Source organism: Sinohyriopsis cumingii, unplaced genomic scaffold (assembly GCF_028554795.1).
Source record: "Sinohyriopsis cumingii isolate HCF-2022 unplaced genomic scaffold, ASM2855479v2 utg003811l, whole genome shotgun sequence".
In the NCBI taxonomy this organism is placed as follows: Eukaryota; Metazoa; Mollusca; class Bivalvia; order Unionida; family Unionidae; genus Sinohyriopsis; species Sinohyriopsis cumingii.
The window spans coordinates 1-102,525 of NW_028316599.1; the positions used below are offsets into that span (position 1 = coordinate 1).

A 102,525-nucleotide genomic window follows, 5' to 3' on the forward strand; every position below is an offset into this window, starting at 1 on the left:
AAGTTATTTGCTCGATTTTTGCAAAATATTACAGCATTGTAATTGCAATTATGTGCAGTATGTATGCTTAAAAACTAGGATCCTTTTGATTGCTGTGATATTGTTTAGTATAATGGTATCAGGATTGTGTACTGGTGTGACACAATTTATTGATGTATGTATGAGAAGTAATTGATACCGTGTTTTTATGGCGACGTTGCTTACCATACAAGAACGTATAAGCATTTCCAGGTGAATGAATGCGTGACCGAAGAAATTTAATAGCCTTATCTGATGATAGACTGGGTGTAGTGGGCGATGAGAGGGCTAAGGAAAATATTGTACCGTCTTTTTGTTTTCACAGGAAGCTTTTTGGGGGGACAGAACTTTCGGGTCAGTTAAGTCCCGAGTCTCTGAGAGGGGAGACGGAAGTGAGACTAGCAGAGCAGTCGGAGTCGACAAGTCTAGTCGGTGGAGAGAGTCGAAGAACAGGAGGAAAAGAGGTCGATGAGGAGAAAGTGGAGAAGGAGGAAGAGTATATAGAAGTCGATGAGGAGAAGGAATTTGGAGAGAAAGTCGGGAAGAAAAGGAGAATGATCTGGAGGAATAGGAGAGAAGAATACACAGATTAGTAGAATACAAGGACCAGTGGAAATCTATCTCAGACTACTAATCAAATGATGCAATAGGTTATCACAGGGTAGAGCGGAAGGAGAGTACTTGGGAAAATTTAATTATTTGACTATTGAATTGTCATTAAATTGATATTCGTTGAATTTCACTTTTTTGTATATTCAATCATTTAACCGTCGGCATTGCTGACTGGGGCCTCGGAGCTTTGCCTCTATCTTTCCCTAATTTAACTTCCAACCAAAATCTAGCCTGGGTGGGACGTCTGTAATAATTTAAATAGTATATTGGGAGCACCCCACCCCAACCATAACACCTACCACAATGGCGGCATCACAACCAGGAACATCCAGGAAAAATAAGCTTTCTTTCAATCCCCTCCCATCCCAAAAAAGCATGTCATCATCATCATCAAAAGCATGTCATCATCATCATCATCAGCTGCAGCAAATACAACAAGAACGACGACGAGGTAAAGGTTTATGATAGTTATAGTTGATGATGTAAGATCCATTTTATTGTTTGGATTTTTTTGAAAGTAACGATGTTTTCAGGACCACTTATATCTTTCAAAAAGAGGTAGTCCTTAATTATTGAAATATAAAGGCAACCCTCAAAAAACTGTGTATCGATATTTATCTATATTCTACGACTACTACTTCTACTACTACTGCTACTAATAATAACAATAATAATAATAATAATAATTTCAAAGTCAAGAATAATTTTATTTTCAATTACGTTTGGCATATTCAAGTGATTAAGAATCACAATGAAATTTCAAACTGGTCACGAAAGTTCATTTAGTTTCTTGTGTATTGCTTTGAACTTCGGACAGAGAATGGGTTCTTCTTCTCCTATCACTTTATCGCCTCAGGTCTCTCTTCATTTTCCTTTTGTTTGAAGGAAACTTTGAATGCCAGTGTCCTTGCTCCTGACACAAAAATCATTTTAAGTTATACATTCTTAGGATAAAGAATTCCATTTCTTTGATGTTGTGGACATTCTGGGCCTAATTTCCTTTCTCGCGAAATACATAACAGGTGTCGTGACTTTTATACCGGGGGAAACCGTGTTTTTATAGATTGTACAGGGAGGTATTTTCCTGACTGGATCAAAACATTTTTCAAGCCTTCATTTAAGCTTGTTTATGACTGGGTTTGTCAATCAGCACATTTTCTTTGCTTTTTAATCTAGCAGCATTTTTTAAAGCATGTAGTCATTTGGAGGCAATATGTTTCAAATCGGCTACCACGGAAACAAAGACAAATATAGTTTTACGGTGACTTTTCGTTTGGAGAATATAATCTTTTCTTAGATATTACACCTTTAACCAATATTAACATTGTCAAAAAATTTACAAAATAACTATTTACTGACAGGAAGATAATGGGGATGCACAAATTAACGGTGAACTTGATAAGTGTTTACTGATTTATTGTTAATAAGTGCAGAATCCACTTTAAGCTGCCTTATTCACAGCAAAGGAAGAGTTGTTTCCCACCATGTTGAACTCGATGATGTCGGAGTACACAAACATTAAACATGTCATTTTATATGATCACTCGTTGTAACTCGAGAAAGTCAAATGTACATATTAATACTTCTTAATTCACATTTTCAAATTTACAGTTTCATGTCCAAGCACCAGTAAAGGAAAACAATACTCCTGTCCAGTTAAATAAATATCATTTCTAAAAATGCAACTTGTTTGAGCTTTTGTGTTTAACACGTCGTTTTCTGGATGCATTAGAACTTCTAAACAGTCGATTGAACGAAGTCTTAGGGAATCACTTCTTCTAGGGAACATCATATAATGAGATTTATTGCAGGCTTTCACCAGATACAGTAATACGGTGATAATATGATGATGTGTAAAACACTTTTACATACGTTTTTTGAAGATTTTTTATCGCTATTTTATTCGTTGGATCAGCATCATTTTTTGAATAGAGAAACAACTATATATCTAAAAAGAAGCGGTTTTTTTCGTTCCTATTTCATTTGCTATGTCAGTATGGCAATCAGTTCAGACTTGGAATCTGTTACGAAATATGTCAAACTTCAGGAGGTTACATTGGCATCGTTTTCATTTAGGATCAACAACATATAGTATTAAGTGTTTTAGTGAAACCCAGAAGTCATTGATGCCATCTCTTAAAAACGATCGGTAATAAGAAGACTCCTAGTATGGCCATGGCGGCCATCATGTTAGAGGTCTGATTAAAGCCATTTTTAAGGCACCAACTTGTGAAAACCCCAGTGCTGCAAATTCCTTCTCTAATGTGTAAAAAGAAAGGGAGCGATTCTTCTTTTGCCTCTACAGCATGCGTGCATACTTGAATTGTGCAAACAATGTTAGTTCTTAACCAAGTGTAAAGATGGTGGTTCACGTACCTGTTAGTTTTGATAGCAGTTAATCGCTTTAAGATAACGATTCACCTCTAGTAATTAGTGATTGATCGATAATATGCCACTTAACCGCTGCTTTAAAGTGACTCATTGCTATCTTCTAGCGGGGAATGTTGAGTACCATAATAAAAGATAATATAGTCAAATGTAAAATGGATTTTAAAAGTATACTCGAGGTTAAGACAATTCAAATCTTCTGTTCACTCCTCCACTTCCAAAACTCACTGTATTGTAATATACCATTATCTTGAACATTTTAGTTTTGCTCACGAAAGTCTCGTCATATTTGTTTATGTCTGCGTCTATTCGTTTCAATTAATTTATCAGCAATTTACCGTTGCCTTATTTTGAATTTAGTCAAAAGAATAACAGAACGTGTCCAGGACAGGTATGAGGCAGATTTCTCAAACACCTATCCACCACAAAGAACTTAAAGTTTATTTTCAAACTGATAAGGAAGAAATAAACAGGTTCTTAGAAACGGGAAATGAATATATGCTTAGTCAACAATGTTAATGAGCTAATTAAGTTGTTGATATTATCATTGAAGGCAAAGCCACCAGAAAGATGAAAATCTAAAATATATCAGCTGTGAAAATATGTCGAAGCACCGTCAAAATATATTCGAATGGGGCTATGATAACCTGACAACAAATTACTGGCGTAGTCATTATTTTATTTAGAGATAATAGCTATTTTGGTAGCATAACATAGTGAATGACACTAACTGTTACTTAATGTAATTAACAAAATGATGTCTAGCACTGGGGCATCATGCCGCAGACATGTAGCATGATGTCCCACCCATTCACATTATTCGAGGCATCTGTTAGTACCATTTTTATAAGTCTTTAATATGACTCGACCGGGTTTATGTAGTTAAACATCTACAACAGTAAAACTCAATACTGCATATACAGGCCATTCAACAATTTTGATAACAATTATTCCTTAAACTTTAACAACGACGACTCCGTGAAGAGATGGAAAGTACAATGTGACGTGAGATTTTGGTAGAATAATCTAAACTGGACGTTGTAGATAGCAACAGCGGTGTGAGATGTTCCATTGGCATATATAAATGTACTTACATCAGTTCAGGCTATATATTTCTTGTTTATTTCTAAAATCATATTAACATCACTGACGTCTGGCATTTCGAACAAATTTTTTTCAATCTATCGACCCTGTTTTAAGAACTTTATGCTTTTTTCCTGGATATTTTATTTGATATACGTTTTAAAGGCTCACAGCCCACCCTTACACGCTGAGGCATCTTTTTAGACAATGAATAACCTCGACCTTGACCTTTCGTACAGAGCAGCATTTTTATCAACGATCGGGGATATTGTCGTTGCGCACACACAGCATCTTGTCAATCTGTCCGTTAGAATTTCTGACAAAATGTTTAAACACAAGGGGTATATGGGAAACTGAGTTCGTCATAACTTCTTCTCCAACAGTGCTTGGAAGATTATGTTGTGATCGGAAGATTATGTCGAAATATTTTATCCTGGACGGGTGGTTCTTGTATATATGCAATAATGTTTTATTTCTATTTCTCTAACTCGTAATCAGGATATTTTGTTTTATCTCGAACAAGGGTATATTTAATTGAGTTCGTCATCACTTCTTTTCTCACGTTGCTTTAAAGACTTTACTAAAACTTTGTTAGTCAAATAAGTGTTTGGTGAAGATGCGCAAGCAGGATTTACTTTTTCTTTCCTGTTAGTACCATTTTTGTAAGTCTTTGGTATTACTCGGCCGTGGTTCGAACCCACGACCTCCCGCTTCCGAGACGGACGCTCTAACCGCTAGGCCACCGGAGCGGTGAAGATGAAAAATTACATAGGCCCAAATATAGAAATACAGGTTTGAATAACATTCATAAGAGTAGATATACTTCCTACATGCGAAAGGGTTGTTTGAAAAGTGATATCGCAGATGTGATGATAAAATTGGTATAGACACTTAAATATTCCAGTATCACTATGACATATATAGAAAATATGTCGTATCATGCTGAATCTACCCTTTAGTCCGCTCGCAATCATCAAGGACATGCCGTAGTTCGTCAGTAGTTCTGATTTCAGCACACGATATCTTTATATTTGCATCTTTTGCTAATCCAGTAGCAGTCTAATAACGACGTGATTCAGATTTATAATTTACTACAGACATTTCTAAACTCCTCCAAAATTTCACATAACATTATTGTATCTTTCTTGATATAATAGTTTCCTCAAGTATTTTGATAGTTAAGTGATGAGTAAAACTTTTCTGCTATACCGGACATTTTTTCAAGATATTCCTATTTTACGCATGCAAGATGCGGACTTGCTTTCTAAGCCATGTGCACTGTGGCAGATGACATTTTGTCATTTCTGTTTATTTGACCAGCATGATTCCAAATATCACGATTGCTGACAGCTGCGCTCAGATAGTGAACAGAGAAACTGAATTTTTCGAATGTTCTTGGTGTATGTATTGATTGGTTGTTTTAGTTTTAAGATCACTATGGTCGAGGACTTTCAATGTATTCATTACTGATATTTATTAGGATTAAATTACTTTTCACAAATACATACAAATATTTTTTTAAATACGATTTTTCATATATCGAGAAAAAAGGTGCTTGCAGTAACAATCAGTTTGACGCACATGTACCGATAAAGTTAATACAAATCCATTTTTTGAATATCTTTTTAAAGATTAAAGTTATTTCTTGGCAAAAGCATTTGTTCAGAATAATTTTTACAAGTTTATTAGGAACAATTACGTTAAAATTTTAGAGTAATTGGTTGGTTTCACATCGTAATGCTTGTAGAGGGTCTATACCATTTTATTTCTTTCACAGAAAAAATATGGAGAAAACAAACATCGACTATAAACAACCATGATGATATTTGGACGTACTTAATAGTCTCAAACCGCTACCATGGCCTAGTGGTTAGAGCGTCCGCCTCGGATGAGGGAGGTCGTGAGTTCGATCCCCGGCCGAGTCATACCAAAGACTTACAAAAATGATACTAACAGCTGCCTCGCTTGGCGTTCAGCATTAAGAGGTTAGTGTTAGGACTGGTCGGCCTGGTTTCAGGACAATGTGACTGGGTGGGACATCATGCTACATACTAGACATCACTATAAACTGCCACACTGCAGACATCGTAGCGATATGACTGAATATTTTTTAAAGCTACATTAAAATTCCAAATCACACACAAACACACACACACACCTAATAGCCTCGCTCGGACATATTTGTGTGTGCCTCTGTGAGAGCTTCGCCGTAGGCGCGTATGGTAAAATGTCTCATCAATGTTTATTGCCGATAGAACGGTTTTCAGTCAAACTTTGTAGAAGTGAAAATACGAAAATATTTCGCCCAAATCCCCAGATTCTGATCCTAATTTTTACAATAATTTAAAGCAAAATAAAAAAGAAACTTTAAAGGATAGAAGTTAACATCACTTTTGATGAAGGTGGTATCTCCTTCAGGCAGTGAATAGGTCCATGTTTGGTTAAATTTACGCTGTCTAAGCATCTCAATAACTTAAACCTTAACTTATCGCATCAGTTTATGAAATGCCTTTTCCAGTTTGTAGGAAAGCCTCATTTGGATGTTAGGAAAGAAATCAGATTTCAAGGAATCTCGCGAGAACCTGGATGATAAAGGCTACCAATCCAACTGCGTAATCCAGAGTGTTAAATTAAGTATAGCTAAGACATTTCGTGTACTTTAAATTTACATGAAATGGTTTCTTTACTTATGTCAGTCTACTGAATTAGATATGCAACTTTAGAAGTATTATGTATAACTGGCTTTTGTCGTTGTCTACTGTACAATATTGCCTAATATTGATTTCGTCTAATTAATTTAATTTCTCCCCAACACCATGTTACAAGCTGTTAAATAGCACGGTTTGTCGTATTTTAACAATCCCACATAAATGTATTAACGAGAAACCAAAACATTGTATCGATAATGATCAACAGTGGTAAAGGAAATCGATACTGAAATATTTTTGCAGTTGTATAATTACATCATCGTATTACAACAACGAAGTAACCTCATTTGATGTATGCATTTCAAATATGGATCGCATAGTTGTTTTCACCGAGTAAGATTGCTGACGTCATGTTGACGGGCGGAAATGACGCAACACAGAATGCCAGAAAACAAAGAATCTTTAGCGCTTGATGTTTTGCCTTAGAAATTACAACTGGTGCAGATCCTTTTTTGTCGTCAGCGACTTCTGTAAATCAGTCATTTAAATTCCTACATGTATGGTGGCTGACAAGCCTCAGTTAAAATACGTCAGTCATTATTTATGAAAAGGAAAATAAAACGTAATAATTGATTATTTTTCTGCTTTAAAAAAATATTGATTCTTTCCAATTTTATGAAAAGTGATACTATTTTATGCAGAGGTGGATCTGTGGTTTTTGTGTCGTCCGTAGGAGGATACAACGTATCAGAGGTAAAGTCGATACAATAACATGTCTGATCTCACCGATATTTTAATTTTTCTTCTGGGAGAATTCTATCTTTCAGCTTCGATTGTTGTTGTAAAATATGGTGACTTTTTAGATATCAATAAAATTGTGATTCGTATAAATTTTGCAGGATTAATTTTTTTTTATTTCTTGCGTCTTCTTAAAGTTGTAAGTTCTTGCTACAGATGGGAAAAAAATTACAATCGTAATTAGGTGCAAGATATTTGTGTTTACTTAAGAAGTGCACCTCTCATAACTATTATATCGCAAAAGACTTACCTTTCTTGTTCTGGGTTACTTCCCTTTAATTGAATTTGGGTTTTGTTTCTTTTGGCGCGCGCGATACTTTAAGTTTGCATTGGTATTTTTTTTTCTTCAAATTAAAAATATTATGGTCGGATAGCCCTTATCTAGAAAAGATGCTCTTTTGAATTGGTCATAAGAATTTTATAGATCGAAGTCATCAGAGCCCCAATAGTAATTTTAGTCTTCTTACGGTAACGGAAGTTTCTAAGATATATTTTCTTCGAAAGTCTTAGGACTACTATGAACAAAAACATACTGTAACATGATCCGTATGATTCTGAATAAGCACCCCATTATTTATTATAGTTTTAAATAGTCTAGATTCATATCACTCAATATTCATTAAACATTCCCTCTCTTTGTTCTCTTTTTATTTTTATTTTTTTATTTTGTTCAGCTTGTTCATGTTCCTTTTGTTCCTCTTCTTCTGATTGTTTTCAATTCCGACTTGTAGAATATAGGAGTTTAATTTTTTAGCCCAGACTTTTTTTGTCACTTAACCCGATATATTTTGTTTGCATTATGAATACCAAATAAATAAATTTCTTTGATGACAGGTTTATTTATTAACAGTACTTTATTGAATTATTATTATTATTATTATTATTATTATTATTATTTATATCAAAATTGCTTACTAGAACATCTTTTCTGGTCATATATATATATATATATATATATATATATATATATATATATATATATATATATATAGAGAGAGAGAGAGAGAGAGAGAGAGAGAGAGAGAGAGATAATGAGTTAAAACCAATAATATCTATACATTTTAAATAATAATTTTATTAGGTAAATAATCATGTACATTTTTGTATATTCAACGTTTTCTTTCGTGTTTGTCTTGTTTGTAATTAACATTTACAAAGACTCAGAGTTAAAAGCACTTTGGCTACATAAAGAAACTAGCTTTTCTTGTCAGTTTTGTTACAGTTATATATGTACATACATACATCCATACGTATATATTTTACAGTTTATGGGTCCCTATGGCATCAGCAAGACAGCCCTTTTAGGGCTTACGAAAGCCCTTGTCCCACAGCTGGCTCAGAAAAGAATACGAGTTAATTGTATTGCTCCTGGATTAGTCAAAACGAGATTCAGTGAACAAGTGAGTATATGCAGAAATAGATGATGATGATGGTGACGACGATGACGACGACGATGGTGCTGGTGGTGGTGATGATGAGGGTACCTATAGTGGTGCCGATGATGATTTTTACTATTACTACTGAGAGTAGTAGTAGTAGTAGTAGTAGCAGTAGTAGTAGTAGTAATAGTCAGTAAGGAAAGTACTGGCACATATTTAAAATTTAAATAGTATGCACTTTTATTTCGTTTAGACAAATACAAATAAAGAAAGTTTTAGAAATTAGAATTCCATAAGTCTCACTTTTGTTTTGCTACACAGCTGTATGACACTAAGAAACTATTGTGCAACTTAATACTACAATAAATGCAGATGATAACATATCGTCTGCTATGTTTATAAATGATCATAAGTATAACAGTGTTCAAGTGTCCCTAAGGAAGGCCACGTGACATAGAGGTCACGCTTAAGAATACAGATCTAAGGGTTAGTAATCCGAATTACTATAATAATTGTCGATGATACAATGTCGTCTGCTATGCTTGTAGATGTACGTAAATATAAAATAGTATACATGTGTCACTCAGGAAGGCCCCGTGACATAGGGGTCAAGCAAAGGAATACATGTCTAAAAGTTAGTGATACGAATCTAGACCGGAGTGAATGATTCTATTCTAAATTATATTTTAAAAACCCACTTGAAAGTCACATATTTCCGTATTCATTAGAAAAATTTACACATGTGTATGATGTTTGATAATATACAATAATTGATTAGTATTTCCAGATGGTCAATGTCAACGTTATTCAGTAGTAATATAAAAGCAACAACTATGCTCAGGCCACGAGACATGAATTGGTGACATAAACTTTATTACTTAGAAAGTACAGCGGAGGAATACTCAGTTTTTTGCTTTAGTGAAACACATTTAAATTCTAGCATCTACGTGGATTGTTTAAAAGTCAATGGTTTTAAAGAACCTTTTAGAAAAGATAGAAACTCTCACGGAGGCGGTTTAATGATATATCTTGGTAGTAGAAGTAACCCGTGTAGGGTTTGCTACTACATTTCGTATCCTATATCTTGCCATTAAAATAACTAAATTTGCAGAAGTAGAAGATACAAGTAAATAAGTGTTATATTCCCATAGAAAAATGATATCTTTATAATTGTCACTGACGATATCAATTCAAGCTTCACAACTTTCTCAGAAATTAGTTGGAAAGAAGTTTGATCTGTATCCTACCCCCATTACTAATTTATGGGAGGGTAAGGTAATCTCAGTCCACATTAGTTCAGTGTCGTGACAGCCAAAGTTCAAATCGTTCAGACGTTTGCAAATTAGCCTGTCAGAAACATATATCCCTCAGTTGGTTTTGGTAACACGTCAGCTCATTTTATAGTTTCAATTGGAGTGAACTACTTCCACACTCGGTCTTCAGGGATTTGTTAAACATTTCCACTACATGTTTTCTTTTGGGGTGCTGGGGGGGGGGGGGCGGCTTGTGTGAGTTGAAAACTATTCATCAATGTTTTCATTTTTCAGCAAACAGGAGATCCTTATCTTTACTATTTCAAAGCTGTTTTTCTTGACCGAACTATCTTTTGAGGATGTCTCTCGTTAACGTTTCCTTAAAAATGTCTTCATTACTTTCTGTTCTCACTTTTGTTGCTCAACTATGTTTTGAGAAAACATCACCATAAAATGTACTTGTATCCACCGTTGTATTTTTCTTATGCTCGCATATCAGCTATTCCTGCTTTATCATTGGTGATCGAGGTGACTCGAAATAAATTTTATTGTGGAAACTCTTTCTCCTCATTGCTTGCGTGATGTGTATGTAGACTATTCAGTTAACAACTTGTTAAATTCAATAGATATAGTATTTTCATCTTTTTTTCTGTCCTGTTTCACTTGCTCTCACAATATATTTATATTGCACTATCATAATCGTTGTAAAGATGTCTTAAATGCTGCTCTTTGACGGTGATAAATTGTCTGTATTTGTTATCAACAAGGCAACAGCATGCAGTATATCCTTTTACTTAAACAATGTGCAATTGTTTCCGTTTTTGTAATGATAAGAGTATTTTAAGATTTATGTGAATGTCTTCCATTCCTATGGTCGAATGTCAACAAGTTTCTTCATGTACTAAGTTACCATTTATTGTTTGAATCGAAGTTTTGTTTACCATAATACTCTTTCTGTATTTGCAGAATCATTGTACACTGACCTTCAAATTGGTTTGTAAATTTTACTAGTTTAGGAGTATATATTTGACTTGTTTAGGAGTATATATGTAACTAGTTTAGAAGTATATGTTTTAGTAGATTAGGAGTATATATTCTACTAGTTTAGGAGTATATATTTTACTACTTTAGGAGTGTATATTTTACTACTTTATGAGTATATATTTTACTAGTTTTGGAGTATATATTTTACTAGTTTAGGAGTATATATTTTCCTAGTTTAGGAGTGTATCTTTTACTAGTATAGGAGTGTATCTTTTGCTAGTATAGGAGTGTATCTTTTACTAGTTTAGGGGTATATATTTTACATGTGTATGAGTGTATCTTTTACTAGTTTTGGAGCATATATTTTACTAGTATAGGAGTATATATTTTACTAGTTTAACAGTATATCTTTTACTAGCTTTGCTTAAGTTAAAATAGTCACCTAAACGTATAATCATCGAATTTGTATAACACGTCAAGAAACACGCCTTCGATTTACCCCTGTCAAGATGCTTCCTAAATGAACAATCCCTACAACATTATGCTATGTATATCTATCGTGTGTGCTTAACGTTTATCCGTGATTGTAGTCTGTACTTTAAGCTAATTGTTATTTGTAAAGAACATGTTGTCACAGATAACTTTTGTCCATGACTGAAGGATGTAAATATGATGTTGAAATAACTCATAGCTTTGTAAGTTCTGCATAATTTAGAAACAATTTGATGGAATTCTCCAATTTCCAATGAGAAATTATTCACCTCTTGGGAATTCAAGAACAATCTATTTATTACCGCTCAGGCCAGGTGAATACACACACAGACATACATACATATATATATATATATATATATATATATATATATATATATATATATATATATATATATATATATATATATATATATATATATATATATATATATATATATATATATATTACCAGACAGTTTCTGAGAGATTATATGAATATTGAACACGAAAGCAACAATGTCGGTATCAAGAGATAATTTTATTTATTATAAATCATTCCTGTTTCATGTAATTTTGGGGGAATTTATTATATGATTTTGCAGTTGTTTTCTGGTATAATTTCATAGGATTTATTTAATTCATTCATTGGAATTACTGAAGTGAGCATTGATTTGATTAACACATTATTTTAAAACTATTAAGAAATCTTTCAAAGATATTCTGGATTGGATCGTTGAGATACATGAAAGACATTCAAAACTATTAGAATTCAGTCGGGTAATTATTTACCTTTGGACTTGTAATTGGACTGTGTTTCTTAAATTTACACATCGTAATATATAAAAATAGAAAACTTGCCGATTGTCTTAAATTGATGGTTTCACTTCTTTCTGTTGCTTAGTTTAAAACCTAGTGTCCTTACAATTTGCATCTTGTTCATTTTTCAGTTTTGTTTACTAAGTTGATATTACCATAATGAAAGTATTTTATGATCTCATTTATTCGTAGTAGTAAAATAGCACAATTGTAGGATATAGCTAGGGAGTAGGAAATTGAGAGAAAGAAATAGTACTAAGTCAGAATTGAAGGTCATATCTTTGGACTTTGGTCGCCTATTACTGGTCACGTTGCTTTCATTGGATGACTGCACATGAAAGTTTTAACTATTTTCATATTAGGAGTAAATACATGTCATCCAAAATATAGACAGCTTCAGTTTTAAAATGTGCAAGTTACTGCCTTAACACAATGTGTTGATCAACTCGCCTACAAATGGTGACTTATTGGATATTCCCCAGATAAGATGCAATTAAGCTGTGTCGGCACTGGAAAGTGTTTTTCTACTACAGATGTGAAAAGGAAAATTTCTTGGCTTTTAATGCAATATGTTTAATGAAATAAAGTAGCAAATGAAATTGCAATGCTCCCATTTGATAAAGCCTGGTCTAAATTCACCAACACTGTATTCTTTTCCTACTGTTTTCGATTTCCTTTGTATAAATAATTTCTCTGTACAAACTATTGGTTTGGAAAAGACCAGTCTGCGAAGATAAACTTTAATAAGGAAAAATCGTTAAAATAAAACAGAAAGAAAGAAAAGACGTTAATATCGGTTTAGATATCTCATTCATTGATTTTCAAGTGAGATACTACATCTATAATAAGCCTTTATCCTCAAAGCTCAACAGAATGAATTTCACAATTTCCTTGTCAGACACGCTAGAGTTCATGTCGTAATCTTTTTAGAAACTACATGCACGCTTTTGAAATTCATTTGGTGGCGTTCACCAGTTTCGTATTTTGCATAATGTGTTTTAAAGAAAAAGAATTTCCCCGGGTTTTTGCATGGTTATACTGGCTATTTAATAAAGACCTTGTATATCTTAGGTATTGTTCAAAGAACCTTTAATTCCCTTTATTTTGGTAGATGATTGATGAGTGTAATATGGGTTATAGAGTATAAAAGTTTGGCCTTACTTCAAATGTGCATCTCTCAAAAACTGCTATCTCTGATTGGTCATTTTCACCTCCTGAACTTCGGTAGTATCTCGTAAAATAGAGCCGATAACCGTTTTAACTTTTTATATATTTGATAATTCATTCATTGTATTTTTAGAAGCTGGTATTGTCGAGTCTGGCAAAATTCATTTTTCCAATTTTAATAACTGTTAAACATAATGCACTTTTTGACTGATTTAGGTTGGGTTTTTTTAGCACAAGGGAGCAGTCATTTTAGTTAATTGTATGCTTAGGTCATTTACAATGAACACAAGTACAATATACAATGTAGTTTCAGTGACACTATATGAAAGTAACATAGAGGAATACAACAATTTTTCCTCTGTGCATGTTGCAAATGTAAACAACTTCACCATCCACCCACCACTCTCTCAGAACTCCATAATATCTGTAGAGCGCCCCCTTTGCCTAGTGAAACTATGAGAGCACATTTTGCCAAATGCTTACAGAAAAACCCAGAAAACCATAGGATAAGGTAACAACTTTTCAGACGAAATAGTGAGTTGACTTATATGTATGTTGGAAATATATTTTCGACCATATTGTTTGTCTCATGAAGGTGTATGGGCCATGCAAGCATACGCCAGCATGCGACGGTTAGCATTTTATCGACTAATCTTCCACTGCACTGGAATTGTCATGATAAGTGCTCGATAAAAAATCTGCAGACAATATATAGATCGAGACGACATTGTACCAACTTGCGAAATAGTCGAAATGCATAATTATTTGCCTCACGAAAATTCGATGTAACATAAACCGTGAATAAAATAATTATTAACATAAACGTGACTATAATGTCGGAGCAACCTTCTTTACATTGTCTACATCAGTATATATAAATATGTAACTTGCTGAGTTTTTATTCCATCAAATTGTGGAAATTAGCGTGTCTGATCTAATAGTAAAATTTAAATTCAAACGAGCAGTGGCTAGAAAATATATTATATAATCTTTTGTTGTTCTGTCGTTTGTGACCTGTACGTATATGGGTCAAAGATTTGTCTTTTATGGTTTCGACATATTTTATTTCTCTTTCAGTTATGGAAAAATTCAGATGCAGCTAGCATTGCATATACAATGAGTATTCCTTTGAAACGGTAGGAATAATTATGTATCAATACAAAATGAGATTGTTGAAAAATATGCAATGAGTTTTCCTTTGAAACGGTAGGAATAATTATGTATCAATACAAAATAAGATTGTTGAAAAATATGCAGTGAGTATTCCTTTGAAACGGTAGGAATAATTATGTATCAATACAAAATAAGATTGTTGAAAAATATGCAGTGAGTATTCCTTTGAAACGGTAGGAATAATTATGTATCAATACAAAATAAAATTGTTGAAAATATGCAATGAGTATTCCTTTGAAACGGTAGGAATAATTATGTATCAATACAAAATAAGATTGTTGAAAAATATGCAGTGAGTATTCTTTTGAAATGGTATGAATAATTATGTATAAATACAAAATACGATTGTTGAAAAATATGCTGTGAGTATTCCTTTGAAACGATAGGAATAATTATGTATCAATACAAAATAAGATTGTTGAAAATATAATATGCAATGAGTAGTCCTTTGAAACGGTAGGAATAATTATGTATCAATACAAAATAAGATTGTTGAAAACTATGCAATGAGTATTCCTTTGAAACGGTAGGAATAATTATGCATCAATACAAAATAAGATTGTTGAAAAATATGCAATGAGTATTCCTTTGAAACGGTAGGAATAATTATGTATCAATACAAAATAAGATTATTGAAAAATATAATATGCAATGAGTATTCCTTTGAAACGGTAGAAATAATTATGTATTAATACAAAATAGGATTGTTGAAAAATATGCAATGAGTATTCCTTTGAAACGGTAGGAATAATTATGTATCAATACGAAATAAGATTGTTGAAAAATATGCAATGAGTATTCCTTTGAAAAGGTAGGAATAATTATGAATCAATATAAAATAAGATTGTTGAAAAATATAATATACAATGAGTATTCCTTTGAAACGGTAGAAATAATTATGTATCAATACAAAATAGGATTGTGAAAAAATATGCAATGAGTATTCATTTGAAACGGTAGGAATAATTATGTATCAATACAAAATAAGATTGTTGAAAACTATGCAATGAATATTCCTTTGAAACGGTAGGAATAATTATGTATCAATACAAAATAAGATTGTTAAAAATATGCAGTGACTATTCCTTTGAAACGGTAGGAATAATTATGTATCAGTACAAAATAAGACTGTTGAAAACTATGCAATGAGTAGTCCTTTGAAATGGTAGGAATAATTACGTATCAGTACAAAATAAGATTGTTGAACAATATGCAATGGGTATTCCTTTGAAACGGTATGAATAATTATGTATCAATACAAAATAAGATTGTTGAACAATATGCTAAAATTAATATGTTATCATCCAGACATTTTAGTATTTAGACGAAGAGACAAGGTCTTCCATTTAGCTGTGTCGATCGTTTGCTTGTTGTTGTTTTTTTTTGGGGGGGTTGGGTCGGGGGGTCGGTTTTTTGTTTGTTTTTTTTTTATCTTTTGTTTTGTTTCTTGTTAATTCCATTTCATGGTTCTTTCGATACACACAAAAGATCGATAAATTGCAATCACAGATTCTGACGCTTTCTGAGAACGAAAGATTTGCGAAACAATGCATATACCTGGTAAAGAGTAACAACGACCTTGATTGGGTCTAATATTTGTTTAACCTATACTGCTTAAAGCCATTATTTTTAGAAATATAAATAGTCGTGCTTTCGAATATGAAGCGTTATTTTCTGCTTTACAAGTGCGACAAAAATGATCATTTAGCAGGCAGCAGCATAAATTAAATGCTAATACTAATTATGGGAAAATTGGTTGCTATGTAAATTAGATACTAATGCTAATTATGCGAAAAGTGTTTGCTATGGAAATTAAATACTAATATAATTATATGAAAGGTGATCGCTATATCAATTTAATACTTGTGTTTATTATGTGAAAGGTGATCGCTATATAAATTTAATACTTGTTATTATTATGTGAAAGGTGGTTGCTGTATAAATTAAATACTAATATTATTTTTGCTTAAAGTGATGATTATACAAACTAAATACTAATGTTTATTATGTGAACAGTGCTTGCTGGAATGGCGCAGGTGTGCCAAGGAAAACAAATATGATGATGATGATCCTGATTATGATCATAATCCCATGTTTAGATCAATAGCTTGATGGTTCTTTTGACGTCATGATCTTCTCGTGTTATTTCAATTGCAGACTGAGGCTAGAAGTTAGATTCAAAACAATGTTCAGTGGAGAAATTAATTTGAATGCACGCATATACAGTTAATATAAATATATATTTTTTATTTATAAATTTCTGGTAACTTGTAGTTTCATAACAGTTGTTTAATATAAGCGGGTGAATTATTTTATTTTTTATAACATTTCGTCCTACTTTTAGTTTCGCTGAGCCAGAAGGATGTGCTGGAATCGTCTCTTTTCTGGTATCAGACGATGCTTCATATATCACCGGAGAAACCGTAGTCATTGGAGGAGGAGTAAGCGCAAGGTTATAACAGAAAATCTGGGACACCAGAAGTTTAGTCTAGCCTTCATATATGGATTTAAAAAAAAATTTCTTTTTCGTCATTTCTGAAAAATCAGTCATCCAGATTATATACTATAATTTACGCTGCTTAGGAAAAGAAATGTATGCTATTATTAGATGTACGTTATAAGTATACCAAGCTTTTGTTAACATACATAAATAATTGATGGACAGACTTTGCGAATGATGTTCAGTACTAACTGTACACTGATCATTTGATTAAAACTCCAATTATTTACGTTGCGTTATGGGTTATCTTGCTACATATTGGTGAATAGTGTAGAAAATTAAGCACGGACCAGTTTTAGACTGCGTCCAATAGATTGCATGACATGATAGTACATGCTTAGGCAATGTTGACGGTTAAGTCTAACTATGATTTATATTTATTAAAGTAACAAATCTGAAAGAAGAAAAATAACGAGAAATTTACGATTTGTTAAATTCAGAGGAAACTAGAATCAACAGGTGTTTCCGAATTTTCCCTCGAGGTTATGAATTTGGCGGACTAGCACTATGCAGTAGCGTGTGTGTGTGTGTGTGTGTGTGTGTGTGTGTGTTTTCAATAATTCTCTGGGATTAAATGTAACACGTTATGTTAGACAATAGGTATGTCATTACGAGTTGTCAAATGGAAAGTGATTGATATCGCGTAAGAATCTGTCGAGTCCTTCTGATCGCAGAATATTAAAATGAGGGATATTTAAAAATTCTAAATACAAGTGTGCTGTACAACAAAGTTCTTTATTAATGAATAGTACTTCAGTACATCACTTTAAGGAACTCCCCTGTACACCTCTACACGCTTTCTCGGACTGATTATCCAATTTTAGATAGCCATTTCGTATTCATATCTGGGCATTCATACAATGTAAAACAGTGCTTTCAACCACCTGGCAGCTTTTAAATCGTAAGTCCCTCAGTGAATCGTTGATTGCAGGGTACAGCCAAGCTCACATGGAGCAAAATCAGTGTTATATGGAGGTTGTGGAAAAGTTTGGATGTTGTACTCCTGTAGAAAGTATGTCAAGATAGCGGATTTATACGTCGGTGCATTAATATGGAGTACCGGTAAATGGATAACAGCGCGAACGTGTGGTTCTATAGTGCTCCAAAATGGCAACAGGACGACCGGGCATTTTGCATTTAAAAGTAAAACTCTCCTTACAGTTTGACGACGTCGAGCGATGTATAGTCTCTGCTCGTTTTATTGTTTTCTCTTCAGTCCGGTTCAGAAGGAAAATTCATGTTTCGTCACATATATCTCAGTCAAATGTATCTGGTCACCCTTCTCATATATTGTGTATAACTGTTTGACGATTTTAATTGAGTCTGTTTTTAATTAGCACCCCCTCCTCCAAAAAATTCTGGGATCCATCATTCACAAACATATGTAAGCCTCATATAATTTTTCAGTATATTACAAACAGCTGATGAATTAATGCCCGTGATAACAGAAATAGATTCCATTATGTATCGTGTATCTTCATCAAAGGCCGTTTTGACGGCAGCCACTCCCTGTTAACCAATAGCAGACAACGTCATTCCTGAACGAGGGTCACTTTCCATGTTTTAAGTACACTGGACAACAAATTTTTACAAAAGTCATGTTACTGAAATAAAATTAGTCAATTCTTATCAATTTTTATGTGCTGAACACGAATATGACAGTCAAATTGCAAAATTGGCTCTAGTTTTTTTGTAATCTGCAAGAAATTAATGTTTACATAACGAAATGCATTCCAATAGTAAAAGGTCAACTGTAATAGCCTACCTATAAAAAATCAAGTCATTGACTACATCTTAGATTTCTTCGCCTGTCTCTTGTACAGCTGTTCGGGAGCATCTCTGAGGAGTGTCCAGCAGTAGTCAGCCAGCATTGTAGTGGACCATTTTCCCTGGTATCTTTGTTCCATTGTTGCGATATCTTGATGAAAACGTTCGCCGTGTTCATCACTAACAATACCACAGTTGCTAGGAAAGAAATCCAAATGGGAATGAAGGAAGTGAATCTTTAGAGACATATTGCAGCCAAGTTTCTTATACTTCATCAACATGTCTTCTACTAGTTCCTTATAGTTTTCTGCCCTAACATTTCCGAGGAAGTTTGTAGAAACTAGGCGAAAAGCATTCCATGCTTGTTTCGCGTCACCTTCCAGCAAGTTGTTGAACCGGTCATCTTTGAAAAGCTCTCGAATCTGAGGACCCACAAAAACTCCCTCTTTAATCTTTGCTTCGCTGAGTCGAGGGAATTTTTCATGCAGGTATCGGAATGCTGGCAAAGTCCGGTCAATGGCTTTCACGAAGTTCTTCATCAAACCTAGTTTGATGTGAAGGGGTGGTAGCAAGATTTTCTGAGCCTCAACCAGAGCTGGGTGTTGGATATTCTTCTCTCCAATGGCTACATTCTGCCTGTGAGTCCATTCCTTCCTCATGTAGTGCATTTTCCTTGCTCGGCTATCCCACTCGCATAAGAAACACATGTATTTTGTATATCCTTGCTGCAGTCCCATTAAAAGGGCAACTACCTTCAAATCACCACAGAGGTGCCAGCTGTACTTGTTATACTCAATGGAATTCAGTAGCTGCCTTAAGTTATCGTATGTCTCTTTCATGTGGACAGCATACGCTACTGGAATAGATGGAAGAATGTTTCCATTGTGCAAAAGCACAGCCTTGAGACTCAGTTTCGAAGAGTCCACAAATAGTCTCCATTCTTGTGGGTCATGAGTGATTTTTGAAGCATTCATGAGGCCCTCAATATCGGAACAGAATATCAGATTACTTTCCTTTCTGAAGAAAGGCTCCAATTGCTGGTGGCGCTTTCGATATGCAGTAATTGTGACATCTTCTTCTAGAAGATTCCATTGTTGGAGTCTTGATCCTAGCAATTCTGCCTTGTTCTTTGATAAGTCCAAATCACGAATCAGGTCATTTAGTTCTTCCTGTGTTATTCTGTGTGGGGTTGATGATGCACCACAGTGAAAATCTGGATCACTGCATGCTGATGGACCAGGAGAAGAACAGGTCGACTCACCTTTGTCTTCGTCAGATGAATCAAGAGAATATTCTGCTGGAGGTTCTGGAATAGGAAGTCCCTCACCATGTGGAACTGGTCTCAATGCAGACGGAATGTTTGGGTAGACTATTCTCGACTTCTTTCGCTTCGTTATTCCGCCGGAAAGAGGAGGAACCAAGCAGAAGTAACAGTCATTTGGGTGGTTGTTTGGCTCTCTCCACACCATTGGGACTGCAAACGGCATTGATGACCTTTTGCAATTCAACCACTGTGAAAGCTGTGTTGTACATGTAGCACAGCATATATGCGGAGCCCAAGGCTTGTCTTGGTCACCAACCTTGCATCCGAAGTAAAGATGATATGCCTTCTTCACTTGAGAATTGATACTTTTCTTCTGGTTGGCAAATGTCACTTCCCCACAAACATAGCAAAAATTGTCCGCGGTATTAACACACTTTCGAGGCATTACTGTTCTTTATTGTACGTAAATGGATAAAATAATAAGTTTTATGTAACAGTAGCTTGAACTGTCTCGCACAACGTCTAAAATATTTTAAATGCTGAACCTATCTGATTGGGCTTTATATAGTACACTGCTTACGTCAGCTTCAGCAGCCGCCTGGCATTAGTATAATAGGCCTACACATGTATAGTACACTGCTGACGTCAACTTACTTCAGCAGCCGCATGGCATTAGTATTGCATTGCATCAGAAAATGATGCAATCAACTGTGGATGATGTGAGCATGATGGTATTATGCAATGTTACATCATTATTCCGGATGTTGCTGCAGTCCTACTGGAGAAATTTACACAGTGAAACATAGAAAATGAGGTATATGAATATCTTCAAAACGAGAGCCAATACAAATTTTTCACGGTTATATTCGTGTTCGGCACACCAAAATACTACAGATTAGGGCCTTTTCAAGTCAGTAATGATTTCACTGTTGACCAGTGGTATCTTTACAACGATGAAACCACCTAAAAAGTGTGGAATATAACAGAGAATTATATCCCTTAATTGTATACGTTAACTCTGACACAAATCATTGAATAACCCTTAATTGTATACGTTAACTCTAACACAAATCATTGAATAACCTAAGATCGCCCTGATTTTACATTATGCTTTTTGCTCAGCAGCAGAATTGTTCTTCTCCTACATTTTTACGTCATTATCATTTACATGTGTTACATGACTTGCAAATTATCTACGGGTGCCTGGCGCTTGAGAGTCGTTTATAGACCGTTATTTTGTCTATCAATCTGCGTTAAATTTATTTACAAGTTCAAAGAAACAATGAAATCATAACAAAATATTCAGAACTTAATCCCATACGAGTAATTTCCACCGACTCGGAACAGAACATTGTGTTGTTATGAAATATAAATAAATAAATTCCTATGCTCATGGGAACTAGACATAAACAAGTCAAAGCTAGGAAAAAGAAATAAACAAGTCAAAGCTATGCGCATGGGAACTAGACATAAACAAGTCAAAGCTAGGAAAAAGAAATAAACAAGTCAAAGCTATGCTCATAGGAACTAGACATAAATCAGCTTCGTGAAGTCATCAGTATCAAATGCATGTTGAGGTCACTTTTGCGTACAAACCTTATCAAAATACAATACTTGTGTAATGTGGCATGATATGTGATGAATATTAGTCAATGAGCTGCCATGAAATTGCGAAGAGATTCACTGCTTTCATCACAAAATTTCTTCATTGAGCATCCATGCCCTGTATTAGTTTAAAATAGTCGTTTTTAAGAACGAATAAAAAATAATAATAAATATCCATCCATCCAACCGGCCAAACATCAAACCCGTAGTAGTTACATCCATCAATATATTTTACGTTTGCCTTTGAATACATTTTCCCATCGTCCATCCATCCCTCCATTCATCCACCTAAGCAATCACAAATTTACCAGCCTTCTTACCCACCTACCTCTCTACCTACCTACCTCACTACCTACCTACCTACCTACCTATATACATATATACATACATGACGTTTAATAAGTTAGCAGTGAACAAAGATATTGTATCACTTAAGAGGGATATATCAAGTACGCTGTCTGGAAACTAAACACTTCCTGTTTGGACACTTCACACTTCCTGTTTGTATTTGCCGGCTTATTCACATCATGTACATGATCAACAGATAACCAATGATTAATATACCTTTCACATCAGCTTTGAAGGTATACATGGCCTTTTTTGTAATTTTAAATCATTAATTTTTATTTTTTGATCTTGCATTGTTACTTTATGAGAGCATTAAGATTTAGCTTGAAAATGTAATTTATGCATTATTATTTACAATAGAAAGAGAGAATGGTCCTGTTGGTTACCCACACAAAACTGGGACATTCGGAGAGTGCAAAGCTTCTCCCGGATGCGGGTTGCATAAAACTGTCTTTTATTCTTGCTTCATTTAATGTTGCTGTTGTAGGGTTTAACGTTTCATTTAATGTAAGTATCTGGGTACGCAGCATGATACCACAATAAAACAAATATATGATCATTCTCGTTTAAATATCTAGACCATTACTAGAAACATATAGCAGTGGTAATCATTTACCTTTTAACAATCACTTAGAAAGTGTGTGTGCGTGTGTGTGTATATATATATACATATATAGTTTGTAAGTTAGGTTTTCATTTTTTATATATATTTTACTATATGCTGTTGATAATATGACATTTTATGCTGGACTTGACCTTATCCAAAATCAAGTTCATTTTCCACCTGACCTGAATTATTGATTTTGGTTTCAATGTACACATGTTTATCTCAATCTGAGGCTCGAACTTCGGAAATTCCCTATGAATTACCGGGTCTACCAATTGTTTACTACATATATTTTATTATAATTATAATAACAGACTTTTAATTGTAACTAAGATTTTATTTTGTAAACACTATGAACCTTCCAGAAGGTTATTTTCAATTAGGTAATGAGTCTTTTTTATAGAAAATGTTAATTGTGACCTGAGGTCAGGTAGAAGACTAAATAATCCTGTTGCTGAAAAATTAATCATTCGTACTTTAAGATATTGGCAGAATAAACTGTATTATGCTCTATCATTTGGGATGGAATGTATTTCTTCAGATTATTAAATTTAAATGAATCTTGTCTGTAAATGCAAAGTGCTCTTTCAAAATACCATTCTTGGAAATCGAGACTTGCATTTTTAGTGAAATTTCAAATAAGGATTTAATTTTTGGCTTGAATTATTGTGATCCGACAAAGGACTATTAATACATCGGCATTATACGGATTACATGCGCATGAACAAATTCAGCGTTGTATTTCACTAACGTTTATTCATAATTTTAATTATTATGACTTTTGTCTGTAATTCCTGGATTATTTGGGATTTAATTCGCAATACCATACGTTTTTTTTTTTACATTTTCACTTTGTATTCTAGGGAAGTAACTTATTTATTAAATTTTACAAGGCTTATTGCTTGATGCTCTTTTCTATTAACTTAAGATCATAGAGTCGTTATACGCACACACGCGCGCGCGCGCTCACGCGCGACTCTATCCCTACAGGAGATAATTAAAATTCAAAGTTGAAAATCACTATTTCAGGACCTTTTTCAAGTGTGTTGGAAAATCACTAAACTTTCCTGACCACTCAGACTATGAGAACAAATAGTAAATAGCCCATCTGCTAATAGCAGACAGAGGGAGTGATTATGTGCAAAGAACAATACCTTTTTTTTCACAGAATATAAATAGTAGTGAAGCACTACATTATACTGAGTTTTCAGAGAGGTAATATTGACGTTTCACGAGTTTAACATGAAGTGACAATGCCATTATCAAAAGATAATGTGTATTTGTTGATAAATTTAGATGGGATATAAGTGTGGTCATAACACCATACAAAATGATACATTGCAATTCTTTAAAAAAAAAAAAAAGAGCCGATTTACGTATGACACATAATGACGATGCGAACCAGATAATTATCATCAACCTTGAAATCAACATGGTAAAAAACGGTAAGGCACGAGGAATAAATAATATACGTATTTTATATGAGTAAATAAACAAATCTGTCCTCGAATAAAATAAAGTGCCTGTTATAGGCGATCGTTCTATCGGCTGGTTAATAAAACGTAAAGAGAAAGTATCAGGCATAAGCTGAATGTTGGTATAGCGTTTTAAATGCGCAAGGTTTGTGACGTTGCAAAGCACGACGATGACCAATAATTAGGACAGCTTTACTACCATCCTGAATGCCCAGTTCCTTGCACAAATATCAATTAATCGTGGGAAAAGATTAAACAGGACAAAACAAGGACAAAATAAACTGAATTGAACTGTTGAACCAAACAATCTACATATATATTACACAAGCAAGCGAGTAAAGAAATTGACATGCAAAAGTATGTATGCTTGGTACCTGAATGAACAGTTCACGGCACATAATACTGATATGCAAGCATAAGAAAAATAGAAAGAAATATATAGCTACATTCGAAGAATAACAAATATTTTGTTCGACATACTCGAGCTGAAATAGTGAAAACTAAAATGGAATATAACATACAGAATGTCTTGAGAGAAATTTTCAAAAGAAGGAAGCCTCAATGATATAGTATTTGTGAGGACCCTTATTTATAATTTATTACCCAATTCTCATTACTTTCTATGCATAGGTTTTCATATTGTAATTGCATTATTGATGATGCATTCTTAAGAATCATAGGACTCACAGCAAAGGAACAGGTTTATGTGAACAGGAGAGAGGTTTTCACTTCTTGAATGTGCATGTATTTTAAAACAATTATCTGGTTATGTTATTTGTTTTATACTAGTTTTCAATGTTATCAATGATGAGAAATCTAAATAATGGTGCAAGAGATTCACCAGTCTCCTAAGAAACTTTAATCATTTAGCTGATGCTAACGGTTGTTTAAAATCTTTATACTGTATCTCCTCCTGATAAGGTAACTCCCATTTCTCACCTTGTTTTATCGACCACTAACCTGTCTGAACTTGCATACCTATATCATCATTTTTACATAAAGTACTTTTTCAAAGAAATAATTAAAAATCATCACCATCCTCGGCAATGTTGATATTATTTAATAGCGAAGTAATGGACAAAACACTTTTGGTAAAAAATTGGGATTTATAAAAATATCAATAATGCCTTTTCTAAAGAAATTGAAGAGTTTAAGCAGAAATTAGGAATAGCTATTCCAAGTGGAAAATAGAAAGAGATATCCGGTAAATGTGTAACTGAAAAGAGTTTAATAAGACAAGACAAGAAAATACAACAAGAAGAATTATGATTTTTTTTTATCAATTCTGGAGCTGCTAAAATTTTGTCATTGCCAGATGTATATTGTAACATCACTTTTAAAACAAATTCTTTCAATTATTAATTGATGCAGTTTACTGTAAGTAGATTACATGACCTCAAATTGGCTTACATACACGACTGGATTGATTTTTATTCATGTCGCATTGAGAGTAAGTGTGATGACATTCAAATATCTTATTGTTTCAAAGAAACACCTCTGGGAAATTTTAAAAGGACTATAAGGAACACATAGAACAAATACGGAGGGCACAAAACGGAATAGTAAATAAATAGCATTAGTTATTTTTTAGTGGATCCATTTATATCTCAAACAACACTTGTTTTACAAACGAACTTGTTATAGTGGGAATCTTGGTCTATTACGCGGTGAAATTGATGGTGATGAAAGACGGACAGTGCATTGCTATTCAAGCTCTCCTCATCGACGAAATAAGTCATCTTCAATTATCAACATTTGAATATGAGTTTTCTTTCATCATTACAAGGCAAATGATTCCATACACATGCATACATACATACATAAGTACATACATACATACATACATACACACACACACATATATACTTACATACACACACATACATACATACACACACATACATACATACATACATACATACGTACATACATACATATAAATATATACATACATACACACACATACATACATACATACATGCATACATACATACACACACACATACATATATACATACACACACACATACATACATGTATACATACATACATAGATACATACAGACACGCACATACATACATACATACATACATACATACATACCCAACGACAATAACTAAAAGGAGAAGCATGTTTATAATACAGCATTAAGAAAGAAAATAAATTGTAAAAAAGCCAAAGTAAAAAGAAATTCAAACGATCTTTCTAGAAGAAGGGAAAATTAAAAGAAGAACACACCTCAGGACAACTCACTTGTCAGGCTGACAATAGCCATTGTATAGGACGCATAAGTTCTGATTTTATTGATATTTTATATACAAATGGAACATTATCTTTCAATCAACGGACTCTATGAGGAAAAATATTATTTTACCAATCTAATTGACAAAATACATCGACAACTATCTATACGGTTGCAAAGAACAAGTTTTGTTGTTGGATATGACAATATTTTCGATGAACTAAACAACAATATATTTTGTTGCATTAGTGACAAGATTGTAACGTGCTGTTTTCACCACTGACGGTTTTAATAACATAGATATGTTCATGAAAAAGGCAAATGGTGACAACGTAAGAAGTAGAGATGATAAATGTCTAGAACACAATTCAAAACTTAAAGTTACTCTGAGTAGAAATTACACAGTGAACTTAACGAACTACGCCTCAGAATTAGTAGGATTCAATAACCAGATATATATATATATATAAAGAGAGAGAGACAGACAGACAGACAGACAGAGAGGTATTTGCTGAATCGGGTAGCGTTTGAGGATTTCTGAAACCTAAAAATGTATGCATTTACCTCGACCAAATCAATAACACAATAAATAACTCATATGATTATTATTTGTTTACTAGAGTCTGTATCAATTAAAAAGTTTCACTTCAATTTTCTTTAAACAGTGTTACAAGAAATTACAGGGTGATAAAATTAACATTTTGAATATCAGCATAAAAGAGATGTAAAGTTATATTTTAGGCTATACTGTAACATTACATTTCTTAACGTAGGATAAAAGACAAAAGTAACATTTAGACCCCACTAAAGATTATTCTGCAATTGTTGTTTTCCTTTAAGCATTGAGCAAGAATCAGGCGAAAGATGTTACACTACGTCGAATAATTAACACTGACCTAACCTCAAAAGAACAAACAACGTATAATCAAGTGATCATCATTACAAACATTAGATGCAGCTAACAGCAATTTCGCATACAAAGTAGCTCATAATCAAATACATAGGATGTTGGAAGAAAATAATTTGAAATAGCCTGGCATGTAAAGGAGTAAAGCAACAATACATTATCAGCTATTGAACACAGTGAAAATTAAATAGTAAATTAGATATCTAACAGACTGATGCATATGAACCGTTCAGACATATGTTCATTACTTTATCTACGCAATGCAAGACATTCAAAGAGTAAAGGAAATAGCAAATGTGATACCCAATATTCAACAAAATATCTACATTTTAATGGAATGAAATGATCAATGAGATATATGCGAAGTAGAAAAACACTGGAAGACTACAATACTCTGCAATCACAGCTGCAAAGGTTACAGAGAGACTAAAGTAATGAAATACGCAACAACAGCAACAACAACAAAAAACAACAAAGCAAAACAAAATAAACCAAACAAGAGAACAAGAAAACCCACAAACAAATGCACAAGTTGCAGAAAAGGAATGATTTAACAGATATTGCTCAAAAGGTAGGGTATGTCCGAAAATAAATAATCCAAGCACGATGGGATCTATGAAAACTACATTATCATTTAACTATTACAGACTGAAGTCAGAAGATGACAACAAAAGGAGGTTAAATTCATCGAATTTGACAACAAATCACATGATGAGGTTGAACAATCAAGAACAGATGCAACAGAATATGTTCATCAAGTGATTGATAACATCGGTGATATAGAAAAATCGACAAATTGGAGACAGATACATTCAAAACTGAAATCGATCAGAAGACATGCTCGTCCAATAGTAACACTAATGTAGTTAGAACTGAAGCAGATCAGAAGACACCGTCGTTAAGTAGTATAACTGATGTAGTTTAAAATGAAGTCTAACAGAATACACTCTCGTTAAGTGATATTGCTGATGTAGTTGAAACTGAAGTCAGTCAGAAGACACCCTCGTTAAGTGGTATTGCTGATGTAGTTTTCCCTGAAGTATACCAGAAGACACCCTCGTTAAGTGGTATTGCTGATGTAGTTGAAAATGAAGTCAATCAGGAGGCAACCTCGTTAAGTGGTAGCAATTATGTAGTTAAAACTGAAGTAAACGAAAACAGAATTTAAACCTGAACTGAACACAGAAATGGGTTAACAAAGTCGTTGTTAGAATGAATGACTTAAAAACGGAAAGCGATTATAACAAAATGGCGTTTCTTGGGGAACTAAGCTAATACTTCGGTATATATTGCTTTGCGATTTTCGCGATAATAAAGGGTACTCGGACAGCACACCGTAGCCAAATTTTATAATTTAGACTGTCATTTATTAGGCCAAAGCATTTGGTTAAAGAGGGGCAAAGTTGTCTTTCAGGAAGCATCAGGAATTTCAAAACTGATCATGGAAGGAATCATGATAAAAGAGACACGTGAGCGAGGAAGAACCCATTGGGTACGAAAACCTCTTTACCTCTCTCTCGTCACAAACCAGATAATAAATAACATTTTTTTCTAATTCAAGGTATTGAATGCAAGAATGTTCCTCTTGATAAAGTTTCGTAAATTGAGTTTACAGAATGCATCCATGTAGTCTGTCTCAGTAATCCAATTCTATAATGCGATTCTTCTTGTAACAGGCAAGAAGTTCTCTTAATCAGCAGTAGAATATTAAAAAAGTCTCTTTGAACGATGTCCTTACCTAAATGTCATGACTTAAAATTCCTCATATTAAACAGCTATTAAGTTTGAAATTTTAATCTTTGCGTTGCCTTATCCATCATTTTCTGCATTTACCCTGAAGTAGGTGTTGAATGAATGAGACAGGTTGTGCACATTTTTGTAAGCAACGTTTGACCTAAGTTTAGCACAGCATATAGATTAAAATCACTATCACCTCAGCATTCAACCATAACTCTTCGTCACATGATTATTTGTACCCCGGTTAGTTGGAATCTAAAGCATCTCTGTCCAAAACATGTGTCTTATGGTCGTGTGTAGGATCGATTGATTTTATTTCCTGGTACGTTTAGTTATATGTATTGCTATTATCAATTCTAAAAGTATGGTCATAAGCGTCCTCTATTACAGTATGTCTATTAACAGTGCTAACAGTATGGTCATAAGGGTCCTCTATTACAGCGTGGCTATTAACAGTGCTAACAGTATGGTCATGATCGTCCTCTGTTTCAGTATGGCTATTAACAGTGCTAACAGTATGGTCATAAGCGTCCTCTATTACAGTATGTCTATTAATAGTGCTAAAAGTATGGTCATGATCGTCCTCTATTATAGTATGGCTATTAACAGTGCTAACAGTATGGTCATAAGCGTCCTCTATTACAGTATGGCTGTTATATAAGCGTCCTCAATTACAGCATGTATTGTCTGTAGGTCCGTTGAATCATACGCACTTTCCTCGTTTGAATCTGCACACTGAACATTACAGTAATTAGAGTCGTTTCGAAATGCCAGAATGGGTATTTTCTCTGTGACCTTTGTCCTATTTCCTTTATCTAGTGCTGCATATATAGTATCTGTTGACACACAATTTGAGGTTAATGAAGGTAAACTGATCGCTGCAATACCCTCGTGACTATTTTCACGCTCTCCGTCCTCATTATATCCTCTATTAGACAACGTAATTACTCCCTGAGATGTATTTGTTGTTGTACGTTTCTGTGTTCTTTTTCTTCGAATTCTGAAAAATATGAGTTGTCCTGTACGAATGAAACCTTTTTTCCAACAATATTAAATATGTAACACAATTATTAAAATCACTTATCAACATTACAATTATTAAAACCACGTATCAACTTTATTAAAATCACGTATCAACGTTACAATAATTAAAATCACTTATCAACATCACTCGAAAATAATAAAATATCATTGTATTTCACTCTATTTTGATACGTTTTAGGAGAAGACGATACAGTTGCCAGAGCAGCTGGTTGTTTTCTGTTCTTTTTTTTCTTTTGATTGACGAATGTAGCATAAGCGAATATTTGCATGTTTGACTTGATAAACAGTTGAAATATGTCCGTGCTCCAGTCTTTGTAAGGCACTTTATTCAAATGTGTTGGCAGTAGTTTTGCCTTTTGTTGGCTTCAAATCTGTACCTTTATTACTGTTGTTGTTGTAGTAGGGTTTAACGCCATTTTTCAGCACACGATAGGCTATACATGGCGGCCAGTATTAATGGTGGAGGAAGAACCCGGGAAAACGCCGGAAAGAACCACCAACCCACGACAAGCTACTGGCAAGCTTTATCGCATACTCACATTAGCTGAATCCGAGACTCGAACCCACGCAGACATAGTTGAGATGGCAGTGATCCGTAACGGAGAGCGCTTTAGACCACTCGGCCACTAGGCCCCACACCCTTTATTACTGCTATACAGTTTTTGATTGCTCAGACACTCTAGTGTGTTTCTTTTCCAGATTATATATATATATATATATATATATATATATATATATATATATATATATATATATATATATATATATATATATATATATATATATATATATATATATATATATATATATATAATGACTCTCTGGTATTACTTTAAGTACTAGAAAAGAATGAGAAGTGACAAGCTTTGTAACATTCAACAAATAATTTATTTCCCTAGTTATACAAAAGTAAAAGTGCAAAAAAAAATAACTTGCAGTTTCTAGCAAAAAAACTATTGCCTAACTGAAAGTTTTGTTCTGTAAGGTTCGTAATGTTTAAAAAAATTTGTTATACTTATAACCATATGTCTATTACTAAAATTATAATATAAAATGGGTAGTAAACATTAGGTTGACCTTGCAATTCGTGGGGAATTTCCAAAGTTACAGACTCAGATTGAGATAAACATGTTGTTCACAAAACCAAAATCAATGAATCAGGTCAGGTAGAAAATGTACTAGAATTTGGATAGCATATTAAAAAAAACACAAAGTAAACTAAAACACAAACAATGAAATATATATATTGCCTTCCATATTTATTGATTTTATGTTGAGATGGCAACTTTCTTTACCATTCCCGAAAAAAGACGTTGAGCAGACTTAAAGAAAATATGAAATATGGTCAAGTTAGATGAAATCCAATACTTTTTTAAAACTGTAAAATTTCTTGCTATGCCTTATGACCAGAAGAATAGCAACACCAAAGATGACCATAGCTACAACGGTAATAGATACACCGACAATTACACCATCTGTAACGAAAAAAATCTTTGTTATTATGGATGTTTTTTTTTTAAACAAACAAATACAGTGAAACAAACTGACTTTATATTTGGTATTCTCTAGTCGATAAATATTTTATTCGTTTTTGTAAACTAGTCAGATACAAATATGAGCTTGTTTGGCACTGTTCTGTTGGAAACTTTTAAGGACAAAATTCGAACCCACCCATATTATCTAGAACGGTTGTCATTTTGTTTCCTGTCGTAGAATGAAGAACAAAAGGAAAGTGCTCAAAGTCGCTAAACTGATTAAGCTCAGTGTTATAAAAATGAAAGACTTCTGCTTTATTCAGTGGTGGCCACCTCTAGTCGTGGGGTGTGGAGAAATGGAGAGTCGGAGACAATTCCGAGCTTTCGACACATCTCTAAGCCGTAGTCACATACGTTCAAGCAATAATTCATTTATAGAAAATTGTTTAGTTTGAGGAAGTCAATTTTTTAGCAAATTGTTTGGATGATTTTAAGTCATAATAACAATGTTTTGTTTCAATCTGACAGATTTTGCACTGTTTTGAAAACGGTGAACAAATGTCCCTGGCATAACTTTAGCGCTTTGTCAGCAGCGAACAAACTGTTAAAAATCGACCACCTCATTCTAAGAGTTTGTTGGGGGTTGTTGTTGTTTTGTTTTTTTTAAATAGAAATTATAAGTTAAAGCATCTAGAAAAAGAGAAGAAAATGCAACTTATTTCATCAATAGACTATATTTTGACTAGCAACAACATAAACATTTTGTAGAAACGACATAATTTTTAAAAAATCTGCAACAGCTGATATTTGTTGAATGAATTATTGTTATTAAGTTATACGTATAGCTTTCCGTGTCGCTTCTGCTTTAGACTAGAATACTCAGCGGCTCTGATTTGACTTGTTAGTAAGTGTTTTGGGCATGTGAATCTATATTCATTTTCGTCCGTTCTGGTGCTGACTTCCACTTTAAATGTTAGTTAATACAGCTCCAAGATGGGTTACTCATCTCAGAAAAATTGCTCATCATAAGGGAAAATCCAGATAAAAACTGTGTATTTCTGACACGAACTACAAAATAAATTGAATCATCTCACTCGCTAAAGATAATATAATTTTTCATGTAAAAATATTCTTTCAGTCGACTTTCTTTTCCATACAGATTTCGTACATTGATATTTTTTGTTGTCATCGTCATTTTTACCTGATTTACGTATCATCCTAGAAGAAACGTTGGCTTCAGAAGTCACCGCTTTGTGTATCAATGTTGGTGTATTTTCAAACGTTATTGGACTATTTGACACATTATCCAATCGTGCTGAACTCGAAAATGTTGCTACTGTAGTTGTACTTGAAGACGGCGTGTCTTAAAAATAAGGACTCATGCTGTAATAGCAGGACTCTGGAAACATATATGCTGGCTAGAGAGAATGTCACATATATGTGCCGTTAATAGCAGTATTAGCACTAGCAATAGGGATATCGGTGACGATGATGGCAGTGGTATTGCTGGTGGTCGTACTAGGAAAATTAGTAGACGTACAAGAGACGAGGTTGGACCAAGTATAGTCGATCTCATTTAGGTCTGTTTAGTGCAGTGCAGGCGAGAAATATGTTGTTTTCTTCAAAGAAATTATTAAATCATTTGGTTCGGTGAATGCACGAAATAAGGAATATTTATTAAATGGAGTGAAATGGGCAATGAATGTTAAGAAAGAAGACGCTACATAGTTATTTATTTGCAGTAGCAGTTACCGTCTGTGTGATCCGTTGATTTTAATTTCATACACAATGGTTCCTGTGAACAAGTTGATTATACTCTTTACTGACGCTGACTGTATCAATTTGTAAACCAGTATTATTTAGGCAGACTCGAAAGACGTTCGTTAATATACTCTATGTAAACTTGTAGTAAAGGGTATTTAAGTTTAAATGTAGGGTATTTAAGTATAACTATGAAGTATTTAAGTAGCATACAGTTGTTTAAGGTTTGAACCAATTTCATTAATAACAGCTATATTGTTTAGCGCATTGATATGGCATTGCAGACTTGAACTGTTCAGATGTTTCGATACTGTATCTTTAGGTTATGAAGGGTGGTTTGAGCGCAATAAATGAAATAGTTATTGAGAGAATTTTTTTACGAACAGCCTTTATTAAATAAAAATCCTGATTTTTTGTACAAATTCGAATACTGTTTATGCAAGGACGATATCAACTATCTAAAAAATCCATCTAGCTGTTTCTTTTCTCTACAACTGATCACTGTGTTTGCTCATATCCTCTCTCTCTCTCTCTCTTTCTTATCCTTTGGTCGGTTTGACTTAACTTTTACCATCATTCATAAGTCCAGAGACATCGTGGGATGGCACAAACGAAAATTTCATAGATTTTAGTCCATAATATGATATGATGGTCCAGAGAGAGAGAGAGAGAAAGGGGGAGGGGGGCTTTGTTTGGACATTTTCGTATTTAATCAATAATAATCGATTTTTAGAACACTATTTGTATGTTTAATAAACAACAACAACAACAAAACATTAAACCGAGATATTTACCGTATAATGTCGACATGATATGCAACTTTGAATCATTCATAAACACTGTAGATAAATCCCAATGAAAGTGCACATATATCTTTACGACGAACCATATTGTAGGCTATCTGGTGTGATTTCTATTTCAAGGTTTTAATCCAGCCCAAATTCCTTTTCTCTATCACTCCACATTTCTGCGTAGTTTGTCCTCTATGCATGAGAGGGGAGGGAGAACATAAAGCAGAAATAATTGTGATGAAAATGTGTACCATATTGAAATTCATTTACAAAATGGGGATTATTAATACTTTGTATTATATATATATATATATATATAAAGAATGACATTCAGTAAGAGTAATCAATAAAGATATTGAATCCCTGCATTTATATACACACTTGAGAACTGTTATGAACATACCACATATGAAATCCTGTTAAAGCTGATTAAGACATTTAGAAACAAAGTTCTGTATGAAACATAACTGTTGAACTGCTAAAGTATCGCACAAGGTTATACTCTAATATTTAGGCTAGGTTGACTGTTATCGAAAATTACTTGCAAAGTTAAACATTGCGAAAAGGTAGGAGATAAATATAAAAGCGGTTTTTGTGACAAAATTCGAGAAGTATTTCGAAGTAAAAATGAAATTAAAATGTAATACCTTTAAGGTAGCAGTAAGAGAGTGTCACTTCGCATAGACCTGAAACACTAACGCATGGAATATTCGGACGTTCCTCAAACGTATGGTAACTCCAATTCGGAACCCATTGGGGTAAACACCGACTCTGGACAGTAACTTCAGCACGTGTGACCACTTTGTCCTCAGGAGTGCAGCACGTTCCTGACACGCATTGAAGTGAGTTGAACACGTTGCCTTCGTCGCATTGAAATAATTGTGCTGAAATAAAGAATCATTTGTATAAATTATGAAAGCAAAATACGTAATATGATTCTTCTATATCAGCGACTAGACACATTAGATACAGTTGGCTTGTATTCTTCTAATCTTAACAGGATTTCCTTTTATAGTTGAAACAACTGAAGCGATTGGTCTAGCAAACATGTATGCTAGGATGTCCAGTAATAAGCTAGTTTTATAACACGTATGCGAGGATGTCCAGTAATAAGCTAGTCTAATAACATGCATGCGAGTATGCCAGTAATAAGCTAGTATAATAACATGCATGCCAGGATGTCCATTAATAATCTGGTATTATAATATGTATGCGAGGATATCTAGTACTAAGCTAGTATAATAGCATGCATGCAAAGATGTCCAGTAATGAGCTAGCATTATAACATGCATGTGAAGAGGTCCAGTAATAAGCTAGTATAATAAGATGCTGCGAGGATGTCCAGTAATAAGCTAGTATAATAACATGCATGCGAGGATGTCCAGTAATAAGCTAGTATAATAGCATGTATGCCAAGATGCCCAGTAATAAGATACTATAATAACATTCATACGAGGATGTTCAGTAATAATTATAGGTTACTGCGTTTGTATGGGAAAATATGAACGAGTTTTGGGATGGAATACTGCACGACCTTGGGAGTGCAGTATATCCTTCCGACAAAACGAGTTCATATTTTCCCATACAAATGCAGTAACCTTTTTATTATATGCTCATTTTTTTAATTCTACCTAAGGTTTAATTATATAAACAAAATACTGTACAAGAACAACGTAAATGATTGAATGCCGTATTCCAAACTAAATACACAAGCGCAGATTTGTCATTACACAATGACATCATTATTAATGCGCACATAACTCCGGCCAGATAAATTTGAACTTAGTCACGCGTTCGACATAACTTTCGAAAGAAAATGGCGTGTCTAGTTAAAATTGAAATTTGCAGTCATATTGTGAATGAATGCGCATTGCAACAACTTTTCCATTTGATCGGGAATGAATATATTTTGGTATTTTGTTTCGATTCGACGAAAGTTTGTGATTTTGGACTGGATTGATCTGTGCAAATTATACATGAAATGCATCAGATTGAAGTGGCACGGGAGAAGCTTGTTTACTTCTGCAACTGTGTTTCTGTTTCTGTCATTGAATGTTTGAAATCATAATGTGGGAAAAATATGAAGTCTTTCAATTGCAATTATCAAAAAGACGCTATAGAATTTAATGCTTATTTCATTTTGAGTGCAGTAAGGAGGATACAATTGCACTTATCATCGAAATTACAGCAGAATTTCGAAATGCATACTCCCGATTGAAAACCTATGACATGGCTCATGTAATTCGGATTTGCAGAATTAAGAAAATACATTTTGAGGAAATTCAGGATGCAAAACTGTAAGTATATTTTATTTTACCATTCTTATCACCAGTTAAAGAGGAGAGTATATAACTTGTCACTTGTATGTTATTTGTAAGGACCTTATCTTCCGTCTGTTATATAATGTAGCTAGCCTAAATCAGTAACATTGTATTAACGCGGAATGTGCCAAACCAGCTAGGGTTTTTTTGCAGTCCACGAAACACGTTTTAGTTCATTCAGAAATAAATTTAAACAACCACAACGTAAAGAGCCTCTTACGCGAGTGTACGTGATTTGCGTACAAATCAAAAGTGCTGGCGTCTGCGTCCATTGTTTGTTTACAATAGAAAGTAGTTCCTTTCTGCACGTGAATGCTATATGTGTATTGTCGTGCAGTTCAGTATCGGGTAATATTGAGCGATTCTGACATCGTAAAGTTAACGGGTGAAAAAAGGAGCATATAATAAGCTAGTATTATAACATGTATGCAAGGATGTCCAGTAATAAGCTAGTGTAATAACATGTATGCCAAGATGTCCAGTAATAAGCTAGTATAATGACATGTATGCCAGTCTGTCCAGCAATAAGCTAGTATAATGACATGTATGCCAGGATGTCCAGTAATAAGCTAGTATAATAACATGAATGCGAGGATGTCTATTAATAAGTCAGTATTATAACATGTATGCAGGGATGTTAGGTAATAAGCTAGTATTATAACATGTATGCAAGCATGTTCAGTAATAAGCTGGTATAATAACATGTATGCAGGGATGTTCAGTAATAAGCTAGCATTATAACATGCATGCCAGGATGTCTAGTAATACGCTAGTATTATAACATGTATGCAAGGATGTTCACTAATAAGCTAGTATAATAACATGCATGCGAGAATGTTTAGTAATATGCTAGTATTATAACATGTATGCAAGGATGTCCAGTAATAAGCTAGTGTACTAGCATGTATGCCAAGATGTCCAGTAATAAGCTAGTATAATAACATGTATGCCAGGATGTCCAGCAATAAGCCGGTATAATAACATGTATGCCAAGATGTCCAGTAAAAAGCTAGTAGAATAACATGCATACGAGGATGTCCAGTAATAAGCTAGTATAATAACATGTATGCCAAGATTTCCAGTAATAAGATAGTATAATAACATGTATGCTTGGATGTCCAGTAGGAATCTAGTATTATACCATGTATGCAAGGATGTCCAGTACTAAGCTAGTATAATAACATGTATGCAACGATGTCCAGTAATTAGCTAATATAATAACATGCATGCGACGATGTTCAGTAATAAGCTAATAAAATAACATGCATGCAAGGATGTCCAGTAGGAATCTAGTATTATAGCATGTATGCAAGGATGTTCAGTACTAAGCTAGTATAATAACATGCATGCGAGGATATCTAGTAATAAGCTAGTATAATAACATGTATGCCAAGATTTCCAGTAATAAGCTGGTATAATAACAAGTATGCAAGGATGTCCAGTACTAAGCTAGTATAATAACATGCATGCGAGGATGTCCAGTAATACGCTACTATAATAACATGTATGCAAGGATGTCCAGTAATAAGCTTATATTATAACATGCATGCGAGGATGTTTAGTAATTTGCTAGTATTATACCATGTATGCAAGGATGTCCAGTAATAAGCTAGTATAATAACATGTATGCAAGTATGTCCAGTAATAAGCTAGTATATTAATATGCATGCGAGGATGTTCAGTAATAAGCTAGTGTAATAACATGCATGCGAGAATGTTCAGTAATAAGCTAGTATTATAACATGTATGCAAGGATGTCCAGTAATAAGCTAGTATATTAATATGCATGCGAGTATGTCCAGTAATAAGCTAGTGTAATAACATGTATGCAAGTATGTCCAGTAATAAGCTAGTATAATAATAAGCATGAGAGGATGCCCAGTAAAAATCTAGCATTATAACATGTATGAGATGATGTCTAGTAATAAGCTAGTATTATAACATGTATGCAAGGATGTCCAGTAATAATCTGGTATAACAGCATGCACTCGAGGATGCCCAGTAGTAAGCTAGTATAATATGAATGTTAAACTGCACGGATGTTTGATTAAGCTCAATAAAATTTATCATTGTTTAAAAAATAAGAAAACAAATTTCCCACTAAGTCATGGGCAGGCGTGATTTTCATTATGATCATGTATTATCATTAATAACTGTCTGCACTCGGATGCTACATTCTATTGTGAGTGTTAAAACAGCGTCCCAACAGTGTTCTTAGCAAAGGGTATTGAACCAGTAAACATACTTGACTGACATAAAAACAATTTATTTTATCAACATTATGAAGTTCCAGAAATTTGTGGCCAGCTTGCAGAACCCAAATAATAGTGTGTGTGTGTGTGTGTGTGTGTGTGTGTGTGTGTGTGTGTCGAAGCATTTGTTCTCTCATACTGCTGGACTTATATATCACTTTTGATTGACGATGGTCTAGATGCTGTTCCCGTAATCACTGTAGATCATACATTAATGTCAATGAAAAGCAAACTACTGCAAAACGAAACAAAAGTTCCGAAGAAAAATGTATTATCTTTCAAAAATCTATTTTTTTGGATTATTTATATTTTTAAAATTCTATTATTTTTGAGGTGAAGTTGTATCTTTTTGTCGATACCCGATGTTTTTCTTTTTGTTCTGTAATAGAAGCATATGACGTTATTGTCAAGATTTATGCAAAGGAAAGATCGCTGACAAGAACATTTAAAATATCTGCTTTTTATTGTTATTTTTATGTACTTCACGATGCCGCAGATATGATTTTTCATATTACAATATAAGTCACTCATCCTAAAATGGGGAATGGTTTTCAAAGTGTTACACATACACATACAATCACAAATTCCACCCACCCACCCACACACACACACACACACACACGTGTAAGTAATTTTGCTGAACATCAAAGATAATTTAAACGATGTAGTTGCAATAATTATTTAAAGAAACCTGGAGGAAGGATGAAGCCATATGTTATCAATGAAAATTAAATATTTCTTGCTACTCGTGTATAGATTTGCAGCATACATTGTATGTTGTTTTGGTTTTTCCTAATTCTGTACAAATGCCTTTGGCAGACTACGTGCAAAATTATCGGAGAGCAGTGGCGTCAGTATGCACACAAAGCTGATGGTCAAGAAAGCCATTGTGTTGCCGACCATGCTTTATCCGTGCAAAATCTTGACGGGGTAGAGACGCCATGCCAAGAAGCTGAACGATTTCCACCTGGGTTGCCTGGGAAACTGATGAAGATAAGATGACAGGACAGGGTTCAATATACTGAGGTTCTCTCTAGAGCAGGTTTGTATAGCATCCACTCCTTGATAATGTGCTGGTCACGTCACCAGGATGTCAGAAGAACGACTGGCAAAGATTTTCTGCGGCTAGCTGAAGGAGGAAAGAGATCTCATGGTGGTTAAAAGAAATGCTTCAACGAATCTCTCAAGTTATCCTTGAAACATTCCATCCCCTTAAAGTATGCCACAGATAGTTCAGATCACAAACTGGACTCAACGACCTCACATAAATCAACCTAATTAGTGATATCATGGTTGTCTTTGACCAAGAAGGACGAACCACAATTATGTACAGCAAATAAAACTTTAAAATCAAATTCCCATTTTTCTGAATCGGTATTCCTTTCAACATTAAAGACGTTAGGCCTTTACAATGTAAAGTAAAGTCGACGCTTCAATAAATCTACTGCCTACTGTGGTACTACAGGTTTATATCAGCATGGGTCGACATAGCTAACTTGTACATATACATTTCTTTTGCAGTGGATTTGATGTTCTGCGTCAAAAGCTTCCATTATTTCCTGAGAAGTTCATAATATGCACGAGACATCATAATCTCATACATATTCATGTCAAAAGATTTGATCCTGAGTGAAAAATCCGATGTTCTGGCATGTTCAAATGAACTGGATGCACATGCTGAAGACAAAACATAATACCATTAAGCGTATGTTAACGGTTTACTTAAATTGCACGCACAAACAAGCTAAGGCACTCACTGTCTTGCCTTTACGCGTGAGCCTCCATACTGTCTTGACTAAATTTAAATATATTACATCAAGCCCCAAAATAAAATTTATACAAGAATCATACCTAATAATAAGTTTTTCTTTATCTAGGTGACAATTATCAACATAGAACAACTAGTAGGTTGTGCATTTTCAATACAAAAAGAGAAAATCATCATCAAATTTGATCATTTGATCTCAAAATTGAGCACGAAACATGACGATGTCTAATAGAGATTAAATCTGTGTCAAGCATCGTCATCATCGGTGAGTATTGTAATCCAGAAACTTAAGACGGAAGTTATCGAATCTGCGACTTAACTAAAGGATTCAAAGGCATCATGTGGATTGGAAAGTCAAAGAAAGTGTTAAGCTAATTACAGATGCAGAGAAATGGGGAATTCTAAAAAAGAATTTGTAAAGGAATCCCAAACATCCCCAGTCGGAATATAATGGGGCTCACGTCAAGGATCAGGAGCGGGACCACGATTCCAACGTTAGGAATATTACCTGCCGAGAACAATGAAACTTTCTAATGGACATATACACTAACAGTGGCGAAACGAGGGTTCAAGGCGCCATTTTTTTCTTGGTGCCCCTACTTCGGCACAGAGAAGAGTTTTTGTCAGTTGCTATCCTCCATCGTTCTCCTCTAAATATAGGTTTTGTGAGGATTTGCCACTGTTACTCTAAGATATGTTGAAATACAATGAAAATGTATGCTGCAAAAAACCTCCCGACGGCACCCACTTACTCCAAGCTAGATGGGGACAATTGCCCCGCCACCCCATCCCAAGATGCATCCACACCCGCTTGCTCCACCACTGGGTGCTACAGTTACAAAGATAGCAAAGCGGATTTATGAGAGGATGTCGATTACAAAATCAATTAAAGTCAGGTAGAACTACCTACCTTTTTTGATAAGACACAAGGCAAAGATTCCTACAAAAGCAACTTTCATTGTAATTTCTGTTATCCGTATTTAGGATGTATGTATCAGACAGCAAAGCAACGATAGTCCTGCGTATCCATACGAACTGAATAGGATATTAATGTTACGTGCTAAAGGTCATATAAATGAAGTCAATCAGTCAAGGATGAATCATTCACGCAATTCAAGTAAACTAAACACTCATGTGTAAGAAGTAAAAGGAAGTTATATATATATATATATATATATATATATATATATATATATATATATATATATATACAGACAGCTCCGTATGCTTTACTTGTAGTCTTTATTTCTTTATAGACAAACATGTATAATACCATTTAAGAGCTTTAAGAACAACTCTTAAAAACAAGAAATGACTGAAACTAATCAGGTCGAAAAGAAATCCCAAAATAGGAATCCAAAATAGGGCGTTTCTTCCGTCTTTTTATTTTTTTTCTAACTGTTTTGTATTGAAAACATCTTTGAGTTGTAAGAAATACGTGTGGGGCATAGGTGAATTAACAAATGTTTACATGCAGGAGTCACTTGGAGGACAAGGGGAAACCCTATGTTAAAATTGTCTTTAGGTTAACAATAGCATGGTATTATGGGGACAAAAGTTTATACGGAAAAAAGTTTTTATGGAGACAAATATGTATACGAACAACGGTTGAATGTTTATGTGGGCAAAGCGAAAATGTAATGCTACCTTTTGTTCTACGAACCATTATACTCACTATCCAGCGGCCTCTTTTTATTTACTATCTAGCACACTATCCATCAACTGTATTTTGACTACAATCCAAGAAGCCACAATTACCATCCAGCAGCCACTTTTTCTGATTGCTGACAATAACACACCCCTACTATCCACCGAAAATAGTAAGAGTCTTTATGCACACCCCTTATACTTACATGCACACAAATATATTATCACACAAGAGGTTGTAGGATGCAAACAAGGAGGGGATGAAATAGACACACACCCTGACAGAGATATACATTCTTATCACACAAGGGTAGGAAGTGTTAATAGAAACACTATTATACCCTCAAACATACGAGAGAAGGGGCAAGGGGTTTAAAGTTTTAGCGGTTGTGGAAGACACAGACATACACAAGACATACGCAAACACACAATACCAAGCAAACACACAATACCAAGCAAACACACATTTACAAGTGATGGAGTTACACGTCTTAGGAATTTTTTTTAAAGTCAAAGGAGATACACCGACATACACAAAACATAAACACACAATACCAAGCAAACACACATTTAACAAGTGATGGAGTTATACGTTTGAGGAATTTATTTAAAGACAAAGGGTACACACCAACATAAATTTGACTTCCAAAAATATAAAGCACTGTCAGATGATGTTGATGAAGAAATACACAAAACATTATTCACACACCGTCGCATCGATCCTTGTAATCTCACATTATTGAATCAAGTAAATACAGCATGTCTTCTCATAAAGTTAATGATGTCGTCTTTCAGGGTAGATAATCCGTAAGGATCAAAATATTCTACACTGTGATTGATAGAAAAGTGGACTGCTGCTCACTAGGTTCCTGGAGGACGATTGTTATCTGTGTTGATCACGTAGTCACGATTCATTTCTAGGTCTTGAATGTGTACGTCCATCTTTACAGCACACCACAGTCATTTAGAAGATATTGAAGTTACCATGTATCTATTTTGTTTTGTTTTTTAACAGATAACGATAAGTCGCTAATTCACAGCTGACGATCTGTCAAGTAAGTTGATGATTGGGTAGTTTGTACTCTTTTGCAAGAGAGTTTCGGTGCGTTCATCTACAAAGAAGTCAATGGAGGTAAGGAACGGTCACGCAAGTCTTTATACCACTTTCTCAAAAATGTCTTTTCTGAGATGACAACCCATGCCTCTTTCAGATACTCTTCCAACGTTTCTTTTTGACTCATCATCATCAAACATTCGTCGAGTTTTTTCTTCTTCTACTCTTATGATCGATTTGACATCCATAACAATGTTATCTGGCAAGGATGGTGATTATTTCGGCCCAGACAGTAACAGCACAATGGACTGAATGTTATTTCCGTTCCGACCATCTCGACAACATGACTATTTATTTTACTTCTTTTTTTGCATAAAAACATACATATCTGCATGGGTTCTTCATGCATAATCTTTTCTAATAGTCTTGAATTACATGTTTCAAACTGTTGATTTCCAAAGCATTGCCAAATTCTGCTTCTAGGATGACCTTCACTGAGTTTTCCAAAGCTAGTGCAAATTGAAGCTTCACAAGAAGTTGACCCGATTTATAGGGTGAAAATATCCTTTGTCGCTACCTAGGACTGGGGTGAATTAAATTCCCATGGAGCATCTCCAACGAAATACAACGGCTGTAATTGGTTCTTAAATATCATGTAGCTTCAAACAAGGTCAATCAACTTCTGAAGCATTATTTCTGGGCAAAATTAGCTTCAACGCGTATCATAGACACGTTGAAGTGATCTAAATGGAAAGCATTTTGACTGATGGCTCTGTTCAGGGACGCATTCTTAACGTCGCCAATGAGCAAACACTTAGGTAACTTTCCTTGGAATACATGATTTTCGATCTTGGATCGGAATCCAGAGGTAATGGTGAAAGTTTTCACTTCCACTCTTCGTCGATGGTACCTGGCCAACATTCTTCTTAGAGTTTGTCTGATGTCGTTTCCCGCTTTAGGTAAGACTTCCAGACGGCTTACGTAAACTATGGCTTCGTCGATGTCCGTTTGGTATTCGTTTTCTATAAAAGTGAATACGGTAATACTTCGATTCAGTCTCCGGCGTAAATCCACTCCATTCAATAAATACTTGTCTCCCCATCACATGTTCAAATGCAAATGATCCATAAATTTTATACCACGTCCTTCTTCTTTCGACGGTCGTTAAATCCACCATTGGGAGGATAGTCAGCTTCTGTCAACTGTGTGTCGTTGAAGACATAAGAAGTGTCAGGTTTCTGTACTACGGTGGCATGCAGATGTGTATTCTCGGCTTCTATTCCGTACGTCAGAGATTTTACAGGTAAGCTGAATAAGGGTAAAATCCATGCTGCTGCTAACAAGTTTAGTTTTTCAAAGATAAATCCACTTCTCTGAACAAAGAATGCATGAAATTATTACCGAGATTTCTGTTGTCCACTTTGAGAACTTTGACGTTACGGTAGAAGATAATGATTTTCAGACTGACGTAATCTTCGGTTTGTTCTTTGATTTCAATGTTATAGAGGCTGAAGTGGTAAAAACAACACAGCTTTAAGTTCTACCGTTTGAAATTCTTGCATCGACATTATTTTTGGTATTATTGCCAACATATCAAGTTCTGACTTAGAACACTCGCATCATTCTATTTGTCCATCGACTCCTTCTTACGCAAGATGCATCTGTTTTTACTATTCACTGGCGAATCGTTTTCGAAAATAAAGTTTAACCGTGAAGTTTTCTTTTCTTCTCCAAGATTTCCGTTAATGCTAATATTGACACTGTTGAAACGCAATTTACCGACAGGGAGATAACGAGAATGTACAAATTCCCGGTGAACGTGGTACGTGTTTCTACCTTCCTCGTAAGCAGCAATAACAATATCCACTTTGAAAGGAATTACACAGTAATGTTTCCTACCACGTTAGAATGGCCACATCCGAGAACACAAACAATAAATTTAGTTCTTCCTTAAGTTACACGAGGAAGTAAAAATGCTTGTAAAATCGATTGCTGTTGTGAATGTCTTTCATGGAAATGAAAGCAGTTTATCCATCCATGATAGAAAACAAACGAGGACAAAAAATAATGGCCAGAGTTCTGCTATCTGAAAAATATGTTTTAACACGATTAGTGATTTTATGATTTTTCGACGAGGTGCTGATTATTAATATAATTTCCCACAGAAATTCTCATGCTACAGGTGGTCAATTGAGGATTCGTAATAAAGAAGATAGTTGTTGTCAAACTGTTCTTGAACTTGTTTGTTCACTAACTCGACGATAAAAGTGTTTAGAACTTGTTTGATATTGATGGCTTGCGTAGGATGCATGATTTCTACCAAGCCTACTTCTAAAGGACCTTCGTGATCCCATTGCATTTACTGAGTTAATTTGGATGTAAAGCAACATAAGCCGTTGCTGGAAAACACATCGTAGAACTGTTACTTTGTAATGATAAATACAATTGGCTGTTAATAGTTCAATGGTTCTATTTCCCGAGGTGTAAGTCGTACTCAAAGAAAATGAGTATTACTGCTGGTAGTATTGTTCAAGTAAGGTATGGGAAGAAGATAACCAATAAACTGTTGAGTAAAACATGCCAACAATTGTTTGTATCCTTGTTGCAAAGTACGATTTGCAGTCGCTGCTATAATGATACAATATACCACAAAGAATTAACAGAAAAAAGTCGATCTGAAGTTTAGTTTTGTAGCATTTGAAGAGATGATGTCTGTGAAATGAGGTACATATTGTGCTTAACGAGATGGTGGTTACTTGTACTTTATTTATATACTAGTTCACTTGTGAAGCGGAAATCCAAGATTCAAAACTAGGTGGATATCCTACCTAACCCACTTTAACGTTTGCAATCGACGTTGACCCACTTAACGTGTTCTTGGATTGATAATAGTTTCGATATCGTACAAGTCGACTTATTTGTTGATCACACACGGGCCCATAAACACACAAAAGGTTCGGTTATACAATTAGGTAAGTAACCTTTGTCAAAAGAGCGTTTGGTTTTGCCAATGCTAACCCAATCCCCAGTCTTTAACATCACTACTTTCCCATTGATGTTGGGTGACGTTCCTAACAATCGATCAAACAAATTCAATTCGTTTTTAGGGGTCACTTCTTCTGGTGCACATCTGATGCTATGATGGTATGATTGATTGCTTATAAGCTCTGACTAATGATGGTAACACGTCGATGTATTTGTGAGTGTATTGATGCTTCAAAATAGTTAAAGATGCATTTCTGTACACGTTCTTTGAAAACGTTCCACGACACTTGCTTTTGTTTCATGATTTCACTAGTGAAAGCATGAATGCCTTTTGTAAACGTCTTTTTGAAAACCTTGATTCAGACATTCTGTGCCTTTGATTGTCATCGTAGTACATGACACGAAGCGGGTTTAATAAGTTTTAAATAACAGTGACCTCTACAAATGTTCTTTATTATTGAATAGTACATCAGTGCCTCCCATTTAAGTACTCATAGTGCACATCTACACCCTTTCTCAGTTTGATTTTTGGATTTTTGAATTATGAAATGTCATTTCACTGATCCATGCTGTTTCTAAAAACGGATGGAAGACTCAAAACAAATGATTGTATGCTACGAAAATAGAGATATTGGCTAAATACGCCTGCGATTGATGAACAATTCCTGCTGCTTTCGTATAACTTCATGAAACGTTTCGTTTAATGGGTGTGTGTAACGTGTACGTCAATTACTTTTGTAGCCATTGACGCACGTCTTGTAGAAGTACACATTTGAATTTGGTTGTAGCAAGACATTACAATTTTGGAACTCCTCTGTAACCATATGCAGGACTGTGGTAAATCCTAGCTAAAAGTGTAATTTACTACAGGGCATCAGTTGCATACCACATTAAGGAACACAATTTTTGAAAAACATAAAGTATTGTTGTCACAACTAGCTGATCCATATATCGATACTCAAAACAAAACAAATCATTTTGAAACCTGGTGGAAGTGGCTCTTTAAAAAGATGACATTGTACGTGCCCTTTTAAAATGGGACCCTATTGCAGAAGCTGACACAAAAAAGCCCAGATCCACAAAACGTCTACAGCCAAAACAGAAGAGTGATTGTAGGTATGCAAGTTCTCACTCAAAGAAGAACAAGAAAAGTGAGAAAACAAACCACCCCCAAACCCCCACAACAAATAAAAACAACAACAACCCATGCCAGAAAGAGAACTGCCAAGTTTTTTGGATTTATTCAACAAGAACTGTCACAATTTAGTTCCTTGATGTCGCCTCATCCTCGAGTAGTGACCATAATGAAGTTAATACGACGCGCCGACAATCAGTTGAGATAAATTCCAGTATAAAAAGAAGTGCTTGATAAGTTTCACTCCAGAATGTTTTGATTCTAAACAAAATGTCACCAAGAAGTGCGATTACACCACCATCTTCTTCTTCCCATTAATCAACGTTTTTTTGAAATAAGGGAAACGCAGGTAACACCTGTTATGAGTCGATGGTCTAGAACTAAGTTACAGAAAAAAGTGAAAACCAACAAGTTTTGTAAAAATTCAACAATTTATTCCCTAGAGTACAAAATTACAAATTAAAAAGAATTTACAGTATTGTGAATGAAAACATACCTATTAGTAAAAGTTATATCAGAAGTCCAAACTAACAGAGTATTCCAAATGAGTTCCGGTGGTGTTCCAAATGAAGTCCAATTTTGAATGGTTGATGTGCAGTACCGATCTTTGAATTTGACTTTCAGTTTTAAAAATTCGCTGACGTAACGGGAAAGATTCATCTGCTGGAGTTGTTTTCCCCATTTCAACCACACAGTATCCTTGACTTTCTAAAGTTAGACGTCGTTGGTTTATTTGCTAGTTGTTATGTATATTTGATTTAATTATATCTGATTTAATATACATTTATTTCAATTTCATTGTTTGCCAGTTTTAATTTTTTTAAAAATATTTTTCATTAAATGATATTGCAATGTAAATTTATTAACTAAAGATAATACTTTTTTTTAGAAATTAGTTTGACCTTCATTGTTCGTTTTATAAACACCAGGTGTTGATCTAGATTCTGAAGCAACCACGTAAAAAGGTTCTATTTTATTTTAAAATGATTGGTTGTTGTCGAGATCATGATGGGACTACACTTTTAAGATGTAAACAATTTTTTTTATTTCGTAGAGGACAATGATTGGTTTTCGTCAGAGCCACACTGGGTGGAGGTGATCTTTAGCAAGTTCCTAATTTCGATAAGCTTCTTGAACATGATCACGTGACCCCTTTTTTACGTTTAGAAGATGATATAACCTACGTTTTGGAGAATTATTCTGAGTTGCAGCTGGGCGTTCTCTTACACTGGAATTTGTATGTTGTGCTGTTTGGAGTTATTTCCAATTGCAGGGAGTCAAAAGGAATAATTATGTTATTTTTCTGAAAAATACGTGTGCTCATGTGAAATTGTTGAACAAGAACAGTTTATTTATTCAGCAATCCAAAACCGGAGTGATAATTCTTGTTTCTACAAGGAACTGTAGACTTGAACACTACAGATTGCAGCATAAGTTATCGTCTTCCATCTTGGATTCTTCTTCGGAATTCGAACTTGAAATCATTAAACCATTTTGCTATTAGGACTACTAAGTTTTATTCTTGGATTATTCTTGGATCATTTTTGGATTGATTCTATAAAACTGTAAGTTCATGTCTTTTAATTTTCACAGAATTTTTCCAGGGAAATAAATTATTGTATTTTTTTAAGCTTGTTGTTTTCATTCTTTCTTGTGTTACTGTTTATTCCACCTTAAACACGTGGCATAAGACTAGAACAATTCTTTCATTGTGAGCTCGAGAAAGGGCATTTCATGCTTCGCTGAGGAAGACACATGGGAATTCTTCTGAGGAAGACACATAGGCATTCTTGAAATAGACATCCCTGGAATTGGTCGACGATCAGGATGGTTTCTCTAAATCCCAGTCATCCACAGAAAGGTTTTCAATTTTATTTTATCCACAGCTTCTGGCATTTTGTGGCCATTTGTCTTCACTTTCATACAATTAAAAGTAGTACATACAAGTAATGGAGCCAGTGTACATAAATGGCAGAGCATCAACATTAGACAGACAGGATTGAGAAGGAATGACAGCTATTTTGTTCTCGGGCTTAGCATGGATTTTATTCGATCAATTAATCTACTAGCTTTGGTATTGTGGCTGTGGAAGTGGTAACTATTGTTGCTGATGTTGTTGTTGGTGGTGTCTCAAAGTTGGTGAACGTCGGTGTAGTCATAGAAGCTTGCTAGAAGTATTGGATCGTAAATGTCTCTTTGTCTTGGCTTTAGCAAATGAAGTCTCAAAATACATTTATCTCAGATACTTTAACTCATTCAAAATGTCCTGCAACAGGCTTACCGTTTCGTTTTTACACCCTTCCTTTTGCCGTTCATTGTTGAAAGTTTTCCTTTTCTTTTCTTCATTTTATTCTAGTTTTCTTATTTACAATATTTTGTTTTTGTTTTCATCGGCATTGTACTTCAACTTTCACGCAATTGTAACCAGGAGCAACGCTCTTGCGTATTAATATTGAAAGTGAGATTACGAGCCCGTTTTCCTCTAGTTAGAAGAGAGGTCACACGCTCTGACTGAATTCTGAAGTTTGTAACACGTGTTTTGATTGGTGGGGCATCGAAATCCATTTAGGTTCGGCCTTAGAATATATATATATATATATATATATATATATATATATATATATATATATATATATATATATATATATATATATATATATATATATATATATATATATATATATATATATATATATATATATATATATATATATATATATATAAAAGAGAGAGAGGTGGGTTACTCCGGGAATGGTAAACGACAGAAAAGCTTGGCACCATTTATTTCTGTTATTTTGAGGTAATATAGGACAGTGAGAAATTGGCATAAGGTTACACTTTCTATGAGTTTCTGAAGACATGGGTATATTATATGTTAGAAATGCAAATCGGCATATTTTTCATTCATCAATTTATAAAAATCGGTGTTATATTTTTTAATATTATAAAATGAACGCAATATGATTGGCGTGTGATCCACAAATACATTGCTATAATATGGACAAATGTTTATTCGTCATAGGCGTACGATATTTCAGGAACACGTTTTTTGTGGGGGAGAGGGTAGGTAAACGGACGACGATTAACTTATGCCTCAGCACGGAGTAAAATACGAATAACTATGACGGCGTCTGAAAGAATATGAACCAAAAACAGATTTTAAGAAAGTGCTGCCAAATAAATCCAGCTAATGAAATCGCTTTTTTATCTACTAAAATCACATTCTAGATTCAAGACAAAACATTTCTAAATAGCGAATATGGATTCAAGTTAAGGCTTTTTTGTTTGCTAATTCTTTTTTTATATAGGCAAACATCGGAAAGAATTTTTTCTCGCCAAGCTAAAGACGGGTTATCGCTTCACGTAATCAAGTCGAATACGGCAAATTTTAAAGGGATATCTTAGAGTGAAACAATAGAACAAATACCATTATCATTTAAATCTAAATCATTCTATCGGAATCAGCTAAAGTGTGTGTGTGTGTGTGTGTGTGTGTGTGTGTGTGTGTGTGATTTTATTTATTTTCCAGAAAATTCAACATAATGTGCACGATATGTAACTATATATTCTTGTAAGTGACCCACGGTATACTTTGCAGAAACTTTACACAAAGTCCCCTCTTCTTGCAAGAAGATTGTGGGTTGGCGGATTGTACCTTCTTTCAAGGTGTCCGCTTAATTTGATTCTCGTTATCTAGAGGCTGACCGCCCTCGATGTATTTCCCCGGTTCGAGTAAATATAAATATAAGTAGTGGAACTTATAGGTGGAATAGATAGAGATCTGTGCAGATATATAGAACAGACCAACATGAGCCCCTGTACATGTAAACAACAATTTAATCAATTACATAAAACAACTGTGAGATTTGATTACATCAGGAATATACTCTGCTTCGAGAAATAAAACTTTCACCGAATTACCAAAACACAAATATATTTAAATAATGTAGTCGATCTGATTTACTGATAGAATTAGTTCATCATAGGATCGAGTGAACAATCGAAGTCAATGCCTTGTAGAATTGCATAACCTGCTTCTCCGGTTCACTCCGCTTCCACTGTAGCTGTTCCCTCTGTTTTGCCTCTTTCGGTCCTCAACTCTGTGCGTAGCACGTAGATTCACAGATACCTGGATCTCAGGGATAATACGTCTCACTATACGTCTCATGATACCTTTCAGAATGCGTCTCACAATACGTCTCAGAGATAATACGTCACAGGATACGTCTCAGAGATAATACGTCACAAGATACTTCTCAGAGTTAATACGTCACATGAGCTATTTTCGCTCTTTTAACAAAAATAAATAGAGACAACCTAAATTTGATGTTGTTTATGATACAGGGGTTTGCATTATCCCCTCTCGTTGTCGGATCTTAATATCGGTGCTCTACAGATGTCAAGGCTACCACACGATGCATAACGGTTTCGAGCCAGCCTCCATTTACACAAGTGAATGATTGAAATACATTATGTGGGTTACTACGTCATGTTCGGCGAATATACACTCAGCCTTAATCATAGGTGAAATCTTCTAAATTCGGTCAATTCACACGGATTCTCGTAACTCATATTAACTAATGCAATGCATGAAATTCTTAGAACCTAATTCTTATGCAAACAAGATGATAAATTTAAACAATTCGTCAAACTTATCCAAAGATTAATGTACGACTTCCTATGCATAAACTCAACACAGCTATACTTCATAAAGCAAATTGATATACGAATGTAGCAAATAGATTCATGCAAATATAAGTAAATAAATTCAGCAAAGCATTATATATGACATCAATAAATTATATGGAATTGTCACAAATACCTTTGAGCTTTCAGCGTTCCTCGCTTCTACCGCCAAATTTGTTCGTCGGTTTTCCTCGACAACAGTTCTCTTGGACAACAGTTTTACGAGAATTTCTCCTACATTTACTCTCGGTGTCTTCTTACACTTGTTTTCTCTTGCAGAAAACCTTAGACTAATTAAGTGTTCGATGTGGCGATATTAAAACTAGGAAATTTAGTGTGGGAAACACAACTCTTATTTAGCGTGACCAATCAGGAATAAACATATTTGCCGCCTTTTTATTACTAGGCGCCAAATCTGGGGTCAATTTGACCTTCTACGTTGCAACTACTGGTTCAAGGAAATATTCAATTTTTGACAGTTCCACTATGAAATCGAAGTTTACCATGTCCCTAATAGTCCGTCTGGCTGCTATATAAACAAAAGGGTAATTAGGCTCATTACCGTCCCCGACCAGATATTTAGAAAGTCTCGCAGGATAGCGCTTTGATACGCACCTTTCCCCATAAATCTAATTAATTGTTCTCAGGTCTCAAACTAATGTGTTCTTCATAGATCGCCAGAAATTTGCTTCTTTACAATTATATATATTTTCAAGCATATGATCCTATGATTTCACTATTCTAAGGAAATTTTCACCTATTCTAAGGATAATTCAACAAGACGTGGAAAAGCTTAGAGTCCTTAAAAGTCGCTTCAGGTATACTGTTAGCCAAGACTTTCCGGCTTATATGATAGATCACGAAGCGGGCATTGGTCTACGGATCTACCATGAGATAAAGTTTGATATGAAAAAGACCTGTGAAGCGATGCCGCTTGTTTTAATCGACTTTGTTTAACAAAACACAATGTCTCTTTTCAGAGTCATCCATACCTCTACAAAAGATAGATGCTAAATGTTTGTCAAAGGTTGCTGTTATTGTGTATGTGTTGTGTATTCATCTCTTCCACAAAAACTAAAATTTAAAACTCCTTAACCCTATTTCTTGTGTAGTAGTATGTGGGAGGGTATAGTCGTGTTTATAAACACTTTCCACCCTTGTGTGATGGTGTAGTATGTTTGTGTCAGAGTGTGTCTCTTTTTTTCATCCCCCTTCTTTAACATCCTACATTCTCTTGTGTGAAAGTATGTTTATGAATATGGTGTTTGTATAAGCACTCGAATCCTTTGCGTTCAATAGTAAGAACGTGTGTTTCGATAGTTATGAAAAAAAGTGGCTTCTGGATAGTAAATTATAATCTAAAAGCACGTGGGGTGTGTTTGATTGTAATATGAAAATGGTTTCTATATAGTATGGGGGTTGTATTGGATTGTAAATAAAATTTTAACATCAAATTTTCCCTTGTCCCTGTAAGTATGTGTCCTATAAAAACCTTTGTCCATATAAACCTTTGTCTTCATAATAATATCCCCATTTTAAATGTATGGATATATAGCGTGATGTTAATTCCCTTATGTTCCCAAAGTGACTCATACAACTGCTCTGATTTTCTGGAAAAAGTTCAACCTATCAAAGCTGGTAAGAAAAACATTTTCTTACATGGTCACAGATACAGTAATATCTCGGATGCATAAAAATGAATACAGAAATTAACATTAGACAGCCATCTTGTAAACAGATAATCACTTACAATCTCTATTCAACGCTCATTCTTACTTTTAACAAACTAAAACAGGATGGTAAGTCGCTTGGACAGAAATCTGCCTACTGACTACATTTATAACTGAGACCTTATATACAAAACATTACGTATATCCCATGTAGTATTGGCGGTGTGGGTAATTTTCATTTATTTCACTTATGTCATAATTAGCTTTAGTCACGGTATCGACAATAATAACACTAACATGGAAGTAACTAAAAGTAATGTTCAAAGTAAGAAACTATCAAAGGAAATAGCGGAGGCTAGAAAAACAACCACAAAAAAAACCGGTAACATTAGCTTAAAATGGCTGAGACTTAAAGGAACAATAAACTCCGAAACTATCAGAGACTTATCATAAATTTTTCACAATTTCGGCTTAGGTTAAAGTAGTGCCCTAATTCCGAAACTTTCATGAAATTTAGCCTAGAATAGAAAACAGGAGAAAATTAAATCAATAAGACCGAGACGAAAAGTATTATTAAAATCCCCAAACTCAAGCGAAATTATTGTTTAATAAAAACAAATAAAAACTAAACAAATAAATTATACCCTCAATTCCTTGGTGATATTAAAAAGAGACGAGAGATTTGTACAAAACATATATGGCTAAATCTAGTGTCTCATTTGATAAGCCCCGGTTCGTAAGTCGTGTATAAACTAAGGTATTATTACAAGCAATGGTTTTATGCCTAAACATTTCCGCAGGCTAGCGTTAATCTCTTGCGTAAGGTTATCGCGACCAGAGAGAAGATCCGACATCTTAAATCGGCACAGGCGATATATCAATCGACTTCCACCTATGCGTTACAGCTTAGTCCTAAGATCAGAGGAACCCGCGAGGGAACGGGGCGTGTTATAAATCCATCCCCACGTGGACAGACAGCGAGAAGGACATTGTCCGCTAAGTTTGATTGGATCGGGTCAAGGCGACACCCAATCGGAATTGTGATAACAATTTCGATCCAAATTATAACTTCAAACTAGCAAGCGAAAATTTAGTCTCGCTTAGGAAGATTGCTAAGCAATATAGTGATATTCCGAGAGAGCTACTCGTAATTTGGCGATACAACTTAGAGAGGATATTCTAAGGAAAGACAAAGCTTCGTAAAAGTCAGTAAGTTATTTGCTCGATTTTTGCAAAATATTACAGCATTGTAATTGCAATTATGTGCAGTATGTATGCTTAAAAACTAGGATCCTTTTGATTGCTGTGATATTGTTTAGTATAATGGTATCAGGATTGTGTACTGGTGTGACACAATTTATTGATGTATGTATGAGAAGTAATTGATACCGTGTTTTTATGGCGACGTTGCTTACCATACAAGAACGTATAAGCATTTCCAGGTGAATGAATGCGTGACCGAAGAAATTTAATAGCCTTATCTGATGATAGACTGGGTGTAGTGGGCGATGAGAGGGCTAAGGAAAATATTGTACCGTCTTTTTGTTTTCACAGGAAGCTTTTTGGGGGGACAGAACTTTCGGGTCAGTTAAGTCCCGAGTCTCTGAGAGGGGAGACGGAAGTGAGACTAGCAGAGCAGTCGGAGTCGACAAGTCTAGTCGGTGGAGAGAGTCGAAGAACAGGAGGAAAAGAGGTCGATGAGGAGAAAGTGGAGAAGGAGGAAGAGTATATAGAAGTCGATGAGGAGAAGGAATTTGGAGAGAAAGTCGGGAAGAAAAGGAGAATGATCTGGAGGAATAGGAGAGAAGAATACACAGATTAGTAGAATACAAGGACCAGTGGAAATCTATCTCAGACTACTAATCAAATGATGCAATAGGTTATCACAGGGTAGAGCGGAAGGAGAGTACTTGGGAAAATTTAATTATTTGACTATTGAATTGTCATTAAATTGATATTCGTTGAATTTCACTTTTTTGTATATTCAATCATTTAACCGTCGGCATTGCTGACTGGGGCCTCGGAGCTTTGCCTCTATCTTTCCCTAATTTAACTTCCAACCAAAATCTAGCCTGGGTGGGACGTCTGTAATAATTTAAATAGTATATTGGGAGCACCCCACCCCAACCATAACACCTACCACAATGGCGGCATCACAACCAGGAACATCCAGGAAAAATAAGCTTTCTTTCAATCCCCTCCCATCCCAAAAAAGCATGTCATCATCATCATCAAAAGCATGTCATCATCATCATCATCAGCTGCAGCAAATACAACAAGAACGACGACGAGGTAAAGGTTTATGATAGTTATAGTTGATGATGTAAGATCCATTTTATTGTTTGGATTTTTTTGAAAGTAACGATGTTTTCAGGACCACTTATATCTTTCAAAAAGAGGTAGTCCTTAATTATTGAAATATAAAGGCAACCCTCAAAAAACTGTGTATCGATATTTATCTATATTCTACGACTACTACTTCTACTACTACTGCTACTAATAATAACAATAATAATAATAATAATAATTTCAAAGTCAAGAATAATTTTATTTTCAATTACGTTTGGCATATTCAAGTGATTAAGAATCACAATGAAATTTCAAACTGGTCACGAAAGTTCATTTAGTTTCTTGTGTATTGCTTTGAACTTCGGACAGAGAATGGGTTCTTCTTCTCCTATCACTTTATCGCCTCAGGTCTCTCTTCATTTTCCTTTTGTTTGAAGGAAACTTTGAATGCCAGTGTCCTTGCTCCTGACACAAAAATCATTTTAAGTTATACATTCTTAGGATAAAGAATTCCATTTCTTTGATGTTGTGGACATTCTGGGCCTAATTTCCTTTCTCGCGAAATACATAACAGGTGTCGTGACTTTTATACCGGGGGAAACCGTGTTTTTATAGATTGTACAGGGAGGTATTTTCCTGACTGGATCAAAACATTTTTCAAGCCTTCATTTAAGCTTGTTTATGACTGGGTTTGTCAATCAGCACATTTTCTTTGCTTTTTAATCTAGCAGCATTTTTTAAAGCATGTAGTCATTTGGAGGCAATATGTTTCAAATCGGCTACCACGGAAACAAAGACAAATATAGTTTTACGGTGACTTTTCGTTTGGAGAATATAATCTTTTCTTAGATATTACACCTTTAACCAATATTAACATTGTCAAAAAATTTACAAAATAACTATTTACTGACAGGAAGATAATGGGGATGCACAAATTAACGGTGAACTTGATAAGTGTTTACTGATTTATTGTTAATAAGTGCAGAATCCACTTTAAGCTGCCTTATTCACAGCAAAGGAAGAGTTGTTTCCCACCATGTTGAACTCGATGATGTCGGAGTACACAAACATTAAACATGTCATTTTATATGATCACTCGTTGTAACTCGAGAAAGTCAAATGTACATATTAATACTTCTTAATTCACATTTTCAAATTTACAGTTTCATGTCCAAGCACCAGTAAAGGAAAACAATACTCCTGTCCAGTTAAATAAATATCATTTCTAAAAATGCAACTTGTTTGAGCTTTTGTGTTTAACACGTCGTTTTCTGGATGCATTAGAACTTCTAAACAGTCGATTGAACGAAGTCTTAGGGAATCACTTCTTCTAGGGAACATCATATAATGAGATTTATTGCAGGCTTTCACCAGATACAGTAATACGGTGATAATATGATGATGTGTAAAACACTTTTACATACGTTTTTTGAAGATTTTTTATCGCTATTTTATTCGTTGGATCAGCATCATTTTTTGAATAGAGAAACAACTATATATCTAAAAAGAAGCGGTTTTTTTCGTTCCTATTTCATTTGCTATGTCAGTATGGCAATCAGTTCAGACTTGGAATCTGTTACGAAATATGTCAAACTTCAGGAGGTTACATTGGCATCGTTTTCATTTAGGATCAACAACATATAGTATTAAGTGTTTTAGTGAAACCCAGAAGTCATTGATGCCATCTCTTAAAAACGATCGGTAATAAGAAGACTCCTAGTATGGCCATGGCGGCCATCATGTTAGAGGTCTGATTAAAGCCATTTTTAAGGCACCAACTTGTGAAAACCCCAGTGCTGCAAATTCCTTCTCTAATGTGTAAAAAGAAAGGGAGCGATTCTTCTTTTGCCTCTACAGCATGCGTGCATACTTGAATTGTGCAAACAATGTTAGTTCTTAACCAAGTGTAAAGATGGTGGTTCACGTACCTGTTAGTTTTGATAGCAGTTAATCGCTTTAAGATAACGATTCACCTCTAGTAATTAGTGATTGATCGATAATATGCCACTTAACCGCTGCTTTAAAGTGACTCATTGCTATCTTCTAGCGGGGAATGTTGAGTACCATAATAAAAGATAATATAGTCAAATGTAAAATGGATTTTAAAAGTATACTCGAGGTTAAGACAATTCAAATCTTCTGTTCACTCCTCCACTTCCAAAACTCACTGTATTGTAATATACCATTATCTTGAACATTTTAGTTTTGCTCACGAAAGTCTCGTCATATTTGTTTATGTCTGCGTCTATTCGTTTCAATTAATTTATCAGCAATTTACCGTTGCCTTATTTTGAATTTAGTCAAAAGAATAACAGAACGTGTCCAGGACAGGTATGAGGCAGATTTCTCAAACACCTATCCACCACAAAGAACTTAAAGTTTATTTTCAAACTGATAAGGAAGAAATAAACAGGTTCTTAGAAACGGGAAATGAATATATGCTTAGTCAACAATGTTAATGAGCTAATTAAGTTGTTGATATTATCATTGAAGGCAAAGCCACCAGAAAGATGAAAATCTAAAATATATCAGCTGTGAAAATATGTCGAAGCACCGTCAAAATATATTCGAATGGGGCTATGATAACCTGACAACAAATTACTGGCGTAGTCATTATTTTATTTAGAGATAATAGCTATTTTGGTAGCATAACATAGTGAATGACACTAACTGTTACTTAATGTAATTAACAAAATGATGTCTAGCACTGGGGCATCATGCCGCAGACATGTAGCATGATGTCCCACCCATTCACATTATTCGAGGCATCTGTTAGTACCATTTTTATAAGTCTTTAATATGACTCGACCGGGTTTATGTAGTTAAACATCTACAACAGTAAAACTCAATACTGCATATACAGGCCATTCAACAATTTTGATAACAATTATTCCTTAAACTTTAACAACGACGACTCCGTGAAGAGATGGAAAGTACAATGTGACGTGAGATTTTGGTAGAATAATCTAAACTGGACGTTGTAGATAGCAACAGCGGTGTGAGATGTTCCATTGGCATATATAAATGTACTTACATCAGTTCAGGCTATATATTTCTTGTTTATTTCTAAAATCATATTAACATCACTGACGTCTGGCATTTCGAACAAATTTTTTTCAATCTATCGACCCTGTTTTAAGAACTTTATGCTTTTTTCCTGGATATTTTATTTGATATACGTTTTAAAGGCTCACAGCCCACCCTTACACGCTGAGGCATCTTTTTAGACAATGAATAACCTCGACCTTGACCTTTCGTACAGAGCAGCATTTTTATCAACGATCGGGGATATTGTCGTTGCGCACACACAGCATCTTGTCAATCTGTCCGTTAGAATTTCTGACAAAATGTTTAAACACAAGGGGTATATGGGAAACTGAGTTCGTCATAACTTCTTCTCCAACAGTGCTTGGAAGATTATGTTGTGATCGGAAGATTATGTCGAAATATTTTATCCTGGACGGGTGGTTCTTGTATATATGCAATAATGTTTTATTTCTATTTCTCTAACTCGTAATCAGGATATTTTGTTTTATCTCGAACAAGGGTATATTTAATTGAGTTCGTCATCACTTCTTTTCTCACGTTGCTTTAAAGACTTTACTAAAACTTTGTTAGTCAAATAAGTGTTTGGTGAAGATGCGCAAGCAGGATTTACTTTTTCTTTCCTGTTAGTACCATTTTTGTAAGTCTTTGGTATTACTCGGCCGTGGTTCGAACCCACGACCTCCCGCTTCCGAGACGGACGCTCTAACCGCTAGGCCACCGGAGCGGTGAAGATGAAAAATTACATAGGCCCAAATATAGAAATACAGGTTTGAATAACATTCATAAGAGTAGATATACTTCCTACATGCGAAAGGGTTGTTTGAAAAGTGATATCGCAGATGTGATGATAAAATTGGTATAGACACTTAAATATTCCAGTATCACTATGACATATATAGAAAATATGTCGTATCATGCTGAATCTACCCTTTAGTCCGCTCGCAATCATCAAGGACATGCCGTAGTTCGTCAGTAGTTCTGATTTCAGCACACGATATCTTTATATTTGCATCTTTTGCTAATCCAGTAGCAGTCTAATAACGACGTGATTCAGATTTATAATTTACTACAGACATTTCTAAACTCCTCCAAAATTTCACATAACATTATTGTATCTTTCTTGATATAATAGTTTCCTCAAGTATTTTGATAGTTAAGTGATGAGTAAAACTTTTCTGCTATACCGGACATTTTTTCAAGATATTCCTATTTTACGCATGCAAGATGCGGACTTGCTTTCTAAGCCATGTGCACTGTGGCAGATGACATTTTGTCATTTCTGTTTATTTGACCAGCATGATTCCAAATATCACGATTGCTGACAGCTGCGCTCAGATAGTGAACAGAGAAACTGAATTTTTCGAATGTTCTTGGTGTATGTATTGATTGGTTGTTTTAGTTTTAAGATCACTATGGTCGAGGACTTTCAATGTATTCATTACTGATATTTATTAGGATTAAATTACTTTTCACAAATACATACAAATATTTTTTTAAATACGATTTTTCATATATCGAGAAAAAAGGTGCTTGCAGTAACAATCAGTTTGACGCACATGTACCGATAAAGTTAATACAAATCCATTTTTTGAATATCTTTTTAAAGATTAAAGTTATTTCTTGGCAAAAGCATTTGTTCAGAATAATTTTTACAAGTTTATTAGGAACAATTACGTTAAAATTTTAGAGTAATTGGTTGGTTTCACATCGTAATGCTTGTAGAGGGTCTATACCATTTTATTTCTTTCACAGAAAAAATATGGAGAAAACAAACATCGACTATAAACAACCATGATGATATTTGGACGTACTTAATAGTCTCAAACCGCTACCATGGCCTAGTGGTTAGAGCGTCCGCCTCGGATGAGGGAGGTCGTGAGTTCGATCCCCGGCCGAGTCATACCAAAGACTTACAAAAATGATACTAACAGCTGCCTCGCTTGGCGTTCAGCATTAAGAGGTTAGTGTTAGGACTGGTCGGCCTGGTTTCAGGACAATGTGACTGGGTGGGACATCATGCTACATACTAGACATCACTATAAACTGCCACACTGCAGACATCGTAGCGATATGACTGAATATTTTTTAAAGCTACATTAAAATTCCAAATCACACACAAACACACACACACACCTAATAGCCTCGCTCGGACATATTTGTGTGTGCCTCTGTGAGAGCTTCGCCGTAGGCGCGTATGGTAAAATGTCTCATCAATGTTTATTGCCGATAGAACGGTTTTCAGTCAAACTTTGTAGAAGTGAAAATACGAAAATATTTCGCCCAAATCCCCAGATTCTGATCCTAATTTTTACAATAATTTAAAGCAAAATAAAAAAGAAACTTTAAAGGATAGAAGTTAACATCACTTTTGATGAAGGTGGTATCTCCTTCAGGCAGTGAATAGGTCCATGTTTGGTTAAATTTACGCTGTCTAAGCATCTCAATAACTTAAACCTTAACTTATCGCATCAGTTTATGAAATGCCTTTTCCAGTTTGTAGGAAAGCCTCATTTGGATGTTAGGAAAGAAATCAGATTTCAAGGAATCTCGCGAGAACCTGGATGATAAAGGCTACCAATCCAACTGCGTAATCCAGAGTGTTAAATTAAGTATAGCTAAGACATTTCGTGTACTTTAAATTTACATGAAATGGTTTCTTTACTTATGTCAGTCTACTGAATTAGATATGCAACTTTAGAAGTATTATGTATAACTGGCTTTTGTCGTTGTCTACTGTACAATATTGCCTAATATTGATTTCGTCTAATTAATTTAATTTCTCCCCAACACCATGTTACAAGCTGTTAAATAGCACGGTTTGTCGTATTTTAACAATCCCACATAAATGTATTAACGAGAAACCAAAACATTGTATCGATAATGATCAACAGTGGTAAAGGAAATCGATACTGAAATATTTTTGCAGTTGTATAATTACATCATCGTATTACAACAACGAAGTAACCTCATTTGATGTATGCATTTCAAATATGGATCGCATAGTTGTTTTCACCGAGTAAGATTGCTGACGTCATGTTGACGGGCGGAAATGACGCAACACAGAATGCCAGAAAACAAAGAATCTTTAGCGCTTGATGTTTTGCCTTAGAAATTACAACTGGTGCAGATCCTTTTTTGTCGTCAGCGACTTCTGTAAATCAGTCATTTAAATTCCTACATGTATGGTGGCTGACAAGCCTCAGTTAAAATACGTCAGTCATTATTTATGAAAAGGAAAATAAAACGTAATAATTGATTATTTTTCTGCTTTAAAAAAATATTGATTCTTTCCAATTTTATGAAAAGTGATACTATTTTATGCAGAGGTGGATCTGTGGTTTTTGTGTCGTCCGTAGGAGGATACAACGTATCAGAGGTAAAGTCGATACAATAACATGTCTGATCTCACCGATATTTTAATTTTTCTTCTGGGAGAATTCTATCTTTCAGCTTCGATTGTTGTTGTAAAATATGGTGACTTTTTAGATATCAATAAAATTGTGATTCGTATAAATTTTGCAGGATTAATTTTTTTTTATTTCTTGCGTCCCATTTTTCTTAAAGTTGTAAGTTCTTGCTACAGATGGGAAAAAAATTACAATCGTAATTAGGTGCAAGATATTTGTGTTTACTTAAGAAGTGCACCTCTCATAACTATTATATCGCAAAAGACTTACCTTTCTTGTTCTGGGTTACTTCCCTTTAATTGAATTTGGGTTTTGTTTCTTTTGGCGCGCGCGATACTTTAAGTTTGCATTGGTATTTTTTTTTCTTCAAATTAAAAATATTATGGTCGGATAGCCCTTATCTAGAAAAGATGCTCTTTTGAATTGGTCATAAGAATTTTATAGATCGAAGTCATCAGAGCCCCAATAGTAATTTTAGTCTTCTTACGGTAACGGAAGTTTCTAAGATATATTTTCTTCGAAAGTCTTAGGACTACTATGAACAAAAACATACTGTAACATGATCCGTATGATTCTGAATAAGCACCCCATTATTTATTATAGTTTTAAATAGTCTAGATTCATATCACTCAATATTCATTAAACATTCCCTCTCTTTGTTCTCTTTTTATTTTTATTTTTTTATTTTGTTCAGCTTGTTCATGTTCCTTTTGTTCCTCTTCTTCTGATTGTTTTCAATTCCGACTTGTAGAATATAGGAGTTTAATTTTTTAGCCCAGACTTTTTTTGTCACTTAACCCGATATATTTTGTTTGCATTATGAATACCAAATAAATAAATTTCTTTGATGACAGGTTTATTTATTAACAGTACTTTATTGAATTATTATTATTATTATTATTATTATTATTTATATCAAAATTGCTTACTAGAACATCTTTTCTGGTCATATATATATATATATATATATATATATATATATATATATATATATATATATATATATATAGAGAGAGAGAGAGAGAGAGAGAGAGAGAGAGAGAGAGAGAGAGAGAGAGAGAGAGAGATAATGAGTTAAAACCAATAATATCTATACATTTTAAATAATAATTTTATTAGGTAAATAATCATGTACATTTTTGTATATTCAACGTTTTCTTTCGTGTTTGTCTTGTTTGTAATTAACATTTACAAAGACTCAGAGTTAAAAGCACTTTGGCTACATAAAGAAACTAGCTTTTCTTGTCAGTTTTGTTACAGTTATATATGTACATACATACATCCATACGTATATATTTTACAGTTTATGGGTCCCTATGGCATCAGCAAGACAGCCCTTTTAGGGCTTACGAAAGCCCTTGTCCCACAGCTGGCTCAGAAAAGAATACGAGTTAATTGTATTGCTCCTGGATTAGTCAAAACGAGATTCAGTGAACAAGTGAGTATATGCAGAAATAGATGATGATGATGGTGACGACGATGACGACGACGATGGTGCTGGTGGTGGTGATGATGAGGGTACCTATAGTGGTGCCGATGATGATTTTTACTATTACTACTGAGAGTAGTAGTAGTAGTAGTAGTAGCAGTAGTAGTAGTAGTAATAGTCAGTAAGGAAAGTACTGGCACATATTTAAAATTTAAATAGTATGCACTTTTATTTCGTTTAGACAAATACAAATAAAGAAAGTTTTAGAAATTAGAATTCCATAAGTCTCACTTTTGTTTTGCTACACAGCTGTATGACACTAAGAAACTATTGTGCAACTTAATACTACAATAAATGCAGATGATAACATATCGTCTGCTATGTTTATAAATGATCATAAGTATAACAGTGTTCAAGTGTCCCTAAGGAAGGCCACGTGACATAGAGGTCACGCTTAAGAATACAGATCTAAGGGTTAGTAATCCGAATTACTATAATAATTGTCGATGATACAATGTCGTCTGCTATGCTTGTAGATGTACGTAAATATAAAATAGTATACATGTGTCACTCAGGAAGGCCCCGTGACATAGGGGTCAAGCAAAGGAATACATGTCTAAAAGTTAGTGATACGAATCTAGACCGGAGTGAATGATTCTATTCTAAATTATATTTTAAAAACCCACTTGAAAGTCACATATTTCCGTATTCATTAGAAAAATTTACACATGTGTATGATGTTTGATAATATACAATAATTGATTAGTATTTCCAGATGGTCAATGTCAACGTTATTCAGTAGTAATATAAAAGCAACAACTATGCTCAGGCCACGAGACATGAATTGGTGACATAAACTTTATTACTTAGAAAGTACAGCGGAGGAATACTCAGTTTTTTGCTTTAGTGAAACACATTTAAATTCTAGCATCTACGTGGATTGTTTAAAAGTCAATGGTTTTAAAGAACCTTTTAGAAAAGATAGAAACTCTCACGGAGGCGGTTTAATGATATATCTTGGTAGTAGAAGTAACCCGTGTAGGGTTTGCTACTACATTTCGTATCCTATATCTTGCCATTAAAATAACTAAATTTGCAGAAGTAGAAGATACAAGTAAATAAGTGTTATATTCCCATAGAAAAATGATATCTTTATAATTGTCACTGACGATATCAATTCAAGCTTCACAACTTTCTCAGAAATTAGTTGGAAAGAAGTTTGATCTGTATCCTACCCCCATTACTAATTTATGGGAGGGTAAGGTAATCTCAGTCCACATTAGTTCAGTGTCGTGACAGCCAAAGTTCAAATCGTTCAGACGTTTGCAAATTAGCCTGTCAGAAACATATATCCCTCAGTTGGTTTTGGTAACACGTCAGCTCATTTTATAGTTTCAATTGGAGTGAACTACTTCCACACTCGGTCTTCAGGGATTTGTTAAACATTTCCACTACATGTTTTCTTTTGGGGTGCTGGGGGGGGGGCGGCTTGTGTGAGTTGAAAACTATTCATCAATGTTTTCATTTTTCAGCAAACAGGAGATCCTTATCTTTACTATTTCAAAGCTGTTTTTCTTGACCGAACTATCTTTTGAGGATGTCTCTCGTTAACGTTTCCTTAAAAATGTCTTCATTACTTTCTGTTCTCACTTTTGTTGCTCAACTATGTTTTGAGAAAACATCACCATAAAATGTACTTGTATCCACCGTTGTATTTTTCTTATGCTCGCATATCAGCTATTCCTGCTTTATCATTGGTGATCGAGGTGACTCGAAATAAATTTTATTGTGGAAACTCTTTCTCCTCATTGCTTGCGTGATGTGTATGTAGACTATTCAGTTAACAACTTGTTAAATTCAATAGATATAGTATTTTCATCTTTTTTTCTGTCCTGTTTCACTTGCTCTCACAATATATTTATATTGCACTATCATAATCGTTGTAAAGATGTCTTAAATGCTGCTCTTTGACGGTGATAAATTGTCTGTATTTGTTATCAACAAGGCAACAGCATGCAGTATATCCTTTTACTTAAACAATGTGCAATTGTTTCCGTTTTTGTAATGATAAGAGTATTTTAAGATTTATGTGAATGTCTTCCATTCCTATGGTCGAATGTCAACAAGTTTCTTCATGTACTAAGTTACCATTTATTGTTTGAATCGAAGTTTTGTTTACCATAATACTCTTTCTGTATTTGCAGAATCATTGTACACTGACCTTCAAATTGGTTTGTAAATTTTACTAGTTTAGGAGTATATATTTGACTTGTTTAGGAGTATATATGTAACTAGTTTAGAAGTATATGTTTTAGTAGATTAGGAGTATATATTCTACTAGTTTAGGAGTATATATTTTACTACTTTAGGAGTGTATATTTTACTACTTTATGAGTATATATTTTACTAGTTTTGGAGTATATATTTTACTAGTTTAGGAGTATATATTTTCCTAGTTTAGGAGTGTATCTTTTACTAGTATAGGAGTGTATCTTTTGCTAGTATAGGAGTGTATCTTTTACTAGTTTAGGGGTATATATTTTACATGTGTATGAGTGTATCTTTTACTAGTTTTGGAGCATATATTTTACTAGTATAGGAGTATATATTTTACTAGTTTAACAGTATATCTTTTACTAGCTTTGCTTAAGTTAAAATAGTCACCTAAACGTATAATCATCGAATTTGTATAACACGTCAAGAAACACGCCTTCGATTTACCCCTGTCAAGATGCTTCCTAAATGAACAATCCCTACAACATTATGCTATGTATATCTATCGTGTGTGCTTAACGTTTATCCGTGATTGTAGTCTGTACTTTAAGCTAATTGTTATTTGTAAAGAACATGTTGTCACAGATAACTTTTGTCCATGACTGAAGGATGTAAATATGATGTTGAAATAACTCATAGCTTTGTAAGTTCTGCATAATTTAGAAACAATTTGATGGAATTCTCCAATTTCCAATGAGAAATTATTCACCTCTTGGGAATTCAAGAACAATCTATTTATTACCGCTCAGGCCAGGTGAATACACACACAGACATACATATATATATATATATATATATATATATATATATATATATATATATATATATATATATATATATATATATATATATATATATATATATATATATATATATATATATATTACCAGACAGTTTCTGAGAGATTATATGAATATTGAACACGAAAGCAACAATGTCGGTATCAAGAGATAATTTTATTTATTATAAATCATTCCTGTTTCATGTAATTTTGGGGGAATTTATTATATGATTTTGCAGTTGTTTTCTGGTATAATTTCATAGGATTTATTTAATTCATTCATTGGAATTACTGAAGTGAGCATTGATTTGATTAACACATTATTTTAAAACTATTAAGAAATCTTTCAAAGATATTCTGGATTGGATCGTTGAGATACATGAAAGACATTCAAAACTATTAGAATTCAGTCGGGTAATTATTTACCTTTGGACTTGTAATTGGACTGTGTTTCTTAAATTTACACATCGTAATATATAAAAATAGAAAACTTGCCGATTGTCTTAAATTGATGGTTTCACTTCTTTCTGTTGCTTAGTTTAAAACCTAGTGTCCTTACAATTTGCATCTTGTTCATTTTTCAGTTTTGTTTACTAAGTTGATATTACCATAATGAAAGTATTTTATGATCTCATTTATTCGTAGTAGTAAAATAGCACAATTGTAGGATATAGCTAGGGAGTAGGAAATTGAGAGAAAGAAATAGTACTAAGTCAGAATTGAAGGTCATATCTTTGGACTTTGGTCGCCTATTACTGGTCACGTTGCTTTCATTGGATGACTGCACATGAAAGTTTTAACTATTTTCATATTAGGAGTAAATACATGTCATCCAAAATATAGACAGCTTCAGTTTTAAAATGTGCAAGTTACTGCCTTAACACAATGTGTTGATCAACTCGCCTACAAATGGTGACTTATTGGATATTCCCCAGATAAGATGCAATTAAGCTGTGTCGGCACTGGAAAGTGTTTTTCTACTACAGATGTGAAAAGGAAAATTTCTTGGCTTTTAATGCAATATGTTTAATGAAATAAAGTAGCAAATGAAATTGCAATGCTCCCATTTGATAAAGCCTGGTCTAAATTCACCAACACTGTATTCTTTTCCTACTGTTTTCGATTTCCTTTGTATAAATAATTTCTCTGTACAAACTATTGGTTTGGAAAAGACCAGTCTGCGAAGATAAACTTTAATAAGGAAAAATCGTTAAAATAAAACAGAAAGAAAGAAAAGACGTTAATATCGGTTTAGATATCTCATTCATTGATTTTCAAGTGAGATACTACATCTATAATAAGCCTTTATCCTCAAAGCTCAACAGAATGAATTTCACAATTTCCTTGTCAGACACGCTAGAGTTCATGTCGTAATCTTTTTAGAAACTACATGCACGCTTTTGAAATTCATTTGGTGGCGTTCACCAGTTTCGTATTTTGCATAATGTGTTTTAAAGAAAAAGAATTTCCCCGGGTTTTTGCATGGTTATACTGGCTATTTAATAAAGACCTTGTATATCTTAGGTATTGTTCAAAGAACCTTTAATTCCCTTTATTTTGGTAGATGATTGATGAGTGTAATATGGGTTATAGAGTATAAAAGTTTGGCCTTACTTCAAATGTGCATCTCTCAAAAACTGCTATCTCTGATTGGTCATTTTCACCTCCTGAACTTCGGTAGTATCTCGTAAAATAGAGCCGATAACCGTTTTAACTTTTTATATATTTGATAATTCATTCATTGTATTTTTAGAAGCTGGTATTGTCGAGTCTGGCAAAATTCATTTTTCCAATTTTAATAACTGTTAAACATAATGCACTTTTTGACTGATTTAGGTTGGGTTTTTTTAGCACAAGGGAGCAGTCATTTTAGTTAATTGTATGCTTAGGTCATTTACAATGAACACAAGTACAATATACAATGTAGTTTCAGTGACACTATATGAAAGTAACATAGAGGAATACAACAATTTTTCCTCTGTGCATGTTGCAAATGTAAACAACTTCACCATCCACCCACCACTCTCTCAGAACTCCATAATATCTGTAGAGCGCCCCCTTTGCCTAGTGAAACTATGAGAGCACATTTTGCCAAATGCTTACAGAAAAACCCAGAAAACCATAGGATAAGGTAACAACTTTTCAGACGAAATAGTGAGTTGACTTATATGTATGTTGGAAATATATTTTCGACCATATTGTTTGTCTCATGAAGGTGTATGGGCCATGCAAGCATACGCCAGCATGCGACGGTTAGCATTTTATCGACTAATCTTCCACTGCACTGGAATTGTCATGATAAGTGCTCGATAAAAAATCTGCAGACAATATATAGATCGAGACGACATTGTACCAACTTGCGAAATAGTCGAAATGCATAATTATTTGCCTCACGAAAATTCGATGTAACATAAACCGTGAATAAAATAATTATTAACATAAACGTGACTATAATGTCGGAGCAACCTTCTTTACATTGTCTACATCAGTATATATAAATATGTAACTTGCTGAGTTTTTATTCCATCAAATTGTGGAAATTAGCGTGTCTGATCTAATAGTAAAATTTAAATTCAAACGAGCAGTGGCTAGAAAATATATTATATAATCTTTTGTTGTTCTGTCGTTTGTGACCTGTACGTATATGGGTCAAAGATTTGTCTTTTATGGTTTCGACATATTTTATTTCTCTTTCAGTTATGGAAAAATTCAGATGCAGCTAGCATTGCATATACAATGAGTATTCCTTTGAAACGGTAGGAATAATTATGTATCAATACAAAATGAGATTGTTGAAAAATATGCAATGAGTTTTCCTTTGAAACGGTAGGAATAATTATGTATCAATACAAAATAAGATTGTTGAAAAATATGCAGTGAGTATTCCTTTGAAACGGTAGGAATAATTATGTATCAATACAAAATAAGATTGTTGAAAAATATGCAGTGAGTATTCCTTTGAAACGGTAGGAATAATTATGTATCAATACAAAATAAAATTGTTGAAAATATGCAATGAGTATTCCTTTGAAACGGTAGGAATAATTATGTATCAATACAAAATAAGATTGTTGAAAAATATGCAGTGAGTATTCTTTTGAAATGGTATGAATAATTATGTATAAATACAAAATACGATTGTTGAAAAATATGCTGTGAGTATTCCTTTGAAACGATAGGAATAATTATGTATCAATACAAAATAAGATTGTTGAAAATATAATATGCAATGAGTAGTCCTTTGAAACGGTAGGAATAATTATGTATCAATACAAAATAAGATTGTTGAAAACTATGCAATGAGTATTCCTTTGAAACGGTAGGAATAATTATGCATCAATACAAAATAAGATTGTTGAAAAATATGCAATGAGTATTCCTTTGAAACGGTAGGAATAATTATGTATCAATACAAAATAAGATTATTGAAAAATATAATATGCAATGAGTATTCCTTTGAAACGGTAGAAATAATTATGTATTAATACAAAATAGGATTGTTGAAAAATATGCAATGAGTATTCCTTTGAAACGGTAGGAATAATTATGTATCAATACGAAATAAGATTGTTGAAAAATATGCAATGAGTATTCCTTTGAAAAGGTAGGAATAATTATGAATCAATATAAAATAAGATTGTTGAAAAATATAATATACAATGAGTATTCCTTTGAAACGGTAGAAATAATTATGTATCAATACAAAATAGGATTGTGAAAAAATATGCAATGAGTATTCATTTGAAACGGTAGGAATAATTATGTATCAATACAAAATAAGATTGTTGAAAACTATGCAATGAATATTCCTTTGAAACGGTAGGAATAATTATGTATCAATACAAAATAAGATTGTTAAAAATATGCAGTGACTATTCCTTTGAAACGGTAGGAATAATTATGTATCAGTACAAAATAAGACTGTTGAAAACTATGCAATGAGTAGTCCTTTGAAATGGTAGGAATAATTACGTATCAGTACAAAATAAGATTGTTGAACAATATGCAATGGGTATTCCTTTGAAACGGTATGAATAATTATGTATCAATACAAAATAAGATTGTTGAACAATATGCTAAAATTAATATGTTATCATCCAGACATTTTAGTATTTAGACGAAGAGACAAGGTCTTCCATTTAGCTGTGTCGATCGTTTGCTTGTTGTTGTTTTTTTTTGGGGGGGTTGGGTCGGGGGGTCGGTTTTTTTTTTTTTTTTTTTTTATCTTTTGTTTTGTTTCTTGTTAATTCCATTTCATGGTTCTTTCGATACACACAAAAGATCGATAAATTGCAATCACAGATTCTGACGCTTTCTGAGAACGAAAGATTTGCGAAACAATGCATATACCTGGTAAAGAGTAACAACGACCTTGATTGGGTCTAATATTTGTTTAACCTATACTGCTTAAAGCCATTATTTTTAGAAATATAAATAGTCGTGCTTTCGAATATGAAGCGTTATTTTCTGCTTTACAAGTGCGACAAAAATGATCATTTAGCAGGCAGCAGCATAAATTAAATGCTAATACTAATTATGGGAAAATTGGTTGCTATGTAAATTAGATACTAATGCTAATTATGCGAAAAGTGTTTGCTATGGAAATTAAATACTAATATAATTATATGAAAGGTGATCGCTATATCAATTTAATACTTGTGTTTATTATGTGAAAGGTGATCGCTATATAAATTTAATACTTGTTATTATTATGTGAAAGGTGGTTGCTGTATAAATTAAATACTAATATTATTTTTGCTTAAAGTGATGATTATACAAACTAAATACTAATGTTTATTATGTGAACAGTGCTTGCTGGAATGGCGCAGGTGTGCCAAGGAAAACAAATATGATGATGATGATCCTGATTATGATCATAATCCCATGTTTAGATCAATAGCATGATGGTTCTTTTGACGTCATGATCTTCTCGTGTTATTTCAATTGCAGACTGAGGCTAGAAGTTAGATTCAAAACAATGTTCAGTGGAGAAATTAATTTGAATGCACGCATATACAGTTAATATAAATATATATTTTTTATTTATAAATTTCTGGTAACTTGTAGTTTCATAACAGTTGTTTAATATAAGCGGGTGAATTATTTTATTTTTTATAACATTTCGTCCTACTTTTAGTTTCGCTGAGCCAGAAGGATGTGCTGGAATCGTCTCTTTTCTGGTATCAGACGATGCTTCATATATCACCGGAGAAACCGTAGTCATTGGAGGAGGAGTAAGCGCAAGGTTATAACAGAAAATCTGGGACACCAGAAGTTTAGTCTAGCCTTCATATATGGATTTAAAAAAAAATTTCTTTTTCGTCATTTCTGAAAAATCAGTCATCCAGATTATATACTATAATTTACGCTGCTTAGGAAAAGAAATGTATGCTATTATTAGATGTACGTTATAAGTATACCAAGCTTTTGTTAACATACATAAATAATTGATGGACAGACTTTGCGAATGATGTTCAGTACTAACTGTACACTGATCATTTGATTAAAACTCCAATTATTTACGTTGCGTTATGGGTTATCTTGCTACATATTGGTGAATAGTGTAGAAAATTAAGCACGGACCAGTTTTAGACTGCGTCCAATAGATTGCATGACATGATAGTACATGCTTAGGCAATGTTGACGGTTAAGTCTAACTATGATTTATATTTATTAAAGTAACAAATCTGAAAGAAGAAAAATAACGAGAAATTTACGATTTGTTAAATTCAGAGGAAACTAGAATCAACAGGTGTTTCCGAATTTTCCCTCGAGGTTATGAATTTGGCGGACTAGCACTATGCAGTAGCGTGTGTGTGTGTGTGTGTGTGTGTGTGTGTGTGTTTTCAATAATTCTCTGGGATTAAATGTAACACGTTATGTTAGACAATAGGTATGTCATTACGAGTTGTCAAATGGAAAGTGATTGATATCGCGTAAGAATCTGTCGAGTCCTTCTGATCGCAGAATATTAAAATGAGGGATATTTAAAAATTCTAAATACAAGTGTGCTGTACAACAAAGTTCTTTATTAATGAATAGTACTTCAGTACATCACTTTAAGGAACTCCCCTGTACACCTCTACACGCTTTCTCGGACTGATTATCCAATTTTAGATAGCCATTTCGTATTCATATCTGGGCATTCATACAATGTAAAACAGTGCTTTCAACCACCTGGCAGCTTTTAAATCGTAAGTCCCTCAGTGAATCGTTGATTGCAGGGTACAGCCAAGCTCACATGGAGCAAAATCAGTGTTATATGGAGGTTGTGGAAAAGTTTGGATGTTGTACTCCTGTAGAAAGTATGTCAAGATAGCGGATTTATACGTCGGTGCATTAATATGGAGTACCGGTAAATGGATAACAGCGCGAACGTGTGGTTCTATAGTGCTCCAAAATGGCAACAGGACGACCGGGCATTTTGCATTTAAAAGTAAAACTCTCCTTACAGTTTGACGACGTCGAGCGATGTATAGTCTCTGCTCGTTTTATTGTTTTCTCTTCAGTCCGGTTCAGAAGGAAAATTCATGTTTCGTCACATATATCTCAGTCAAATGTATCTGGTCACCCTTCTCATATATTGTGTATAACTGTTTGACGATTTTAATTGAGTCTGTTTTTAATTAGCACCCCCTCCTCCAAAAAATTCTGGGATCCATCATTCACAAACATATGTAAGCCTCATATAATTTTTCAGTATATTACAAACAGCTGATGAATTAATGCCCGTGATAACAGAAATAGATTCCATTATGTATCGTGTATCTTCATCAAAGGCCGTTTTGACGGCAGCCACTCCCTGTTAACCAATAGCAGACAACGTCATTCCTGAACGAGGGTCACTTTCCATGTTTTAAGTACACTGGACAACAAATTTTTACAAAAGTCATGTTACTGAAATAAAATTAGTCAATTCTTATCAATTTTTATGTGCTGAACACGAATATGACAGTCAAATTGCAAAATTGGCTCTAGTTTTTTTGTAATCTGCAAGAAATTAATGTTTACATAACGAAATGCATTCCAATAGTAAAAGGTCAACTGTAATAGCCTACCTATAAAAAATCAAGTCATTGACTACATCTTAGATTTCTTCGCCTGTCTCTTGTACAGCTGTTCGGGAGCATCTCTGAGGAGTGTCCAGCAGTAGTCAGCCAGCATTGTAGTGGACCATTTTCCCTGGTATCTTTGTTCCATTGTTGCGATATCTTGATGAAAACGTTCGCCGTGTTCATCACTAACAATACCACAGTTGCTAGGAAAGAAATCCAAATGGGAATGAAGGAAGTGAATCTTTAGAGACATATTGCAGCCAAGTTTCTTATACTTCATCAACATGTCTTCTACTAGTTCCTTATAGTTTTCTGCCCTAACATTTCCGAGGAAGTTTGTAGAAACTAGGCGAAAAGCATTCCATGCTTGTTTCGCGTCACCTTCCAGCAAGTTGTTGAACCGGTCATCTTTGAAAAGCTCTCGAATCTGAGGACCCACAAAAACTCCCTCTTTAATCTTTGCTTCGCTGAGTCGAGGGAATTTTTCATGCAGGTATCGGAATGCTGGCAAAGTCCGGTCAATGGCTTTCACGAAGTTCTTCATCAAACCTAGTTTGATGTGAAGGGGTGGTAGCAAGATTTTCTGAGCCTCAACCAGAGCTGGGTGTTGGATATTCTTCTCTCCAATGGCTACATTCTGCCTGTGAGTCCATTCCTTCCTCATGTAGTGCATTTTCCTTGCTCGGCTATCCCACTCGCATAAGAAACACATGTATTTTGTATATCCTTGCTGCAGTCCCATTAAAAGGGCAACTACCTTCAAATCACCACAGAGGTGCCAGCTGTACTTGTTATACTCAATGGAATTCAGTAGCTGCCTTAAGTTATCGTATGTCTCTTTCATGTGGACAGCATACGCTACTGGAATAGATGGAAGAATGTTTCCATTGTGCAAAAGCACAGCCTTGAGACTCAGTTTCGAAGAGTCCACAAATAGTCTCCATTCTTGTGGGTCATGAGTGATTTTTGAAGCATTCATGAGGCCCTCAATATCGGAACAGAATATCAGATTACTTTCCTTTCTGAAGAAAGGCTCCAATTGCTGGTGGCGCTTTCGATATGCAGTAATTGTGACATCTTCTTCTAGAAGATTCCATTGTTGGAGTCTTGATCCTAGCAATTCTGCCTTGTTCTTTGATAAGTCCAAATCACGAATCAGGTCATTTAGTTCTTCCTGTGTTATTCTGTGTGGGGTTGATGATGCACCACAGTGAAAATCTGGATCACTGCATGCTGATGGACCAGGAGAAGAACAGGTCGACTCACCTTTGTCTTCGTCAGATGAATCAAGAGAATATTCTGCTGGAGGTTCTGGAATAGGAAGTCCCTCACCATGTGGAACTGGTCTCAATGCAGACGGAATGTTTGGGTAGACTATTCTCGACTTCTTTCGCTTCGTTATTCCGCCGGAAAGAGGAGGAACCAAGCAGAAGTAACAGTCATTTGGGTGGTTGTTTGGCTCTCTCCACACCATTGGGACTGCAAACGGCATTGATGACCTTTTGCAATTCAACCACTGTGAAAGCTGTGTTGTACATGTAGCACAGCATATATGCGGAGCCCAAGGCTTGTCTTGGTCACCAACCTTGCATCCGAAGTAAAGATGATATGCCTTCTTCACTTGAGAATTGATACTTTTCTTCTGGTTGGCAAATGTCACTTCCCCACAAACATAGCAAAAATTGTCCGCGGTATTAACACACTTTCGAGGCATTACTGTTCTTTATTGTACGTAAATGGATAAAATAATAAGTTTTATGTAACAGTAGCTTGAACTGTCTCGCACAACGTCTAAAATATTTTAAATGCTGAACCTATCTGATTGGGCTTTATATAGTACACTGCTTACGTCAGCTTCAGCAGCCGCCTGGCATTAGTATAATAGGCCTACACATGTATAGTACACTGCTGACGTCAACTTACTTCAGCAGCCGCATGGCATTAGTATTGCATTGCATCAGAAAATGATGCAATCAACTGTGGATGATGTGAGCATGATGGTATTATGCAATGTTACATCATTATTCCGGATGTTGCTGCAGTCCTACTGGAGAAATTTACACAGTGAAACATAGAAAATGAGGTATATGAATATCTTCAAAACGAGAGCCAATACAAATTTTTCACGGTTATATTCGTGTTCGGCACACCAAAATACTACAGATTAGGGCCTTTTCAAGTCAGTAATGATTTCACTGTTGACCAGTGGTATCTTTACAACGATGAAACCACCTAAAAAGTGTGGAATATAACAGAGAATTATATCCCTTAATTGTATACGTTAACTCTGACACAAATCATTGAATAACCCTTAATTGTATACGTTAACTCTAACACAAATCATTGAATAACCTAAGATCGCCCTGATTTTACATTATGCTTTTTGCTCAGCAGCAGAATTGTTCTTCTCCTACATTTTTACGTCATTATCATTTACATGTGTTACATGACTTGCAAATTATCTACGGGTGCCTGGCGCTTGAGAGTCGTTTATAGACCGTTATTTTGTCTATCAATCTGCGTTAAATTTATTTACAAGTTCAAAGAAACAATGAAATCATAACAAAATATTCAGAACTTAATCCCATACGAGTAATTTCCACCGACTCGGAACAGAACATTGTGTTGTTATGAAATATAAATAAATAAATTCCTATGCTCATGGGAACTAGACATAAACAAGTCAAAGCTAGGAAAAAGAAATAAACAAGTCAAAGCTATGCGCATGGGAACTAGACATAAACAAGTCAAAGCTAGGAAAAAGAAATAAACAAGTCAAAGCTATGCTCATAGGAACTAGACATAAATCAGCTTCGTGAAGTCATCAGTATCAAATGCATGTTGAGGTCACTTTTGCGTACAAACCTTATCAAAATACAATACTTGTGTAATGTGGCATGATATGTGATGAATATTAGTCAATGAGCTGCCATGAAATTGCGAAGAGATTCACTGCTTTCATCACAAAATTTCTTCATTGAGCATCCATGCCCTGTATTAGTTTAAAATAGTCGTTTTTAAGAACGAATAAAAAATAATAATAAATATCCATCCATCCAACCGGCCAAACATCAAACCCGTAGTAGTTACATCCATCAATATATTTTACGTTTGCCTTTGAATACATTTTCCCATCGTCCATCCATCCCTCCATTCATCCACCTAAGCAATCACAAATTTACCAGCCTTCTTACCCACCTACCTCTCTACCTACCTACCTCACTACCTACCTACCTACCTACCTATATACATATATACATACATGACGTTTAATAAGTTAGCAGTGAACAAAGATATTGTATCACTTAAGAGGGATATATCAAGTACGCTGTCTGGAAACTAAACACTTCCTGTTTGGACACTTCACACTTCCTGTTTGTATTTGCCGGCTTATTCACATCATGTACATGATCAACAGATAACCAATGATTAATATACCTTTCACATCAGCTTTGAAGGTATACATGGCCTTTTTTGTAATTTTAAATCATTAATTTTTATTTTTTGATCTTGCATTGTTACTTTATGAGAGCATTAAGATTTAGCTTGAAAATGTAATTTATGCATTATTATTTACAATAGAAAGAGAGAATGGTCCTGTTGGTTACCCACACAAAACTGGGACATTCGGAGAGTGCAAAGCTTCTCCCGGATGCGGGTTGCATAAAACTGTCTTTTATTCTTGCTTCATTTAATGTTGCTGTTGTAGGGTTTAACGTTTCATTTAATGTAAGTATCTGGGTACGCAGCATGATACCACAATAAAACAAATATATGATCATTCTCGTTTAAATATCTAGACCATTACTAGAAACATATAGCAGTGGTAATCATTTACCTTTTAACAATCACTTAGAAAGTGTGTGTGCGTGTGTGTGTATATATATATACATATATAGTTTGTAAGTTAGGTTTTCATTTTTTATATATATTTTACTATATGCTGTTGATAATATGACATTTTATGCTGGACTTGACCTTATCCAAAATCAAGTTCATTTTCCACCTGACCTGAATTATTGATTTTGGTTTCAATGTACACATGTTTATCTCAATCTGAGGCTCGAACTTCGGAAATTCCCTATGAATTACCGGGTCTACCAATTGTTTACTACATATATTTTATTATAATTATAATAACAGACTTTTAATTGTAACTAAGATTTTATTTTGTAAACACTATGAACCTTCCAGAAGGTTATTTTCAATTAGGTAATGAGTCTTTTTTATAGAAAATGTTAATTGTGACCTGAGGTCAGGTAGAAGACTAAATAATCCTGTTGCTGAAAAATTAATCATTCGTACTTTAAGATATTGGCAGAATAAACTGTATTATGCTCTATCATTTGGGATGGAATGTATTTCTTCAGATTATTAAATTTAAATGAATCTTGTCTGTAAATGCAAAGTGCTCTTTCAAAATACCATTCTTGGAAATCGAGACTTGCATTTTTAGTGAAATTTCAAATAAGGATTTAATTTTTGGCTTGAATTATTGTGATCCGACAAAGGACTATTAATACATCGGCATTATACGGATTACATGCGCATGAACAAATTCAGCGTTGTATTTCACTAACGTTTATTCATAATTTTAATTATTATGACTTTTGTCTGTAATTCCTGGATTATTTGGGATTTAATTCGCAATACCATACGTTTTTTTTTTTACATTTTCACTTTGTATTCTAGGGAAGTAACTTATTTATTAAATTTTACAAGGCTTATTGCTTGATGCTCTTTTCTATTAACTTAAGATCATAGAGTCGTTATACGCACACACGCGCGCGCGCGCTCACGCGCGACTCTATCCCTACAGGAGATAATTAAAATTCAAAGTTGAAAATCACTATTTCAGGACCTTTTTCAAGTGTGTTGGAAAATCACTAAACTTTCCTGACCACTCAGACTATGAGAACAAATAGTAAATAGCCCATCTGCTAATAGCAGACAGAGGGAGTGATTATGTGCAAAGAACAATACCTTTTTTTTCACAGAATATAAATAGTAGTGAAGCACTACATTATACTGAGTTTTCAGAGAGGTAATATTGACGTTTCACGAGTTTAACATGAAGTGACAATGCCATTATCAAAAGATAATGTGTATTTGTTGATAAATTTAGATGGGATATAAGTGTGGTCATAACACCATACAAAATGATACATTGCAATTCTTTAAAAAAAAAAAAAAGAGCCGATTTACGTATGACACATAATGACGATGCGAACCAGATAATTATCATCAACCTTGAAATCAACATGGTAAAAAACGGTAAGGCACGAGGAATAAATAATATACGTATTTTATATGAGTAAATAAACAAATCTGTCCTCGAATAAAATAAAGTGCCTGTTATAGGCGATCGTTCTATCGGCTGGTTAATAAAACGTAAAGAGAAAGTATCAGGCATAAGCTGAATGTTGGTATAGCGTTTTAAATGCGCAAGGTTTGTGACGTTGCAAAGCACGACGATGACCAATAATTAGGACAGCTTTACTACCATCCTGAATGCCCAGTTCCTTGCACAAATATCAATTAATCGTGGGAAAAGATTAAACAGGACAAAACAAGGACAAAATAAACTGAATTGAACTGTTGAACCAAACAATCTACATATATATTACACAAGCAAGCGAGTAAAGAAATTGACATGCAAAAGTATGTATGCTTGGTACCTGAATGAACAGTTCACGGCACATAATACTGATATGCAAGCATAAGAAAAATAGAAAGAAATATATAGCTACATTCGAAGAATAACAAATATTTTGTTCGACATACTCGAGCTGAAATAGTGAAAACTAAAATGGAATATAACATACAGAATGTCTTGAGAGAAATTTTCAAAAGAAGGAAGCCTCAATGATATAGTATTTGTGAGGACCCTTATTTATAATTTATTACCCAATTCTCATTACTTTCTATGCATAGGTTTTCATATTGTAATTGCATTATTGATGATGCATTCTTAAGAATCATAGGACTCACAGCAAAGGAACAGGTTTATGTGAACAGGAGAGAGGTTTTCACTTCTTGAATGTGCATGTATTTTAAAACAATTATCTGGTTATGTTATTTGTTTTATACTAGTTTTCAATGTTATCAATGATGAGAAATCTAAATAATGGTGCAAGAGATTCACCAGTCTCCTAAGAAACTTTAATCATTTAGCTGATGCTAACGGTTGTTTAAAATCTTTATACTGTATCTCCTCCTGATAAGGTAACGCCCATTTCTCACCTTGTTTTATCGACCACTAACCTGTCTGAACTTGCATACCTATATCATCATTTTTACATAAAGTACTTTTTCAAAGAAATAATTAAAAATCATCACCATCCTCGGCAATGTTGATATTATTTAATAGCGAAGTAATGGACAAAACACTTTTGGTAAAAAATTGGGATTTATAAAAATATCAATAATGCCTTTTCTAAAGAAATTGAAGAGTTTAAGCAGAAATTAGGAATAGCTATTCCAAGTGGAAAATAGAAAGAGATATCCGGTAAATGTGTAACTGAAAAGAGTTTAATAAGACAAGACAAGAAAATACAACAAGAAGAATTATGATTTTTTTTTATCAATTCTGGAGCTGCTAAAATTTTGTCATTGCCAGATGTATATTGTAACATCACTTTTAAAACAAATTCTTTCAATTATTAATTGATGCAGTTTACTGTAAGTAGATTACATGACCTCAAATTGGCTTACATACACGACTGGATTGATTTTTATTCATGTCGCATTGAGAGTAAGTGTGATGACATTCAAATATCTTATTGTTTCAAAGAAACACCTCTGGGAAATTTTAAAAGGACTATAAGGAACACATAGAACAAATACGGAGGGCACAAAACGGAATAGTAAATAAATAGCATTAGTTATTTTTTAGTGGATCCATTTATATCTCAAACAACACTTGTTTTACAAACGAACTTGTTATAGTGGGAATCTTGGTCTATTACGCGGTGAAATTGATGGTGATGAAAGACGGACAGTGCATTGCTATTCAAGCTCTCCTCATCGACGAAATAAGTCATCTTCAATTATCAACATTTGAATATGAGTTTTCTTTCATCATTACAAGGCAAATGATTCCATACACATGCATACATACATACATACATACATAAGTACATACATACATACATACACACACACATATATACATACATGCACACACATACATACATACATACACACACACACATACATACATACGTACATACATACATATATATATATACATACATACACACACACATACATACATACATACATACATACATACATACATACACACAAACATACATATATACATACACACACATACATACATACATACATACATACAGACACACACATACATACATACATACATACATACATACATACATACATACATACATACATACATACCCAACGACAATAACTAAAAGGAGAAGCATGTTTATAATACAGCATTAAGAAAGAAAATAAATTGTAAAAAAGCCAAAGTAAAAAGAAATTCAAACGATCTTTCTAGAAGAAGGGAAAATTAAAAGAAGAACACACCTCAGGACAACTCACTTGTCAGGCTGACAATAGCCATTGTATAGGACGCATAAGTTCTGATTTTATTGATATTTTATATACAAATGGAACATTATCTTTCAATCAACGGACTCTATGAGGAAAAATATTATTTTACCAATCTAATTGACAAAATACATCGACAACTATCTATACGGTTGCAAAGAACAAGTTTTGTTGTTGGATATGACAATATTTTCGATGAACTAAACAACAATATATTTTGTTGCATTAGTGACAAGATTGTAACGTGCTGTTTTCACCACTGACGGTTTTAATAACATAGATATGTTCATGAAAAAGGCAAATGGTGACAACGTAAGAAGTAGAGATGATAAATGTCTAGAACACAATTCAAAACTTAAAGTTACTCTGAGTAGAAATTACACAGTGAACTTAACGAACTACGCCTCAGAATTAGTAGGATTCAATAACCAGATATATATATATATAAAGAGAGAGAGACAGACAGACAGACAGACAGAGAGGTATTTGCTGAATCGGGTAGCGTTTGAGGATTTCTGAAACCTAAAAATGTATGCATTTACCTCGACCAAATCAATAACACAATAAATAACTCATATGATTATTATTTGTTTACTAGAGTCTGTATCAATTAAAAAGTTTCACTTCAATTTTCTTTAAACAGTGTTACAAGAAATTACAGGGTGATAAAATTAACATTTTGAATATCAGCATAAAAGAGATGTAAAGTTATATTTTAGGCTATACTGTAACATTACATTTCTTAACGTAGGATAAAAGACAAAAGTAACATTTAGACCCCACTAAAGATTATTCTGCAATTGTTGTTTTCCTTTAAGCATTGAGCAAGAATCAGGCGAAAGATGTTACACTACGTCGAATAATTAACACTGACCTAACCTCAAAAGAACAAACAACGTATAATCAAGTGATCATCATTACAAACATTAGATGCAGCTAACAGCAATTTCGCATACAAAGTAGCTCATAATCAAATACATAGGATGTTGGAAGAAAATAATTTGAAATAGCCTGGCATGTAAAGGAGTAAAGCAACAATACATTATCAGCTATTGAACACAGTGAAAATTAAATAGTAAATTAGATATCTAACAGACTGATGCATATGAACCGTTCAGACATATGTTCATTACTTTATCTACGCAATGCAAGACATTCAAAGAGTAAAGGAAATAGCAAATGTGATACCCAATATTCAACAAAATATCTACATTTTAATGGAATGAAATGATCAATGAGATATATGCGAAGTAGAAAAACACTGGAAGACTACAATACTCTGCAATCACAGCTGCAAAGGTTACAGAGAGACTAAAGTAATGAAATACGCAACAACAGCAACAACAACAAAAAACAACAAAGCAAAACAAAATAAACCAAACAAGAGAACAAGAAAACCCACAAACAAATGCACAAGTTGCAGAAAAGGAATGATTTAACAGATATTGCTCAAAAGGTAGGGTATGTCCGAAAATAAATAATCCAAGCACGATGGGATCTATGAAAACTACATTATCATTTAACTATTACAGACTGAAGTCAGAAGATGACAACAAAAGGAGGTTAAATTCATCGAATTTGACAACAAATCACATGATGAGGTTGAACAATCAAGAACAGATGCAACAGAATATGTTCATCAAGTGATTGATAACATCGGTGATATAGAAAAATCGACAAATTGGAGACAGATACATTCAAAACTGAAATCGATCAGAAGACATGCTCGTCCAATAGTAACACTAATGTAGTTAGAACTGAAGCAGATCAGAAGACACCGTCGTTAAGTAGTATAACTGATGTAGTTTAAAATGAAGTCTAACAGAATACACTCTCGTTAAGTGATATTGCTGATGTAGTTGAAACTGAAGTCAGTCAGAAGACACCCTCGTTAAGTGGTATTGCTGATGTAGTTTTCCCTGAAGTATACCAGAAGACACCCTCGTTAAGTGGTATTGCTGATGTAGTTGAAAATGAAGTCAATCAGGAGGCAACCTCGTTAAGTGGTAGCAATTATGTAGTTAAAACTGAAGTAAACGAAAACAGAATTTAAACCTGAACTGAACACAGAAATGGGTTAACAAAGTCGTTGTTAGAATGAATGACTTAAAAACGGAAAGCGATTATAACAAAATGGCGTTTCTTGGGGAACTAAGCTAATACTTCGGTATATATTGCTTTGCGATTTTCGCGATAATAAAGGGTACTCGGACAGCACACCGTAGCCAAATTTTATAATTTAGACTGTCATTTATTAGGCCAAAGCATTTGGTTAAAGAGGGGCAAAGTTGTCTTTCAGGAAGCATCAGGAATTTCAAAACTGATCATGGAAGGAATCATGATAAAAGAGACACGTGAGCGAGGAAGAACCCATTGGGTACGAAAACCTCTTTACCTCTCTCTCGTCACAAACCAGATAATAAATAACATTTTTTTCTAATTCAAGGTATTGAATGCAAGAATGTTCCTCTTGATAAAGTTTCGTAAATTGAGTTTACAGAATGCATCCATGTAGTCTGTCTCGGTAATCCAATTCTATAATGCGATTCTTCTTGTAACAGGCAAGAAGTTCTCTTAATCAGCAGTAGAATATTAAAAAAGTCTCTTTGAACGATGTCCTTACCTAAATGTCATGACTTAAAATTCCTCATATTAAACAGCTATTAAGTTTGAAATTTTAATCTTTGCGTTGCCTTATCCATCATTTTCTGCATTTACCCTGAAGTAGGTGTTGAATGAATGAGACAGGTTGTGCACATTTTTGTAAGCAACGTTTGACCTAAGTTTAGCACAGCATATAGATTAAAATCACTATCACCTCAGCATTCAACCATAACTCTTCGTCACATGATTATTTGTACCCCGGTTAGTTGGAATCTAAAGCATCTCTGTCCAAAACATGTGTCTTATGGTCGTGTGTAGGATCGATTGATTTTATTTCCTGGTACGTTTAGTTATATGTATTGCTATTATCAATTCTAAAAGTATGGTCATAAGCGTCCTCTATTACAGTATGTCTATTAACAGTGCTAACAGTATGGTCATAAGGGTCCTCTATTACAGCGTGGCTATTAACAGTGCTAACAGTATGGTCATGATCGTCCTCTGTTTCAGTATGGCTATTAACAGTGCTAACAGTATGGTCATAAGCGTCCTCTATTACAGTATGTCTATTAATAGTGCTAAAAGTATGGTCATGATCGTCCTCTATTATAGTATGGCTATTAACAGTGCTAACAGTATGGTCATAAGCGTCCTCTATTACAGTATGGCTGTTATATAAGCGTCCTCAATTACAGCATGTATTGTCTGTAGGTCCGTTGAATCATACGCACTTTCCTCGTTTGAATCTGCACACTGAACATTACAGTAATTAGAGTCGTTTCGAAATGCCAGAATGGGTATTTTCTCTGTGACCTTTGTCCTATTTCCTTTATCTAGTGCTGCATATATAGTATCTGTTGACACACAATTTGAGGTTAATGAAGGTAAACTGATCGCTGCAATACCCTCGTGACTATTTTCACGCTCTCCGTCCTCATTATATCCTCTATTAGACAACGTAATTACTCCCTGAGATGTATTTGTTGTTGTACGTTTCTGTGTTCTTTTTCTTCGAATTCTGAAAAATATGAGTTGTCCTGTACGAATGAAACCTTTTTTCCAACAATATTAAATATGTAACACAATTATTAAAATCACTTATCAACATTACAATTATTAAAACCACGTATCAACTTTATTAAAATCACGTATCAACGTTACAATAATTAAAATCACTTATCAACATCACTCGAAAATAATAAAATATCATTGTATTTCACTCATTTTGATACGTTTTAGGAGAAGACGATACAGTTGCCAGAGCAGCTGGTTGTTTTCTGTTCTTTTTTTTCTTTTGATTGACGAATGTAGCATAAGCGAATATTTGCATGTTTGACTTGATAAACAGTTGAAATATGTCCGTGCTCCAGTCTTTGTAAGGCACATTATTCAAATGTGTTGGCAGTAGTTTTGCCTTTTGTTGGCTTCAAATCTGTACCTTTATTACTGTTGTTGTTGTAGTAGGGTTTAACGCCATTTTTCAGCACACGATAGGCTATACATGGCGGCCAGTATTAATGGTGGAGGAAGAACCCGGGAAAACGCCGGAAAGAACCACCAACCCACGACAAGCTACTGGCAAGCTTTATCGCATACTCACATTAGCTGAATCCGAGACTCGAACCCACGCAGACATAGTTGAGATGGCAGTGATCCGTAACGGAGAGCGCTTTAGACCACTCGGCCACTAGGCCCCACACCCTTTATTACTGCTATACAGTTTTTGATTGCTCAGACACTCTAGTGTGTTTCTTTTCCAGATATATATATATATATATATATATATATATATATATATATATATATATATATATATATATATATATATATATATATATATATATATATATATATATATATATATATATATATATATATATAATGACTCTCTGGTATTACTTTAAGTACTAGAAAAGAATGAGAAGTGACAAGCTTTGTAACATTCAACAAATAATTTATTTCCCTAGTTATACAAAAGTAAAAGTGCAAAAAAAAATAACTTGCAGTTTCTAGCAAAAAAACTATTGCCTAACTGAAAGTTTTGTTCTGTAAGGTTCGTAATGTTTAAAAAAATTTGTTATACTTATAACCATATGTCTATTACTAAAATTATAATATAAAATGGGTAGTAAACATTAGGTTGACCTTGCAATTCGTGGGGAATTTCCAAAGTTACAGACTCAGATTGAGATAAACATGTTGTTCACAAAACCAAAATCAATGAATCAGGTCAGGTAGAAAATGTACTAGAATTTGGATAGCATATTAAAAAAAACACAAAGTAAACTAAAACACAAACAATGAAATATATATATTGCCTTCCATATTTATTGATTTTATGTTGAGATGGCAACTTTCTTTACCATTCCCGAAAAAAGACGTTGAGCAGACTTAAAGAAAATATGAAATATGGTCAAGTTAGATGAAATCCAATACTTTTTTAAAACTGTAAAATTTCTTGCTATACCTTATGACCAGAAGAATAGCAACACCAAAGATGACCATAGCTACAACGGTAATAGATACACCGACAATTACACCATCTGTAACGAAAAAAATCTTTGTTATTATGGATGTTTTTTTTTAAACAAACAAATACAGTGAAACAAACTGACTTTATATTTGGTATTCTCTAGTCGATAAATATTTTATTCGTTTTTGTAAACTAGTCAGATACAAATATGAGCTTGTTTGGCACTGTTCTGTTGGAAACTTTTAAGGACAAAATTCGAACCCACCCATATTATCTAGAACGGTTGTCATTTTGTTTCCTGTCGTAGAATGAAGAACAAAAGGAAAGTGCTCAAAGTCACTAAACTGATTAAGCTCAGTGTTATAAAAATGAAAGACTTCTGCTTTATTCAGTGGTGGCCACCTCTAGTCGTGGGGTGTGGAGAAATGGAGAGTCGGAGACAATTCCGAGCTTTCGACACATCTCTAAGCCGTAGTCACATACGTTCAAGCAATAATTCATTTATAGAAAATTGTTTAGTTTGAGGAAGTCAATTTTTTAGCAAATTGTTTGGATGATTTTAAGTCATAATAACAATGTTTTGTTTCAATCTGACAGATTTTGCACTGTTTTGAAAACGGTGAACAAATGTCCCTGGCATAACTTTAGCGCTTTGTCAGCAGCGAACAAACTGTTAAAAATCGACCACCTCATTCTAAGAGTTTGTTGGGGGTTGTTGTTGTTTTGTTTTTTTTAAATAGAAATTATAAGTTAAAGCATCTAGAAAAAGAGAAGAAAATGCAACTTATTTCATCAATAGACTATATTTTGACTAGCAACAACATAAACATTTTGTAGAAACGACATAATTTTTAAAAAATCTGCAACAGCTGATATTTGTTGAATGAATTATTGTTATTAAGTTATACGTATAGCTTTCCGTGTCGCTTCTGCTTTAGACTAGAATACTCAGCGGCTCTGATTTGACTTGTTAGTAAGTGTTTTGGGCATGTGAATCTATATTCATTTTCGTCCGTTCTGGTGCTGACTTCCACTTTAAATGTTAGTTAATACAGCTCCAAGATGGGTTACTCATCTCAGAAAAATTGCTCATCATAAGGGAAAATCCAGATAAAAACTGTGTATTTCTGACACGAACTACAAAATAAATTGAATCATCTCACTCGCTAAAGATAATATAATTTTTCATGTAAAAATATTCTTTCAGTCGACTTTCTTTTCCATACAGATTTCGTACATTGATATTTTTTGTTGTCATCGTCATTTTTACCTGATTTACGTATCATCCTAGAAGAAACGTTGGCTTCAGAAGTCACCGCTTTGTGTATCAATGTTGGTGTATTTTCAAACGTTATTGGACTATTTGACACATTATCCAATCGTGCTGAACTCGAAAATGTTGCTACTGTAGTTGTACTTGAAGACGGCGTGTCTTAAAAATAAAGACTCATGCTGTAATAGCAGGACTCTGGAAACATATATGCTGGCTAGAGAGAATGTCACATATATGTGCCGTTAATAGCAGTATTAGCACTAGCAATAGGGATATCGGTGACGATGATGGCAGTGGTATTGCTGGTGGTCGTACTAGGAAAATTAGTAGACGTACAAGAGACGAGGTTGGACCAAGTATAGTCGATCTCATTTAGGTCTGTTTAGTGCAGTGCAGGCGAGAAATATGTTGTTTTCTTCAAAGAAATTATTAAATCATTTGGTTCGGTGAATGCACGAAATAAGGAATATTTATTAAATGGAGTGAAATGGGCAATGAATGTTAAGAAAGAAGACGCTACATAGTTATTTATTTGCAGTAGCAGTTACCGTCTGTGTGATCCGTTGATTTTAATTTCATACACAATGGTTCCTGTGAACAAGTTGATTATACTCTTTACTGACGCTGACTGTATCAATTTGTAAACCAGTATTATTTAGGCAGACTCGAAAGACGTTCGTTAATATACTCTATGTAAACTTGTAGTAAAGGGTATTTAAGTTTAAATGTAGGGTATTTAAGTATAACTATGAAGTATTTAAGTAGCATACAGTTGTTTAAGGTTTGAACCAATTTCATTAATAACAGCTATATTGTTTAGCGCATTGATATGGCATTGCAGACTTGAACTGTTCAGATGTTTCGATACTGTATCTTTAGGTTATGAAGGGTGGTTTGAGCGCAATAAATGAAATAGTTATTGAGAGAATTTTTTTACGAACAGCCTTTATTAAATAAAAATCCTGATTTTTTGTACAAATTCGAATACTGTTTATGCAAGGACGATATCAACTATCTAAAAAATCCATCTAGCTGTTTCTTTTCTCTACAACTGATCACTGTGTTTGCTCATATCCTCTCTCTCTCTCTCTCTTTCTTATCCTTTGGTCGGTTTGACTTAACTTTTACCATCATTCATAAGTCCAGAGACATCGTGGGATGGCACAAACGAAAATTTCATAGATTTTAGTCCATAATATGATATGATGGTCCAGAGAGAGAGAGAGAGAAAGGGGGAGGGGGGCTTTGTTTGGACATTTTCGTATTTAATCAATAATAATCGATTTTTAGAACACTATTTGTATGTTTAATAAACAACAACAACAACAAAACATTAAACCGAGATATTTACCGTATAATGTCGACATGATATGCAACTTTGAATCATTCATAAACACTGTAGATAAATCCCAATGAAAGTGCACACATATCTTTACGACGAACCATATTGTAGGCTATCTGGTGTGATTTCTATTTCAAGGTTTTAATCCAGCCCAAATTCCTTTTCTCTATCACTCCACATTTCTGCGTAGTTTGTCCTCTATGCATGAGAGGGGAGGGAGAACATAAAGCAGAAATAATTGTGATGAAAATGTGTACCATATTGAAATTCATTTACAAAATGGGGATTATTAATACTTTGTATTATATATATATATATATATATATATATATATATATATATATATATATATATATATATATATATATATATATATATATATATATATATAAAGAATGACATTCAGTAAGAGTAATCAATAAAGATATTGAATCCCTGCATTTATATACACACTTGAGAACTGTTATGAACATACCACATATGAAATCCTGTTAAAGCTGATTAAGACATTTAGAAACAAAGTTCTGTATGAAACATAACTGTTGAACTGCTAAAGTATCGCACAAGGTTATACTCTAATATTTAGGCTAGGTTGACTGTTATCGAAAATTACTTGCAAAGTTAAACATTGCGAAAAGGTAGGAGATAAATATAAAAGCGGTTTTTGTGACAAAATTCGAGAAGTATTTCGAAGTAAAAATGAAATTAAAATGTAATACCTTTAAGGTAGCAGTAAGAGAGTGTCACTTCGCATAGACCTGAAACACTAACGCATGGAATATTCGGACGTTCCTCAAACGTATGGTAACTCCAATTCGGAACCCATTGGGGTAAACACCGACTCTGGACAGTAACTTCAGCACGTGTGACCACTTTGTCCTCAGGAGTGCAGCACGTTCCTGACACGCATTGAAGTGAGTTGAACACGTTGCCTTCGTCGCATTGAAATAATTGTGCTGAAATAAAGAATCATTTGTATAAATTATGAAAGCAAAATACGTAATATGATTCTTCTATATCAGCGACTAGACACATTAGATACAGTTGGCTTGTATTCTTCTAATCTTAACAGGATTTCCTTTTATAGTTGAAACAACTGAAGAGATTGGTCTAGCAAACATGTATGCTAGGATGTCCAGTAATAAGCTAGTTTTATAACACGTATGCGAGGATGTCCAGTAATAAGCTAGTCTAATAACATGCATGCGAGTATGCCAGTAATAAGCTAGTATAATAACATGCATGCGAGGATGTCCAGTAATAATCTGGTATTATAATATGTATGCGAGGATATCTAGTACTAAGCTAGTATAATAGCATGCATGCAAGGATGTCCAGTAATGAGCTAGCATTATAACATGCATGTGAAGAGGTCCAGTAATAAGCTAGTATAATAAGATGCTGCGAGGATGTCCAGTAATAAGCTAGTATAATAACATGCATGCGAGGATGTCCAGTAATAAGCTAGTATAATAGCATGTATGCCAAGATGCCCAGTAATAAGATACTATAATAACATTCATACGAGGATGTTCAGTAATAATTATAGGTTACTGCGTTTGTATGGGAAAATATGAACGAGTTTTGGGATGGAATACTGCACGACCTTGGGAGTGCAGTATATCCTTCCGACAAAACGAGTTCATATTTTCCCATACAAATGCAGTAACCTTTTTATTATATGCTCATTTTTTTAATTCTACCTAAGGTTTAATTATATAAACAAAATACTGTACAAGAACAACGTAAATGATTGAATGCCGTATTCCAAACTAAATACACAAGCGCAGATTTGTCATTACACAATGACATCATTATTAATGCGCACATAACTCCGGCCAGATAAATTTGAACTTAGTCGCGCGTTCGACATAACTTTCGAAAGAAAATGGCGTGTCTAGTTAAAATTGAAATTTGCAGTCATATTGTGAATGAATGCGCATTGCAACAACTTTTCCATTTGATCGGGAATGAATATATTTTGGTATTTTGTTTCGATTCGACGAAAGTTTGTGATTTTGGACTGGATTGATCTGTGCAAATTATACATGAAATGTATCAGATTGAAGTGGCACGGGAGAAGCTTGTTTACTTCTGCAACTGTGTTTCTGTTTCTGTCATTGAATGTTTGAAATCATAATGTGGGAAAAATATGAAGTCTTTCAATTGCAATTATCAAAAAGACGCTATAGAATTTAATGCTTATTTCATTTTGAGTGCAGTAAGGAGGATACAATTGCACTTATCATCGAAATTACAGCAGAATTTCGAAATGCATACTCCCGATTGAAAACCTATGACATGGCTCATGTAATTCGGATTTGCAGAATTAAGAAAATACATTTTGAGGAAATTCAGGATGCAAAACTGTAAGTATATTTTATTTTACCATTCTTATCACCAGTTAAAGAGGAGAGTATATAACTTGTCACTTGTATGTTATTTGTAAGGACCTTATCTTCCGTCTGTTATATAATGTAGCTAGCCTAAATCAGTAACATTGTATTAACGCGGAATGTGCCAAACCAGCTAGGGTTTTTTTGCAGTCCACGAAACACGTTTTAGTTCATTCAGAAATAAATTTAAACAACCACAACGTAAAGAGCCTCTTACGCGAGTGTACGTGATTTGCATACAAATCAAAAGTGCTGGCGTCTGCGTCCATTGTTTGTTTACAATAGAAAGTAGTTCCTTTCTGCACGTGAATGCTATATGTGTATTGTCGCGCAGTTCAGTATCGGGTAATATTGAGCGATTCTGACATCGTAAAGTTAACGGGTGAAAAAAGGAGCATATAATAAGCTAGTATTATAACATGTATGCAAGGATGTCCAGTAATAAGCTAGTGTAATAACATGTATGCCAAGATGTCCAGTAATAAGCTAGTATAATGACATGTATGCCAGTCTGTCCAGCAATAAGCTAGTATAATGACATGTATGCCAGGATGTCCAGTAATAAGCTAGTATAATAACATGAATGCGAGGATGTCTATTAATAAGTCAGTATTATAACATGTATGCAGGGATGTTAGGTAATAAGCTAGTATTATAACATGTATGCAAGCATGTTCAGTAATAAGCTGGTATAATAACATGTATGCAGGGATGTTCAGTAATAAGCTAGCATTATAACATGCATGCCAGGATGTCTAGTAATACGCTAGTATTATAACATGTATGCAAGGATGTTCACTAATAAGCTAGTATAATAACATGCATGCGAGAATGTTTAGTAATATGCTAGTATTATAACATGTATGCAAGGATGTCCAGTAATAAGCTAGTGTACTAGCATGTATGCCAAGATGTCCAGTAATAAGCTAGTATAATAACATGTATGCCAGGATGTCCAGCAATAAGCCGGTATAATAACATGTATGCCAAGATGTCCAGTAAAAAGCTAGTAGAATAACATGCATACGAGGATGTCCAGTAATAAGCTAGTATAATAACATGTATGCCAAGATTTCCAGTAATAAGATAGTATAATAACATGTATGCAAGGATGTCCAGTACTAAGCTAGTATAATAACATGTATGCAACGATGTCCAGTAATTAGCTAATATAATAACATGCATGCGACGATGTTCAGTAATAAGCTAATAAAATAACATGCATGCAAGGATGTCCAGTAGGAATCTAGTATAATAACAAGTATGCAAGGATGTCCAGTACTAAGCTAGTATAATAACATGCATGCGAGGATGTCCAGTAATACGCTACTATAATAACATGTATGCAAGGATGTCCAGTAATAAGCTTATATTATAACATGCATGCGAGGATGTTTAGTAATTTGCTAGTATTATACCATGTATGCAAGGATGTCCAGTAATAAGCTAGTATAATAACATGTATGCAAGTATGTCCAGTAATAAGCTAGTATATTAATATGCATGCGAGGATGTTCAGTAATAAGCTAGTGTAATAACATGCATGCGAGAATGTTCAGTAATAAGCTAGTATTATAACATGTATGCAAGGATGTCCAGTAATAAGCTAGTATATTAATATGCATGCGAGTATGTCCAGTAATAAGCTAGTGTAATAACATGTATGCAAGTATGTCCAGTAATAAGCTAGTATAATAATAAGCATGAGAGGATGCCCAGTAAAAATCTAGCATTATAACATGTATGAGATGATGTCTAGTAATAAGCTAGTATTATAACATGTATGCAAGGATGTCCAGTAATAATCTGGTATAATAGCATGCACTCGAGGATGCCCAGTAGTAAGCTAGTATAATATGAATGTTAAACTGCACGGATGTTTGATTAAGCTCAATAAAATTTATCATTGTTTAAAAAATAAGAAAACAAATTTCCCACTAAGTCATGGGCAGGCGTAATTTTCATTATGATCATGTATTATCATTAATAACTGTCTGCACTCGGATGCTACATTCTATTGTGAGTGTTAAAACAGCGTCCCAACAGTGTTCTTAGCAAAGGGTATTGAACCAGTAAACATACTTGACTGACATAAAAACAATTTATTTTATCAACATTATGAAGTTCCAGAAATTTGTGGCCAGCTTGCAGAACCCAAATAATAGTGTGTGTGTGTGTGTGTGTGTGTGTGTGTGTGTGTCGAAGCATTTGTTCTCTCATACTGCTGGACTTATATATCACTTTTGATTGACGATGGTCTAGATGCTGTTCCCGTAATCACTGTAGATCATACATTAATGTCAATGAAAAGCAAACTACTGCAAAACGAAACAAAAGTTCCGAAGAAAAATGTATTATCTTTCAAAAATCAATTTTATTGGATTATTTATATTTTTAAAATTCTATTATTTTTGAGGTGAAGTTGTATCTTTTTGTCGATACCCGATGTTTTTCTTTTTGTTCTGTAATAGAAGCATATGACGTTATTGTCAAGATTTATGCAAAGGAAAGATCGCTGACAAGAACATTTAAAATATCTGCTTTTTATTGTTATTTTTATGTACTTCACGATGCCGCAGATATGATTTTTCATATTACAATATAAGTCACTCATCCTAAAATGGGGAATGGTTTTCAAAGTGTTACACATACACATACAATCACAAATTCCACCCACCCACCCACACACACACACACACACACACACACACGTGTAAGTAATTTTGCTGAACATCAAAGATAATTTAAACGATGTAGTTGCAATAATTATTTAAAGAAACCTGGAGGAAGGATGAAGCCATATGTTATCAATGAAAATTAAATATTTCTTGCTACTCGTGTATAGATTTGCAGCATACATTGTATGTTGTTTTGGTTTTTCCTAATTCTGTACAAATGCCTTTGGCAGACTACGTGCAAAATTATCGGAGAGCAGTGGCGTCAGTATGCACACAAAGCTGATGGTCAAGAAAGCCATTGTGTTGCCGACCATGCTTTATCCGTGCAAAATCTTGACGGGGTAGAGACGCCATGCCAAGAAGCTGAACGATTTCCACCTGGGTTGCCTGGGAAACTGATGAAGATAAGATGACAGGACAGGGTTCAATATACTGAGGTTCTCTCTAGAGCAGGTTTGTATAGCATCCACTCCTTGATAATGTGCTGGTCACGTCACCAGGATGTCAGAAGAACGACTGGCAAAGATTTTCTGCGGCTAGCTGAAGGAGGAAAGAGATCTCATGGTGGTTAAAAGAAATGCTTCAACGAATCTCTCAAGTTATCCTTGAAACATTCCATCCCCTTAAAGTATGCCACAGATAGTTCAGATCACAAACTGGACTCAACGACCTCACATAAATCAACCTAATTAGTGATATCATGGTTGTCTTTGACCAAGAAGGACGAACCACAATTATGTACAGCAAATAAAACTTTAAAATCAAATTCCCATTTTTCTGAATCGGTATTCCTTTCAACATTAAAGACGTTAGGCCTTTACAATGTAAAGTAAAGTCGACGCTTCAATAAATCTACTGCCTACTGTGGTACTACAGGTTTATATCAGCATGGGTCGACATAGCTAACTTGTACATATACATTTCTTTTGCAGTGGATTTGATGTTCTGCGTCAAAAGCTTCCATTATTTCCTGAGAAGTTCATAATATGCACGAGACATCATAATCTCATACATATTCATGTCAAAAGATTTGATCCTGAGTGAAAAATCCGATGTTCTGGCATGTTCAAATGAACTGGATGCACATGCTGAAGACAAAACATAATACCATTAAGCGTATGTTAACGGTTTACTTAAATTGCACGCACAAACAAGCTAAGGCACTCACTGTCTTGCCTTTACGCGTGAGCCTCCATACTGTCTTGACTAAATTTAAATATATTACATCAAGCCCCAAAATAAAATTTATACAAGAATCATACCTAATAATAAGTTTTTCTTTATCTAGGTGACAATTATCAACATAGAACAACTAGTAGGTTGTGCATTTTCAATACAAAAAGAGAAAATCATCATCAAATTTGATCATTTGATCTCAAAATTGAGCACGAAACATGACGATGTCTAATAGAGATTAAATCTGTGTCAAGCATCGTCATCATCGGTGAGTATTGTAATCCAGAAACTTAAGACGGAAGTTATCGAATCTGCGACTTAACTAAAGGATTCAAAGGCATCATGTGGATTGGAAAGTCAAAGAAAGTGTTAAGCTAATTACAGATGCAGAGAAATGGGGAATTCTAAAAAAGAATTTGTAAAGGAATCCCAAACATCCCCAGTCGGAATATAATGGGGCTCACGTCAAGGATCAGGAGCGGGACCACGATTCCAACGTTAGGAATATTACCTGCCGAGAACAATGAAACTTTCTAATGGACATATACACTAACAGTGGCGAAACGAGGGTTCAAGGCGCCATTTTTTTCTTGGTGCCCCTACTTCGGCACAGAGAAGAGTTTTTGTCAGTTGCTATCCTCCATCGTTCTCCTCTAAATATAGGTTTTGTGAGGATTTGCCACTGTTACTCTAAGATATGTTGAAATACAATGAAAATGTATGCTGCAAAAAACCTCCCGACGGCACCCACTTACTCCAAGCTAGATGGGGACAATTGCCCCGCCACCCCATCCCAAGATGCATCCACACCCGCTTGCTCCACCACTGGGTGCTACAGTTACAAAGATAGCAAAGCGGATTTATGAGAGGATGTCGATTACAAAATCAATTAAAGTCAGGTAGAACTACCTACCTTTTTTGATAAGACACAAGGCAAAGATTCCTACAAAAGCAACTTTCATTGTAATTTCTGTTATCCGTATTTAGGATGTATGTATCAGACAGCAAAGCAACGATAGTCCTGCGTATCCATACGAACTGAATAGGATATTAATGTTACGTGCTAAAGGTCATATAAATGAAGTCAATCAGTCAAGGATGAATCATTCACGCAATTCAAGTAAACTAAACACTCATGTGTAAGAAGTAAAAGGAAGTTATATATATATATATATATATATATATATATATATATATATATATATATATATATATATATATATATATACAGACAGCTCCGTATGCTTTACTTGTAGTCTTTATTTCTTTATAGACAAACATGTATAATACCATTTAAGAGCTTTAAGAACAACTCTTAAAAACAAGAAATGACTGAAACTAATCAGGTCGAAAAGAAATCCCAAAATAGGAATCCAAAATAGGGCGTTTCTTCCGTCTTTTTATTTTTTTTCTAACTGTTTTGTATTGAAAACATCTTTGAGTTGTAAGAAATACGTGTGGGGCATAGGTGAATTAACAAATGTTTACATGCAGGAGTCACTTGGAGGACAAGGGGAAACCCTATGTTAAAATTGTCTTTAGGTTAACAATAGCATGGTATTATGGGGACAAAAGTTTATACGGAAAAAAGTTTTTATGGAGACAAATATGTATACGAACAACGGTTGAATGTTTATGTGGGCAAAGCGAAAATGTAATGCTACCTTTTGTTCTACGAACCATTATACTCACTATCCAGCGGCCTCTTTTTATTTACTATCTAGCACACTATCCATGAACTGTATTTTGACTACAATCCAAGAAGCCACAATTACCATCCAGCAGCCACTTTTTCTGATTGCTGACAATAACACACCCCTACTATCCACCGAAAATAGTAAGAGTCTTTATGCACACCCCTTATACTTACATGCACACAAATATATTATCACACAAGAGGTTGTAGGATGCAAACAAGGAGGGGATGAAATAGACACACACCCTGACAGAGATATACATTCTTATCACACAAGGGTAGGAAGTGTTAATAGAAACACTATTATACCCTCAAACATACGAGAGAAGGGGCAAGGGGTTTAAAGTTTTAGCGGTTGTGGAAGACATAGACATACACAAGACATACGCAAACACACAATACCAAGCAAACACACAATACCAAGCAAACACACATTTACAAGTGATGGAGTTACACGTCTTAGGAATTTTTTTTAAAGTCAAAGGAGATACACCGACATACACAAAACATAAACACACAATACCAAGCAAACACACATTTAACAAGTGATGGAGTTATACGTTTGAGGAATTTATTTAAAGACAAAGGGTACACACCAACATAAATTTGACTTCCAAAAATATAAAGCACTGTCAGATGATGTTGATGAAGAAATACACAAAACATTATTCACACACCGTCGCATCGATCCTTGTAATCTCACATTATTGAATCAAGTAAATACAGCATGTCTTCTCATAAAGTTAATGATGTCGTCTTTCAGGGTAGATAATCCGTAAGGATCAAAATATTCTACACTGTGATTGATAGAAAAGTGGACTGCTGCTCACTAGGTTCCTGGAGGACGATTGTTATCTGTGTTGATCACGTAGTCACGATTCATTTCTAGGTCTTGAATGTGTACGTCCATCTTTACAGCACACCACAGTCATTTAGAAGATATTGAAGTTACCATGTATCTATTTTGTTTTGTTTTTTAACAGATAACGATAAGTCGCTAATTCACAGCTGACGATCTGTCAAGTAAGTTGATGATTGGGTAGTTTGTACTCTTTTGCAAGAGAGTTTCGGTGCGTTCATCTACAAAGAAGTCAATGGAGGTAAGGAACGGTCACGCAAGTCTTTATACCACTTTCTCAAAAATGTCTTTTCTGAGATGACAACCCATGCCTCTTTCAGATACTCTTCCAACGTTTCTTTTTGACTCATCATCATCAAACATTCGTCGAGTTTTTTCTTCTTCTACTCTTATGATCGATTTGACATCCATAACAATGTTATCTGGCAAGGATGGTGATTATTTCGGCCCAGACAGTAACAGCACAATGGACTGAATGTTATTTCCGTTCCGACCATCTCGACAACATGACTATTTATTTTACTTCTTTTTTTGCATAAAAACATACATATCTGCATGGGTTCTTCATGCATAATCTTTTTTAATAGTCTTGAATTACATGTTTCAAACTGTTGATTTCCAAAGCATTGCCAAATTCTGCTTCTAGGATGACCTTCACTGAGTTTTCCAAAGCTAGTGCAAATTGAAGCTTCACAAGAAGTTGACCCGATTTATAGGGTGAAAATATCCTTTGTCGCTACCTAGGACTGGGGTGAATTAAATTCCCATGGAGCATCTCCAACGAAATACAACGGCTGTAATTGGTTCTTAAATATCATGTAGCTTCAAACAAGGTCAATCAACTTCTGAAGCATTATTTCTGGGCAAAATTAGCTTCAACGCGTATCATAGACACGTTGAAGTGATCTAAATGGAAAGCATTTTGACTGATGGCTCTGTTCAGGGACGCATTCTTAACGTCGCCAATGAGCAAACACTTAGGTAACTTTCCTTGGAATACATGATTTTCGATCTTGGATCGGAATCCAGAGGTAATGGTGAAAGTTTTCACTTCCACTCTTCGTCGATGGTACCTGGCCAACATTCTTCTTAGAGTTTGTCTGATGTCGTTTCCCGCTTTAGGTAAGACTTCCAGACGGCTTACGTAAACTATGGCTTCGTCGATGTCCGTTTGGTATTCGTTTTCTATAAAAGTGAATACGGTAATACTTCGATTCAGTCTCCGGCGTAAATCCACTCCATTCAATAAATACTTGTCTCCCCATCACATGTTCAAATGCAAATGATCCATAAATTTTATACCACGTCCTTCTTCTTTCGACGGTCGTTAAATCCACCATTGGGAGGATAGTCAGCTTCTGTCAACTGTGTGTCGTTGAAGACATAAGAAGTGTCAGGTTTCTGTACTACGGTGGCATGCAGATGTGTATTCTCGGCTTCTATTCCGTACGTCAGAGATTTTACAGGTAAGCTGAATAAGGGTAAAATCCATGCTGCTGCTAACAAGTTTAGTTTTTCAAAGATAAATCCACTTCTCTGAACAAAGAATGCATGAAATTATTACCGAGATTTCTGTTGTCCACTTTGAGAACTTTGACTTTACGGTAGAAGATAATGATTTTCAGACTGACGTAATCTTCGGTTTGTTCTTTGATTTCAATGTTATAGAGGCTGAAGTGGTAAAAACAACACAGCTTTAAGTTCTACCGTTTGAAATTCTTGCATCGACATTATTTTTGGTATTATTGCCAACATATCAAGTTCTGACTTAGAACACTCGCATCATTCTATTTGTCCATCGACTCCTTCTTACGCAAGATGCATCTGTTTTTACTATTCACTGGCGAATCGTTTTCGAAAATAAAGTTTAACCGTGAAGTTTTCTTTTCTTCTCCAAGATTTCCGTTAATGCTAATATTGACACTGTTGAAACGCAATTTACCGACAGGGAGATAACGAGAATGTACAAATTCCCGGTGAACGTGGTACGTGTTTCTACCTTCCTCGTAAGCAGCAATAACAATATCCACTTTGAAAGGAATTACACAGTAATGTTTCCTACCACGTTAGAATGGCCACATCCGAGAACACAAACAATAAATTTAGTTCTTCCTTAAGTTACACGAGGAAGTAAAAATGCTTGTAAAATCGATTGCTGTTGTGAATGTCTTTCATGGAAATGAAAGCAGTTTATCCATCCATGATAGAAAACAAACGAGGACAAAAAATAATGGCCAGAGTTCTGCTATCTGAAAAATATGTTTTAACACGATTAGTGATTTTATGATTTTTCGACGAGGTGCTGATTATTAATATAATTTCCCACAGAAATTCTCATGCTACAGGTGGTCAATTGAGGATTCGTAATAAAGAAGATAGTTGTTGTCAAACTGTTCTTGAACTTGTTCGTTCACTAACTCGACGATAAAAGTGTTTAGAACTTGTTTGATATTGATGGCTTGCGTAGGATGCATGATTTCTACCAAGCCTACTTCTAAAGGACCTTCGTGATCCCATTGCATTTACTGAGTTAATTTGGATGTAAAGCAACATAAGCCGTTGCTGGAAAACACATCGTAGAACTGTTACTTTGTAATGATAAATACAATTGGCTGTTAATAGTTCAATGGTTCTATTTCCCGAGGTGTAAGTCGTACTCAAAGAAAATGAGTATTACTGCTGGTAGTATTGTTCAAGTAAGGTATGGGAAGAAGATAACCAATAAACTGTTGAGTAAAACATGCCAACAATTGTTTGTATCCTTGTTGCAAAGTACGATTTGCAGTCGCTGCTATAATGATACAATATACCACAAAGAATTAACAGAAAAAAGTCGATCTGAAGTTTAGTTTTGTAGCATTTGAAGAGATGATGTCTGTGAAATGAGGTACATATTGTGTTTAACGAGATGGTGGTTACTTGTACTTTATTTATATACTAGTTCACTTGTGAAGCGGAAATCCAAGATTCAAAACTAGGTGGATATCCTACCTAACCCACTTTAACGTTTGCAATCGACGTTGACCCACTTAACGTGTTCTTGGATTGATAATAGTTTCGATATCGTACAAGTCGACTTATTTGTTGATCACACACGGGCCCATAAACACACAAAAGGTTCGGTTATACAATTAGGTAAGTAACCTTTGTCAAAAGAGCGTTTGGTTTTGCCAATGCTAACCCAATCCCCAGTCTTTAACATCACTACTTTCCCATTGATGTTGGGTGACGTTCCTAACAATCGATCAAACAAATTCAATTCGTTTTTAGGGGTCACTTCTTCTGGTGCACATCTGATGCTATGATGGTATGATTGATTGCTTATAAGCTCTGACTAATGATGGTAACACGTCGATGTATTTGTGAGTGTATTGATGCTTCAAAATAGTTAAAGATGCATTTCTGTACACGTTCTTTGAAAACGTTCCACGACACTTGCTTTTGTTTCATGATTTCACTAGTGAAAGCATGAATGCCTTTTGTAAACGTCTTTTTGAAAACCTTGATTCAGACATTCTGTGCCTTTGATTGTCATCGTAGTACATGACACGAAGCGGGTTTAATAAGTTTTAAATAACAGTGACCTCTACAAATGTTCTTTATTATTGAATAGTACATCAGTGCCTCCCATTTAAGTACTCATAGTGCACATCTACACCCTTTCTCAGTTTGATTTTTGGATTTTTGAATTATGAAATGTCATTTCACTGATCCATGCTGTTTCTAAAAACGGATGGAAGACTCAAAACAAATGATTGTATGCTACGAAAATAGAGATATTGGCTAAATACGCCTGCGATTGATGAACAATTCCTGCTGCTTTCGTATAACTTCATGAAACGTTTCGTTTAATGGGTGTGTGTAACGTGTACGTCAATTACTTTTGTAGCCATTGACGCACGTCTTGTAGAAGTACACATTTGAATTTGGTTGTAGCAAGACATTACAATTTTGGAACTCCTCTGTAACCATATGCAGGACTGTGGTAAATCCTAGCTAAAAGTGTAATTTACTACAGGGCATCAGTTGCATACCACATTAAGGAACACAATTTTTGAAAAACATAAAGTATTGTTGTCACAACTAGCTGATCCATATATCGATACTCAAAACAAAACAAATCATTTTGAAACCTGGTGGAAGTGGCTCTTTAAAAAGATGACATTGTACGTGCCCTTTTAAAATGGGACCCTATTGCAGAAGCTGACACAAAAAAGCCCAGATCCACAAAACGTCTACAGCCAAAACAGAAGAGTGATTGTAGGTATGCAAGTTCTCACTCAAAGAAGAACAAGAAAAGTGAGAAAACAAACCACCCCCAAACCCCCA

At 34.4% G+C, this 102,525-nt stretch overlaps 4 protein-coding genes across 5 annotated transcripts; 2 read left to right on the plus strand and 2 right to left on the minus strand.

The window, feature by feature from the left end:
• The first annotated feature begins 7,454 nt into the window (after positions 1 to 7,454).
• LOC149769405 (dehydrogenase/reductase SDR family member 4-like) lies at positions 7,455 to 17,599 on the plus strand. The gene is made up of 3 exons (XM_089949902.1): positions 7,455 to 7,502; positions 8,813 to 8,947; positions 17,133 to 17,599. The coding sequence occupies exons 2-3, from the start codon at positions 8,816 to 8,818 to the stop codon at positions 17,250 to 17,252; spliced, it is 252 nt and encodes an 83-aa protein (XP_089806028.1). The 5' UTR covers positions 7,455 to 7,502; positions 8,813 to 8,815; the 3' UTR covers positions 17,253 to 17,599.
• Positions 17,600 to 31,640: 14,041 nt separating this feature from the next.
• On the minus strand, positions 31,641 to 41,703 carry LOC149769406 (uncharacterized). Its single transcript, XM_089949898.1, has 4 exons — positions 41,569 to 41,703; positions 34,965 to 35,201; positions 32,967 to 33,128; positions 31,641 to 31,765 (listed from the first exon to the last, which is right to left on the minus strand). Exons 1-4 carry the CDS (start codon positions 41,615 to 41,617, stop codon positions 31,641 to 31,643), a joined length of 573 nt encoding a protein of 190 aa, XP_089806024.1. The 5' UTR covers positions 41,618 to 41,703.
• A 2,403-nt stretch (positions 41,704 to 44,106) lies between these two features.
• On the plus strand, positions 44,107 to 72,662 carry LOC149769407 (dehydrogenase/reductase SDR family member 4-like). Its single transcript, XM_089949899.1, has 5 exons — positions 44,107 to 44,177; positions 62,497 to 62,548; positions 63,883 to 64,017; positions 69,761 to 69,819; positions 72,201 to 72,662. Exons 1-5 carry the CDS (start codon positions 44,107 to 44,109, stop codon positions 72,313 to 72,315), a joined length of 432 nt encoding a protein of 143 aa, XP_089806025.1. The 3' UTR covers positions 72,316 to 72,662.
• Positions 72,663 to 81,679: 9,017 nt separating this feature from the next.
• On the minus strand, positions 81,680 to 96,689 carry LOC149769408 (uncharacterized). Of its 2 annotated transcripts, XM_089949900.1 has the most exons (5): positions 96,555 to 96,689; positions 90,111 to 90,347; positions 88,047 to 88,208; positions 86,771 to 86,846; positions 81,680 to 85,321 (listed from the first exon to the last, which is right to left on the minus strand). In XM_089949900.1, exons 1-5 carry the CDS (start codon positions 96,601 to 96,603, stop codon positions 84,961 to 84,963), a joined length of 885 nt encoding a protein of 294 aa, XP_089806026.1. In that variant the 5' UTR covers positions 96,604 to 96,689; the 3' UTR covers positions 81,680 to 84,960. The 2 variants fall into 2 exon arrangements, with proteins under 2 accessions (XP_089806026.1, XP_089806027.1); XM_089949901.1 differs by lacking the exon at positions 88,047 to 88,208.
• Positions 96,690 to 102,525: the final 5,836 nt, after the last annotated feature.

Bases quoted from the DNA above. Each gene is read 5' to 3' on its own strand.
- LOC149769405 (XM_089949902.1), top strand. From the start codon at position 8,816: ATGGGTCCCTATGGCATCAGCAAGACAGCCCTTTTAGGGCTTACGAAA. The intron at 8,948-17,132 runs GTGAGTATATGC...TTTCGTCCTACT, and splicing joins AAACGAGATTCAGTGAACAA to TTTAGTTTCGCTGAGCCAGA.
- LOC149769406 (XM_089949898.1), bottom strand. From the start codon at position 41,617: ATGAAAGTTGCTTTTGTAGGAATCTTTGCCTTGTGTCTTATCAAAAAA. The intron at 35,202-41,568 runs GTAGGTAGTTCT...TCTTTATTTCAG, and splicing joins CTTGTGTCTTATCAAAAAAG to CACAATTATTTCAATGCGAC. The intron at 31,766-32,966 runs GTAAAAATGACG...TTTTCGTTACAG, and splicing joins TAGGATGATACGTAAATCAG to ATGGTGTAATTGTCGGTGTA.
- LOC149769407 (XM_089949899.1), top strand. From the start codon at position 44,107: ATGGAAAGCATTTTGACTGATGGCTCTGTTCAGGGACGCATTCTTAAC. The intron at 44,178-62,496 runs GTAACTTTCCTT...TATTTTATGCAG, and splicing joins GCCAATGAGCAAACACTTAG to AGGTGGATCTGTGGTTTTTG. The intron at 69,820-72,200 runs GTAGGAATAATT...TCCTACTTTTAG, and splicing joins ATGAGTATTCCTTTGAAACG to TTTCGCTGAGCCAGAAGGAT.
- LOC149769408 (XM_089949900.1), bottom strand. From the start codon at position 96,603: ATGAAAGTTGCTTTTGTAGGAATCTTTGCCTTGTGTCTTATCAAAAAA. The intron at 88,209-90,110 runs GTATTACATTTT...TTTATTTTTAAG, and splicing joins CTCTTACTGCTACCTTAAAG to ACACGCCGTCTTCAAGTACA. The intron at 85,322-86,770 runs GTATAGCAAGAA...CATATTTTTCAG, and splicing joins GCTATTCTTCTGGTCATAAG to AATTCGAAGAAAAAGAACAC.